This window comes from Columba livia, chromosome 4 (genome assembly GCF_036013475.1).
Source record: "Columba livia isolate bColLiv1 breed racing homer chromosome 4, bColLiv1.pat.W.v2, whole genome shotgun sequence".
NCBI lineage: Eukaryota > Metazoa > Chordata > Aves > Columbiformes > Columbidae > Columba > Columba livia.
The window spans coordinates 15,414,893-15,525,116 of record NC_088605.1 but is presented as its reverse complement, the minus strand read 5'-3'; the positions used below and the strand labels follow the sequence as shown (position 1 = coordinate 15,525,116).

Genomic DNA, 110,224 nt, shown 5'->3' with positions numbered 1-110,224 from the left:
ATTTGGTTGGGTTTTTTGTGGTGGTGGTTTTTTGAGCCAGTTAAAGAGTCATTGATACAAGTTCATTTGCAGTTTTCATTTTTTATGGGGCCCAGCAAGCTTGTAACTCCTGCAGTTGGTGACATTTCACTCTAGAACCTGATCCAAAGTTCGTAGGTGCACTCAGCAGCTGGGGCAAAGTTTTTGCTGATGCTGGCAGATCTCTGAATGCCTCAATTTTCTACTCAAGCCAGTTCTCTAGTTAACACATCTACTTTTCAAGGGTTTGTTTTGGTTTTGGTTCTTTAGTCTGTGATATCCATCCCAAATACACACATTCACTGTTTCTTCTCTCCCAACCTATGTTCTGAGAGCATCGTGTGTACAGAACAACCTCTGGCCATGATCCCTCAGAGGCAGCATGCTGTCCTGAGCTGCCTTCAGAAACTCTATAAATAATTGTCCCATAAGACCTGGCAAGCAAGAGCAGCAAGTGCTCCTGGTCATGGTGAGTATCAACAGACATCCACTATGATGCAAGTCAGTTCAGACTTAGGTGTCAACACTTCAAAGTCTGATATCTGTGTCAAGTTCTGCGCTTGCAGAAGATCACTTGCCACCACAGACTCTTGTCACTCTTTGCTTTTGGAAGAGGTAGTAGGACCTCTGTGGTACTGAAAGTCACTGATCTGAAGAGAATTGCTGCCCTGAAGCTGGGATACACCAAGTGGCTTCTACGTGTCCTTCCAAAGCAGTATTTTATTTGCTTGGAGCTGTATCTGTTTACATTGCAAAGACTGAATTTACCCAGTAGATTTTTGTTCTCTTCCCATTAAAGTTATTCCATGTGAAATGTTTTCAGTTTGAAGATCTAATATGAACATCTGAACAAAGGTAACTGCACATTCATATAGCTCACACTTACTCCAAGCTGTTGATAACTTGGTAATTCTTGACATTGCCTGCTCGGTTGTTTCATACACCAGGTCAGAAGACTCTTGCCTTCACAACTTCAACAGCCTTCCATCAATTTCATTTGCTTGTAGCTTCAGTTCAGAGGAAATTGTCCATGTCAACCTTCAGGTTTTGGTAACTTCTTAAAGATATTGTGCTTACTTCTTCCAGTAGGTTCCTCATCCCAGCTATGTGCGTCACACTCCATTACTTCCATCAGCTTCTCTAAAATCCTGGGTCTGTTTCAAGCAGGGTGTTATTTTTCTACTAAAACATGAAAGTTTAAACACCAAGGAAATTCTATCTACATTTGGTGTCTTGTTTCCAGATTCTGTGTTTCACAAAAATTCCTTGAAAGGCTATTTCTTATTTAAATCCCTTCCTCTGTTATATCTCAGCTTTTATGCTCTTATCTTTGCTGGCTTTGTGAATAAAGCCCAAAAGAAAAACATAATAAAAATAAATGTCTCTCTGGAAGTCCCTAGATAGCTGTATTTAAAGCTGGGAACATAACACTCTTGCCAAACAACGAGGGAAGAAAAATATGGTTTGAAATGGCTGTAACTTAGAAGGGCAGGAATAGATTTTTGGCACTGTCTGTGCAATTAATTAGCCTAGGGTGGAGTTTCATGGTCCAGCCACAACTGCAAGGCACCTTCACCTTCCCTCTTCTTCTGCCCCTTGGCCAGTGCCTTCCTGCATGCCAGTGCTGAGCTGTACCATCACAGGCTGCTGGACGGAAGCCTGAAATTTCCTCTGCAAAACAAAACTGCAGATTAGCTATTCATGTGGTCAGTTCACTAAACCAGCTGTTGATGGGGCTGTGCAAATACTGCTGCCCGCACAAAGAAGATGGTGATGTGGCGGAGAGATGTGGAATCACTCTTCAATTGTACCATGGATTTGAGTACACTTAGGCTGGTCATCCAGGTGAACCATTAGTTCTCATGTGTATTTATGCTACCTCTGTATCAAGTAATTGGTGTATCCATGGACAGTGAGCTGATTTGTGGGTTTTACCTTTTCCTAGTGACAAAGCAAGGAGACTTCTTGCAAGAAGCATGGATTACCTAACTAGTCAGGGATCTTTGCTGTCTACCATGTACAAACAAGAAATCATGCAGTCTTTGAAAGCAGAAACCGAATTTAGACTAGCTATAATGTGCTGTGTCACTTCTCAGCAGTGCAGGTAGTTTAATGATGAAATTACTTGCAGGTGTGCGATGATTTCTCCCCTAGACGGCTGCTCTGAATTCTGACATGGAACAAGATTTTTCAGGGTCCTTCAGGACTGAAGCCCCATTTCTAAAACTGATGTGAAGGTTGCAGTTGTGCTCAAAGATTAAACTGGATCTAGTGTGGGATCAGTGGCAGGACATGTTACTGGATTTTTGGTATACTACTTTATCCAACATCTCACAACCACGGCTTGTGACACTTGCACTGTCGGTGTGGATGTGATGTAGTAATGACATAAGAGGCAACCAGTGACCTAGACTATGCAGGAGGATCACTTTACTGGATCACTTTACTGATCCCTGCTAGCACTGAGGTCTAGATCTTTGTTAGTACAATGCAAAAAACTTATATTCTGCAGGATATGATGGGTGAAGCGGACACAGACTGGAAAGAGGTCTAGTAAAGGTGAAAAGCAAGTACTGAAAAGTTATTAGAACTACTTTGCTGGTGCTGGTAGCTATAATGTCACTGCCATGCTTACTGTTAGCTTAGCTTAGCTTTTGTTTATTGAGCATTCTCAGGCACTAACCTAACTGCTGGGAGTTAACAGTGAATGTAAGACACAGGTGTGCTGTGGCTCTGCATCTCCATCCTCACCATCAGCATCTCTTATCAGCAAGCTAAGATGCACTGTGATGTAGAAAAGCTGTCTGAGAGCCCTGATCTCTAATGGCACCAAATATATTGAGAATAAATATGATTTCCACTGGGGAAATAGAAACCTTTCTGTCAGTCATCAGTTCAGTTTGGAGATCGCGTATGTGCTGCAGTTGTGATGAGCTCCTTCTGGGGCTTTTCCTCATGGAAGGACAATGTCTACACACATTGCCAGCTGAGCCACACACAAAGTGCAGCTCTTACCTGGCTTAGTTAGCCAGTGAGAATAGAGCTAAAGTATAAAAAGCTTTACCATGTATTTCAGCATAATTTGAGCACTCCCTCACCAGAAAACCACATGAATGGACCAAAATTGAGCCATATTTTTAAACACGATTCCTTTGCTGATCACACAGCCAGACAGCACAGGCACTGGCTGTGCCTTGGGCCATGTACTGAGAATGTGATTGACAATAACTGATTATCAAAGCTGTCGGTCTTATTGTCAGCTGGACAACTCAACTCTCTAATGATGTCCCTTTTCTAGATTTTATTCATGCCACACATGATACACAGTAATTTATATAAGTCAATATAAATTAAGATGAATGAATAAAGAGCAATACATGGGAGAAAAATGCTCACTGATCACATTCAGGATACGCCAGCACCAGTTCCAGTAGATACATTTTAAAATGTTAAAATTAAATAGCCATTCCTGCTTCAGTGCCCAAAGCAAGCAGAGATCTGAAATGTGGCTTTCATTTCAGACAACGAAGGTTCACTCTGCTCTTTTTATATAAACAAGCACTAAGAATTGCTCAGTATTATAGTGCTTATTTAACTCTATTCAGCTAGGATTTTTCAGGCTAAGTAAATAGGCAATATAAGGCCACTTTAAAAAAAAATAAAAAATTTTAAAAAATTAAACTGATGATAAAACTTCTTTCAATGAATTCTGAACTTTGAACTCCATTAGGCCCTCAAGCATAGGAAATATCCTTTTGGGAAAGCTTTAATCAAAGTAAATTGGGAGTCCCACACTCCTGGGCACACTCCCAGTGAGATGCCAACTCCTCTTCTGGATCAGAGGAGGGCTGGGTGACAGAGACCTAGCGTGGAAGTGGGGAGATAAGCCACCAGAGACATGCATGAAGGGCCCGTGGGAGGTTGTACCCTTCCCCGTCCCACTGCCTGCAGTGGTCAGTGTGACAGGACTGCCAAAGAGGGGGCTGGAGCTCATAAGTAGTTCATGTCTCTATGAAGGTCCAGCACCAGCACCTCTGTAAGTCAGCTGCCTGGATCCACTGTCTTGGAAGGAGGCAAAGACTGGCTGATCCAACAGGCAGGTTGTTCCAGGTTATTCCCAACACGTGATGTCTAACCAGACCCTACAGCTTTCCAGCAACAACAATTACACATGTCACCTAACCCTTGTTGCTGATTAGATTTAAAGTTTTATTTTTTATATATAACCTGAAATTCTCTGCATTTTGCTTAATCTAGTTTTGCTAGTTTTCTGTTTTCAAAAATCAAAAATGATTTTGTTCTCAGCTTTCAGGGTCTCATATATTTTCTTCCTGTCTTTCTCCACTGGAAAAAGAAAAAAAAAAAAAAAGGAGGAATGTTATGAAAGCCTCAATTCGGAAAGAAGATAAAGCAAAGTTTTCTTCTGTTTTGAAATAAACAGATAAAACAAGGAAAGTGTTCTGCATTTTAAAAAGAAAAAAGAAAAAAGAAAAAAGGAAAGGGGAAAGGGGAAAGGGGAAAGGGGAAAGGGGAAAGGGGAGGAGAAGGAGAAGGAGAAGGAGAAGGAGAAGGAGAAGGAGAAGGAGAAGGAGAAGGAGAAGGAGAAGGAGAAGGAGAAGGAGAAGGAGAAGGAGAAGGAGAAGGAGAAGGAGAAGGAGAAGGAGAAGGAGAAGGAGAAGGAGAAGGAGAAGGAGAAGGAGAAGGAGAAGGAGAAGGAGAAGGAGAAGGAGAAGGAAAGGAAAGGAAAGGAAAGGAAAGGAAAGGAAAGGAAAGGAAAGGAAAGGAAAGGAAAGGAAAGGAAAGGAAAGGAAAGGAAAGGAAAGGAAAGGAAAGGAAAGGAAAGGAAAGGAAAGGAAAGGAAAGGAAAGGAAAGGAAAGGAAAGGAAAGGAAAGGAAAGGAAATAAGAAAGAAGAAAAAAAACAAGCTTGTTTTTTTCCACTGTTAAGTCATCTATGTTTTTTTCATACAAAGGTTTCAGCGTTTTGCCCTGCAGTCAAGCTTTGCAGGTATACATTAGTTTGCCTTAGCCTCAAGCTAAGAGACAAGGGAGCCTCTTCAAGTGTAGCCAAGAAAAGAGAAAGGCAGCTGTGACTTATAACACGTTCACAAAGCTTTACTGTTACAGACATATTGCTAGCTTCATTTTTCTTGCATGAACAAAACACTGTCCAGTTACCGTTATAACGCCATAATAGATGCTTATACAATTTTATTGGATTTTCAGTGTTGGGGAAGTTTTGCTTCTGAAAATAGAGTGTAAGTACCAAGTACTTAAAATACAATTGGATAATACTTGCTGCTATGATTATATACCACAATGGCAATAATCCAAAATGGAATAATCTGTCATAAGTGAACATAAAGACAAGTAAATGCTACCACAGTACTGGATGTGAGGATGTGTTGTACTGAGGCACTCTATGAGATATAGAAGGAAAATTCTTCCACTCCTTCATAGGTGTCTCCCCTTAGAAAAAAATAATAAAAGGTAATATTTTTCAATTTCACTTTTTTAAGTAAGTTCACCTAAGTCTTCTCTTAGGATTTGTCCATTTGATTTCTTGAGGCAATGGGGTTGTTCAAAGACAATGCCAGTGAATCCTTCCCAGATCTCATTCCTTCACTTCCCTCCCTCTTTTCACACTTTTCTCAGATTATTCCTCAGCTTTCATCACCTCTTTTCTGCTGTAAGAAAAGAAAGAATAGGAAAGTGCCTGACAGCTTTTTTTTAAAAAGGGAAAGAAGTCCAATTACTTTTGGTTTTGCTTAAAGGCATCACGCTTGAAACAGTCCATCTGCACCAGCTCTTCAGTTTTCATTGATCAGGGAGAGAGATTATGGTGTGGAGCCAACATGCAACATATCCATTGGGCCAATATTTGCTTTATACTTGCCCAACAGCTAGAATATCATGTCTTAGTCTGATTGGGATCTGGAAAGGGTGAATATACTAAAATACAAGAAAAATTTTTAGCATATTCCAACAATCTGTTTGGGGTCAGAATCATTACAAGTTAGCAGTGAAGATCCTGGTCCTGCCGAATTCCTTGGAAGCATTTCCATTTTGCCAGCCTATTCCCAGCAAGGCTGAGGTCTCAATCAGCTGCTTTTGAGACTTTCCTGGCCTTCTCCTCCTGCAAAATCCACACTTAGAAAGCAAGCAGGTAATTTTCCTGATTGCAAAGCAAAGACAAGCTCTGTGCATGCTACAGAAAGGGAAGCCCGTTCTCTGTTACATGCATCAGACCCTCTGTTTCTGTGCAAGTGGTTCAGCAGGCTTTGAGGGATCTATCATGCAAATCTTCTCCAGAAAATAAATCGCAGGGTTGCAGGTTGGTTGAGGAAAAAAGTGTTTTCCACGCACAGATAGTCCTAAAATCGCCACTAGATGGCAAGTGGTGCCTGGCAGGTATCGCAGCCTGCGCCGTGCAGGGGCTGGACCTGTAAGGGCACGACAGAGGAGCCAGGACGGGCTGCCATGAGATGATCCTGGCCATCCTGATCTGCCCATCCATCAGCTGCTCCTGAGCTGCTGCATGGCACAGACCTGCACAGGCAGGATGTCACCGGTTTCGGCAGCAATACCTATTTCCTGCTCTACTGTACTGTGCGGCATGTCACATAGAGGTCTAAACCCGTCTAGTGTTATGTTTATAGATACAACATAAATTCTGTATAACAGGCTCTGTGTTTACAGGCACATCAAACTTCTTGAGGAGCAATGCATTTAACATTTTTTTTTTCCAAGTATAACAAGTTAGATTTGGAGGTTTAATAGAAGCTATCCATTCCAGGCACAGATACCTTGCCCAGACCTTTCGATTTCTCTCATTTTGGAGCCCCCAGTTCCTAGCACTAATTCCCTCCATCCTCAATTCTCATCTCATTTGTCTTTCACTCAACATCCATGCACTCCAGTTGCCTCTGAGATTCTCTCTCAGCTCTGAGTTCTCCCTTCCTTTCCACTCCCCCTTCTCTTTTTCTTTTCCTCATCACTTTGTTGCATGCTCTTGGATCAGGCAGCTTTGACTTCTCCCTCTGCCATTGTCCTCCTTTCATTTCTTTGAAAGTCCTCCTGTCAGCTCAATTTCTCCCTCCTCTCAGTCTTCTTGCCATGACCAGTAACTTTTGTGGATGGCAAAAGTACCTGGATGAACTGACATCCAGACAAGTTAGACACAGGCCAAGGGGTCTTTACATTTACTAGCTGCTAAAAGATGATAAGAGAAGTTGTGAAAATATTGACTAAAGCAATTATAACCCCTTTTTCATTAGCCATCCCTATTCCTCATTTTTTGCAGTTAACTCCGATGTGACTGGAATCATCTTTCAGGCTCCCAGGACCCAGCAAGCAAGAGCTGGGTCAGAGTCAACAACCTAAAACAGGTGAGCCAGCAGGTGGGAAAATAAAGCCCGCTCTTGAAGGAAATGATCAAACTTTCTCTGTATCTTGGAGAAAAATGCACAGGGGACTTCTATATGTCATCTGGAGCCCAGAAGCTAGGACACATGATAAGGGATGCGTATCAAAGCTAGGTACAGCAAATAACATCCAAATATTTTCATAAACTGGTCTTATCACATAGCTCAGAACTAACACTTTCTGAAAATTAGTTTATCAAATGCAAGAATATGGCATTGAGCTGTTCATGAGAAATACCACTACCACATACCATGTCCAAAGGGCTATGGCTACTGAAATGAAGCAATGCACAGATTCCTGTCATGACATTGATTTGTGGATGACAGGCTCCTTTTCAGCTCCACAGCTGGTAGTCTTGTCTTCTCCTCACTGAAAGCATCTCACTATCTCATTATACAGGTGTTCTGACACTTACTATGATCTCTGTAAAAGCAGCTGCTACCTTATACCAAAGCAGCTATATGACCTGCCCAGGCCTGCTTCCACAGTCACCATGTGTTAGAAAACAGCTCTAGGAGCTCTAATAGTGCCCCTGGCCAAACGCAGGCCTAGAAGCAAGGCATTTGGGGCTGGAAAGTGGAAGTTCTTCCATGCCAGGTATTGCCATAACCCCCATAGACTGCAGGGATGTCAGCTCTTCTCTCCAAGGGTGCTGCCACTCTTCCAGAGTCTGCCAGCAGTTCTCAGGGCTTCAAAGTCAACACACCTTACAGCTGCAGAGATTTCCTAGTTATCTCTTGAGAAACCACTAAAATAGTTGAATTAAATCCCGAGAATGAAATATTTTTTTATGTGAAGATCCTTTGACTTTGGACAAATTTCATCCCCCCCATGATAACTATGGGCAAAGCCAGAGATATTAATAATTAACAGGAGAATAACTGATCAATATGCACATATATCATTCCTTTTTGGGATGGTCAGTCAACCAGGCAATCATCGTGACTGTACAAGGAGGTTAGACTACAAGGACTTTGTTGCATATTTTGTAGAAGACTGTATTGCTGATATACTTTCGGAGCTATGAAGCATAACTCTTTGCTTTGTTAAGAGCTGTGTTTCCTGATGGGGGAGCGTATATAACGCAAAACAGCACATTACCCTGCACACCCCTTCTCAAAGGGAGTCTCTTTGATACAAAGATGTTGCATGAAGCGTGCACTGTGTGAAACATAGCCACATCAGAAGTCCTCCAGAAATACAGAAGGACAGTTGACAGCAGCATTTTTGGCTGAATATCAGGTTTTAACGCTTCCTACACGCAGCACTCTACAGTGGTCCAAATGGGCTTGGAATTATGAAAGTATATAGAGAAAAGCACTAGGGTTTTAATCAGCTCTCATAAAATACAGACAATACTATAAAGCACCAGAAGGGTACACCACACACTACCCACTTTCTCAGGAAGGGAGAGCAAAAAACTCTCGTTGCTCCTGACAACAATAACCTCATCCACAGTGCAGGAAATCACAACTTGCCATCTTGAAAGTATTACCCAAACGTCTTTCCAGCCAGCACTCCTCTGCCTTCTCCATTTCACTTGCAGGCAGATTTCTGCATCCTTTTGTTGAGAAAAACCTCCTGAAGAAATACAAGGACTTTCTTGGTTTTCAAAGGGATTCATAACTGACATTTTGCCTACCCGCGTGTCTGTTGCCTCTCACATCGTGAGAGTTTTCCACCAAGCCACAGGAGTCCTTTAGTACTGGGGATTTCTTCAACCATATAATTTACTCACATTCATGTAACAGGTAGGGTACAAACTGCTTTTGTCGTATTACACATTTTCATTCTTTGTCATCTGTCACCTGTCTTAATATTATTTTCTTGTGCTAGGTAAATCCCAAAGTGTGTCTTGCTAATGAATTATAAAGATAGCTACTTCTATGACAGGAATACCCTGAGAAACCACACAGACTGTGCTCCCCTCAACACCATAAAATGCTCAGAAGGAGGCAACCTATAACGCAGAATCTCTAAATTTAGACCAAGACAACACTAATGAAGACGGAAATTCTGAGAGGAGAGAACTGAGTGTCATAAGGATGAGACAGGGTGCATATTTGAAGTCATCCATAACTGACATGCTCAATGTCTCTATTCACTAAGAGTCACACAGAAAATATGAACAATATCTGTATTGCCTGCAGACAACTTGTGTCATGTTTGCTAATTTTCAGGCAGCCAATTAAGCTTGCATGTGAACTGAACACAACCAAGTCACTAATTTATTTGTGAAGTTTATGTAAGTATTTGTATTCTCATATAGCAAGCCAAAAAAATTAGTGATTTAATGTAAAAGCTGTGTTCAGATTAAATGTACAGTCACTGTACATACAAAATGATTGCCAGTGGAAACAACTCACACAGTGAACCTGCTAATTGCCCTAACTTCATAAACCCAACGTTGGATCCAAGGTCTTCATGCTCAAACAGCCTGACTGCTCCACCACAGGTTACTGGGCAAGGATCACGGCAAGGTCAACATTATGGCCATGCAATGCAGCCGCAGGCGTGGACTCCCCATCACACAGCATGTAGAGTTGTGGGACCTTGTTTTCCACCAGAGGTTTCAAAAAGCTCTCAGAGAGGCTGAGGTCCCTTTAGAGAGCAGAGCTACCATGGAGCTCCCTTCTTTGCTCAATGAAGGGACCGGACCAACCACCCTGTGCAATTACCTGGTGAACTCACATGTACGAAGTCAAACACATAGGCCTGGATCCAGAACAGAACAGATATATCACCATTCTCATCTCTGCAACACATCGTGTTTGAGGCAACTGAGTCCAGCTGGAGCTCCTGAGTTGGGTTTGTTTCTCTGTGGAAGCACAATGACAGCCAGCACGATACGCAAGGGACCACCCAAGATGTGCACAGAAATGTCATGTCCCAGCTCCATGGTTCTGCCTTCCCATTCAGTGTCAGGAGGATGTGAAAAAATTGAGTCCATGATCTCAAATTCTGAAGTTTTTGAGCAACTGGTGATCTGCATAAATGTATAACGGATAAGTCCCAAATACTCCCAGATACTACCATTGTTGGGTGTCTACTCCTGATATGAAAAATAGACAGAAAAATTAATATAAAATGACTTGACCTGCTATCAATAAAGATGTGACTCTTAGACAAAGATATGAAATCACTTTATAAATTTAAACAGTTCCAGTAACCTGAGAGGCCAGCAGGCCTACTCGATTTACCTAAGCATCAGAAGCAATAATAATATTTAAATGTTACCCCAATGTATCCATCGATTTAATTACCAAGTAAGTCCATCATACATCAAAAATGAGCTCAACTATTTCAAACAAAAAGTAGGAATGATTATTACCTATTTATAGATTGAGGAGCAATGGTAAGGGAAATCTGGACTTCAGATGATGCTGTATCAAATAAACACCAAATGATTAATCCTTGGATGCATGTTCTTAGAAGCCTACAGACTTGCATACAGCAAATGCACTACTGTAATATGGTGAAAATTTATTAAAGTATTCTAGGAAATAATAACGAAAAAAATCAGAACAAGTAGCTAGACCAGATACTGTATGGATGACTCACACATATATGATTTTGGCATAAATCGTTCAATTTGTTTCTACTTCAATTTTCTGTCAAAGTGTGAAAATAAATAGACTACCCCTTCCTTTTAAAATTGCTTGAAACAGAAAGTTAAATGCAGGAGCTAAATATTGCTATATTTATTTCACAGAAAAACTCAAAAACTTTCATTAATGACTATGAGATGTATCTAGCCATTTGGATATGCTGGTTTGCTTTATTAGTAAATCAATTAGTAAATCTTGTCCTGGTTGTATTTCTATCTTGCAGATAAACACATCAGAAGATGAGAAATATATAGCCATTTATGTGGGTAGTAGAAAGCCTAGAATAAAAGTAAGGAAATAGTCAAAGAGAAGATTTATTTCAAAAGATGGACTTGCCTGAACACAGCTGCAGGTCAGGGCTCTCAGTGCGTCCGTAGCTAGTGGCCTCCTGGTACTAAGCAGACGAAATGGCTGTACAGCTTCATTCTTTCTCGGGAGCTTGATGATTATATAGTCCATATGTCTTGTCCTTTGCAGGGTCTTGCAAGGAGGAATAATTCAGGAAAAAAACTGCCATGTGGTGAAATGAAATGTTGGTAGTTTTGTTTCCGTGCTTGCCACTCTGCATGCCAAGCCTTTGCTTTTTATTGTTAAGATGAAGCAACAAGAAGGAGATTTGGGTTGGTTTTCCCAGAAACAGCAGCTCTGAGCAATAAAACTGGGCCAAATCATGTCACCATATATATGCAACCAGCAAGATTCAAGCGTTTCTTTCAGTTTGGTTGTAAACTCCTATAGGAATGTTTGTGTTTGAGTCTCCCAGCCTTAAAGCACACAGGCTTTTCCCCATATAAGGAATATGTACAGCAAAGGGAATTGCAAGCCAGCTATTAAATCCTACTGAGCTAATTTGCTAAGACATTGTCAAGTTCGTAAGATTAAACTTCTCGTTGTCAGGAAAACATTTGCACATTCTCCAGGTTTAGTATTCAGTTGAATTCTAAAAATCATTCAGATTTTTCTCTTAATTGTAGGCAGTGTATCCTTCTGTCACTGAAGTCCATAAGCATGTTACAGTTACAGCTCAGCAACAACACAGGATTCTGACATAGACTGAAAAAAGCAATTTGAAGGCTGAGTGTTGCAGCAGTTACTTACGTGAGGTCTCTCCCAAAAGGCACAGAGCAATCCTGCTCATAACTTGTTTTAGAGATGCACAGCTGTCACCTACTGTGTAGCTACAGTTGTATTTACTTGGCAATAGTCTGTTATTTAAGAAAGAGTCAAAACCTGTTCAAAGGCAGATGAACTGAGACTTTCCCGCAAAACCAGCAAGTTGTCCAGGACACATTTATGTGTCTTTGCTGCACAGCCAGAGAGGGGCACGGCCAAGGTAAAATCAGGTTTCTCCATCACCAATAGAATTACAGAGGATTAAAATTCCTTGTAGGAAGAAACACTGTTTGTACCACTGCTGTCTTCCACCTAAGGCCCTGGGAGACCCAGCAGGAGACTCTGCAAGGATTTGCATCATTCTCTGTATATCAGGAGGCAACCTAGGGACAAAGTTGTGGAGACAGCTTCTGTCCAGGAAAAAAAGCATCACCTCTGGGAAGCACTGCCAAGAGGGGTATAGGGTAGCCAGGTAGCTCTGCGCCACAAAACTCTTTGGCCTGCTTCAGGGCTGAGAAGGGCTCGGGGTGGCAGAGAGCCAGGACAGAAGTGGCACACCAGTCCTGAACTAGCCTAGCTCTAAGTGTGGCCAAGAGTCAGCACACAGGGGCCACATCACTAATTAATCTCCCAGAAAGAAATATTCTACCGTGAAGAAAATGTTACAACATTTTATGTTTTCCCAGTACAAGCTACTCCCACACCGGGACCATCTAGATTTTTTTATACAACGTTATGTGGTGTGTGCTCTTTGCAAAGGCTCCTGTAAGGTTTTGCAGTCACCTTCGTGGATGCGTGCGCTGTCTTTCACATGTTTATCTGCTGTGTCGGTAAGATGCCCGTGAAGCAGGACACATCCTTCTCTGTTTCTTCACCCCACGCACCATATGCAGTGCTTGCTGTGAGCGAGTTTCCTCACACCTGGCCAGTAAAACGTCTCAGGGACTGCAAAAAGCCAGGCAGGCTCCGCTCCCACGTTCTCAGCCCGCACCAGGGTTTGTCATGGATACCGGGACCGGGCACTGGGGCTGTGCCTTTCCACCGGTGTCCCCACATGGGGTGACCTTGCCCCGGTGTCACCACAGACCCGCTGGCCGCCCAGGGCTGGGCAGTGCGGCGGGGACGCCTCTAGGTGGGGCAGCCCGTCCGCCGGCAGCGCCGGGCCGGCTCCGCCGCGGGGCCTCCGGGCCGCCGCCGGGCGGGAGCAGAGCGAGAGGAGCGGCTGGCAGGGCTGCTGAGCGGGTGTCGGATAAAGAGCCGGGGGGGTCTCCGGTGTGCCTAGGGAAATACAGTTAAGGAGCACGACGGGGTTTGGGTTTTCCCCGCTGCAACGTAATACAAGTCTGTAGAACGGCGGATCCGACACAACATATGGATTTTGGCTGCTTCCAAACCTCGGGGAAGAGGGGTGTGGGGGGGGTGCGGAGCCCTTATTAGGGGTGGAGGCAAGGTGGAAACCGTGCCCCCACCGACATCCCCGTTTCAGGCGCTGCCTTGCCCTCTCTGCTGCCCACCCCGCTGCTTCCTCTCGTCCTCCTCGAGCCTTTTCCTGCGAGGAGAGTTTGCGCCCAGTTTCCCCCAGCGCTCAGCGGGGGCCCTGTTCCCGACGCACGCCGCGGCTGGGGAGCCCTGGCCCTCCCGTGCTGCCCCAGCTGAGGGAGGCCGGGAGTAGGCTGCAAGCCCCCCGCCCGGCGGTCAGTGTGAAGCAATGCCGGGCCGCCGCTCTCCCCCCATCTCTCCCTCCTTCCCTCCCTCCCGCTGCCCGTCTCCGCCGGCGGGGCTGGAGGGCGGGCGCGGCGGGACCACCCAGCTGGCCCACGGCCGCTGCAGTCCCGGGACCGCCGGCCCTGCCCGACCTCCTGCCGCTCCCCTGCGCCTTACCCTGCTGCTGCTCGCTCTCGGCCTCCTCCCCAGGCATTTCCTCCCCCAAACAGTAGTTTTCTGGTCGAGAAGAGGGCGCAGAGATCTCCCCGGGAGGCGGGAGAGGGAGACAGAAAAAAAAAAAAAAAAAAGAAGAGGAAGAAAGGGGGAAAAAAAAAAAAGAAATAAAAGGAGATGGGAGGGAGAGCTGAGCAAATTAGCAAAGAATTACACCCATTGTCAACTAACCGCAGGTATTTCCAAGAGCTTGGACGCGAAACTTTGTAAATCAGGGACTTCGCGGGCTGGAAACTGCCTGTGCCGGAGCTTGGAGGGAGGCGCCCCAGGGAGAGCGCCTCTGCCTCCTTCCCGCCGCTCCCCCAGCGCTAAAGCAGCCGCCTGCTCTACCTCCCGCTCGGCGGCCTGCCGCACCTGAGCCGAGCCCGGAAAGCTGCCCCGGCCACTCCTGCGCGGAGCGCCCCGACTCCGCCGTGCCCAGAGCCCCTCTCCGGCCGTCAGCTCCTGCCACCCGCACCTCCAGCTTTTCCCCTTAGAAGAGCAGAACCCTTTTCTATACCCACGTATCTGGCCACACATCTCCTCTAACACCTCAAATTTCATCTCTCGGCTGTTTAGCACCCCTTAAAATGCCGGCACAAGGCACTCTTCCTACACCTCCTGCACATCTCCTCGTAAGTGGATCTCTCGCAGCTTCCCCAGATGCCCCTTATTTCCCTCCGGCTTTAAAAATAAAAAAAAATCCCTTTTGGATATTTCCTGAGTGTATTGTGGCACCGAAATCTGGGTGGCAGAAGCGACGGGTTTCCCGAGAAATATCTGGGTGGTAAAAAAACCCTAATGGGTGATTCCAAGCAAGATTATTAAAATGGGCTGGATTTGTTCAAAAAGATAAAGCCTGTTCTCCTTCAGTCACGCGAAGTTGCTCTCCGGCTTCGTGCTGCAAATGAAAGCGGAATTATTTATTACATGAATTTATTTTCAGGGTAGGAATGGTGAATTAAAACACTTAATTCGTGCCAGAGTCGTTGATAATCGATTATCGTGGCTTTCTGGTATACTGCGAACAGGCGCTCATCTCTGCGAGATCAAGTAAGAAAGTGTTGAAGGTGGAAGCACGCCCGTGAAGAAGCTGGTTAACACCCTGCGGAATCGGCTCACGAAGCGAAGCCAAGTTTGGGGTTATGATTGTGATATTCTCTATCTCGTTACATTGCCTCGACTCCCCAGCACCAAAAAAAACACGGTCGTAAAGCACTAAAATTTCATTTTTCGTGTACCTGCTGATACCCTCGCCGGGACTTTTCTGTTAGCTCTGAGAATGCAAATAATGCCAGAAATAAGGACAAGTATGATACTTGGGGCACATTGTTGCTTTGGCAATGAGTCGCATTGATACAATTCACGTGCATGTAATAGTTTCCAAAAGCTTCTTGTTTAGGGCCTTTTTTTTTTTTTTTTGGGGGGGGGGGTGGAAAGAGTGGTTTCAAGGAAAGCAATCTTCAATTTGCGAGAACTTGCCCTCCAAAACCGGTCTTCAAAAGCCCCATGGGCCGAAGACAGTCCCTAACATAAAACTGACTACACTTTTAAACAAATATCGGGCGAAAAGCCTGTTGTCGAAAAACAGTCGAGGCTATTTTGCATTTACACTCACAAGGCGAGCGGCCGGAGGTTTCGGGAGGTTTCCCCGCACCTCACACAGCCCTGGCCCGGGCGCGGCGTAGCGATCCCTGACAGACCCTGCAACAAACTAATTCTCGACGCTCTTCCCCGAGCAACACGCATCAAATGCTTGCCAGCCTGTGGCGTTGTTCCCCTTCCCCCGAGATGTTTTGCCGCCGTGACCGGACCCTTCCCCGCCGCCGAGCTGCAGCGCTCGTTGCCCGGCTCGGCCGAGAGTGGAAACACGATGAAACTACTATCCCTCGCTCCAGGGGCGGAAGCCGCCGCTCTCCGCCAAGCAGAGGGACCCTCCCTCCGAGGGTCGCCTCCGCCACGGGTGGCACCGGCCGGCAGCACGGCGGCCGGGACGGCCGGCGGGCGGCAGTGGAGCCCCGCGGGCCGCAAAGGGTTAAGTCGCGGCGCGCCCCGCCGCGCGCCCCGCGGAGCCGCATCGCCCCGCGGCGGGGAGCCAATCGCTGGGCGGGCTGCGCGGGGGCTGCCCAATGGGAAGGCGCGGGGCCGGCGCTGTCAGGCGGCCGTGAGGGATGACAGCGCCGCCGGGAGAAAAAGGAGAGGGCGGGCGCGGGGCGGGACAGAGCGGGGCGGAGGCAGCGCCCGCGCCGCCAGGGACCCGCGGCGGCGCCCGGCGGAGCGCGGCGCGGTGGCCCCGGCCCTATGGGCGGGCGGGCCGGCAGCGGCGCAGAGAGGCTGCCCCCGCTGGCGCCCTCCCTCCCGGCGGCAGAGAAGGGCCCGGCACCGGCGCGGCCGCGGCCGGCGATGCGGTCGCCCAGCTGAAGGCGCGGCGCGGTCCGCTGCTCGCCCGCGGGGCCGCCCGCCGCCGGGCCATGGCCGTCCGCGGCGGCAACGCCCTGACGCCTTTCTCCATCCAGGCCATCCTCAACAAGAAGGAGGAGCGCGCCCGCCACGCGGCGGGGCGGCCACCGCCCCCGGGGGCGGCCGGCGGCTGGCGGCTGTGCGGGGCCGCCGAGGGCCCGCCGCTCCCCACGCCCGCGACAGCCGCCCGCGCCCCGGCTCCGCGGACGCCGGCGGGCTGGGACTCGGACTCGGCGCTCAGCGAAGACCCCGAGGGCGAGCGGCGCTCCGAGGAGGAGGGCGCCGGTGGCAGCGCCCGCCCCGCCGAAACCACGGGCGGGGGGCGGCCGGCGGCGGCGGAGGAGGTGCAGCCACCGGAGGCGGCGGAGCGGGACGCCGCCGGCCTCAGTGACAGCGAGATGTCGGCCGCCGTCTCAGGTAGGGGCGGCCTCGGTGGCGGCCCCTCCGCACCCTCGCGGGTAGGGCGGGAGGGTCCCGCGCTGGAGCCGGGAGCGGGAGATGATCGGGGCTTTCCGCCGGTCCCGAGTGGTTGTGCAACGGGCCCAGGCTCTGCCGGGGCAAAAGGCGCACGAAACGCGTCCCGCGGGACGAGAGAGGGCGGATCGGTCAGCGCGCTTTGCCAGGCTGAGACCGCAGCCCGGGAGGGCGCCCGGCGCTTAAAGGAGAGCGAGAAACGGCTCTGCCGGCGGCGGCTGTCCCGGCGGCGGGATGGGCAGCGGCTCGGCGGGGCGTCCGCCCGCCTGTTCGCTGCAGGCTGGCCTCAAGGAACGCGCGCGGACGCCTGCGCGGGTGCGGACTGTCCGCGGAGCGGTGCGGGGCGCGGGGATGTAGGTATCCCGGTGCTTGCCTGCCCTGACCACCGTGCTCTTTCCTTGTCCGCAGATCGCAGTCCTCCGGAGGAGGAGGATGGAGCGGGCAAGTGCGGGAAGCTGCTGCCGGGGGAGGAGGAGGTGGCGGCTCCGAAGCCGCGGAAGAAGCGCTCCCGCGCAGCCTTTTCCCACGCACAGGTCTTCGAGCTGGAGCGGCGCTTCAACCACCAGCGGTACCTGTCGGGGCCCGAGCGGGCCGACCTGGCCGCCTCCCTGAAGCTCACCGAGACGCAGGTGAAGATCTGGTTCCAGAACCGGCGCTACAAGACCAAGCGGCGGCAGATGGCTGCCGACCTGCTGGCTGCCGCCCCCGCCGCTAAGAAAGTGGCCGTCAAAGTGCTGGTACGCGACGACCAGAGACAGTACCACCCCGGCGAGGTGCTGCGGCCTCCCTCGCTGCTCTCCCTCCAGCCCTCCTACTACTACCCCTACTACTGCCTGCCCGGGTGGGCTCTGTCCACTTGCGCCGCAGCCGCCGGCACTCAGTGAGGGGCACACATACATCCCACCCTCCGCAGCCCCCCCACCACACACACTGGCAGCCAGAACACCCACCTCCCCTCTGTCATCCCCCCATCCATCCATCCATCCAGCTTCTAAAATCCAGAGCCCCAACTGCAGCTCTCAGTGCCTTGGACAGTATTTATTATTATTTTATTGTTATTTTTATTATTAATATTATTTGGATGGTTCCTCACCCTCTCCTCTTCCAACGTAGGGCTTCTCAGCCACCCCCGCCCCAGCCCTGTCCCCTCTGCCAGCCGAGGACTCTTGCGATTCGGCACGACTAGTTCATGGTATCCATGTTGTCAGTGTATTTGGTGTAGACTTTTTGTTTGTTTGCTTTATTTCGCTTCGGATTGGTAGAGACTCGATCTTGTGTGGGAGAGAAAAAGAGAGAAAAAAAGGAGAGGAAAAAAAACCCCAACAACCCACAAACCAAATGCAGCTCAAAAGACAAGATCAAGGACTCCCTCGGTGGATTGTAAGGAGGATTATTTTTGACGTCTGTTTGAGTCCTTGGTCTTCCAACTCGTTGCAAACTGAGTGTGCCTTGTATGGTGCTGAATGTAAGGAAGCCTCTTTCAGATCCCCCCTGCTCTTGTTGCCCATGTTATTCCTGTGTTCCATGATCCCTGGCAAAGGATAAATATGTCACAAAAGGGTGAGACTTCTATCAAAACTCCAGGCTTCTTCTTTTCCTTTTTTTCCTGAGATCTTTCCATGTTTGGGGAGGGAGGAGTTATGGATTTTTTCGCACTTTCCAGTTGTATTAAAGTTGTTGTTATTATTATTTTTATATTCAATGTGAATATTTCTAGTCAGGCATTTTAAGGAATCGATGTAACGGGAAATGTTAATACCATCAGTGCCTTTTACAGTTCTTCTGCAGACCTCTCCTTCAGGGGCGGGGATTTCAGATCTCCTCAGCAATGTAATTACAGTCTCTTTCTTTCAAGGTAACTAATTGCTCCTTTTTTTTCTTTTTTTTTCTTTTTTTTTTTTTTTTTGTTTTTTCCCTTTCCCTTTCTCTTTTAATGGCACTGTGCACTCAACTAGATTATTTACTTCGAATGAATTGTGAATGTTTGTAAGCTACCCGCTGTACTTTTTTTTTCTTTCCTTTTTAATTTATAAACTTTAGTTTAACACTTAGTTCTGCCGCTTGTGTCGTTTCTGAGAGTTGACACGGGTTTCCCCAGCGACTTTTTCCCTGCAGCAGACTTCAGGCTGTAGTTCAGACCACGTCCCTTCTTTTCCCACTCGCACGGAGTCTGACGCTGGCTCTGTTGGGAACAGGCAGCTCCGGCGGTGGGGATCGTGGGGCCTGGCGGGCATCTCTGCTCCGGTCCCCGCGCCGCTCTGCCCGTGTGCACCGTGCGGCGCCGGTTTCCTCCCTGCGAAGCGGAGAAGAAGAAAGGGCTCGGGCCGGGCGCCTTAAGGAGTTATTCGATAACGCGTGTCCAGGATGGAGCGATTCCCCTTTACGCTGGAGAGCCGGGATCGCTGGTTTGATTCACGCTGCCTGGGTGACGGTGAGGATGCGTTGCGGTCGGAGGAGCCGCGGGCACGTTAAATTGGTTTTCCAGGGCGAGGGAGGTCTCGCTGTGCGGGCCATATCGGTCTGAAACCTTAGCAGCTCCCGGGGAAAGTGCGTGGGCCGGCGGATTGTTTTCTCTCTTCTGGAGCCTGGCGGAGAGGCCGGGGCCGGGGACCGCGGTCGGTCGGAGGCTCCGGCTGGGGCCGCAAGACGTGGCTTTGCACTCCTCGGCGAAATGGCCGAGCCTGTTTGTATCCCGACACAACCGCGATAGCCACTTGGGGCAGCCTCCCACCTTGGACTAAATCCCCTTCGAGCCTCCGCGGTGAGCCCGGGCCCTCGTCACGGTGCTGGCAGCGCATCCCCGCCACCGGCTCCCACCCTCCGCCGCACTGCTGGAAGGGACGGACAGCCTACGCTGGGGTGAGCAGCTCCACCCGAGGGGCTAGGGCCGTGAAATGATGTTCAGATGTACCGGACCCGGTGCTGGCTACGGTATTTTCTCCAGGCCGATGGAGACCTCCTTTGAGCCCCGCTCACAGGAGTCCGGTTTTCCTGGGCGCCGCCGATTCTCCGGCGCCGCCGGCTTCTTTCCTTTAACGCTGGATCGCACGGCCTTCCCTCCGACTCCCGAGCACACAGTGGCTCAGGGGGAGCTCCTGCTGCCCCATCGCCCCCCGGCCGCAGCTCTCGCAAGCCGCTCCAAGAGACAGCTGGGCTGTTCATCCGTCACACCCTCGTCCCGGCCCTCGCCCGGTTTGTTATTTCATTTTCTCCAGGCTCCGATAATCAGCGTTGCGGGCTGGGGGCGTTTGCCCTGCAGGAGAGGTGCACCCGGGCTGGCAGCCACGGCTGCTTTCGGTGTGGGGGGGAACAGGGGCGACGGCGGCCCCAGCGGGTGCTCGGGGCGACCTCACTGCTCCTGAAGCCGTCAGAGCACCCGGGGAATGCTTTGGTTTTGGTTCTGTTCCCACGGGCGAGTCGGCAATCCTGCCGACGGAAGCAGCGCTCCAGATGTAGCGGTCCTGGCGAAAAAGGTGCTTTATAGAGCAGACGCTGGCGGATGCGCGAGGACTGACATATATTGATCCCGACATCTTAAATAAAAAAAAAAAAAAAAATCTTCCACCTTTCCCGATGCTTTTACTCCTGGAAAAATGAAAGTTTTGGATTCCAGGAGCAGGGCCCCCGTGCACTTGGGAAGGTGAAGAGGAGCCCCTGCTGACCCGCGGACAACTCAGTTTGCTCCTTTTCTGGCCCCTGGGGATGTTTCTCTGCCTGCAGCCCCATATGAGTCTTGCAACCCCATACAAGACATACAGCCTCTGACTCCCATCCCAGATTCGATGGGACAATTTACAACAGAGGAGCTTTTGGTCCCGGTGGGTATGGGGAGGCAAAGCGGTGGGGGTGTGTGGGAGTGCTTTCGGTGAAGCTGGGTATGGTTCCCATCGGGGTCTCCTTTGGAAAGAGGATTATTTCGAAGCCTGCTTTTTCCCTTAAGACACCGTGTTTTATCATTTTGCTTCGTGCTTGCTGACGGATGTAGCGCTGTAGGGAACCGCCTGATGTGAAAGGAAAGTGTCGGTCATTAGGGCTTCCCCGGGGTTCCCCGGGTTGTAACACGGATAACATATATGGGATAAAACATCAAACTATTTCTCCGAATCTGGTAAAACAAAGATGCATTTTACTGCAGACAGAAATTACTGAAATAGATTATTCAAGTGAAGTTACTTGTAATTTTAGGGTAGTGTTTAATATCGAACATTTAGGCTTTGAGAGTGTCCTCGGTGGAGATTGGCAAAATCCGATATTTGCGAAAAGTCAGTATTTTGCATCGAGAAAATTTAATCGCTATTTTAATGGAATTTTTCGGGAATTTGGAGACGTTTCTATTCCTGTTTTTTACTTATAACTTTACGATTTAAAATATAAAGCAAACGTTCTGAGTCTTTTTGTCTTTTCTTCATGCCAAAGTCCCTACTAACCCGCATGTAACTGTACTAGGGCCAAGGGAATTAGTCTGGATTTTCGACGTTGCAGTTATCAGCAGAAGCCGAGCTCTACCATGCTCTCTTCATCCCCCCTCGAACACAAACTCAGTTGATCAGCACATCCACGGCTGCAACAGGAAAACAATCTCCCTAACGATATATTACAACTTCGGACCCTCTCCCAAAACGCGAATTCGTACAGGAGCCGTGGGAATCGTTTTCCATCCGGTCGTGGACAAGCTCCAGTCTTAAAAGAAAATAGTCGCAATAGAAGGAGGGAGGGAGAGAGAGAGAGAGAAAGTAACTACCGCAGCTACAAGACATTCGACTGTTGAAATGTAATGTAAATTGTGTATATCTTTGCATATGTCTCCATAGGCGCTTGTGTTTGTGTATTAAACACTAGCACAGGCGCAGAGACCAACTGTGTAACCGGGAGGCTGCCTATATTTAGATACCTTCTGCTTGCTCGCAGGGTAATAAAACAGGAAACCATGTAGATTTCTCTCCCCCTTCACTTGTCAAGCAGAAACCACCGACGCTTCCCCGGGAGAAGGAGAAGCAGAAGATATCGCAGCACAGGCAGCCCCCCGGCGGCGCAGCACCTGCCTGGCCTCCCAGTGGCTCCCGGGAGCAGGGGGCAAAGGTGGCCCGGGGGTTAAGGGCCTCTCCCCGGCAAGCCTGGGGCTTTGGCAGGTAGTTTTCTGCTCCGTTTCTCCTGTCAGTGAGAAGGTGAAGCGCCCGAAGCACGGCCCACGGGCCGGGGGAACGGAGAAGCTCACCTGCCCTCCTGGTGGCTCCCCGGGACTAGAGCACCAAACCGCCCGGAGCAAGCAGCGCGGCTTGGAGAGCCCCGGAGCCCAAGACAGGGATGCTCCTGCCGCAGCAGGCCGGGAGCGCTCCTGGGGCAGGGCTGACCCCCGCGGCCGAAAAGCCGGAGCCCCGCGGCCAGGGGAGCCGTAAGGCAGTGGCAGTGGTGGCTCCAGCGCGGAGCCTGTTTTTTCCTCAAGTGATGGGGAAAATATAGAGCACCTTCCTGGCCCGGAACACACCTCAGGGATGCTACCGCTCCTCGCCTGTCCGAAAGCCTCCCCAAAGGGGGGTGTGCTTTCTCCTTGTCTGATGCTGCGGGGGAAACCGAGAACCATTTCACAGCCAAGTCGCACGGCAGCCGGGCCGGGTAGCGCTTCCTGCTCCAGGGGAGAGCAGAGACGCCGATGGGCAAGGACGCTGTGACCGGAGACCCCGGCCGCGCCGGTTCCTCCTGCTGCGGTGACCCTCGCACCGCTCTGCCCCCAGGGAGTCGCTCTTCCCCCGCACCGCGGCAGCACGTCTCGGCGGCTCTCCGGTGCCTTGCCGAGAGACCACGGGACCGGGCGGACGCTCACCCGCATGTTGGACTTCTCTTTTTTTTTTTTTTTTTTCCCCCCAACATGGTTTGTATTTGTATGTTTTTATATATATATATTTGAAAGGGAATGAAAGAATTTCAGTGATCCACATGCAAACCCTCATTCTTTCCAGATGGATGGTGCGGAGCAGGAGGGCGAGTTCACGCCCGGGCCTGCTCGGGAAAGGGATACCGAGGTGCACGGTGAGGGACGGCACCAGCCCCGGGCAGGCCAGGGGTGAGGGCTGCCCTCCTTCCCCCGCAACCGCAGACACCTCCCTGCCCAGCTCCCAGCCGGGTCCCACGGGCCCGAGCGGAAAGCACTGGCCAGAGGGTGGGTGTTTTGATTCCGCTTCCCCGGAGCCGTCGGGGCCACTAAAGAACCCTCTCCGCCTCTGCCCGCCTCTGTACCGGAGTTGGGAGAGGTGTTAGCCGAAAGGCAGTTCCCAAGTGATGCTGGTGATGAGTGCAATTGTCGGGGCGTTCACTGAAAACGTAATAGCGGGTAGTGGTGGCTGCAGAACTCAAATCTGAGTCGGTAGTAAAGAGGCCAGCACTTGTGCTCCCGAATGACACCGTTGGTAGCCAGCAACGGATCTTCCTCTGAGCCAGGAAGCCTCTCCCGCGGCAGTAGCTCGGCGCTGGGAGCAGCAGAGCAGAGCAGGGGGGAGAGAGGGTCAGCCCCGCTGAGGGCCAGGGGCGGGTGGCGACCTGAAGAAACTACCTGCTTTCTCCAAAGGGGTACAAGTTGCCATCAGGACTGGTGACTGATGTCCTTTCCACCAGAATAGGGACACAGCTATTAATAACGATAAATATATAGGTAACAGTGCTCGTATATATTTCAAATATTTAAAAAACTATATTATTTCTAAAAAACAAAAAAAAACACCAAAAACCAAAAAAACGAGCAGAAGAGACTGCAAGGCTGCACTCACCCTTTTCATGCACGGCCGATTGGCAACCAAAACAGTGCTTCCACACCGAGCAAGAATGGCCATAAAACTATAAAGCGTGTGGAAAGGCAAAGAAGGTTCTGATTTTCAGCTTCCTGGGGCTGCGTGGCATCAGAGTGCGGGGGCAAGGGAGCGGGGTGGCGGGGAGGGGGTTGGCCGCCGAACCGATATCAGGGCGAGCGCCCACGGGGCAGGAGCCGCCTGCCAGGGGTGGGCACGGGTTACCGCTTTCTTTCCTAAATTTCTCCGTGTGAAAAGCAAATCCTGCAAGCGGTGATGGCTCAGAAAGATTCTACCTCCCCTGACCGTTGCTTCAGATCCCGATCCCCCCTTTCTCCACTCGAGGTTTGAGGACTTTGCTCGGCATCGCTGATCGCTCCCCCGACGGCAAGACCCCCGCTACTTTTCTCCCCGGTGGGGGTAAAATACTTCGTCCATGCTGATGCGTTGCTTTGCGCTAAAACCGGCCGGGGAAATCCTTCGTGTCGCAAAGGACTTGAATGATAATTAGGGATGAAATACGCGTGGAGAAAACTAATATTATTTTTGGCTTGTACGGGAATAATACCGATTTGCAAACTATACGAATAAAGTTGGGTACGGTGGGAGGAGAGGGAAGGGAGCAGTTCTGCTGGCTGCCAGTAGCTCTGGGGCTTGGTGGCGAGGTTTGTGCCGGGCTTTTCTGCTCGGGACAGCGAAAACGAAGGACAGGTCGTGTCTGGGCTTTGCCGTTTAGCACTCGCATGTGGTACCGGATGGCGGCCGCGGGGTGTCCGGGGGTGGTGCGGGAGGTGTCAGGGCGGGGGCGCAACCCGAGTGGGACAGACGAGGAGACCTGGGGCCGTTTTCCTCCGGGAGGGTTGTCGTGAGTGGATTTACCGAAGTGCCGACGTCGCTGTCTGCTTTGCACGATGGCACAGTACTTCTAAATGAACACAGAAAACAAATAATTTGTACTTGGCTAATTAAAAACAGATAAAGGACGATATGCGGAATTCTTTATTTAGTTAACAAAAAAGTATCTGAAACGGGGAACTTCTACGGACATATTACATTCTCCGAGTATCGCAAGAACAGAATGTATGCGCCAATTCACTGGTTATGAACACCCCTCTGCAGGGGTGCAGGCTCTCATTTTGTCAAGTGGTTCTGCAGGTTCTTCTAATTTGTCTAAAATTTGACAAATTTGTAGAATAAAAAAGAATATTAAATTCCTGGAAGAAACGGACGGTTTTCCTCGCTTTGACGCAAAAGCTTTGACGTGTTGCTTTTAAAAGTGTGGTCTGCAGCATGTATTCGTGGACCCTGGGAAGTTGTACTTAAATGTCCATGTCAGTCTCTGACCCGAGGCATAACAATGGCATAGTTTTGCCAAAAATATTTCCAAACGATACTGAAATAACCGCTTCGTTTTTGCGAACAAATGATTTCGCTGAAGAAGAACGATTAGAAACGAAGGGAGAGGATGCAGAAAAAAAAAAATGTATCGCAAGCCCTCGCCGTAAAGGGTGAAATTTTAAAGGAAAAAACGACATTTTATCTTAGAAAAAAATATATGCAAACTTTGCAACGTGGAAAATGCTTGTAAACCAATCTCGCCTCAGGAAGAGTCTCGTTTTCAGAGCTGTGGCAAAGCCCTTTCGCCGGGCAGGCGCGGCGGGGATGAGCGGGGCTGGCGGCGCCGGCTGCGGGCTGGAGACCGCGGCGGGGCCAGGGCGCGCTGCCCTCCCTCAAGAGCCCCTCCTGCCAAGGACTGGTGTCACTACGGGAGATGTAGACGTGTCCCTTGCAGAGGACATCTTTCAGAAACCGTTCTAGCAGCGTCCGAATCCCATCATTTCTCTCCTCCGGGAGATGCCTGCTTGCTGCTCGGGACAACCGCTCATCGCGGCCGCATTCCTGCCTGTCTCCCTGCCCCTCGCATCACTCTACCTGCAAAACCTTTTCTGAACGACGGAGCGCCTCTCCCCGCACACTGAGCAGAGCCACGCAGCCTCGGGGCAGAACCCTCTCCCGTATTGCGGGGAGCGGGGCGGGAGCGTCCGGCGGCCCCGGCAGCGCGGTGGCCCCGGCCCCTCTCTCGGTCCCTGCCAGCGCCCCGCCGAGCTGCTCTCGGCCTCCCGCGGCCCAGCAGGGAGGGTGTCCTCAATGCCAGGCCTGTGTATTTGCAGTTTGATTTCGCACGTCAAGGATAATTTCTTCATACAACTTAATGGACGTGGCTTGACATCCATAATGATCGCTAATCATTCAAATTATTTTTGCTAGCGCCCAGACATGTTCCAGTTGTTGTGATAGATCGCGTTTCACCCATAATGACGGACAATTACCATTTCTAATTCGCCGGCTTTTGACACCTAAATCCACCCACCATATGTGGCTGAAACGCGCCGGGCTCGGCTGCGAGGCCCTGATGACATTTGCAGCAAGCCCCTCTCATCTGAGAGAGGCACCTGGGATGTCCTCAACCCCCACCCCCCACCCCCAGCACCCCCAACCCTTCCCCAGGCCGCTGGAGCTCGGCCGTTTGCTCTCGCAAGCCCCCGAACGGCAACTCAGTGGCCGTGGGTGTGCGTGGGGCAACCCGGCAAGGAGAGAATTGAGTCCCGCGCCGAACAAGCCGGCCCGGTCGCTCATCGCCCCGTCGCCCTCCTGGGGTAACCCAGCTGGGCTCGGCCTCGCAGCAGCTGTACAATTCGGAGAAAGTCCAGGCTGGGAGGAAAAGCGGGAGCCGGGAGTCAGGGGCGTCTCTGCGGGCTGTTCCCTTTCCGCTGCCCCATCGTGGCCAGGAGAGCCCGTGCGCTTATTTGTGCAGCGCCAAGGGAGATCGGCTCTCAGTGCAGGAGAAAAGCCCTGATGCTGCTCGACGTGGGGACATATGGCCTTGAATGATCCCATATGGGAGAGACAGAAAAGGGTGGCGGGGAGGCTCAGCAGCAGAAAGGGCGAGAAGTGCTTTCCATCACATCCATCAGCTTTCCTGGGGCATCCACCTCCACGGTCCCCTTGGAAATCCGATGCACCCGATGGAAGGTCTCTCTGTGGGATGCGATGAACCCGGTGGAAGCAGAACGGGCAGCTCCGCGCCTCCACTGCCTGCGCGCCGGCTCCACTAGCCCGGGCCCGCCCCGGCCGGGGGACACCTCTCGCTGCGCTGGCAGACGCTGCCCGGTACCCCCGGCCCCTCCGCGCCGAGACACATTTTGCCAAAAGCAACCGGGCGATGATTAACCCTGGGTGATTTTTTTTTTTTTTTTAATAAAATAATGCAGCCGTGGCGTTTGGTTTTAACCCCCGCCGACGGAAACGCGCCGCAAGTGACAGGACACAAGCAGCACAGCACAACGTCCCTGCCGAGTGCTGCAAAGAGAGAAACACCACGTTTCTATAGATCGGCAGCGCTATCATTTGAAGTGTCACACGAAGAATCTCCTTCGGCAGGAATAACTGACTGTGGATATCCCAGTCACAGCTGCAAGGAAGGGCAGAGAGGGAGCAAACGAGGTCAGACCCTGGCGTTGTGATGCTCTCCCCCGCACTGCAATGCTCACCGACGGAGGTAAAGGCCTAGTTAGAGCGACTGACAAGCACAGACAGGGTCGCGCAAAGACACGCGTGTTTCCACTGGGATGGGCAGATCTGTTCGAAGGGTGGCGACCACCGGTGTGAGCGCCATGCGCCCGAGCATGCCGCGGCATCACCCGGGGCTTCCCTGTGCCCTCATCCCCTGGTTGTTTTCCCTGAGCCCCTCTACCAGCTCTCCCGTGAACTCAAGCTGCACACAGCCCTTCCCCGCTGCCTTGGACATCGCTTCCCTTCAGCTTCAAAGCCTAAAGCCCATCCGAACTCGACAGCTCCTTTTCAATACCCTTTCAAAAAATTGTTTTTCCGCTGTTTCTTTCTGGGCACCCGCAAAGGGCAGCGTGGCTGCCGGAGCGGCTGCAGGGCGAGGGGACCGCCGTGCCCTCCAGGGTGAAGCTCCGGGGGGAGCTGCCGGGCCAGCATCCTCCGCTGGACCTCGGCTCGGGGCGGTGAGCGGGAACTGTCATCGGTAGGAAAGTGCTGAATTTGGCTTGACCGCCGCGTCGTCCCGGCCCCGCTCCTCTGCGAGAGGGATAAAGTCCCTTTGACAGCTTGCGGGGAGGAAATGTGGTTCTCACAGTCTTCCTAACGGAGAAACTGGGAAGATTTATCCATCAATATGCTTTAAAATAAGGACTAGAGGATTTGACTGACTGAGGTTTCTCAGTTCCAGGCGAGGTATTTTGACGAGATTTATTTCTAGTTAAAGTTCCACGGCATGTCTGAGGTGTGATTGCAGTTTCCTCTAACAAAATACTTCCGCAGCCCTCGATGTCGAGGTAAAGACGACGGAAAAAACCACCAGCCCACTACATGTTAAAAATTAGGGCACTACGAGTGATTTAATATCGACTGACTGCCAGAAGTGAGGGCTTCTCGCTTGGGAAAGGAAGGCTGGTCCGAAACGCCTCGGTTCTCAGGCAGACCCAAACACACCGCAGGGAAAGGCGGCACAGGGCGAACGGGCAGTTTGGGAGCCGGGTCCCTCCCCTGTAGCCCCTCTCCCCCTCGCATGCGGGACTCCAGCCCCGTGTCTTTGCTGTCGCCCCTCGCTGGGTGCTTTATCCCAGCGGCCCTTATTTCTGCAGGGCCCCGGGTACCACTGAGCTCTCCCATCCGCACCACCTGCGTCTTCAAAATATCTTCTCATCCTTCCTCTCTTCGCCCTCAAGGGATCTGCCCATTTTCAGGTCAACAGGAGAAATCATAGAATGGTGGAATCTCTCAGGTTGAAAGAGACACATAAGGATCAAGTGCTCGACTTGAGTGTCCGTGCTCAAGTAATGACACTCAGTGAATATTTCGCTTGGTTGCACCTGGGAAGTTGGTGGGTCCAGAACTGCAGCATGCAAAGGAATAGACTCATGTCCCTCAGTGGGAGCAGGACTAAGGTTCAGGAGAGCTCTGTAGTGCTAGGAAAGTCATCAAGGACACCTCAGTAAGAAGCCCCCAAAGTCAGCAGAACAATTGTTCATGATCTCACGGGGTTTAGACATACTGGTGCGATTAACGGGTCTTTAAACTCTAATTTTACCACCGAGACTCTGCCAGGTGTCTGGACTCCAGATTTCTACCAAGTTTGATATGTGGCTTTTGCCATGCTTTAGATCACAGTCGCGCACCTTCTCCACTCTAACCTTCACATGCTCACCCTAATCGATTGTAGTGAGCTTCCTAAAACAAGGAACAAGACAAACCCATGACATTTCAGAACTGATCAATAATTTTCCCTGTATGTCTTTGACAGAGAGTAGGCTCTTACTATACATGTCGTTCTAGCCAGCTACAGAGACATGTTATATTTGAATTTGGAGAAAAAAAAAGTTTAAAAAAAATCGCTTTTGTTCTCTGTTCTCTGTTGGGATAACCACAGGGAAAAAACAAACAAAATCACAACACAAAACAAAAACCCCAAGCATACAATCATACCAACCAACAAAATAACAGCGAACAACCCCCAAAACCACCCCAACCACACGCGCCTCCACCCCCCGCCTAAAAAAAAAAAAAGAAAAAAGAAAAAGAAAAAAGAAAAAACAACCCACCAAACCAAAGCAAACCCCACAAAACCCAAACCAATGTTCCGGCGACAGAAGGTCTGTTTTCATTGAGAACTTTGCAAGATGCATACTATTTTATGTCTTAACATACCATCTTAAACCTGGAGATCTCAGAGATCTGCAAGAAAGCAAGACCTGTTCCACAGAAAGTACTGTCTTTTTGTGCTTCTGCAGTGTATTTTCTAGGTATCCTGGGAACACAAAGGTCTCTTAGCTTCCTAGCAAGATTTCCACAGGGATAGCAAGGAAAGTACGAAGTCCTCAGTGCTTAGGTCCTCCGTCCCAGGCGATGCAGCTGAACCAGCCTGTAGTCCCCCGCTGGCTCGGGACGTGGTGTCTGACACTGCCATCTTGTGTCCCAGAGCTTCAGCTATTATTTACAAAAACAGAGTCTTTGTCACCAAGTTTCAATGAAAAGGTGTAATTTGCAAAGAAAAAAGCGTAGCTGGGTCTGCAGACAGTTTAACACATGGTCTCAAAGGGAGATGCCAAGTGCCCGTTTTATTTAAGACACTACATTTTAACATTTTAGCTTCTAGCGAAATAGCATAGCTTAAGCATAACTGAGCCTGTCAGATCTTCTCAAAGGACCAGATATTTCTGTGTCTCTCACGGTTAAGCTCAGGCTTTGCTGATCTCTCAGGTCTCTCCAGTGGCACTTTTCTTCTAGTCATGTTTACTATGCTCCAGGAAGAAACTAGCAGAGTCTGTTTATTCTTTTCAGACACAAACATGAAAATCATGTCAATAGTTTTCTGCATATCTTCTGCCTTTGCTACTACTACTGTAACCACAAATGGATATCTACAGACTCACCATGCAGTTTTGGTGAGTGGTTTCAATAGGTAAAGCTGCAGGAAAGAGAAAAACTATGGGAAAAAAAAAATCAAATGAGGCAAGACAAGAAAGTTTCATCCTAGCTTAATAATTTCAACTGACTGGCACAGTGAGGACAGATGGAGGGGAACTGAGGGTGATATAACCATTTTATACCTGCTACTACAGATATAAACATTTTGGGGACCTGGAAAGGGACGGATAAAATGGGGACAACAGAGACACCTCTGAATATGCAGAAGGGCTGTCAAATCATGTATTATTTTAAAATTATCTATTTCTTTTCATCACAGAGAAGGCCTCGTGCCACGTTAAAGGGAATGACCCAAAGTTTATTTAATGTTTCCTGATTTTTTCTTTTGGTATGTTATGACCTAGATTACTTAAACACAGTTTTCTTTTTTAATTAAAATAAGTATAGATTGAAAATCACTGTACCCTTTTAAAAGTATTAAAGTCATATAAGAATGGTGTAATTAGAGTAAGTGATGAAAACTTTCTGGTCAGGACTTCAAAACATGTCAAATGAATAATGAACAACTTAGTAAGGTGTTGCAAGTAATGTTAATTAAAAATGTCCATGTGCAGTCCCTTTGAGGACATGTGAATAAATATCTAACAGTTTCTATTGGGGTCTCGGTTTATACTGAAAATGAGGAAGTCTTTATAATTCATAACTATTACAGAGTCTTTATGAATGGTCTTTCTCATATTTCCCACTGGAAACCATTAGATAATCTGTTTTTATTATACAGAGCCAAACATTTGGCTTAATATTTTTGTTTTAGAACAGACCACAGAATCATGGGGATATTAGCCATCTCATAATTTTTAGGGGTGCCTTAAAACCACGTACATTTATTCCTGTCTTGAGAGTTTCTTAAAGTTACAATCTTTGATCCTTTTTCTCCTAAAAATATCACCCAAGATATGTATAAAACAGGCATTAAAAGAGTTTCCTACTCTATGTTTCTTCATTAACCACCCACTAATGCTGTGGATTTAAGAGTCTACACAACTAACTGAGTCCGTAAATTAACAAAATAATCTAGACAGCTGGAGCAACCAAGCAGTATATGGTACATCGGCCTTCATGATCTCGTATTAACATGATAAACAAGCAGAAAGGGAGCTTTCAATTATGTCTTTACTTATTTTTGTTTTAAGACAAGAAGATACATGGTCTTCTCCTGCAAAGTAAATAGATTTTTTGATCCAAGGCTGAATTAAGAGATAACAGAAGTGTGTGGACTGATGTATTCCGAGTATCTGAAAAAGATTTTTAAGTTGGAAGTAATGGACTTCAAGCACATTTCAACTGGTGTTTGGTGTTCTAAACTATGAGTTATTCAGTATTTCAAACTGCCAGCTTGTAAATGTGAATTTTATTAAATGCAGAGCAATAAAATTTTGTAAGTTTCTGTCATTTTGAATTTTAGTGGCTCAGACTGAAGCCTTGAGCCTTTTAAATCACAACTTGTGTGAGCACAGCTCTAAAACATTTAACAATCTGAAGTATGTGCCTTTCAAATTCTCATTATTGCCTTTGCTCACAAAATATCCTTGTCAGGATCCAGGTATGCATGTCTCCTGTCACTGATAGGCTCAACTGTCATGTTTACAGTCTATATTGTATAAAGCTTTTTCTCTTCCTTCTCACTAGGCAGAAAATAAAATAGGGTTAACAGTGATATTACCCTTCAGACCAGCCAGATTTTCTCCTTAGACTTCCAAAAATTTTCTTTGCATGTGCATGGCAAGAGTCTGGCACAAAGACCCTTGGTTTGCACTTGAGAGGACAAATAAAAACATACCAACACCTATCAGTTAAATCTAAAATCTAGCAGGGAATTTTTTTTTTTAAATTTCTTGCATGACAAAATGAGATCAGTGTAGATCCCTGTTAACATTTTAATGGACTAACAGAGCTTGAGGAGAAAGCAATTTTGTGTAGACAAAGGATTGCAGGAACTTGGCCAAACAGCTCAGACATTTATGACAGCTTTTTTTTTTTTTAGAAGATTGAGCTACCACTGAAGAATCAAAGTGAAGTGACAGAATTGCACAGCATCCAACAGATTCGTGTTTGCCAGTGGGGATCTGAAATCCAGTCACTTCACATGATGTGCTCCAGCAGTCACAGATACATATGTCAGTGTGTGTGGCTGTGTATGAGCATGCGTTTGTCCATTTAATGGAATACTATCAACTCGATATATCAAATGTTAATAAAAAAAAAAGTACTTTACAAGTAACCATAGCAAAACACTCCAAACATTTCAAATTGTGTTGCATGGTAAGAAAGATTAAAGAGTCAGCGCATCAAACTGTAAGTCTGAGTCTCAGTTCTTATAGCACTCTCAATGTGTATTTTTTCATGGTATTTCATCAGATCTATATAATAAGCTGTGAAAACTCTTCATTCATTTAATATATTACCAAACTGAACATGAATTTTAGGCTGTTATTAACCAGCAATAATTTTGCCTGAGTAAAGTAAAACAAAGTAAGCCCATCAGAATCTTATTCACTGTTAGGTGATAAAAGGATATTTCAAGACATTGAAAATGTAATAATCTCTCATTAGAGAGATTACACCTAATCTCTCATTAGTAACTCTTGCACATTCTCAAAACCTTAATGTAAATGCTGTCACAATTTAATTTTTCCTCGTGTGCTTTTCCTATCTCTTCCTTGCTATTTTCTATGCTCATCTGGCTGTTAATATATCTCTATAGTTTGGCTAAACACAGATCTGACATAATCATGCCATAAAGCTACTCGAGCTCTGTCAAGAACTCCTATAGTTTTGGCAGTGGTAGATGAACTGCCCTCAAAATGTAAAATATCCTAGGAGGAAACACATAGCCCAGTGTTGAACAAAAGCATTTTGGGTGAGTCATGACTTTTGATACCACACCAGAAGAAAATCAGTACAAAAAAGGCTTTTGAAAATCAGTTACCAATATATGTAATGTTGCTGGTCTTACTCATGGATTACTGGCAGGTAGTTCTGATTTTAGTTATTGTGTTCAATAAAAAGATGGGCAGTATCTGAAATTCTAGCCCTTTGTCATTCCAGTGGAGACACATTACCACTGATCTGTGAGCTTTACTGTGTTAATATCCCAGAGGGGATGTTTATTAGAGGTACGACAAACCAGCTGCTGGACTGGACTGTGATGCCCAGTGGCTCAGTCAGGACATCAGCTTTCCTCGATGTCACAGCAGCTGAAGTGGCAGCAGTGGTTTGTGTCCAGCCTCACTGCTGATGTCACGGCTTAAGTCACTGATGAAGATGAGTTCACACAAAGGCACGAGGCTGTGGTGTGGGTGCATGGTCATTTCTGCCAAGTCTTGTGCTGTGAGGGCAACCATAGGCATAGGTGTGGTAGCAAATGAGGAGAGGGTGGGGATCATAACATCCCAAACCGCGGCAGCTGTTTGCTCTCTGAACGTGAATCAGAGCCCTCCGCCACACTGGGTAGTGACATGAATGCCTGTCAGGCAGAATAGACATTTCAAAGTTGATTAGGACATGTTACATTTAGTTATTCAAATAGGGATAATTTTCTGGCAAAGTACACTGGGATAGTTAGCGCTTCAATCATCTTTGCCTTCATTCGCTGACATGTTGCAGTGAAACGGCACAGTTGGATGGTTTGTGGACGTAACGCAAGGCTTCATCCTCTTTCTCTTGCCCTATATCTTATGTAATCACTATGGCACTACATACCTGTGTAGGAGGCTACTATATGACACTTTACAGACATTTCAAATTAATTTTGGACTCGAATTGTGGCCTACTCAAGAAAATCAGGTTTGGGTATCTGCAGTCAGTGCAAACCTACCTCTCTCATGAAGGTTTGAGAGGAAATCCAGGCATCCAGCTCAGTAATTCCAGACTGAGATGTACAACTGACTGTATTGCTTGGATATTCACAGCAGCTAAAATCTCTAGTTAGGCATAAAGATCTCAGTTCACAAGATGATGTATACAGGTATAGCAAATAGGTCACATTTGTTCCTTAAAAATTAAGAATTGCAACCTAGGCATAAAGAAAGAAACAGGAACTTGCCACGGTTGCAGGGGAGAAGCAAGAAACAATGAGACAATTTAATTCAATTTGACAGATAACTGTCGTGGATCATCAGTGCCTTCCAGCTGCAAAGGTACTTATAGACAAGGAGGTTGAGCAGTGAAGGAGTGGAGTAAGCTCTTGTCTCTTCACATTGGAGTTCTTCTGTGTTTGGACTGGTAATGGTTTTCCCCATACAGTACAGCTTCTTGAAGAGCTATGCAGATACACAGCCAAAATAATCTGAAGCATAGGGACATCTCTTTCTGGAACAAAACTCCTGGAACAGGGATTCAAATTTTTCCAAGTGGATCACAAACCAGAATATTTTTCTATGTTATATAGAGACTAGTAAAATAAAGCCTAGCAGTCTAGGGAACTAATTAAGTTTGAACACACTGAAAGCATGGTTGGTATGCACTGCAGTGAACACAGAACTGCATGTTTAGGTATAACAGTCATTACTAACATCTGCAGTTTAGTGCTGGACATAAGCGTATATTTGGAGAGGTCAAGGTAGGAAACACTGAGTTCTAATCTTGCCTTTGAGGCTGACACCATATATGACTATAAACAGGTCAGTTAGAGTTGGTGGAAAGAGGATTGCAGTGGGTTTCCTATACCAAGATTTGTTCAACTGATGTACATGCAGTTCCTTGGATGGAGATCAATAGCCAGCGATTATTGTTGGAGAGGCTGATCATAAAAATGATGAAGGGGTATTTTCATTATCATGCGTATGTTAAAAATCATCTGAAATTAGTAATTTATTCAGAAAACTGAGTTTGTCTTCTTGTGTATTGTTCACAAGTAGATAATATCTTCTCAGACTGGTAGATTATATAAAGACATTTACTGATGTACATCCAAGGGATTTCTCCTGGCATAAAGTTCAGTGTGAAAAAGAATAATTAATAAGGACCTCCAGGCAAGTGGAAAATAGCATACATTGCAGCATAGGTTTATTTCAAGTGTCAGATTAATGTGACAGTTTTCTTTGCTGAAAGACAATGAAGATGTGGTAGATGTCACCTATGTGGACACGGATAAAGAGAGAGTAGCTACTCATTAAGTTAAAAAGATGGAAATCAGTGCATAAAGTGAAGATGAGAGAACTAGCTAAGGAGAAGATGATGATGGCTATTACCGAAAGAAGTATCAGGTTGCAAGGGATGGGCTACGTAAATATAAGCTTCAGGTGAAATCTTGTGTAATTGATTTCTTAGTAAGTTGCCCACAAAATGCAGGATTGAGCAGATTAACTGGTAAGATTATGCTGGGAAGCTATAGAGGAGGCTCAGGATAGAGGGCCAAAAGAACAGGATACATCTGTATCTGTGGGATAAGATTCAACCATATAAAGTGCAAGGTCATACACTTGGAAACCAGTAACTAAATCTTCGGGAGAAGACATTGTAGTTAACAGTTTAAGAGTAGAATGAGATAGATCTATTCTAAATGTGTTTTATTTATGAAAAAAGCAAATGCAATTGCAGTGCTCAGTAATAAAAGCTGGAGGAAAGAAGGAAAAGGGGGACATTTGAGGTTATGGCATTTGTCTTCCCAAGTAACCATTACATATGCTGAGGGTCTGCCTTCCAGGAAGGATCTAAACATTTACCTGCTGATGGGAAGTAGTGAGTGAATTCCCTTTTTTGCTTTGCTTGTATGCATAGTTTTGTTTCACTTATTAAACTGTTATCTCAACCTTCATTTCTTATTTTTGCCCTTCTGATTCTCTCCTTCATCCTGCTGAGGGAAAGTGAGCAAATGACTGGGTGGGTGCTTATCTGACAGGTGGGGTCAACCTACCCCATGGAGTAAGACCATGGCTCTAGAACAAGCTTCCAGCAAGAGCAGTGAGGGCTTTTAGACTGGTAACAAGTCAACATTGTGAGAAAGAGAGCTTTCTACATTATTCTAACAAGCATTGCAGTTTTGAGACAAGGAACAGGAGTTCCCAGTGATCCTCTGTGTTCAGGTGGGAAATTTCAAATTTGCACGACCCTCTCAGTAGAAGTCAGATGTACTTTGTGCGAATTCCAGTTGCTTCTTCTACAAATTAATTATTGTTCTGAAGATCTTTTTGACCTCTTTCTCTAACTGTTGTTACTTAGCCCGTCTGTTGCTGGATCTTCTACTCTGAGTTGGCTAGTGTGCTTTCCTTCAACAGTGAGGAAAAGTGTCCACCACACTGCAAATGTGGCGTGGCTTTACTAGTAAATTCAGCTAGTGGAAAGACCAGAGAATTTGTTTGTGCATTCACACAACTGGAGAGCAAGTTTCCAATGTGGGTTTTTCATGTTAGCTGTGGCCAGAATTACTGTTCATGTCTTAAATATTACTCAGGTGTCAGTTAGCGATTTCCCTTTCCACAATGCAAGGAAAATATAGCACCTTGCAGAAATTAAAAAGCTACTACTTACTTCACACTTCTCTGCCTGTCACAGAGAGTGTAGAAGCAGAGATGTTGTTTGGGACCACATGCCTTGGTCACTTTTGCAGGAGGGAGGATGCGGTTAGCCGTCTCTTAAACATTTAGCTTGGCCTCCATAATCTCGTGCTTGGTGAACCTCACTGGTCCTGTTTTACTGGGTAGTTTGTGGGGAAAAGCTGGCTAGCGGTTCTTCCCTATTTTATTAGGCAATGTAGTTCATAAAAGCTGTGGCCTTCAGTTTAACCATATTCCTGTGTGGAAAGTCTTGTTCACTGCAGTGCCCGGGCCAAAGACGTTTACATCACTGTAATCAACAGCACTTAAAGTGGTTATTCCTTAAATGACCTTAGGTTAGCAGGAAGCAAGATGGAAGAATGCCCCTCCAAAAGCAAGGATTTCCAACTTGAGTAATAACTGTTTTTAATGTGTATAAAAACAAGTGATTATTTAACATTTCCACTCAGTTGTCAGTCTAGTCAGCTGCATTAATCACTGAGTCTGACTCAAGGCACAGTAATCAAGCAGTGCAGAAAAAAAGACTATCTGGTAAAGACATTAGAGATTATATTGATGAAGAAGAAACCGTTTGGTTTTTATTTGCAAATCTCTAGTCCAATTAAAAGTAACAGCTGTTTTCTCAGCTTCTTAGCTGAGTGGCACAATCAACACAATAACACAAATATTTTTTTATTAAATGCACATTCCACTTTTTTTTTTTTTTTGCAACAATTTCACTTTTCAAGAAGGAAACTTTCTTCATTCAAACAGATGTAATGGCAATTTCCACCTTGGAGAAGAGGAGTGTCTATGGATCCCAGCTACAGAGACCAGAAACAGAAAAATTGATAAGAATAAAACACAAAAGGAAATGGCTGTGTTTGCATAAGCACAGGAAGAAACAGAAAAACAAAAGTGAAAACAATGGCTTGTACTGGTAACAGAGGACACAGCTTCTGTCGATCACTTTGAGAAATGTGTTGTTTCCATCAAGCACTGAAGAGGACAGCACAGATGACTTGCTAGCTAACGACCCTGCATTCCTGACCAAGATGGCAAAAAGGTCGCAGGCTTTCACACATGCTATTCGTTTTTCCCTCAGCCCAGAATTCCACCCATTCAGTTTGGTTCACACCTCTTCTCAGAGCTTGGGAGAAACACAGAGCTATTTCCTATGTAGATAGTGATTTCTGGCTCTTTTGAAGATATTTGCATGTAGGAAATGCAACCTCAGACTATATTCTAAAAACTTCACACATTCACAAAGATCTAGGTTGCATTTGTACAATTTACATTTGCAAATATATTAGACTGTGTATGCCACAGTCAGGTTAACTTCAGAACAAAGGGACAAAGGAACCAAAACTGGAACTCTGCTATTTATTCTTCAAACTGAAACTGATTAGCAACAATTGTTTTCCAATTAAATTGGAACAAAATGGTGTGGAAAAAAAGGGAGTATTTCTGATTGCCAGCTCAAAACAGGAGCAGAACGGAAAGCAATAGCTTGCACTGAAAAATGTGACTAGGAAGGTGTAGGGGAAGATGGGAGGGAGGGAACTGGTGGCATCCACGAGAGGTATAGAAATAAGCAGGTGACAGGAAGGAAAGCTCCTTTTGACCCTGATGAGGAGTGAGCTGCTCTGTCTCCCATGGAGGAGGAAGATGTTCCACAGGAGGGGCTGACTGCGGAGAATGAATAATAAGAGATTCCCACATTTGTCTCTCACCCTGGAGAAATTCCCATAGATCTTTCCCACAATGCTCACTCAAACCCTTCCAGTCCCCCTTCCCTACCTACATGAAACCTCTGACTCCTCCACCACTGCCTGTCTCCTCTCCTAAACCTCTCTGGACCTTCCTATCACTCTCCGTTACCTTTGTCCCCCCCACAACTCATTCAGCAGTTGTAGCAATCCCATTGGGGAGAGCTGCCAAGCCTTTGAATACTCCAGCTTTTCAGCTAAAACTGAATTGGAACAACTTCAGTGATAATCTGAAGATGAAGAACCAACCAAATGAAAACATTTATTAAGCTCACTGCCCAGTTAGTAAAGGTGTAAGATTTAGTAGTGGCATATCGCAGCAGCAACAATCAGCCTTACAGACTCTAAGAAGTCCTCAACCTGAAGTGAAAATCTGTGTAGGCTAAATCTAAGCCTTCTGGGTTTGCCCTTCTCAGCAACCTTCCATGGACTCCTGCAAAGTGTTTTCAAACACCCAAGTCTCCAATGACCAAGAACTATCAGTTTAGGGAATCAAAATGAAGATATATAGCTCTTCTCTCCCTTTTTCTGAAGTATCGAGATAGGAAGCTGTCTATACCATTTGGTTTTTCACATATTAAGAAGTTGAACTAATTCAGTAGAAAATGCTGAGGCCAAGTAATAGGTCAAACCTGTCAGAGAATGGAGATACAATTACTTTCTTATTTGGAGCGTAAATGAAATATGGAAATTTTGAAACCATTGTCATCTTACTTATCATTGACAATATTCTCAATTACCAGCGGATTACTAGATAATTTCTTTATTTATTCATAAAGAAATAATATAAAGTATATAGAAAGTATAATGAAAAACAAAAGAGCAAATATAAAAATACTGACTGATTGTCCAACAAACAATTATTATTTCCTGTGTCATTGGGTGACCCAGGCATTTTGCAGTGAAAGCTCTATTCAAAGGCACTACTCAAGAATTCTCTTCCTCATATTCTAAAAATGCAGGAGTTTCATATTATTTGCATGCTGCCATCAATGAAAAAAAAATTGACTGGAGTATATTCTGTTTGTTAATTTGAGTGCTTTTCAATATGCCTGACATATTTTCTTCACCCGTAAAGTATCAAGCAGTTCATCTATAAATCCTTGTTCATATTTAGCAAATAACAAATTAGTTAAGATTGCATAACAAAAATACTTCAATTTGAAAACCTCTCTAGAGGGGATGTGCTGGTACCAACAATCCACACCACTCCACATAAAATAACTGCATCACACCGCTAATTTACTTGCTGAACGTCAACAAATACGATGTATCAAGATTTGTCGACTGACTGTTTGTTTCATTATGGTAGTATAAAGTGAAATATAGTAAATAACAGTCTTTTGTAGTTTTATTGTGAACTAAAACATCAACTCCACCAGACAGCTTTAATCTTGTACACTGACTATTTATAGCGCAAAAAAGGATTTTAGTACCTCCCTGTCATCCATACACTTGAACTGCAAGGAGGCTCTTTGGGGCTGAGTTGTCCAATTACATTCCTATGCTGTCTCCTGGAGTACTTTCCATTCATCTTTCTTGGTGGTCAACAGCAAACGTGTGTTTATCCATACCAAGTATTCTTTGTATTTCCAAAATTATGCCTTAATATATAAATGCTTATTTAAATAGATCATACACAGCCTCAAGACAACTTTAAGCCCATGAATGCTGTATTAAAGATGAGACAGTTCTTTCCGTATTGTTCACTCATTTAGATGATGACACTAACTTTTAAAAAGATCAGGTGATTTTTGGAGGAAAAATAAATATAATCTACGAAGAAAATTAAGTTTGCGCATGTGTACTATAACACACACATTTCTTTGTCATATTTCAAATGAGACTACATATGGCCTAGACACCTGGAGCACCTTCCTCTCTGATCATTCTGCTTTTGCACATGCAGCCTGAAGCCTCCCTAATTCTCATCTTTGGGGTTGAATAGAACTCTGCTTCATCCCAAAAGCAATGGGAAGCTTTGAATTAATCTTTTATGTTCTTTCTTAAGGTGACTGAGGCAGAATTGGCAGGAATATGAATAGTTCCATCAACAGTGGTTTATCAATCACCTATCTGCCCTGATATAAGGAGCTTTTAAATGTCAAATACCAATTGTACAACCATTCGCTACGCTGGAAATCAAAGTAAAATTCAATGCTTGTCCCTGTTGCTATTCCCTTCAAGAAATGCCGTTCAGCTGAGCCCTGATGCTGATCTTGCTGAAGTTCCTAGTTAAGAGAACTTGCAGTATAATTGGGCTAAAAGAAGATTTGAAATGGAAAGTAGTTGATGAGTAACAAGTTTAATTTGTTTTGAAGTATGAAGAAAGTGACTAAGATGTGTGTCTGGTTTTCTATCAGAAATTAAGGTATTTTCTGCTTTCTTTTGTAGTTTTTTTTTTTTTTTTTTTTCCCCAAATGTCATTGGGAAAGCATTTCGCCTCAATTCTGCAAACACTTGAGTACATGAGTAATAAGGAATCTTCTTGATCCTGCTGAGGATTGAGTAAAACAGTGTACTTGTAATATCAGAAATTTCTGACATATTAATTTTAAAAATAAAATCTTGAAGAGACTGAAACAGGAATGATTTCTATTCAGCCATTACACAAAGTTCTTATAAAAATTCATAGCCTGATACTGAATCCATTAAAGTACATCTATATCTTAAACAGTTTTAGCTGTCTCTCTTCTTCAAATTGTTGAGTAAACTATACCCAAAGAATCACTTGTTATCACTTGTTATCACTTGTTATCACTTGTCATACTGGAAGGATATGGCAAATAGGGGCTTGCAGAGGTCTGGCACTATTTGATATCTCTATTAATGACTTTGGAATAAATAATATGATTCTTAAAGTTGCAGATAAAACTGAGTTGGAAGGGATAGCACACATTTTGGAGGACCAGATTAATTTATTTTGACAAACTGTGCAAGTAGCCTGAAAAATAGGATGAAATTCAATGAGGACAAGCAGAAAGCACTACAGTTAAATAGGAATAAAACCTCAAAGCGTATGGAATTCTGATAACAGGAGATTCAGACGTTTTTTAGCAAATCAGACACAGTGTGAGTCAGCAGTGTCATACCGTGAAGAAAGCAAACATCATACTGGGATATATAAACAGGAGTCTCATATGTAAGACACATGAAGCAAAACTTCCACTGTACGCAGTACTCACAAGGTCTCAGCCACGGTGCTGTATCCAGTTTTTGGCACAACACTGCAAGAAAGTGGAGAGGGGCCAAAGGAAAGCATCAAGAATAATCAGAAGTCTAGAAAAGACAAACCAGTGAAAGACTGAGCGAAGAGGAGTTGTTTAGTCTACAGAAAATAAGACAGACTGGAAACGGGTTGGCAGTTTTCGAATATGTGAAAGGCTGCTGCAGAAGAGGGAGGTTATAAACTGTTCTCTGTGGTCATCGCACACAATAAAATAATGGTTTAAAACGCAGCTAGAGCTATGATGACAAGTTTTCTTACTGCCTGCCTATACGGACAGCAAAGTTCTGAGTAGATTATGTAAGAAAGTGCAGTGACCCTGCCCAGAGGGTTTAGGAGAAGGGTGCGCAAAGAGCTGCCAACAGCAGCCGAGCTGCAATGTGGGGAAACCAGGCTGGGCTCGGTGCGCTGCTGCCAGGTTTGCTTTCTGTGCTAGCTCATTTCTTTAAAAACATTAACACGCCTTGTTGCTGTGGAGAAGCCCAGCCACGAAAGGGGCTCGGCCACGGAGGCGGATGTGGGCAGAATGAAAACGCAGCCCCTCGGCTGGGGCGGATCGCGTCTGCAGGGAGGCACCGCAGGCGGCCGGTTTCTGCTCTCGGAGATGTCTCCGGGAACGAACCGGGTTTTATTCTCCTGCTGTAAGCCTCTAACTGTCCCGCCGGAACTGCCCTTCCCGGGAGGCCCCCGCGGGGCTCAGAGGGGCGGCCACCGCCGTGCAGGCAGCAGAGCCCCGCACCGCGCAGCCGGGCACTCAGGATGGCGGAGCGCCCCTGGTATCCCCGCCCGCCCCGCCACCTCTGACCTCCCCGTTCCTTAGTTACCGCACGGGGCGTCACTCCGGGGCTAAACCACCGCTGCGCGTAGCGGAGAGATGGGCTGAACCATTCGCGGCGCCGCCGCCGGGGGAGGGAGGGGGAGACAAAAGTGAGGGCGTCGCAGGTGCTCCCGTTTGCGCCCGCAGGGGCTGTTGGTCTTGTTGCTGTAGCTGCCGCCCACGAGCTATCCTCTCCCCCTTCCCTCCGTTCTCTCGTTGGTTTCGTCCCGTGCGGGCCATAGCGACGGCAGGCGCGCTGAGGGAAGATGGCGGCTCCGGCCTCTACACCGCTGCCGGCTTAGTGAGCGTGGCGCTCGCCTTTTTCTCCCTTCCCCTCCTTGCTCCTGCATCCCGTCCCTCCCGGCTGCCCTCCGCCTCTTCTCCTTCCCCGCCGGGGGCGTAGAGATCATGTCGGACTCGGAGGAGGAGGAGGGTCCGGACCGCCAGCTCAAGCTAGTGGTGCTGGGGGACGGCACCACTGGCAAGGTCAGTGCCGGCCCCGCCGGCAGCGCTCCGCTCCGCTCCTCTCCGCTGCCGCGGTGCCCCGAGTCCCCTTCCCGGCCTTCCCTCTCAGTGCGCCCTCCGGCCCTCCTGCTGAGGGGGGAGCAGCCCGTGACGGCTGCCGGTTTGCTGTGCTGCCGTTGTCGCGATACTCGGCGGCGTGCCGCTGGCTGACCGCTCCCTCATCACCCCGGCCGTGCACATCTCTCTGCGTGCTCTGCCCCGCGTGTGTGCGGCGGGGCCGTGGCGGAGAGCCGGGCGGGCCCCCGCCGCTCCCAGGCAGGCAGAGCCGGGCGCTTCGCTCCGGGGCCGCCCGTATCCGCTCCGTGCTCGGCACCGAAACCCTCCACCGGGGCTTCCGTCCCCTCGTAGCACCCGAAGAGCGTTGGTCAGCAGACCGACCTACACGGATTTAATCCAATTTTCTTGAGCCATAACAAAAGGAGCGGCTAATAACCTAATTACTATGGAGCTGCCCGGTGCGGCGTTTCCCAGCGATCCCCGGGCGCTGCGGACCGCGGGCTGGTGACCGGCGATCGCTCGGCTGGAGCTGCTGGCGGTGCCCGGGGCGGGCTGGGGTCGGGGTCGGGCACGGGCACGGGAAAACGCGGTTCCCGCCGAAACCGCGAGCAGGGAAGGGTGCTCAGCTGAGTCTCCAGGCTCTCTTCATTTCGGCTGCAGGGCTAATAGCCTCCTGAGGAGGATAGAACAGTTTGCATCTGTTTGAGTTACTGTTTCAGAGGTTGGAAGGAAGACCCTCTTCTGGGTCAGTTTAGTTTTTGTTTGTGATTTCTAAGTTTATTTTTTTTTTCTATCTATAATGAACATAATTAAGTACTATATATAAGCAGTTTGTTTATAAACAAGTTATATTTGTCATTTTGAAAGAATAATTTTGACAAGCAGAGACCAAGTTAGGCAAAAGAAAGGGTGCTTTCTTACCCATGGAAATAACCACTGATCTTTGCTTACATGTGTGAACACATCTATTGCAATATGTAGCCTGTGAGATACACATTAAAGTTTTATTGTATATATGAAGAACACAGTTTTTCCTCTGTCATTAACTTGAAAACACAAGGAGGCAGGAGTCTGCTTGTCTCACAGTTCTGATGAACCCTAGAAGTATTCTTAGAAGTGGTTTAAATGAACCACCTGCCATTAGTAGAAATAAGCTCTTAGTTAAAGTGCATGCGTAGTTTTGCTAACTTAATTATGCAGAGCTCTATGAAGAAACAAAATATTGTTTGTCTCCAGCGATTCTAAACCCAGCCTGAAGTAGTATTGTTTTCATCTGAGTCAGTAGATGGGCAATTCCAAGCCACTATGTGTTGAGAAGCATAATGAATGCACAGGATTGACAGCTGAAGTGCTGTTTCACTGATAGTGTTCCCCAGGAGTTTTCCATTCAAACTGAGGAATTCTTTCTCTACTGCTGTTCAGCACCTTGTGGCAAGACCTCTCGCCAATCATGGATTTTCAAGCGTTCTTGAGTTTTGATGCATATTCCGGCTGGTTCCTACCTCTCACACAGGACCTGCCACTTGCTGAATCTCCTGCTGGCTCTAGGAATCCTGTGCTTCAAGTGCACTTTATTTTTCATCAGCAGCAGCTATGCTATGGTGGGCTGCTTTTCCTCCTGTCCCCCCTAGATGATGCTGTAATAGAGGCTTCTTCCAGCTATCCTATGGCCTAACAGCAAACACTTGCAATAATAGATTTATTGTAAGATCTTGTAAAAATAAAGTAGCGACTGGGTCATGGAATGGAAGGATAAAATGTACCTAGCGCTGTTTCAAGCGACTCAGAAGACTAAATTGTTGAGGTTCCTCTCCTCTGTTGGCTACTCTTTCTGCTTACTTGTTGAAACATGCATGTCGATATGTTTTCAACTCTAAATAGCCTGACTCTCACATCTGGTCCACAGCTGGTCTTTACACATATGTATACTTACCCTCTCATTTACTGTACAAGACGTTGGTTTTTCTCTTCCTCCGTTGCTGGGATTATTGGCCAGGAGGAGTATAGAAAATAATGGAATATATCTTTGAAATATTGCGTCTCATGTTTAATGTGAGATGTTCATATTTGACTTCATTGCTTCCCTCCGGCCAAAAAAAAATAAAAATCCCTCCCCCTTGGCCATCTGGGGCTGTCTGGTCTTTGGTTCTCCAGAGGAAAAAAATTCGTGTCTTTGTGAGTCAGCTGGCTGAAGGTGAAAACTTAATTTCTTTTTCCTCGCCCCTTGTTTAGAAGCAATGTGATTCAGGTTCTGTGCATGGGTTGGTAGCAGTTTAAAAACAAATCAGTGTCAGTTCATGCTCAGGGTAATGTTTGTGTTTCCACTAGCTAGGAATTGCTCTATCCATGAGGCAAGGGGGGGATGTTGTGCTTCTATTAATTTGTTTTGTGGTGGCTGAATGAATATTTGGATACTTAGAATTTTATGGGCAGGAATAAGCAGTGGTGGAACAAGCTCTAAGGATAGTAGAGTGGAGAGGGACGAAGGACTGAGAAGAGTGAGATAGACAGAGTAGAATCTGAAAAAGTATTAGGATAAAGTAGAGATGGTAAAGAAATAGTAAATTGTCAAAAAGAAAAGTTGAGGAAGGCAAGATTGGTTAGTAAGAAGATAATAATAGAGGATGATTTTAATTAACTAGACAAACTAGGAAAATAATCTGAAGAGAAATTGGAAGCGGAGACAGCATCAGGTAAAAATAAAGAACAATTATTAGTAGCAGTTGGCTCTTTGATTTGGATTACAGGATGGAACATATATACACACAACAGCCTTATGCATCTCTTTTTTTAAAATCAACCTACTCTTCCTCAGCCAAAATGATTTTCCATTAAAATAAGCAGTGCTAGTATGGATTGAAATAAATGGCATTACGATCCAAATATTTCTACTCTTGTTGTAAACAGGTTGGTTTAATATTGAAGTTTATAATGATGCTGATTTAAGCTAGAACCACTCTGGTTTGCTACCATTGAAAACCATTTTGGGCCTTTGGAAGCAAATCTCGGAGCTATTCACGGGATGGTCCTGAAAAATATGTGTGCGGGAGGAACAAAGCAGCTGAGGGTCTTTGTTTCTGCCATCCATTGCAACTGGGACTAAAGTACAATAGCAGAAACATCCTACCATTTCCTTATGCTCTTAACAACAGATTATGAAAATGAAAGAGCGAATGCTCAACCTGGTGTGAGAATTTACATAAGCTGGAAGACAGAGTGGTGTCCTACTTCAGGATTTTTTAGGATACCAGATTTTTAAGCATTGTGCCAATTCTGGATCTTGTTGCACATGGGCTCAAAAACTTAGTCGTTGACAGCAAAAACTTTGTCGTCACTGTTTAGTCTTGCAAATGGAAAACTGCATTGAGTGTCCTGTGCACACTGTCCTAGCTTTGTAGATGCATGTCTAATGTCAAAAAGTCTTGGTGATTTTATCTTTTTCAGTGAACAAAGTTTTATCAGTAGATAGAAGTGGGGTAGAAAGACATCAGCTTCAGATGACAGAACTTTGTTTGTTCACAAAATACTCCCCCCCATAAAGCTAGGCTGTTCTCAGTGAGAAGTTCTCTGTGTTGGACAGTTAAGTGTTTTTATGCTAGTTAAAACATTTAGTTATTTAGCCTGGTATTTATTTTCATTTTGTCTGTCTTAAAATTCTTGCCAGTAGGGATAGGATGTGACTGAGGGATGAACGTTGCTGTGCTTGGAGAATGGCATTGGTGTTCTAGAAGGGAGTGTGGGAAGGCACAGGCATGTGTTGCTTTTTGCAAAGTGCATTCCTAATTGCCTGGGAAAGTTGATATGTGAATGGAAATTCATGGCTTCAGAAATATATGCTTGCCTTTCATTGAATTTTTGTTTTACTTTTTCTTCTTACAACTATGCTACTAGACTTTGGCATTACTTTCTGAAAGCTTTCTTCTATAGGATTGTACTCAAAGAATTGTCTTTGGGAGGGTTTTTTTATACAACTTTCCATGTTATCCTGGTGAGTAGTCAGAGTGGCTTGTTCTGTTTGACCTGTCTGCTACTATTTAATAAATATTGTTTGCTTTTTTTCTGTTTACTCAATATGCAGGTGTTTAGGAACAGCATGTCAGCAGTTTGTACTGTGAGTTGTTGACATTGAAAAACAGAAGCAAGAAGTTGTCTTGCTTCACCTGTGAGGTTTAATTGCATCTTTCTTTCCAAAAATGCCTTCCCAAATATCCCATTGGGTTTTTTACTTAGAATACTGTAATTTTTATGTATTATTTTTAGTGCTGTCTTGATTGCTGTATGTTAGAACCTGAAGATATTTTTTTTTGTCTGAAAGGAGGGACTTTGTAATGCCAGCCTTCAATAGTGTATTGGTATTCAGAACAGCATATAAACTTTTGCTTTTAAGTATTTAAGACAAATGTGTGAACCTGCCAAACTGGGTCTAATAGAAAGTCTGCTATAAAAGTTGGTGGCCTGGTTGTCTTTGTAGAGATGTGAAGAACCAGAGCCTTCTTGATATCATCTGTCTCTAGTTTAAAGGCTGCAATTTTATGAATGGCACATAATCTTTTTTAAAAAAAAAGGTCACTGATCACTTATTTATTTTTATAACTACTATTCTGGTGAACTGTTATTTAACTTTTATTATTTTTTGTGTGGATTGTACTCCACATATCCTTACAGGCAAAACTGCCATGCAGAATCTTTTATGGCAAGCATGGCAGAGAACAATTTTTGGATTGAAGGGAGTGTTTGCATTGTAGAGGTACTTGAATATGCATTTACACAAATTCTCTGTTTACCGTTGTTGAGAAGTTTGGACTGTTGCTCTTAGTATTTTGTGAAAAAAATGCTTGTTCTGTGAATAAATAGAGGACTCTAGTCTGGTAATCCAACACCTTCCTTAAGCTCTAACATTTATTAGAAAAAAAAATAAAAAGGAGTTAGTCAATGATTTTCTACTGTAAATTCCTTTGCATTCAAGAGCATAGGAGAGGAAAACTGTTTAAGAGAATTTTACTATGCTGTTGATTACTTGCTGCTCTTATTGGTTGGCTGTAAATTGAATGTATGTTGTTTATTTTTACTAACACCCCTAGAACCCCTCAGGGAATATTGAGTGTCACAGAGTGATAAAGCTAATATTTACTGAGCCCTTAAAACTAGAAGGGAGTGGTTGCTTATTTAATGGGGATCTAAATGAGTGCGTTGAAGAACACAGAATACTATGATATAGTCAGATAATATTTTATTCTGTACTCTGGGTACTAGTGACTTTTCTGAAAAGGAAAATTTCAAGGATAAGACTGTATGGTGCATTCCTGCAATGTTCTTATTATTATCTACATCTTTAAGGTCATAACAGATTAAAAATAATGTCTTTGTAATCTTAACATGCTATTGTGACTGAAAGAATCAGTTCTACTGCTTTTTTTTTTTTTTTTTAGTATTGCAGTCTAAATCCGCACTGACTTTTCTTTAGTGCGTGGTGTTAGTATTACTGTCACACAGCTGTAGGCAGAAGAATCTTCTTACGATTCATCCTCTGTGGTTGTCACACTTTCCACAGTGATATAATTATATAAGCATAATCATGCTATTTCTAGTTTACTTGCTTTTTTCCTATTTATTTATTTATTTGTAATCCTCTGAGAGCTTGAGTTTGAAGTAAATGAAAATGTTTCCATAGTCTTCTTGATTTTTTTTATTACTTCCTAGACATACCTTCTGATATCAAAATTTCATTTACTGTCTATATGACAGTGATGGGAATATAAATGTGATATAAAAACAAGAAAACAGTAAATCTTGTGTTATTTGCTCACAGATAATTTGACAGATAGATTAACAGCCTATTTATGCTAGAGCTTTAATGCTGGAGCTCTGGTTTTCATGCAAACAAAAAGAGTAAGTTACCTTTTCTTCCTGTGTACTTTTGTCATTATTAGCGTAATTTAGATCTTTGTTATAACTGTTCTATTAATATAACTTGCCTGTTTTAATTTTTCAGAACTATTTGCATTATTTTGCTATTGTATTTTTAACTAAATGTGCTCTAACAGCAATTTCTGATAACAATTGGTATGACTAATTGCTTGGGGTCTTGATGAATGGAAGGCTGGCAAAAAAAATTCCCTCTTGTCCATTTTGAGATTTCTCAGAGAGTGATGGGTTTTGTGAGGTTGTCAGGCTTTTTTCCCCCTATATATGTAAATGCATATTTATTTTTTTTCTTTCTGCAGTTACTTTGTTTTCATTTTTTCAGATGTCATGTCAACAAGAGATTTGTGAGCATACATCACTGGTTTGATGTAGGATGTATATTATCTATGTGATATACATTTTTAATACAATATTTATTTTTTTCAACAATACAACGATACAAACTTCTGTATTCTTTGTAGTTGCACTTCTTTTTTCTTCTTTCCTTTATTTTCAACCTTAGATTGTGGAGCATCTTTCTCTTTCTTTTTTGTTTCTTTGTTGCCTTGTTTCCTCTTTTTTTTTTTTTCCTTGCATGGAAAACTTAAATTTCTAGTGAAAGAATATAAATGCCTTGCTTTATTACTCTGTGTAGGTTGGTTGTGTATACTTTTAGTAGTATGTAGTAAAAGCTGATCCTTTATTAGGTCAACAGTGTATTGGTCTACTTTCATAAATACACAAAGTATAAATTAAAGAAATAAGTTTCCAAGATTCTGCTTAAAGGAATGATTCTGCAAATGTGATTCTTAATGTGAGTTTAGTTTTTTGTGTGTACAAGAAAGTTCTCTTCCTATCTTAGACTTCGTGTAATCCCTGATCCCGAAACTCTGATGTACAGGGGCAGGAATCTGCCACACTTGAAGCTCCTGTGGGACTCTGCACTGTGCAGATCTCTGTTCCCTCCCAGAAAGTTGGTCTGGGATCATGGTGTTCTGTACAAGGGAAGGACCCTTGTTTTGGAAATGAATGCTTTTTAAAAAATAATAAGGTCTTCGGGTATGGATAAGTTTCATTTAGATTTGTGTCAGTTTGAGTGTGTAATGATACCTCATTCAAATCTGTGTGATATTTTGTGATATGACTATCACAGTGTCTTTGAAATAAAAAGGAAATATGCACCTTGCTTCTTTTTGCGTACATTAGTAGCCTTTGCCACCTCCTCTTAGTATGTTGAAACTGGATGTAATGCTTGTCACTCCAAACCCATGAACAGTGTCAGCATGCATTGATTTAAAAAGTGCTTAACTTTATATCGTGATTTATCATCGAGTTTTTGGCTGTTTAAAATTGCAGCTTAATTGGATATTGTTCTGTTTTAGACATCCTTAGCTATGCGTTTTGCCCAAGAAACGTTTGGAAAGCAGTATAAACAAACCATGGGACTGGACTTCTTCTTGAAAAGGATAATCTTGCCAGGTAAGAGAAGAAAAACTAACACTGAAGGGTTGGGCGGCAGCAGAAGACTTGCAGAAGGAGATTTTTCAAAGTAATGTGTACTAAATAAGCTTAGTACAGTGATTTTTATGGCAAAGTAAATCAGGTTAATCAGAGAAAATGTTAGTATGTTCTTGCCAGGTGACAAAGGGTTATGCATTTGCAACTTATATCTTTAAGAAAAACATGGAATTTAAATAAAAAGAATGCTATCTATATTAGTGATTTTTATTATCTCTACTTGAGTATACTCACTTTCCATGTGGGTAGTGTAACATGCAACAATGAAAGGCAACTTTAAATACATTCATTGAAACAGTATGTGTCCTGAAAGAATTTTTTTTTTTTAAATGAAATACACAACTTGTATTTGAGTTGTGTGAGAGAAGCATAATGCAGCTATGGAATCGCAGTGCTCTAATATGTGAATGCTGTTTTATGCAAGGCAGCATGAAATTGCTGGCATTTAATAGACCACTAAAATTTAGGGTCCCTTGGCACTCATAAAAATACAGGTTGAGCATTCAAGATGTTTCCCTTCATGATGGCAAAGAAACTATTTAGATGGCAGTTGCAGCACACTGCATGGAAAATGCAAAGAAATAATTAAAATAGAATAGTTGTGGGTAGAAGTTTGTCTCTGAACAATTGAGGGTTTGAAATAAGTCTTTTCATTGGATTGTGGTTGCTCAATTTCTAAGTATGAAAGTATTTCATTAAATGTGTTTTCTTCTGGCTTCAGAAATTAGGAGAAGTTAAGGAAAGTATATGTAATTATTAAAGCTTGTAGTGAGATTTGATAAAAGTTGATGCAAGTCGTGTAGTTCTGTCTTTTTCCCTTGTGGAGGGCAGGGAGGGAAGCAAACCCAGAAATGAAGCATTTTAGCTATAACCTCAATGTGTAAGAAAATACATACAGCTCTTGAACTTATTTTGGTAAAATTACATTGCTAATAATTTCTTGATTATGAATAATCTTTTCAGACTATTCCTGCATTCACTATTTTGGTTTGGCCCTTTTGCTGTGCTTTTTTAGTATCTGGTGAGTGATAAAGTACCAAATTTCAGTGCTTATTTCTCCATAAAATCAACAGCATAATTTTTTTTATTGTCCTGCTCAAGCCTCTAAAAATACCAGTGTGCATAATACTTAATAGCAGTACTTGCAAGTGGAATGTGTACACAAATCATGTAGTGTGCATGCTGAGAACTTGTATTTTGCAAGTTTTTTTCCAGCTGTTAAGCATACAGAAGCTATTAGTACATTACTGGGATTCTAAATACTCTTGTTGAGTAGAAGGTTTGGAAAATTATCAACTATTGATGCATTCATGTTTTAATTTCTTCTGGTTTATTTTGTAATAAAATCAGAATGTAGATGAAAATAACACCAAAGCAACAGTCTGTACATCTGTTTTCCTCATTTATCATTAACAAAAGGGAATGTATTCGTAGTCAGGAAGAAGCATTTTTCTGTAGGTTGTCAATCAGTTTTTGCCTGTGCCAATATATGTGTTTAGGTATATCTGGATTTCTGTGCTTTGTAGGTAAGATGAACTTGTTGGGGCGAGTGAGAGGGGAGGGAGATAAAATTTCTAAATACTGGCATGGGAAGCATTACTTATGCAAGCGGATTTTTTAAATTTCTTGATTAGTTCTGCTTTTGCAGAGCTGCTAAGTTTACTTGAAAGGTCAATTCATACTGCTCCACAGAAATTATAATTTGTGTATCAGCAGAAAAAAGCCTCAATTTCTCTTGCTTATTAGGAGAATAAATGAATAACTGGTTCAGTAGTTGATTTTTTTAAATATTTTTCCTTAAGTGTAAGCAAAGATTTCAGAAATTAAAATTACTGATTTCTAGAATTGCAAAGATGTTTATATTAGGCCACATTATAAATGCTTTTTAGCTTGTAAAATAAAGTACTGTTTTTCTGTTTTGTTTTGTTTTTTTCTTTTTAAAAATGAAAGTGGTATTTGTCACCAGTTGTTTTAGTAGCTGATGCAGTTTTGCAGTAAAAAAAGAAATGATTTTACGTGATAAAACAATATGATTTAATACAAACAGTAAATCCCTTCATGAATTTTGAACAATGTGACTTCTAGTGTTCAGCTCTTGACAATTTATTTTCATGCAGATTGTTCAAAATATTTTTTTTAAATGCAAATCCATTTCATTGTATTTATTGACAGTATCTTGTATAGTCTGGATGCAACCATGGTGTAGATTTTAGTGCTTAAATAGTGTATCTGTTAGTCAGAGGGTCTGCTGATAGAGATTTTTAAGAGCTATAGTCAGATACTTTTAGGAAGGTTGTAGGTGCCATCCAGTAAACAGTATTCTTCTGTTAAAAGGATGTTTTTTTAAAGTCATCACTGCAAAAAGTGGGCAGACTCATGTTTTTAGTTCTATCTTGACTGTGCAGCATTTTAAGTAAGGTTAAGCAATGCAGCAAGTTTACTTCGCAGGATCACTGCTGAATCAGCCCAGTGGCTTCATTTCATGCCAGAAGCAATCTAGATACCTGCACTCTGTTGCCTCAGATGTTTTAACTTAGTACTTGTGTGCATTTTGTACAGAGTAAAGAAGTGCTAGTGTTTTCTTGTTCCTTATCAGTGTATTACATACTATTTATATGGGATTCTTAATTTATTTTTATTGATACATTACCCTTGTTTCTAAGCACTGTCTTCTTATGCTTGGTTTGTTTTTCTTCTATTGTCATTCCCTGGTTTGTATGTTCCTCTTAAATCTATGAAAAAATAGAAGATTTCAAACTCTTTGTAGAAAATTTCATATGCTACTGTCATAGTCGTTAATTAAATATTTGCTAGGCAAATTGTCTGGATTTTTTCCTTCTATTAGAATAATTCTAACATCTTTCTTTCTCCCCCAAAATTGATCTGAGTACAAAGCAAATATTACATGACCTAATTGGAAAAAAAAAAAAGGGAAGATGAAACATTTTACACTGGAGATGATAAACATCAATTTCAGTAGTTAGCAGGGTCTTAATTAAGAACCTCTTCACCTTAAATGAACATTCCAACTTTTTTTTTCCCCCCAGTTTCTTTTTCTGTTGTTAGTGAAATGAAGTAAATAATTCATTATTGTAGATTTTTAAGTTAAAGAGTCACTGTTAGATAATTTAATTTCACTTCCTGCATTAAAGTTTCTCAGATAATTTCATACTGTTATCCAGATGCTAAGCCCAGTATGGTGTGCATGATTGCTACTCTTAGGAAGAAAAATGAAGTTAGAAACTTTTTGAAGCATTTGAACTCAAAATTTGACATCTGAAAATTGTTGAGTTTGAAAGTGATAATATTTATAAAGCTTTTTTTCCAAACAGCTGGCATGAATGGCATGGTAAATTTCCAGTAGAATACACACAGCTAGGTTAGGGGTAGAATACTGCGGCATGGTGGGCTTTTGGTTTAGTTTGTTTACGCACTGAGGATGCGTAGTCATCTCAGACTGGGGATTCTCCCGTTTATCCCTGCCAGATGCTTTGTGGAAGACTTTCCTGCATTGTTAGCAGTCACATATGTTCTAAGCTTTAAAAATAATTAATGAATTAATATATAATATATGCACTGTCAAAACAAACAAACTTTTTAGTCGGTGAGAGGTTACCTTTATTGAACTTGAGTGTTTATATGTTTACTAAGCTCCATGTAGAAGTTCTTTATCTTAGATGAATTTCAGTGTAGCTTAAAAGTACTTTGAATAGATTGTCTCGCATTCATCTCTATCTGTTGGAGACCAAAGCAGCAGTTTAGGAAATCTGTGTGTTTAACCAGATTAAAGCAAGATGCATCATAAAAATATAATATGACATGTTTAATACCACAAGTAGCTCTAATTTGCTATGTGGCTCTAATTTGCTGGTTATATTCACCAAGTGCTGGGATATATTTCCATGGAGCATACTTGTTTGCATAACTAATGAGTGTGTTAGTTGCAAACTAAATAAATGACATTGTGTAAAGTTCAGTTGTTAATAACATAAACTAGTTTAATTAAGAGTATGTCTTTTTTAGCAGCCCAAAATAACGTGTTCTTTTTCACTCAAGTCTCAATTGTTGTCAGGAAATTAATAGGCAGTTATTATTATTTGTAAGTATGTAGAATTGTTATTAATATCTAAGTCATTTGAGTTTTATGTAGATTAGAAAAATCTTTATCAGGCCTTACTATACTAGAGCTTGGTGCTTCCAGGTAATCTGTGCAGTTTTATAAACATTGCCTACTGTGCAAAATGAGCCAAATTATACTTTAATATGTTTGTATGCATGTGGTGACATAGATTGCTGTGTGTACGTTTAGTCTGTGAGTTTGAGTTGTTAGCTTGCAGAATATGTATGACTTGTAGGATATTAAATATTCTGTATTTACACTGATTTTTTGGTTACTTTGAAAACCTGTTCAGAGCTTCAACATAGCTTAAAGATTATTTAGAGTAGAAAGAAAGATCTGTTCTTGATGTAGATTCTTCAAAGATGAAATTATGTAAATCATGTCCAATTTAGTTGCCTGCTTTGGGGTGTAGGGTAGAGGAAATAATCATAGTTTGCATCCTTAACTTAGATGTGTGTAAGTATTTCCATTTTAAAATCTGTCAACTATATAATTCTTTAGCTGTGTAATACTAAGAGCATCACTACCAAAATGCAATTACTATGCAGATTTTCTCCTATATTTGTAAAGAAAATTTGAAGGGAAGGGATTGGGAAGGGACACAGAGTGTGAAATAATCTGATTAAGTTGGCATTAATTGTATTACCTTTCAATTTCAAGTACTGTACTATAGAACTTTCTCTGTAAAGTTTTACATGTTTCTTCAGTGAAATATGTTATATAATTCCTAGGTCAGGAATGTTATACTTTATGCAGTTCCAGTTCTTTTCTGTTAATATTAAATATGTTAGTGTCTAGCTATAGTTTTAATGCATCTAAATGACTTAGCTGGACACAAGTTGCTTTTTTTCCATACTCATCTTTGTGTTGAAATTTAGTTACTATTTATTGTACACTTGTAAAATGCTACTGCTGTTGATATTATCACCTGCTGTGATAATACATCTTTTGTTTTTATTTTTTATTTAAATTGTTCAGGTTATACAATTTCTGTATGATTTTCTTTTCAGGAAATTTGAATGTTACTCTTCAAGTGTGGGATGTAGGGGGACAAACAATAGGAGGCAAAATGCTGGATAAATATATTTATGGAGCTCAGGTACAGTATAAATTATTACAATTGTATCATAGTAATGATATAAAATTAATTGAAATTTTGTTCTTAAAAGTATAAATAATTTCCAGGTTGTTGTTTTGAAATCTCAAGTGTTGAATCTCTGCTTAACCTAAACTTCACTGATATTAATACACAAATCTAATTTTGGTATGTAGTTAATTTTTTAGAGCTAACTTGAAAAGCAAAGCAAGAATGTGCATTTGTGGATCTGAATAACGCTCAAGAACAGATGTATGTTTCCATGCTTTGTCTTGAGTTAAAAAAAGCAATCATAGTAAATAGTAAAGGCCATTTGGATATCCACATGGTAGATATAGTGGCTGCTTTTAGAACAGATGCCTCCTGGGGGGACAAAGTAGAAGGAGGAAATTAAGAGCAATCCTACACCATTAAACTCATACGTACAACTGGGGTTATAAAAGGGCAAACAAAAGGAGGGAACAAGGTAGCTAGATATTTTTGCAGAACTCCTATCCAATTAATTTTATCTTGTGGTTAACTAAGCAACTTCAAGTGAATTGTAGGATTATGTAAGAGCTAAATATTATAACAGTATCTTGAGTTATTAGATGATTTAGGAGGATGTACTTACTATATGCCAAACTTACTAACGTGGGTGATCCTAAAATGTAGTCTGTTCTTCAATTTGAAGTTTGTAATGAGAACAATAAGCATAACATATTTTATGATATAATGTCGTATTTATCTGAAAACAAACACAACTGTTTTTTTCCCCCAGTACTTTAAGCAATAGGAGTATGGAATCCTAAAACTTCGATTGGACAGAAACTTTGTACTAATAAATACAGCGCAGGAATGGCTAATTAAGGAGATTAGGATTTATTTGTTAATGGGATAAAGACAAACTTGACAATTTAACATTTTGTCACTTTCAAAAAATGGCTGTTTTTAGCTGTTGCCTCCGTTTCATAGCATTTTCTTATTTTTTAATAAAAAACATTTTGCTGCCCTGTTAAGGATCTACCAAGCAACAGGAGAAAGTGGCTTCTATGACAGAGGGAATTTGATAAATCACACATTGTTGCCATATGCCCAAGTAAACTCGATAAAGGAAATAAAAGGCTATTAACTTTTTCTTTATTGAATTTGGTGGTAAATTTAGGAGCTTCTTATCATCGATAGCAGATCAAAAAGTTAATACCAGTGCCTCAAAGTAGTGAAAAAGTTGGCATCCGTAAGCTTAAAGTTACAAAAATTTGATTTTTAGTAATTTTGAGCACAGTAACAAAAACCCCTACATTTAATCTCTTCCACTTTAATCCTTCCACAACCCTCATTGTAACTGTAATTTTTTTAATGAACTAATAACTGTTCTCTCTCTCATTGTTGGTATGTATTGCCAGTGTCTGTAATAGGCTTCTTATCATCAAAGCTGACTTGCAACACACTGTTCTATTACCTTTGTAACAGCACCTTTTAAAGACATAAAACTATTTTCATCTATTAATGAAACACCATTATTTGCAGATGTCCACAACCTTGAATAGTCTTCATCTGATTGATCACTGTGAGATTCAGAAATCTCAAGTGACTGAATTCTTGGTTTTCTGTGCAGAAATCCAAATGTATTGTAGACCTACTTATAAAATACTAAGAGCAGCTGGAGATGTTTTGAGAGTCTACGGCAAGGTTATCTTAATAGCAAGTCTACAGTTCTCTTGGTGTCAGTTGAACTTTGGTCAAGATACCAGGGGAAGTAAGTGGAGCATCCGTCTATACATTGCTGCAAACCTTGCCACTGGAGGGTTCCTTTTCTTCCACTGAGAGCTGAATCAATTCCCTAGGATAGATCTTTTAATTAAGTTACTGTTAAGGTGCCATTTTTTTGACTGAGGTCCCTGATTTTTTTATGCTGTGTTTTAAAATAAGAGTGCCAGATTTGAGGATGGGAACCTATTTATAATAATTTGCTTGTGTGGTTGCAGTTTGGTAAATTACAATTCACTTATTGTTTTGAAGCAGTTGCTTTTTCTCCCCCTGCCTCCCCCCCCCTTTTTTTTTTAATTTGGTATTGCTCATCCAGAACAGTATAGTTACCATATCCCTTCTTAGTAGCTGAATTTCACTGATGGATCAGAACTCTGCAAGCTGGGAGGAAAAAGAGCTCTTTGGTCTTTGGAAATGAAAGGTGCTAATAAACAGCTCTTTGTCAGTGTTGCTTGAAACTGACACAGTTATCTCAGAATTGAGAGACGCTAAGAGTAATCGTATAGTCAGTTACTACAGCTGAGCTGATAGAAAGTAGCTCATTCAATTATGGCAACTCAATTGCATACACTTGAATGACCATATCCTCAGCGTCAGCAAAGACAGCAGTGATTAAGCGTATGTAGACTGTAAACTGTTTTCACCTGTAAAAATAGCAGTTCTGCAGATGTGCAAGGTACCATAATGAAGTTACTCTTTGCTAAAATGGATATTCTATGGCTAGAAAAAATATCTTAGAATTTGGTTCTAACGTATTTAATGTATATCAATGAAAATTTGAAAGTTAATTTAGTTCTTCATACTAAAGTCAGTTATAGGATGAGGGCAGCTGAGGACAAACCTGAAGAAGAAAAGGTATGGTTTTAATTAGTGTTTTCTGTAGCTTTCTTTTGTTATGACAAATCTTGACGTAAACTTGACACCTTTTAAATGTTGTCTAGTGTGAATATATTGCCTGATTACAGCACTTCCATAATAGAAGTTCTGCATGGTAAATATTTCAGAAACTCTCCCATCTCTTACCTATAATTGCTGCCCCTACCCACATATCTAGTTTAAAATATCTTTAAGAGCTGGCATATGCTACCTCATAATTGGCTTGTTAATAGAATAAAGTTACTGCAGACTCTGCCTTCTCCAGAGACCAGCAAATCATTTCTGCAATATTCTCAGTTTCCAGTGACCTATTTTTGAAAATACTCTATAATTCCAAAACAAAAAGCACTCACATATACACTAATGTAGGCAAAATGTCTCTCTTACTAGAGTGCAATTATGCAAGCAGGGAGTATTTTCCGTGTTCCTGGAGACTAGAGAATTAACGTGCTGTTCTCGGCATGTTGTCTTCCATACCTTTAAAACCTTTTTCATAGCAAGGAAATGCACTACTTTTGTGTGAAAAGGCCAGTGTTAATTTTCTACCTTAATTCCTCACGCATAATGGGGAAATAACAACTCTTACACTGTCTACTCCTTCTGCACTCCATATACGGTAAGTTTGTGGAAAGTATGATGTATTTTTTGGAAAGCAATGATGGGATTTTTATATTAAATTAAAAAAGGTGAAATAAATTTTAGCTATAGAGTTATGACTAATCCTTCATTAATTATCTGTATCATACTAAGTTACTTATAGAGTGCTGTCGTAGCAAAAATTTACCAAGAAGTATTCCTTATGACCTGCATGCCATGCTGCTTGTTTTGCACCTCTTAAGTTGTCATACCTGCCATTTTTGTTTCCTGTATAGCAAATATTGACAAGATTAAAAAAAAGAATGGTTAAGAGAAGAATATGCTTTAGAGGCAATGTTTAGTTCATGGAGAAGGGGGGCAAAAGGAAATTAGGTGAGCTCTAGTTGTGAACTTTGTTCAGTTATTTCTTTCACAGTAAATCCATTGTGAATACTGTTTCTTCCACAGGTGTAGGTAGGCCGCAGTTGGCTAGAGGACATGTAGCAGAGTTGCATGTTGATAAAGAATTGGTTAGAAGCAGAGTTGGCCCACCTTAAATGCCCAGGTTCTATTAACTTCATCTTCTTCTAAAATTATTTAAACTCTTTGATGCTGAAGATGGTTTAGGTGGTCTGCTCTGCTTTTCTGCAAGCTGGTGAGAGAACTTTACTGCTGGTGAAAGAAGTGTGTCATGTGCTTTTTCTTATTTACAACTTTCAGCCTTATGTCTGTTGGTTTTTTTTGTGATGTTTACAATACCTGTCCATGTTTCTTTTTTTGACTGAGAATTTAATAACATGTCCTTCCTAGAGCAAGCCTTATTTTGGGGCGTAAAACTCATTTTCAACAAGGGCCACAGCAGCCTTGTGGTTGCCTTCAAAGGGCTGAGTGTAATTTTAGGATTGTATAAATGTAGGAGTAGTTATATTATGAAAAACAAATAAATGCATGCACAGGCATTTGAGCAGTTATAAAAATAGTTAGGAGAAGTTAACTGATATGCAAGATATTAAGACTATATTGTAGAAAAGTTGGAAGAGGGAAGTGGATGTTTAATATCAGATCTGATCAGTAAAGTAAAGGAGGAAAGTTAGAAAGGGAAAAGATGGGTGTTGTAATTCTTAATTTGCCTAAAGGAACTGGTGAAAGCTGTTCCTCAGAAATTAATAGCAATCATATAAATATGAGAAACAAGAACTCATTTTGCCAAGGAGTTAATGGCCTTGAAGGAGAAGACTGTCATAGAGAAATAGGAAGTGAAAGGACCTCGGTAGAATCTGTTGCCCTTCTCCGAAGCTGTACCTGTATAATGTCTATTTCTTTTTTATCAGCCTTCAAAAATCCTCCAGTGTTGGTGACTCTGGTATTGCTAAAGTGATGTATTTTAGACTCTCACTATTCTTATTGTCTACATTTTATTTTTTCTAGTACATACCCTTGCTATAATCTTCTTGTTGTAAGTTAAACTTGTTGCTACATATATTGATCACAGAATTGTAAGAAAGTTCAGGTGGAAGAGATCTCAGGAGGTCTCTAATCAAACTTCCTGCTCAAAGTAGGGTCAGCTCTGAGGTGGTATTAGGTTGCTCAAGGCTTTACCCAGTTCCTTCTTGTAAATCTCTGAGGATTGAGACTGAGCAACCTCTTTGGGCAACCTATTCCACTACTTCATGCTCCTCCTAGTGAAAAAGCTTTTCCCTATGTCTGGTTTGAATTTCTCCCATTTCAAATTACATTGTGCTTCATCCTCTGGTTATGTGCTGCTGTGAAGAACCTGGCTCTATCTCCTTCATAGCTTCCTCATGGGTATGAGAAGGCTACTTTTAGGTCCTCACAGGGCCACCTCCTTTCCATGCTGAAGAATTCTGATTCCTTCAGCTTTTCCTCATAAGAGAAGTGCTCCAGGCTCTGATCATCTTGGTGGCCCTCTGCTGAACTTACTTCAGTTTATTGATGTCTTGAGAGGCCTAAGACTGGATGTATTACTTTAGGTATGATCTAATAAGTGCTGAGTAGAAGGGAAAAGATCCCTTGATCTACTGGGTGTGCTTCTGCTAATACAACCCAGGATCACGTTGGCCATCCTTGCTGCCAGGGAGCGTTGCTGGCTCATATTTGGCTTGCTACCAAGACCTGCAGGTCATTTTCAGGTGCTCCCCTGCCAGTCAGTGTCCCCCTCCCACCCCACGGCCTGTATTGTTTATTCCTTGCCAGCTGCAGGGTGTTGCATTTGTCCTTGTTGAGTGTTGAAAGGTTCCTGTTTGCTCATTCCTTGAGCATATATATGTACCTCTGAATGGTAGCCGTGCCCTCAGGCATGTTGGCTGGTCCTTCTGATTTACTGTCATCTGCTAACTATGATTTAATGTCACCTGGCCACTAGATATAAGAGCATATAAAAGGAGAACTCTGTTATCTTCTCTTGAAACTTTTACCAGCATCATCATACCTGCAGTCAGTTTTGTGTGTGTTTGAAACTGTCTAGTTCTTCCAATTTTCTGATGTCAGTTGTGTTTTCTAAACCCCTGATATTGTTATTTGTCTCTTCCAGTCTACCATTTTTGTGACATTCAGTATCCAAAGCTGGATGCATTATTTCACCTGGAATGTTTCATCGCAGTGTGATATTTGCCTTTTTACTACAAAATAAGCTTGTCATATTAAACTGTGATGTACTATAACTCCTTGATCCTATTGTATAGAACTTGCTACAAAGCCAGATGTTTTCTGTTGTGCAGTTGATTATTGCATCCTTTGAACTTGTCATGCTACTTATTGAATTGCATCCTATTTTTTTTAGGTTGTTTCTCATCATGTAATCTTAACTCTCCTCAAATAATCTTGCAGTCTCTACCAGTTTGTTGTCATCTGCTAAATTAAGTTAATAAGTGTGTACTCTGTTTTATGATCCAAGACACTCCCCATGAAGCTATCAAGTAAAGCTGGGCCCAGGCAAATGCCTGAAAAACCTGACTTGAAAAAAATCTTTCCTATTGACAGTGGGTCATTGAGTCAGTTAGTTTTGTATGTGTTGTATTTTTTTTTTTTAGAACATTAGTAAAAATTTCATGTGAGGAACACTGTGCAGTTTCAAGGATTTTTTTTTTTTCCAGATACGAACACCATGAGAACAAGTGCAACAGAAGCCAATACTGACTTTATTCCTCATTTACAAGATACTTTATTAGGGTGTAGTGGAAAGCAGGGACAGAAGACAGTAATTGAGAGGAGAGTGATTTGTGAGAGCTAATCTTAGAATTATGGAGGGGAGAAGGTGGACATTTGGGCTGTTAATGGACTGTGCTTTATAATATTGGATACTAGCCCTGAGGAATCCTCAGGAGTGTCTGAGTATTTGTTACTTGTAGCCTGGCTTAAAACTGCTGAAATACATGGGACTCCCTTGTTTTAGACTTCTGACCACGTTTCTAGTTTTTGCTTTGAAAGTTTAAAGCTTGCCAGTACTTCTTGCTTATCCTCTACAACAGTGAAGGAAGGAATCTGGTCTGTCTTCCCAAAGGAGAGCAGAGAGACAACAGTCACGCCATGTGCTGAAATCTATCATTGAACTGCTTTTATTTTTGACTTTTTTAAAAAGGGAACAGTGAAGCTACAGATAGTATTAGCTAAAATAAAAGTCCTTCTCCAGTGTGATTTTTATCTTACTATTAGTGTGAAGTATTTTTGTGGTTTTTCATAAAGCATGTGCAGTTTGGAATATTTCTAATATAACTAATTGTGCTCTTTACAGAATTGCCATTATTTTTGGCCCTTGTAGTTCAGTTAACATCTGAATTTGGAACACACGGAATGCAGGAGAAATACTGTAATAAACAGTGTTTATTACAGAAGCTTATATTCTTTCGATTATTCCTCAAAAGAGACAACACCATTATTTGTTAATGCTCTATTTTACATCAGTCTAAACTATTACAATAAATTTTACCATGTTCAAATATTTTTATAACCTGTAACATTTTAAATATATCTTTTTATTTAGGGTATTCTCCTGGTTTATGATATTACCAATGGGCAGAGCTTTGAAAATTTAGAAGACTGGTATAATGTGGTGAAAAAGGTGAATGAAGATTCAGAAACACAGCCACTTGTGGCTTTGGTTGGAAATAAAGGTAAGTTCTTCATACTTAAATCTTAGTTGAAATACTATGGATGTTTCTTTCAATTAAAGAAATGTCACAGGGCATCTTTCTTTAGTAAAATGAAACTAAATACTGTCTAGTGTGTTATTGCTGTGTACAGATGACTTATTTGGGTCTACCTCAGGACTCTGGTTCTGGGCTATTAGATTGAGGGACTTGCTGCATTATGTTTTGCGTAGCCTGCAGCCTCTGTGCCTGCGCTTACTTTACTTGGGGAGCAGCGCACAGAAGTAAAGAGATGTCTCTCACCCATGTTTGAATTTGATAGGGCTTCAGGATGTAGCCATGGCATGCATCTAGAACAGAGAACTGGGAAGCATTCCTGGATCTAATAACAGGTATATCTCATGGTTTTGTACGTCAAGAGACTGCTAAACTAAGTACTAGTATATATTATTTAAAATAACTACACTATGTGGTAGGCATAATATTTATGAGTTGCTTATTAAGCTTTCTTGCATGGTATCTGAAGTTTTGCATGAGGTTGCTTATTTCCTGTTGTTCTGGGATTTTTTTAACCTGTTTTTTTTTTTTTTTTTGATCATTTAAGTATGATATAATGGTTTTCTTCTGACCACCAAAATATGCCACTTTAAATAGCCATCACCTAGTAAGTTTCCTGATTAGGTGAATTCCAAATTCCTCTATTTCCAGCTAAGAAATCTTACAGAAACATCCTTGTTACTACATTCCTGTGTAACTGCATCTAGGTGTTCCCGCTCTGGCAGGGGGATTGGACTAGATGATCTTTTGAGGTCCCTTCCAATCCCTAACATTCTGTGATTCTGTGATCTGAGGTCTCTTTACCCTTTTTCTATTGAAGATGATAAAAGCAACATAGAGCAATTCTAGAAACAAAGTAGTGGAAGCAGATACAGATTTTTTTTAACAATGTAAATATATTTAATACAGAATCACAAAATGGTTGGGGTTGAAAGGAACCTCTGGAAATCATCTAGTCCAACCCACCTGCTAAAGCAGGTTCATCTGGAGCAGGTTGCACAGAAATGTGTCCAGGTGGGTTTTGAATGTCTCAAGAAAGGAGATTCCACAGCCTCTCTGGGCAGCCTGTCCCAGTGTTCTAGCATCCTCAAAGAACTTGAACAACAAAAAACAGATCTGATTTTTATTTTATTTTATTTTTTTTTTTTACTTTGCAAGTAGTTTGTGTCCATGTCACAATGTCCATATAATGAACAAACCTGAAAAAAACCCCTCATCCAGCAATTTAGTATTGTTTAAATGTATTTGAAAACAATGTAGAGACAGTACAATGGTTCATTCAAAACCATAAACTGTAGTGTTGCTACTGTGTTGCTGTAACATTTTATGATATTAATTATGAAAGACTACTTATTTTCTGCGAAGAAAACAGAAAAGCCCTTAGAGTTACAATACATAAATAGCAGTTCTGAAACTATAACATAGACAGTTTTGTACTCTAGCTGACCAGAGTCAATAATACAGATTCTGTTGAAATTCAAATGAAAAATATTTTTCACTGATTTATATTTTGCCCCAAAATTGGACTTCCTATCTTGAGTTCTGCAAATCTTATGAAGTATTTACAGTAAGATACACTGTAACATAAGATAAAAAATGTTCTTTTGCCAGAATGACACCATAGATGGAGAAAATCAGGCACTGGTTTCCGTTTGAAGGAATTTTGTCTCTGTTACATACCTTAAGTATATATTTTTCTCATATACATGCCTACAATTCTTAAAAATCCAAGTATTTCCTTGGGAGAATCTACAAATAGATTATGGTTTCATAGATGAGTTTCCGGATTAAGGCTGACTCCGACTAGTGAAAGAGCTTTCATTTTATGAAAATAGCAGCTGAAAGAACAGTGTGCTTGCTACCTTGTTTTCCTTCAGAAGCTGCCTATAAAGAAAAAACACAAAATATTGCTTTCACGTGATCCTAAGGCTGATCGTTGTTGTTTTACGTGTCAAGCGTGTAGGGGATGCTGTTTAAAGAGGTCATTCTTTTGCTTTGTTTTTATTTCAGCATGATAAAAATTAAGCTTTTAGAAGTGTATTGCTTTTCTGAATTCTGTAGTAGAAGAATATCTAGGATGGCTTCCACTCCAATGTTTTAATAGCCTGCGAGATGCAACTGTAGTCAGGCTCCGGTTGTTGCATAAATAGAAAACAAGGTGTTTTTATAGAAGCATGCTGTTAACTCTGGTAAATTATGAAAGGATAAAGCTACCAGTACTAACAAGTTCATCAGGTGGAATCACTGTGTTCGGAATGGCTCAACCTCTTTACTCTGTAAGTGATAAGACACAATGCAAGAGCAAGAATAGGTTTAAAGCCAAGAAAAGCCATTTGATGAATTGATGAAGTTATTTGACCTCATGCGTCATATAGGAGAGATACTTTCAATCTCTAGTATCTGTCTCAGGTTTGCGTTTGTTTCTGAGCTATGCACATCTTTTAAGAAAATATCTGGGTATGCTTGCTTGAAAACTGGAAACATCTATATCCCCAGATGAGTTATTCTAACACTTTCTTTCTAATAAAAGATTTTAAAAATTGCCAAAAATGCAATTATTTTCATTCCTAGCAACGGGAAAGCATTAGATTAGTATTGAGATACCTAGATAAGAATTTGGAAGAATATGGAAGCCCAGCTGAAACCATCTATTTTGAAACCTTGACCTAAATTAAGTGCTGCTCTTTTAAGTATACTTAGCTTGGGCTTAGTCTCTCATTTAACCGTTTTCACTTGCTAATACTGTCTGGAAGAAATGTGTGTTTTTCCATTTTGGGGTAAATACACCTGAGATGTCTGCTGTAGTGCTTCAGAAATAAGAATAAAGCTATAGTTTTTTTTAAAAAAAAAAAAACTTAGATGACAACAATGCAAAATATTTTTCTTTTCAATGAAATATAGAAAACTGTACATATGCATCCTAATAGCTGAAAATAATTTCCTTAGGTAATTTTGTCATTGAAAGCAAATTAATTTAGGTATAGCAGTATGTGGAGTAGAATTGTGTACTAGCTGTTAAATTGTTCATAAAACTGCATGACTTATCTGTGGATTTTTTTATCAATTTGTAGTCATTCTGTTAAATGTGTTAAGTTTGCAGAAATTTCTTCATTATTCCACCAAACTTGAAGAAATTTTTCAGTGCTGATCTAAATAAATTTGTGCTAGTTTTGACTGTCCTTTTTTGTTGTACATTGCAATAGATAAGAAGGATGAACACAGTAAACTACTGTGTGTCTGTTGAAAGCATGATAATTAACTTCAGAGTTGTGACAATTTATTAAAATATCCTGTTGTGATTACAAGAGATTAAGATTTACTCACGAAACATTGGAAAGGTAATTTCTACATACAAAACTCCAGTCTCTCATCCATCAGAAATTTATTTGAAAATACTGTTGTATGAATTGAGATCTCCTAAATTCTACATCTCTTCCCTCTACTTCCCCCCTCGCTCCTTTTTTTTTTTCCCTCTGGACTAGCTAAAATGAAAGTCTGTGATTACCCACTAATTCCTTATAAGTAATTGGGGGAACAAGAGCTTCAGAGATGCAGTCGTTCTTTGTGAAGGTGGTACTTTAAATAAAGTGACTGTCTTCTTCTTGGGTGCTTAGGTTTATTTTTCATTCTTTCTTCCTTCACATACATTCTTTTTCTATTGCTGACTTACACATTTTGTCAGAGAGAGTAGAAGACTGATTAGAGTCAAGATCTTGCCCAGACTTGCGTCCTTCACTTACATCTGATTATCAGTTAATTCTGTCTTTCCATAGATTTTTTTTTTTTTTTGTCTGTGTGTTTGGTAAACAACAAAAGGAATTTTAAAATTTAATGTAAAGTTTTTCTTTTTCATATTAATTGTAAGTCATAAGATTGTAATAATCCTAAAATTTACCGTTGGCATTGAATCTTAAATTTAACGTTCCTTGTAACTCACTGTGCTGTATTTTAATCTTATTTAATATAAAGTATATTTGAAGTGTGCTTATTTCTGTCTTGCTAATACCACTTCATTTGCACCAGAACTAAGGGAGTAAACCTTATAGTTAAATTAACAAATACTTTTAAATTTCAATGCAGTAACTTAAAACTTTTATACGTATGTTGCTGTCAAATACTTTGAGTTGTTATATTCTGCAGGATAAGTTGAACTATAGTTATCAAATGAATTAATTATGTTTTGTGGACTTAGGATCTTGACTTAAATTTGCTGTTGACAAAGTTCAGTAATCACAATGGATCTTCTAGTCGTTAGTGTGAATTTGTGAGGTTTTACTGTGTTTTGCATGACTGATGTGTTTCTTTCCTTTCTACCTTGACTACTTTATATATTTTCCTCTGCACTAATCTCTGAGCAGACTCCTCAAGTGTCGTAGCAACATTCTCAGTGGATATATTGTAAACAAAAATTAACCCAGGTTGCATGGGAGCTACACTCATTTTGATTTATAGCTCCCAAGATGGTCTTAGGGCGGTGGTTATCTGGAGCTTATTTAGGGGTAGGAATTATCAGGTACCAGTGTATACTGGATGGATGAATGATTTCTATTCTTAGAGATATTAACCAGACCCACTCCTCAATAGAGAGTAATAACTCAGATTTTTAAACAGTCTTCATGACAGATGAGGGCACAGAGGAGAATGAATCAACACTAATTAAGAATGTTGACCGTTTGTTCGTCTTAGCCATGATTAATTGATCTTGGAGTGCTCTCTCTGAACAGGAAGTGGTATGCTGTTACATTGTGAAGTTTAAAGGTTACATTTTAGTGTACCCTTTAACTTGCATTTACATACAACCTAAAATGTTTTTACCTATCTTATCTGAGTGCAGTAAGAAACATTTTTCAGCCTGGATACAAGTGAATGTTTACTGTACTGTGTACTAATGTGAATCTGGCAAGTAAGAGGACATACCCAGTCTGTCTTTGGACTCTGTTGCTGCCTTATACACTTACACTCCCCAGTTGCACTCAGAAAATGTCTTCATTAATACTCATTTTGTGATTCTGGCTTATTAAAATTCACAACTATGCATTTATTCTCTTTTCCCTCCCAACCTTCCTCAGCTGTTTTCTGTTCTTGTTTCCTGTGGGCTTGCACTTGTTTGGTCTTTCACCTGTAATTAAGACAAGTGTTGAGTAGCAAATGTGAAGACCCCTGTTCTTTTGAGTCTTATGCTTGATTAAATTAAAGTTCCTGTGAGCCTGACAGCAGGTCCAGTGGCCTGAGCCTCATACGTGCTCCTGGGATTGGAGGGTAAACTTCTTACATGTAGAGACTCCCTTAAAAAGAAAACCTTGTCCTGTGCATGGTCAATTTACCAACTCATTTGAATAAATGTAGAATGCTACCCTGTTTCAAAATATGTATAGAATGTTTGTTTCAACAAACTCCTACGATTAATAGAAGATTGCAGTCTTATGGATTTGTTTGTTTCAATAGTTGGGTAACTTTTTTTTTTTTTTCCTAAATTGTTTTTAACAAAAAACTTAATGAAAAGGAAAAATCACAGGTCAAAATGATCTTTTATTCACCATAATAATATATTTCTAACCTAGTGTCCAAATGTGCTCTGTATTACTTTAGAGATGGGAGCAATTTAGAAACATACATATTTTTGAGTCATAAAATTATCTTGCGTGCCTGAGAAAGTGTCTCTCTTGTGAGATTTTGATCCTAAATCATGCTTGGTGTAATATTAATGGTGCTGGCTACCATCACTGCCAAAGTGATCTATTTAATTATGTCTGTTAAGCTGCCATGTGGGCAAGTCTACTAAATTGTGATATATGACACACTAAAACACGTAAACAGAGCCTGAGCCTCAAGTGTGGTTCTTTACAAAGCGGCTGAGCTCACAGAAAATTACACAGAACAAAAGAAGGAAGGTTTATTGTTGTGTAGTATTTACTTAGATGTATTCCATTGGCTGAGAAGGGAAGACACCTGGCAGGATAGATCACAAGGATCTGGGCATATCTGCTCCATTCTAGCCCCAGTCTCCCTGTAATCTGCTGTGATAAATGTATCTGTTGCATCTGGTTGCAAATCAGCCCATGTTGTACTTGGACCCTTCTTTCAGAATCTTTTATAAAATGATCTCTTGGGTGAGAATTCACAGTGGACACAGCAGCTGCTAAATCACCTGGTTAAAGGCAGGTTTTTAGACTTCTGGACTTTCTTCCAGTGCTGCAGCCATTACTGAAGCATGTATAAAGAAGAGATTTTGATGGCGGCTCTCAGAAGCCACGTGGCCTGTGCCAGAGTACTAACAACAACAACAACAAAAAAAGAGTAGACAGGTGAAATCTTTGCTGTCAAGCAGCTCAAAAGATAATTATCGTAATTTTCTGCCCTGCCTGTCTTAAGACCAGTTTCTGATGGTCAGCACAGACAGGGTTAGCTAGTAGTGAGCTTTTTTTTTTCAGTTGTCTTCTGCTGCAGTATGGGATTCAGTACGGGGATGAAGGTGAATAATACATACATCTTGCCCACAGAAGGTCTGTTACTGTTATACCACTTGTCCGAATTTGAGATTTGGACAGCTAGACAGAGCCCTGATATAAACAGGTGTAATTCTATGAAAATCAATGAATTTGCATACATTTGAACCAGGACAGACTAGATATTGTACAAACTGCTGAAATTAATGTTTTCTCATTTGGATCATATGGTACTTTAACAAGAAAGCAAGGGTAGTCACAAACTAGTCCAACTGATACAATGTCCTTGTGCTTTTTTATTTTAGTTGAGCATTAATAACCTGGTTTCTTCTTCCTGCACGTAAAATCTTGAGGCTGTACTTCAATTTTTTTTATTTGTGCACATAAGTTTTGCCTGCTAAGACCAACCAAGAACTAAGAATATTGTTAATGTAGTTGGAACTAAATGCCAGTGTGATGGAAGTGCCAGTAAATAATATATTCTCCTTCACTAGCAATTTTGCTTAAATTCAGAAAAATCTTTAAGGATGTTGTTGAAAAATGGAAGTAGAAGTAAACCGTTTAAATACAAAGGTTAGAACAGTATATGTATCCTATTTTTATAATAATACACACATGAAATGCCGAGAGATCTCTTACTGTTTCCATGGATTTTGTCTGTAGTTTATTTAGCAGTGTAGATATACATCTAATAAAAAAGATGCTGCATAAACCATAGTCCAGGCTGAATGTGCTTCTGTTTTTGGTTTAGGTAGAAATGTTTTTTCTGGCTGCGTCCTTCATACTTAGGTCTTCTTACAACAAATGGAAAGCCCTTAATTGTACCTAAGGGAATAGTTAATCTACGGTGGACATATGGTGGACAAAAGCTGAGTCTAGTAAATGAAAAAAATTATAAACAGAAAATGTGTGAATGCCTGCACAGTCTGAGAGTCATGGGGGATATTGTACTATTGGATTGTAGCTTATTTAAAATTAATTTGCTATTCTTTTCTATTAGTATATTAATGAAAGCCAGTGCAGCATAAAACCGTGGTTTTAAAAACCAATCAATTTCATGTCTGTTGTGTTGGATTGAAAAAAAATTTGTTCTTAAAACAGAATTTCTTTGCTTTACAAGTTGTCCTGCTCCTGCCTTTGCCATATGACATAAATGCAATTTGATTTCATTAGTGGAGTGAAGCTCTCTGAAATTTTTAAAAGTTTGATTGGGGGCAGTTAATCAGTGTTAACCCTGAGCAGCTCTTGGGCTTTATGGATTCAAGCACTATATGTGGTTGCACTGCTCCAGCAAAAGGTTAAGTATTAATGGAAAATGTTCACAGCTCTTTTACTCAAAGAAAACATGTTGCGTGTAAGTTTTCTTTTGATTTTACTTTTACAGTTACATTGAATGTCTTCATTCATTTAGCCATCCATAAAGCAAATATTGTTGCACATGCAGTGGATAATAAGTCTTTTTAGGACTACTTGTGTGGTATGTCACAGATCATTAACTGCAAGTAACCACCTGACTTGAGGGAAATCTGGAAGCATCATTACAGTGAAATAAGCTTTTATTTCTGTATCACTGCAGCACATTGATTTGTAGGAATGTCTCCATTAGCTACTGTGGAAATATATTCTCATATATTATTATTGAAGGAAGTTGATGAGAGAGGATAACCAAATTTCACGTGTGAATAGCACATTAGTATTAGGATTTTGGACAAAGTAGGAAAAAGACAAGTGCTATTGTAGCATTATTTTCTACTTAAAAGTTAGGTAGTAGACAGATCTTTTTATAATGCTTCACATTTTCAGAGTCAGACTAACAAAATGTAGTAACAGTTGTACAGTGTGTGTACTGCAACTTCAACTGAAATGCATATAGTAATTGAATATGTTTACCACTCTGTACAGGCAGAAAGTGTGGAAGAGAAGTTTCTTACTAATCAGCAGGGAAAAAATAAGCTTTTTCTATTTATTTCAATTAACCATAAAATGTTAAGATTTTTCTGGGAAGTATCCAGTAGTTGTTTCAGTACAATATAGAGGGTGAAGCACAGCCTATGCTAATATGAGGAACAATCATAATGGACAACCTCTATTAATATGATTAATAGGAGTTTGTACTGAGAATAATGCAATTCTGAAATATTGTCCTGAAAATATTTTAGAAAATTTGAAGCTTTTGCAGAGTTAAAGTAATACTGTAGGATTATCTTCCTGTGTTGCTGTTTGTCAAAATAATTTGCTGTCAGGTCCTTTAGGAGCAAAATATATAGAGGACAGATAAATGAGTAGAGTGTTCAAATCAGCTGCTTTTAGTGGTATAGTATGAACTATGTACTTGCAGATTTTTCAATGAAGAAGAAAAATTACGGGAAATGCATCATATGTGTATTCTAAATTGTATAATTGTCAGCACATTATCATGTTTCTTGGGCATTTGCAAGAGAAGAAGCAGGGATTCATGGTACTGTTTCAAGTTTAGTCCACAGTTACAGCTCCGTGCGCTTGATGTAATGAGACATTCTGAGTTTATGATGCCCATTTCAGTATAGAAGTATGTATAGTCTGCTAAATGCAGGGCTTTTTTGATAGATCTTCAAGCATATTAATGCCTTCATGACATCAGCACCTCTGGTTATGAATTCTTTATTGTCCCGGTATTTGAGATAGTATGCCTTAATGTGGTTCTGAATGAGGTGCATTTTTTTTCGGCTATCTACTTGGGTTTATTTTATAAGTCAGTTTTGAAAACAGGTATTTGAAAAAAGGTATTTCATTATTTGCCTGTGTAATGTGAAACTGTGAAGGTTTTACTGGGGGAGTAACTACTAAGCCAGCATCAAACTTTGCTTGATCTTAATAGTTCACTGAGGTAAGCCAGGCAGTTTAAATGCCAACAGCATTTTCGTTATTATTGTTGTTATTTACGATCTGTGCTTCCAGCCTTCATGATATGGAGGATAAACTCAAAATATGTTTGTTTCCAAAGGAGACATCTAAGATTCTGTAGTGCAAAAAAAGTCAGTGTTAAAAAGGAATTAAGATCTGCCGAAATGTATTGGTTAAGGAGGTGGAGTACAGTGATGATGAATAGTAAATTAGAAAGCTAGTTTGTTTATTTAAAAAATGGTCTTAAAAGAGGACAGCTTTATGTACCTTGTATGTAGTTTCTATTTAAAAAATACTGAGTTCTCTATGAAATTTTCATTATAAATTTTAGCTTTCTAAACTGATATTTTTTGCAGAAGTAGTCCTTTCCAAGTTTTGTCTCCCTTGTTTAACAATGCAACAGTATATTTTGTTACTACGACAATGGAATTGTAAATATGTAACTTCTGCTGAACCTTTTGAGAAGTTTTAGTTTAATTCCATCCATTCATCCTTTGATGCTCTGAACACAAGGAGTAATCATCCCATTCCATCCCGATTAGTATTTTTAACACTTAAAAATTTTTACAAATGTAAAATAAGCTATATCACATTTGATGCGTTGCCTTGTTTGGTGTGGGAAGTCATTGACCTTAAGATAAAAGTTGTAATTGTTTACATAGGTGTAAAATTTAGAGCATGTTTAGTAACTTCAGATGATCTGCTCCTAGTTTACTCTGGTGTTTTCATGAATAGCCCCAATGGTATAATATTCTTTTTGATTGCTTTTTATTATATACTTACCATGTGGTCTTTATTTTGTGGTAAGTATTGTCCAATTTGTTTACTTATTTATGTTGTGATAATAGGAATATATCATAGTAGTATAATACTAGTATGTGGCAGTAGAATTCATTAAAGTTTTGAGACATATACAGAAAGAGGAATAATGTTACCTTTTTCTGATTTTGACTAGAGAACACATTCCTAAGCATTCTTACATAATTGCTTTTGAAAACCACCATTAGGATCATTGCCCTCTTGTTTCAGATGCTGAGCAAACACAAATGAAAAAAAAAAAGACACAGACTAAATAGTTGAGGGAACACACAGTATAGTAAAATGTCTTAAGAAAAGCTCGCTTTTGAAAAATACTGGGATATAATGATGTATGTTGACGGCAACTTTAAAATGTTGGATTTTGCAATCTTAAGTGTTTTTCGTGATAGTTTAAAATGAAGGCTGGAAAAATTAAGATTTGTACAGATAGCGCACCTTTGATACTTTGGAAAGAGAGAGACCCTTGGTTGCTAAAACCTACTTTATACATTTACAGATGTTTGAAAAGTCATTTGCTGTAGGCATGCAGAAGGGAGAAAGCACTGTATAGAAGTTGTTTGTCAGGATGTTAAGTTGAACTGTTTCAAAAATATTTTTATGTTCTGCTCCCCACATTGAAAATGGTGGCATTTTGTGGTCTACTTCTCAGACTCCCTTCAAAACCATTATGGAAAAGCTTGAAGTATTTTGATTCGGTGATGCCACTGATACATCTCATGGGAAGTGTAGGGCTGATGCTTCTCCTCCCATTCTCCTACGGGCTAAGCTTCTGATGCTATGTTTATTAAGGCTGGTTTTGTTTTATTTTTCCTTTTATGTCTTTCATGATGTATCACATCCTCTTAGGTATGATAGGAGTTTGTGAGAATAATGCATCATGGATACTGTCCAACTGGCCAATCCAGACTTGGGAGAAAATAACAGTGTCTAAAACTATTCTGTTAGATTTTTTTGGGGAGGGAGTTAGTTTTATATTATATTCAGTGAACAATGCTGTAAAGAAGTTTTCTAGAAAGCACTGTATAAAGCAATTGTAAAATATGGAGTGCAAGTTCAGGCTGTAGAAGGGTTCTGGGTTTTCCTAGAAGTTACTTTTTGCATTCTTTACTGTTCGTTCTTGTCATCCTACATTAACTTAATGCTACAGTAACTGTAACTGTTTACAACACTACTGATGTCTATCAGGAACAATTGCTGAAGATGTCTGGAATTAACAATGTTTGAACTTTTTTTTTTTTAAGTCAAGGGTTTTTATTTCTTAATTTGTCTCAAACTACACAATACAAGTAAAGGAAACAATGTAATGAAACAATAAAGAACAGTCATGGTAGAGATCTCTATTGCTGACAAATTGCCTAATAATTAACAATTTTCTTGGCCTGGCTTTTTAAATTTCATGTGTTAAGATGACCTCCTTTTACGCCATAAGTTTTGCAGTTTTATTTTGGGAGTGGTGTATCCAAAAGGTTTTTAGAGAATAGTTACTGGTGTAGTCGCATGTTTAAGTGGTTGATCACTAGGGCAATAATGCTGGTTTCTGAGCACAGCCAGTGCTTTTTCCAGCTGCTTTATAGTGATATCTTGAAGCTTAAAATGTAATCTATATGGGTAAGCCACAAAAGCCACTATATATTAAAGCAGACTCTGACAGTAAATCAAAATTGGACAGCTGGCAACACTACTAAAGTCATAAACTTATTTATTAAAAAAACTAAACAGAAGAATTATATTGAAAAGAGAGGAATATGTTCTACAGACCAGTGGATATAGCTTAAAACCTGGAAAGTGCTGCAGATTAAGGGCCCAATTTATGAACATCTGTTCTGGCAGTTTCTGTGAGATTCTCATGTTCTTTACAATAAAAGTGTGAAACGTGTTTCCACCTGCCCCCCCGCCCCCCACCTAATCATGCTTTTCTGCAGTTCATAAAACTTGCATTGATTCTTTTGCAACCGGGCCTGTCTGCTTTACACACTTGCTAGAGTAATTACTATTCATGAAAGAGCAAGTACTGCCGCAACATCACCATCCCATGGTATACGCTTGTCCCAACTTGTTCCAAGTGGTCTCATTGCTTCAAAAGCAGTGAAAGAACACAGACATTTCCTTCATATATTTAAACTTAGAGTGTGGCATTGAACTAATGATGGAAGCAGATCACTAGAGAGCAACATGTGCAGAAAAATGTCTTGTATCTGGTTTCTCTGAAAGTGAAGCGTACTTCAAATCTGGTGTTTTGCTCTTTAACTGCCACCAAAACAACTTTTAACTCTGCTTATCTCTTAATTTTGAAATAAATGATTATGGAATTATTATTTTAATTACTATGTTTATACTAAGTAGTACCCTACATTTTTGTGGTATTGACAGGTATGTGGGATTAAGGTTTAGGGTGTTCTTGATCATCTTTGAGAGGAAACTGAAACATCATACATTCAAAACTGAGCGTCTAGTTCCAGTGTCAGCAGTACTTTTTTGCCTTTGATGTCAGCATGACCAAGATTTGTTTCAGAGATTTTAGCCACAAGCCCTGCTTTATAATCAGGTTTGATCTGCATGGCAGAGGTCATCATATTTTGCTTTCTAACTCTTGCTTCACGTCTAGTAATTCAGACTGAATTAGGATTGATCATTGTGAAAAGGCCGTTGTTTTTTTTCTCAAGCAGTGCAGTACACACATTATATGCTAACATCCCAAGCCCTGCTCCCATTAGGAGACAAAGGCAGTCTCTCAACAAAATCAGAGATTAAGAAACCAAGGTGCAAAGGAAACACTAAGCAACCATTCAATAAAACCACTTTCCTTTCCTTTCCTGAGCAGGTTATATTGCTTTATTGATGGAAATGGTTACGCTTTCTTTCCATTTGATTAGTTTCACCATGTTATGCCTTTATTTTTTAGGTTGCAGAACCATATGCTTTTATAGTTGTTTAACCTGTGGAGAACACTTGCAGCTAAGAGTCCTCAAGGCAGGAAAATCTCTGTGTTCCTTCGGGGAGCTAGCTTCTGATATGTTCAGTATCATACTGACTGACGGGAGGGAAAAGCAGAAGGATTTCTGGTATCCTTTGGACGAAGGAATATCATATGGAACAAGGCATTTTCTGTTTACACGCCATCCATTTTTGAGCATTTTATAGTATGGGTGCATCTCTGTGGTCTTATTTGTAGTATGTATCAATTTCTGAGATCACTTGTCTAAGTCTTTTTTTCAGTTAACTTGTGGAATATTAAGGAGCTGTATTTCTGCCAAATGTATATTGGTCATTGATAGTTTTTTGTCTTATCATTGAACAATACTTTTATTATTGATAATATGTATATTTGTAGTGCTGAGCGCAGTACTATTAGGCAAACTGGACAAGAAGTGACTTATAACCACTTCATAGTTGTGGAAGTTGAATTTTCTTTCTGTCTAATATGAAACATGCTTTTCTGATTGGTACACTATGAATCATTTTACCTGACAGTGGTGTACAGTATATTAATCTCAGTTCTTAAAACATGGTTTTATTTGTAAAAGATTCAGAAACATTAGTGCTAAATTTGCTTTATCAGTGTGTTTACCTGTGGTGAACTTTAATTGGTTGTGTTTGATGTGTTAAAGTATGCAAATATGCATCTGCATAAAATATTTTACTTGTGACCTGGGTTCCATTTGTCAAACTGTGCGTTTGATTCAGCAAGGAACTAACCCAATGGAAATCAAGGCTCCATATCATCAAATGCAATATTAAATTATGTCCCAGAGGAACCCTAGGCAGGAATCCAGGTTGTAGTGGTTTTTTTGCTGGACCTGACTAGAATATTCGGGATTCCTGTTTTTGATTAGGTCAGATTTTCATACTTGTTATGAGAGCTTTATTTCTCATCCTTGAGTCTTTTACTTGTGGGTGGACAAGGGGGGCAAACAGATGGCTGTGTAACTAAAATTTTCCACCTGCCTCCCTCCATTAGGCTCTGCTGTCCAGGCTGGCTTACAAATCTCTCTTCTTGCACTTCTTTATCCTTTCCGTTCTCTTTATGCCTTGTCCCTTGTGCTTGGTGCAAAGGGAGTGCTCTTAATGTTGTTGGTTTTCTTTTTCAATCATAGATCTTCTGTGAGTGCTTTCATAAACCTGATATTAAGCCACCAGGTTTTTGTTCTTTAATTTTTTAAAAATAGTAATGTTTTTAGAAGTGGGGGTTACTTTGCATACTTTTTTAATATATTAGACATCTAATAAAAATCTAGCAGCTTCTCTGGCCGAATAAACTTGATGGATGAACTGCTGAGGTCTTTTGGTTTAAATAGTAGCTGCACTAGTGCACTGGAAAAGCTTTCTTTTGGAGCTCTTACAGTCTACAGGGCATATAATCCAAATGGATTAATATGGCATTTCCTTCATAATCCCAGGAATATTCTGCCTTAAAAATACTTTTATGTTTTTCCTAAGAGTTTTAGTAGAAAAGACCCTTTAAATATGTGGTGATATCTGGAATTATTATATTTTCATTGTGTGCTTTTATATTTAATGTGTACAAGTAGAAATAAAACATGGCATTTTTATTCTTTCTTTCTGTGGGTTTTTTGTTTGTTTTTGTGAATTTGCTATCTAGTGCTATGTATTAAGTAATTAGGACAAGAGAACAGAATTTTTGTGAATATGCCTGTGCTTAAAAATGTAGACTGCTGTCTGGTGGGATTTTCAAATGTGGTTAAACCATTGCCTAGTTGCCCACTAGCTGCTTTGATACTTTAAAATATCCCCCTAGGAGTTCCTGCTTGCATTTTTAGGTTTCTCAATACCCTTGCAAATCTGATTCTAAACGTTTAATTATTCCAATAAGACATCTAAAACCAGAGGAGGTTAAATTCTTTTGAGAACCAAAACAGTAAATATATGGCAGTAGTAGTGAGCTTGTTCTGAGTTGTGTGTCTGAGTTTTCTGAGTTCCCAAATGTATTTGGGAGTAAAACTGGGACCCGTGAAGCCGCTTCATTCTGGAATTAATTTTAGGATTACTCTGAGGGAAAAGATAGTCGACAGCCAAATCCTATTATATTTGTAAAATGCAATTTAATTTAATTTTGGAAAACATTTCTGAAGAAACATAGAGTTAACTTCCCATTAGCTAATAAAATCACTTAAGTGTGGTACACACTTAGTTTTGTGAAACTTATTTTGTGTGTTTACTCTACCTCACTTACTCTGGAGTTCTTTTCCCTAGCATCAGCACAGCTGCATCATCCATTTCCATGGTCCTTTTAACCTCTACTTTTAATTAAAAAAAAATTAAAACAGATGCTGTTTAAAGCTTCCCATTTAGTTTTCGGAAAATAAAAGTTCACATCTAGCTTAGGTGTGTGTGAACAGCTGTTAAAAGCCACAAGCAAAACAATACTTATAAAAGTGGTAGGGGGAATTTTAAGAGCAAGCTGCCAGTTTGACTGTATTTTTCAATAGCTCTTCACTTTCAGCCAAATGGCTTTAACAATAATTTTCTTTGAAAAAAACTGTGTTTTATAGAAGCAGCAGCCCAAGCAGTTACACCAGTGGTAATAGGAGGCAACTTGTCATTTCTCTTTAACTTTTAATGAAATTTTTCTTTGAATCTGGGGAAATTGCTCATTAGAGAGGTTGGAGGGGCTGATGTCCACCCATGCCCACCCACCGTGTAAGTACATCTGTCCCCATCCGATACTAATGAGGGGTCTCATTCTTTGAGATTCCTGAGTTCCAAGACTAAGCATAGAAAGATAGTACTTCCCCTGTGCCATATTTTGCAGCCGTTATGGTCCTGCTCATGACTTCAGCATTTTGAGGTAATCACAGGATTTCTTTTTTGAGTCTGAGTTACCAAATTTGACTAATCGGTTGAACAGAACCATACGGGGGATTTATCAGATGTTGAATATTTAAAAGAAAGAGGAAAGATTTAGATCATTCCTTGTTCAGTCCACCTTCTGTACTATAAGGAGCTTTCAGAGAAAAAAAAAGTAGTTCTTTCACAAACTTTTTGTCTTTACTGATGGGGAGGGGGTACTAGAGTATAAATGCTCTGCGACCTAATAACCATGTATATGTATGTTTGGAACTGATTTGGGCACTTTTCTTTGGGCCTGTCCTAGCTGGTCCTTTTCACAAGCAAGATGTCATTGCTGTAGTGCTGTCTCAGAGGTGTGGTGGCAGTTTGTCTGAGCAGGCGTGACCGGTCCCACCAGGGTACACTGTGGTGGGGACACAGCAGGTTTGCTTAGATCGAGCTTACACTGTCAGTGTACACTAACGCTCAGAACACACATCTGGATGTGGAATTGTCTCTATACAGTTTGGAAGCCTGGCAGATGTATGGCTGTACCACAGGTGAGGGCTACATGTGATATATAGACATGACTTTGTGCAATTCAACAAGCTTTTCATGGTAACTTGTGCTGATCCACAGGGGTAAGGTGTCCCCTGAAACACACTTTCTAAATAAGTCTTTTGACTTTTTTTTTGGGGAGGGCAGCCTGTTGTTGAGGTGCCTGTTATCTCTTAATCTTAGCAGAATACAGCCTGTGTTAACTGGTGCTGTCACTGAAATGGTCTCTCTTGGCACTGGTCCCTTTGTTACACTTCTAACTGCTGTGTTGGGATTTCCACACTTGTGTTACACCTTCAGGATCAGTTTTTCGCTCAACAGCGTAGCCCAAACTATGCAGCCTAATGTTTTGGGTTTGAAGGTTCGATATGGCTTTCATTTGACACATCTGCTTTTGCAATATGCCCATGTTTTCTTCGCATGGGCAGCTGGTGAAGAGGAGTTGTGTAGCAATGTAAATTCTTTTAAAGTTATTTTGTCATTGTTTTCTGCTTATATATGTGTAAATATGTTATGACTTCATATTATTAGCAAGCAAGAACCAAAAAGCTTGTTTATCATTTCCAGTTTCTTGGATGTCTCATTTTTGCGTTTTTTTAGTCAGAATTGCCTAAAAATTTCCTACTATTATTTCTGAAAGGAAATGAAGAAACAAGTGGGACAAACAAAATTCAGACTGACTAACTTCTGTCACAGTGAGTATCCCTGGTACCAAACTATAAAGCTCTCACAGGACTCTGACTATGCTGGGATTAGAATTTTGGGTATAAATCACAGAATTATCCTAAAGAACTGGGAAAAGTTCAGGTAGTCCTTGTCTACAGCGTGTGTATAGGAGGGCAGCAATGACAAAAGGAATGAAAAAGCTTTTATATACAGCGGGACGAAATAGACTGAATTCTTTAGCAGTAGGAAAATGGCAAACAGGTGTACAAAACCGTGAGAAGAGACTAGAGAACAATTATATACCATCTTTTCAATACAAGCCCAAGGAAGCTTAAAATAAACAGATGAAACACCTTTTTCATGTTGTGAATAATTAAATTGTGGGAGTCCTATTCATTTTCTGTTGTAGAAGGCAAAAGCGCATGTGGGTTCAGGAAGGAACCGCAGAGATTTGTTCACCAGTGGCTGTAAAACACTTCAGGTGTATTCCTAGCAACATGGAGGTGTAGCGTCAGGCTGGGGAATGCAGGCTGCCTCAAAGTGAGGTGTGTATTAAGGAATGATCATTGTAGTTGTATTGTTTCTTATTTTCCTGCCTCAATACCTGCTGTTGACTGCTCCTTGAGGTGTATTACTGGCATGGGTTTTACCAGACCTTCAAATACTAGATTTAAAACCCCCAAATTCCTGACTTTGAGCTGCTACAGTGACTGCTCCAATGCCTCCAAAAAATAACCCCAGAACAGTGGGTGAAACACCCCCCCTTGCCATTTTGCCCTCAGTGCCTTAGGTTGTGTAGCTGTATTTACATATATTACTTTGTAGCTGGGTGGTTGAAACAGTGCAGATGGGAGAATGTGACCTGGAATCTGGTTGTTGCTTCACAGACTCTCATTTATTTTTCAACACAACAGTCTTTGGCTAGAGTAATTAAGAAGTTTGTGGGATAGAGAGAGCCACTGGGTATTGGAGTAATCCCTAGTCATTAATTTTAGGCCCTCAGGGTCTTTACAGTATCTGCTCTTAACCAATTCAGCTATGCTAGTCATACAGACTCTTCTGAAAACACCACTTCTTGCCTACACCATGTTAAAGAAGTTTGTTTTGCTGAAAAGTTCTAAAAATCTAACATGTTGTTTAATGTTTTTATAAATATGTTTTAAATGGAAGTATGGTGGTAACGTTATTTTTCCAAGAGTACTCAATAGCGGCCTAAATGAATGTTTAAACTTTAACTAAACTCTCTTTACTGTCATAATTTTGAAAAATTCACCCATGGAAATTATGCCTGCAGAAGCTCTATGCCCTCTTAATGCATATTAGAAGAGGTGGAGCATACAAAGTCACAAAGAAACTAAGTCATCATCAGGGCTGTGCTAAAGTTTTAGTAGATAATATCTTGGGGTTATTTACAAGGGACTTGTTAACTTCTTGACTCATATTCTCCCTTTCCTTTTCAAACCCAGCAAAGGAAGTGCTGCTTATCCTTGAGGACTCTTAACTATAAAAAGTAGAGTGGTTGTGTTTAACTGTTTGAGGTTGTGACTGACCAAATGATGTGGGAAAATATGCTTTCAGCATGTAAATTCTGCTGTAAGTCAGATGTAGTCGATTTCACTAACTTCAATAAAAATTGAACGAAGCAGAAACTCTTGATATTGTCTTTGGTTTTAGGAAGATTTAGAAAAAAGGTGTTAAAGTTTACAAAAAGAAATCTCAGCTGAACCTTAACTTGCTTGCTTAATATTTTCGAATTAAAGTGAATACTGACAAGAATTTTTAAGAGTGTGCGTGTGTCCAACTCAGCTGTTCCCAGTGCTGTTCCCCACAACCCTCAGCCCAGTCTGAGAAGGTGGTTTCACAACTGACTTAACCCAGTTGACTGTAGTCGTGATAGCGCTGCACCGAGAGATGGTTCAGTTCATTGATCCAACCTAAACTGAAGAGAAGAATGGGATGAATTCTTGTTTGAATGAACTTGTGGATTCCTGTTATTTTTCAGTCATACTATCACATAAGAAGGTTTGGGAGTGCTTGGGACCAGAACAGGGAAAGCCAGGACCATCCATTTGGTTTGCAATTATGGTAGTTTAAGCTGCTAAAGAAACTACCACTTTTCTAATTCTAATTTTCTAATTCAGGCCAATCCCTTCCATTGCACCACCCACTTTCTTGATAAAAGTTTTTTTTTGTTTTACTGTTTTTTTTGTGTGTGTATGTGAGACAAGAAGAGTTAATTGGATTGCTCTGCACAGTCAGATGGCCAGGTTAACTCTGAGAAGAGTGTGGACCCTGCTCTGTTAGATCTGTAACAATCAAATGATGTATAAAGTACTGTTCTTATTCCTTTGGGTCCTTTATGCAGTATATAGCTTCTATAAAGTTGCAATATTAGATTACTTTTTTAAGCTTTTAGTTTGTTTGGAAAAATAGTAGGTATAAATATTGTAGAAGAGCTTTTGTATCTGAATTAATTATAGCCTTCTATCAAGTTATCAAAGTTTGTGATCGAAGTGTTCACACTGCGGTAGAAATTTGTCAGGAAGAAACGAGCTATTAATTGAAATTCAGGGGTTTGGTTTGTTTGTTTGTTTTTTGCCTGGATGACCAGTGAAATTATGAGAGTTCGTAAATGGTAAAAGAGGTTTGTACAGTCCCATTTCTACTGTCTTGTTTGAAATCATCATATTGTTGAAATATAAATGAATTTAATTCAGTTCTTTGTATTCTATAGAATGCTGTGACTCAATTTAAGAAAGAGCTGATAAATTTACTATCCGTGACCTGGATATTTTTGCTTTTAATTTCTCCTTTTATAGTTAATAGATGTATGTTATATTTCTTTACTAAGCAGTCTTACTTTTTTCTTATAAAAAGTAATTTAATATGAAGTTGAGTCGTACTATTAATTTTTTAACTACCAGTTCAAAACAGTTTGGCTTGGTAATAATTAGTTATAAAAGCTTCCAATGGAAGAAAAACTGGGCTGCTGTCAAACAGGATTTGATACACATGGAACAGTTAAGCAGTAATAAATTGCCTAGTAACTGAGTAATTTCACTCAGATATGTGCCAATCTTGCTTCTACATTGAAAAAAGTTTGGAAGAAGAACTGATGTTTGAAATTGCTTAATGCTAGAGGTTTATTGTAATAACAGTAATACTGACTTGGCCTGATCTTTGAACATTTAAGGCTTGTTTTTATATCCCAGTGAATGATTTCATGTTCATTTATAATTTTTGTTGTGGGAGAGCTCCCAGAGGCATATGTAGGAGAAGCACTAAGTGTCTCCAACTCTTTATTACATCTGTTGGAAGCAACGATGGAATCAGGCATGGAAGGGCCCTGGAGCTGACCTGGGTTGGCTGTGGTAGGACCGAGTAATTCAGAATATTGAATAAAAGCATCACGCTGGAGAGAATAGCAAGTTTTTTAACATGGCTGTTTGGCGTGAAATCAACAGAAGAAAACCTGTGGAAACAGTTTGTAGAGATGAATGCAGCAGCAGCCATCAAGAATGCTAGAATGGGTCCTGTGAGGGAGTGTTATTCATTAGATAAATGCTTTTTATAGGAAGACATTTTCTATTAATAGTTATTTTTCATGGCTTCATGAAATATACTGTTCTGAGATAGTGTCCTCAAAATAATGCATAGGAACATGTTTTAGGAACTGCTGTGTTAGAATAAAGCTTGTCGGTTGATGCTATAGTATGTCCAGATTTACTATTTTTGGAATAAATCACTTGTACAACTGTACCTAGCTTACAAGGCACTCTAGAATGTTTGAATTATAGGCACAACTGCAATTGTGTCTGACATATTGTGAGGGTTTAGTGAGGGGAAGGTGGTATGTGGTGGTGTGTTGTTTTTGTTGTGTTGTTGTTGTTTTGCTTTGGTTTAATATTCTGTCTGTAATTGCAGACTGCATCTTATCTCTTAATAAGGAAATATCTGCTTCTGCTAACATGAAAAATTTAGTCTTTCGTAGGCAATAGAAAGACATTGTTACCTAGGCTGTCCGTTTGAATGCTGACAGGGATTCTGGTCCTTCTGAGGTCACGGAGGCTGCACTTCCGTGATGGGTCGGTTTTGTGGTGAAGCCGGTTTACAGCTTGAAGTTACACTGCTACCCCAGGGGAAATCAGATCTGTGACTTGATCTGTGTTAAACAGAACATTACAAAAAGAAATGGCTGTTTTTAACATTGAGCTTCATAAGCTCATATGAATTGCATGGCCTCCTTGGTAGGTGAGGGGAGAATAGAACCAGGAGTGGGGACAGGTTGGTGAGATTTTCCAAGCTTTGGTGCTGGCATTGTTAGGTCTGTGGCTGGAAGGTCTTGCTGTTGACTGCAAAAGGAGGCAAATGTGAGTGACTGAAGGGAGTGTCTAAGAATCACACACACACAGAATCACAGAATCGACTGGGTTGGAAGAGACCTCAGAGATCATCGAGTCCAACCCTTGGTCCAACTCTAGTCCGTTTACTAGATCATGGCACTAAGTGCCATGTCCAATCTCAGTTTAAAAACCTCCAAAGGTATGAGTTTTCATTAAGATCGCAAGACTTCGAGTTGATAAAATTATAATGAGCTTTATATTTTATGGCTGTTAATCCACTAAATTTTTTTGAATTTTAGAACGATAAAGTATGTAGTAGTGTTCTTAGTATTTAATTGAAGCCGACTGTACTTTTTACTGGGATTGATAAATTCAGTGATGATGTAGTGGATACTTCAAAATTAGAGAAGATATTTGAGAGAGATGAAGAAAAGCTGATCCATCCATGGCTTGCAGATATATTGGACTAGCACCATCTTCTGAAAGTTTAGTACATTACAACTTGATGTCTTCACTAAGGTATTAAAGAACTTAAAATTAACTTTTAATTTCAGTAATCACAGTGTCTTTTTTACACTCTGAGTCTATGAAGTTATTAAACTAAACCAAAACAAAGAATATCTGTAATTGGATTAGTGAGAAATTAAGATTTTTTTTTTTTTTTTTACTATTTTTTAACCTCTGTCCTAAAAAGTACGAGAAGAGAAATGATTTTTTGAAAAAAACTGTTTGTCGCTAGTAGCTCAGCTAAATAAATACATTTAAATTTAAACGTTTTCTTAATGTTGTTTCACTAGTCCTGATAAAAATAATTTAATGTTGAATCCAGGAAGGGTCTGTTGCTATTTTTCTGTCAGCAAGTTTTGTTTCAGGGTGCTTGGACAGTCATTAAAGTTCAGTGGAGAGAAATTTGGAAACTACTATCAGAACTGCTAATGTGTAATCTAAAGAGAAATGTGTTGTTTGAAGTTAGGCTCATGGCAATTCATTTGTCCAGAAGAGCTCACATGAACATTTAAAATATATATATATATATATATATATAGCAGTCATCATATGTTAAAAATAGTCTTACAAGGTTATTAATAAAGTAATTCTGTGTTTCTCGTATGTTGCTCTGTGAAGGGAAGCATTGTATTGGTGAGAAAATGTGGATTCTAAATGGTATAACTTTTTTCTTGTTAGTGTTGCTAAGACATTGTCAGTTAGAAAATGACATATGACTTGAAACTTGTTTTTTTTCAATGAGTATGTTTAGTTACTGTGTTTGTGAAGGATGCTGGATCCCAAAAGTGAAATATTGTATTTATTGTTTGTAGAAACTTTTAATGAGGGAAGAAATGCTGCAGCTAGAGTTGCAGAGGTACAAAATAATTATTACATATTTTTATGCTATATTGTATTTGAGTTATGGTTCTTAATTAACAGAATTGCCATTTCTCCAAGATGGTCACCTAATGCTGTTACTGTATCATTTATTTATATATATTTATTTATAATTGGATTAATATAGCAAGAAAACCCAAGTGGGGTGTTGTCCTGTTCCAACCTTTTCCTCATTTCTCCTTGTCTCCAGGAAGTAGGTATTTATAAAGATGCTTGAACGCAAATTAACAGCTTTAATAAGGAAGTAAAACTAATCACTATCAAATTTCATATTTGCACAAAGATTAGGAAGCCTGAACACAAGTGTTAAAAAAGGATGAAAGATGATTTAGTGCACAAAGCAATAAATTCATGGTTCGGTGAAGCTTTATGTGATCTTAGGCAAGGCTTTAAATTTATCTTTTCATATATGTTTCATTTTTCTATTTGTAAAAATAAGAATAGTATTTGTCTAATATATTGGGAAGAGAATTAGTCAGGAAGTGATTTGTTAGCAATTGCAAAGTGCTTATAAACTGGTGATAAGGGCCGTGTAAGAATCTGCTGATAAAAAGAAAGAGTGAACAAACTGTCTTTTTTTCCAGGAGGAGCTTGTAATCTTAGGACAGGTTTCTTTGTGAAAAGTTAAAAACTAGTTAATCAAAGGTGTGAAATTAAAGAACATAAAGTCCCATGAGATGATGCTTTTGAGAGAGAGGGCATCAATGCCCTTGCTGAAGCAGGGCTGTTCCCTCTCCATACTAATACACTACACAAAAGAGTTTCATGTTCTTTTATTCATGCCCCCCCCCCCCCCCCGCCCCCCCCGATTTGTTAAGCCTAAGGGTGTGTTTATTTAGTTCTGTGCACTGCCGACAGTAAACAGAGATACCTGGTAAAATCGTCTGCACAGAGGTCTGTACTGCCACATCTAAACTCTTTATACCCAGATTAATGCGTTTCAAGGTAACTTGGTCACCTCTTTGCTGTGCCCCTGTCACATCTTCTGTGTACTTGGTCACTTGCGATGCAGGGTGGGGAAATGACCATCAACACATGCCTTCTCCTCTCTTTCTGTGTCCTTATGAAAGTCTTTTAAAAAGGCAAAAAAAAGGCAGAATTGTTCCAATTATGTTTTAATCCTAAAATAATACTACAGTGTGACTGAATTATCTATTTGTTTAATAAAATAATCGGGTTTGAATGCTAATTTCTGAAAATGTCTGCATGTGGGATAGGGTAAGGACTCTAGGTACATAACAGAAGGGGTTAGATTGTAACACTCAGTGTAAGCGTAGGCTGTTCAGTCAAATGCTAAATGGTTGCAAGAATTTCAGCCAAGAATGTATTGAAAAATGGAAATGGGAAGTGTCTAGCTGAGAAAAAAATATTCTTATTTTCATGTTAACTGTCTCATCAAACTGTGTAAAGCCAGTCATCTGTCATCTTAGGTTTGAAAAACTTGAGTGAATTCTTTTTTTTCTTCATAAGGAATTTTACTTTTGTATGAAAAAATGCCTGCTGTTTGTATTTGCAAAGGTTAACATGTCTTTTTAAACACAATTTGTCATTTACCAAACATTGTACATGCCTTGTTATTAGGCAAGAGTCTTGTAACATTGTGTCCTCCACAGTTAGATGCCCTTGGTGTGCTGAATGGTTACTTTTGCTTCTGGCTGCTCTGCTTTTCTTGAAACCTATTCTAAATCCTGGAAATGTTAACCTTGTTAGCCTTTTGTCTTCTAAGATGTACAAGGACCACTATGTTTTATAACTTTAGTAAAAATGCTGTAATCCTTTATTATTTAGCAGTATTTGAGTCTCATTTAATATGGGATGTTTTTGTGTAGAAAACTTAATATAAATGTTACAGCTACTTCCATAAATACAAATAAAAGAGAACTTGTCATGCTAAACACATTCTTTCTCATTATTTCCTGTATTAGAACAAACTATTAGCATCACCAATCTGATTTTATTGTGTGAAGTACACTTATTCTAAGAAGCTCATAATGGATTTTGTGTCATCTTATGTCATTCTTTGAGAGAAAAGAGAATTCCACATAGGCTTTGTACAAAAGTCGAGGTTCATAAGGGAGATATGCATAAAACCAGGCAAACCTCATTTCACAGGCAAGATGCCTTTCTGTTTTTAACTGGAGACCTAGGAATTGCCCCCCTTTCGTTTCCCATATTCAGCATACATTTTCGTGTCTTGTATCGGTAGGAATCTATCTTTTGGTTTAGAAGGAGCTTAGATCATAGTTTTGGCATTTAGAAAGTTGTATTTTTCTTTAGTAATTGACAATTTGATGATAGTGAATTGACTATTTGATGATAATTTTGACTTTTTAGAGGAGGAAGTATTACAATGTTCTGTGTAAATTATGAGTGTTTTTAAGCTATCTTTTTTTAATTTTTTTCTTTCTGAAACCAGTAATTTCCTGTTGTAGCTGGAAAAGTTAAGTATATTTTTTTAAGTATTAAAGTGCAGCACCAGCTATTATTATTCTTCTGCCTTAGCAAGTCTTCTAATACAACATTTGATTTGTTACTATGTCCTCATAGGGAAGCATCAGCAGTAGAGTGTACATGACAGTGAGAAAGTAAACACATGCTTGCAATCAAATTAATGTATTTCATCTGTCTTCAACTAATAACAATCTGTCATGCTATCTATCTGAGAAGGGGCATAAACAGTTTATTTTGTGTTTGGAATAACTTCCTGGGGGTAGTTAATGTGACGTGTAGTTTGTCTGACATGAGTATAACCAGATCAACACTCTAGATGTTTTCTTGATAACCTAAAAAAAATACTAAGAAAATCTGTACTGGAACTGTATTTATATTTTGTTTTGAGCTTCCTTAAATCAGAGTATTGGCATAGTTTTCAGGACTTCCATGAAAGAGTTTTCTTTTCTTGGCAGTTATACAATTTCAGTGTGAGAAAAAGATTGAAAGTATTAATAAAATTGTAACTACAAAAAGCTGCAGTTTGCACTCCAACACTCAGGTTTGAATATTCGAGAAGTGTGTGCTGTAGTAATTCAAAACTACCAAAGCAAACCTGATTTTTAAAAAGCTGGGTAATACACAAAGTCTGATAGTACTACAGATGTGGTAAATTTTTTTGTCGAATTAACTTATTATTATTTCTGCATAATTCTGCATTACTCTATGTTATTATATTGGTAATTATTGTTAATAACATCAGATATACGTTCCATTAGATGATTTTTATTTACCCAGAAAGAACCCTTGTGTCTAATTAGAAAATGAAAGTGCGATTGCTTATGTTCTAAGTAACTCATTCAAATATCCTTTAAAAAGCAAGGCATAACGAAATAGCTCTGTCTTTTAGTGGGAAAGCAGTAGGTTACTGGTAAGCTGGGCAATAAAAAGCTAGGGAGGCTTTTTGTTGCCTTTTTTTTTTTTTCTATTTTCTTTGGAGTGATGGCAGGATTAGAATTAAAACTGGGTAATATTGCTGAAGAGGCCAGAGACGGGTTCCTTGTGGCCAGAGCTGTGGGACCTGCCAGGCTGGGCTCTGCCGAGGTTCTGTGGGGCAGAGCTCTGAGAAACTGGGCAGTAAACCCTGTTACCCAGGACGCTGCTCCCAGTATTCATCATGATTTCTGTTTTATTCTTTAGAATAGTGGCTATTTGGGCACATCTTAGAGAAATCTCATTTTTATTCCCTTTTTCATGCACTTTTGTTTATGCCCGGGAGAAGCAGAGCCTTTGCACTCTGAAATGAAACTGACTGTGCTTGTTGAGCAGTGAATTACTGCACGGAGACATTACTGTGTGACAGGGCTGTCTTCATCGCTCTGTTGGGTTTTCAGGTGCTCAAGCTAGGTTTGTTCTTCAGAAATCAGGCTGAAATACTACCAAAAAACAGGATGAAAAAGAGATGGTCGTATACAGCCCCCTTTCTTACGACCCTGGAGTATTTTCAGAAGAGAAAATATGTACATAATTTTAAGCACATGTAAATCAAATTAATAAATTATTAAAGCATTTTACTTGTCATGTCTGTGTGGGCTAATCGTGATAGCTCATTATTTAAACATTATGTAATTGTATACCTTGTGTGAACAGCTGCAAATACTTTGCAGAAAGATTTATATTTCGTTTTTCACAGCATACTATAAAAGAATATATTTTTGTGCAGTACCGTAGATTAATATAGATGTTTACTTATAACTTTAAAACTATACTTGGTTATATTAAAATATGAAATAGTTATAGTATGCATGATAACTACAAAACTAGATAGTTGTAAATTAATTTATGTGTTGATACCGATTTTAATGGCAAATGCTGTAATTATCAATAAAAGAAAAAGTTTAGCCTAGGCAGGAGAACTGCTCCTTTGTAACAGATTCCCTTGCAGTTATTACAATTGCAAGCTTTGAAAGTGAAAGATGGTCAGATTTGGGTGGAGAGCGATCCCTTTACTGACATTTTCTGAACTGTCTCATGTTTCTTTTCAACTATACGGTTTAGAAAATAGGTTAGTTATCACTGTTACAGTCATCTACAATGACTGTATAGTGCCTTATACTTTGCAAGTGTAATCTCACGGTCCAAGAGAAATGCCAACAAACTATTAAACATTCAGACTTGCTTAACATGCATTATGCATGCCACTCAGCTGTTTATGCCATTCTGAACAAGTACTGACACTATTTTTTCAGCTGCTTGGAAGTACCTGTACAAGTTACATATTTGTGTTTCTTCCAGAATTACCTGAAAGGAAGATTCATGCAAAATGGATGTTTTCCGACTTTAAAGAACTGTAGTTTCACATGGAGTTCTTCTCCAGTTATGTTATGAAAGAAGAGGCTGGCAGCCCTGTGGGAAAGGGAGATAAATAGCATGAGTAGCAGCTTTTACGTTCTGCATAAATGATGTTCTGATGTCTTTTTAGCGTATGTGCAGTTATTTGCTTGAGTGATAATATTTAAATAAAAATACATTATTATTACATTTTTGGCATTTTTAAAGATTATAGAATGAGAACATTCATTATTCTTCTAACTGATTATTCGTACTTTAAAATAGTTTCTGGTTTCATATTTGTACCAGTTGTATAACTCTGATAAATTGTATTTTAAGACAATACAGCTGTGGGATTTGATATCACACCTTATTCCTTGGAGCAAACTCTGGCAAGCTGCTTATATTTGTTCTAGTTGATTTCAGTGAAGCAGGTGAGCTAAAGTAGTATTTAAGGTCTTTAAGCTGCTTGACTGTTGGTTTTCCACCTGCATATGGTTTAATGGAATTTAAATGATCATTTGTCCCTGCACAGTGGTGCTGTGTGGCTTTTTGCAAGCCTTTTTTGTCTTAAAAGAATGGCACATACATCTAAGTAGTGTAAGAGAAACAAATTTGGCATTAATGTATTTACCATTAGTGGTTTCAGAGTCTCAAGTCAAAAACAGCAGAATTATTCCATCAAGACTGAATTGCTGTGTGTGGGTAGATTGTAAAGCACCCATCTGTGTTTTATCTAGCACTTTATCTAGTGTCTGTCTATTCCCTTGCTACTACCCAATAAACTAAAATTTCAGTGACTTAATTTCTCAAGTAGAATTCTATAGAGATTTGACTTTGAATAACCATTTACACTGTCTCAAGTGTTTGCTGAGAATTTTTCTGTCGTATGGTATCTAGCCCTGCAGACAGACATTTAAAGTACAATTTCCTTTTCCATTCTGAGTTAGCACAGTCTATCAGCTTTTCACTGCAAATAGGTGATTCAAAGGGTGACTCAAAGGATGATGAAAATGTTGTTTATATAAATCACCTGAAGTGTGGTCTAATCAAATCTGTCTGGTCCTAACTTAAACCGACTATTTTGTCCTTGGCTGCTTTGAAAATTCACTTGCCCTCCACATAGGCAACCATCATGGTGTTTGCATCTGTTTCCTTCCATAGATTCTGCAGTTCTCTTCTTACCTGTTTTTTTTTCCCTTTCTTTTTTTTCTCCTCTTTTCCTCATATCTTCAGGAATGCCTTAAATGGGAGTATCTTGGGGATTTCTGTGGGAGTTTTTCATACTTGTCTGCTAGATTCTGTTTTCTTTTTTCACCTCGCTCGATCTCTGTTTAGTCTCACCTTCAAATCAAAACTGAACTCTCCAGAGTTCACGAGCAATAGGTTTTTTAGCAAGGTTTACCTGGTTTTGGTACAGCAGATGCTGACCGGTGCTGGTTTAATCTACGAGGTGAGTTTTTTTTCTCTTGGATCTGTCTGACTTCATGCAATTTATGTTGGAATTACTGAAGTTCCTAATCTATTTTTGTTGTGTCAGTATCTTTATGGGATACCTGTACATCCAAATGCAGATAGATCTGTTAGCTATGAAGCAACAGTTTATCTTACTAGCTTTGATTGAAATGACTCTTCCCACCCAGACAAGCTTAATGGTGAATGTTTGGTTTGATTCCAGAGAATCAAAAGGTTGAACTCTTGACTGGTTGGGTAGAAAGAGAGTTGCAGAACAGGACAACTAAGACAACGGAGATAATTTTTGGAGAATATCTGGCAACCTTGGGGGTTTTTGGTATTTGTCACACAAGTTTTTTAGCGTGTACTTCAGACATAAAAATGAGCAAATGGCAGCAGCCCATCTTTTGGATGCTTTTTCTAGAAAGGGACTTAAAAATTACTTTGGGGGCTGATGAGCCCCTTTTTGTGTCCTCATCATGCCGGTCAGTGAAACAATACTGTGACTTAATCTCTCTCTGCCATTGCTCGTGATGTCCTTCTGCTTCTCCTGTTTTCAGTTTTCATGTAGTTACTTAAGTATGCAGTTTAACACAAATAGACTAAGTGGTTCCTGTATTGTCAAAGAATTAGCGAAGTTCTTGTACTCATTTGACGTTTTAACTGTTGCTTTGCTAACGTTAACTGCCATTCCTGTTGGTCCCGTTTTTAAGACCTTTAGAATTTTAGATATGGTAGAACAAATAAATGCTCTCACTGCAGTCTGTAAAATTTACACATCTTGGGGTTACTTTTAGCTTTTCATGATCAGAAAACAGAATAGATTCATGTAGATAGCAGAGTTTGTATCCAAGCACTTTTAAGTACTGATGTGTAACATTCATGTGCTTTAGACTTTCACCATTTGCAAATAGTTATACCTCTTCTTTCACTTTTCAAACTAAAAATCCGCACGTCTCTTTGACATCCCATTGTGAATTTCTAGCCATCAATTTAGATTCTACTTGTTAAAAATGGAGCTTTTAATCTTCCCCTGCCATTGTCTTCTTTCTCATTCCCTTCAGATGAGGAGGATGACTGTAGTGTCTGGCACGTAAACTTCACATTGGGCCTTTCTCTAAATGTTTGTGTTCAATGTGTGTCCAAATCTTGCAGACTCTTTCTTTGAGACCTTTGTTAGATATGGCCTATCATAACCATTACCACTGTTAAAAATGTTCTTATTTTGCATCTTAATTTCAGTAATTCCTTTTTCTTGGCCAATGCAATGTTATCTAGTCATTTAGTCATTCTAAATGATCATTTTCCTGGTTTGTAAAATCAAACCGTATTTATGTATCTGATTCTCTTTCTATCCAAAACTTATTTGTCTTTGCCTTTAAACTTTTCATGGCTTAAATGCATTCTAGTATCATCCTTCATCCTGAAATATCTATTCCTGCTGTTAATTGGCTCATCATATGAGCCCACGTTGGCCAGCTGTTAGTTTTCTTTCTATAAAGTCCCTGCATTCCTTATAAACATCTTAGAAAATCACTTTTCTCCTCCAAATCCCTCCTTAAAGTCTTTTTGCTGTGATGTCTAAACAAAAGCTGGACAAGACTTATCTCCTGGTGTGCTAAGAATTCTGCCTGTCAGGCTGACCAATGTCAAAAAAAAAAAAAAGGACTGGAGGGTAATTATTCACTGTATTTTAGCTGATTTTCAGTAACTGTCTGTAATTGTGCCTTTAGCCTGTGGCAATGCAAAGTAATTTGAGTTAGCATAGTCGTCTTTCATTGACTGGAAACTGCACCTTTTTATAGTGAAATATTTATTAACGCTTGAAACCCTTTTCTTGTACTAAAACTGTGCCCTCTTTCATTGAGAGCTAATGTGACATGAATTGCCTTGCATTTACAGTGGGCTGCGAGTGTGCACATGGACAGTTATGGTGCAGTTATCTGGTGTACAAGTGACCACACAGTTCACAGCAGACTGCCCCTAATTCAGAAGGCACAAGGTGAAATACTTGTAACTGGGGAGAGGGACTGAGAATTACACAAAATTCAGAAACATGATTTCACTTTGATTTTCAGTTTCAGTCTGCTAGATTCTAGGATCTTGTGTGCTTTTAATTTCTCAACTGTAGTGAATTATGCGCTCCACTGACCATATATTATTCTTGATGTTTCTTCAAATAGAAGATAGAAGGCACTTGAGGATATGATTTCCAATATGGCAGTGGCATTTTCTTCCTGAAAATTCATCAAGCTTTCAGCATGCTGTTGTTTTTTTCCACTCCCTATTCTTTCCTTCCTAGGAGAGTATGAGAGAGATTGTAACTTGGAGGCTTGTATTTATGGACTTTTATAAGCATGTCATGGTATTTTAGAGGGATGCAGTGTAAATGCTGTCTATCTATCTATCTATTTTTGTTGCAATCGTGTGTACATTTTGGGTACAGTGAGTAAAATTTGGAGCTGGGGTTAAGGTTGCTTTAAGAGCTTGTCAGATAAAAATTAAAAAAAAACCTATTTATTTTTCCCAAAAGAGTAATCTCAGTGTTGTGTTTTCCAAGCTGCACTTAAAGCTAATATGTGAAGAATAAAAATAATAGCTAATAATGACATGGTTTAGGCAGTATGCTGTATTTTATTCTTAAAAGCATTTCAGCAGAGGCTCTCTTCTGGTAGTTATTTTGCAGAGAAAAAGGTTAAGTAACTTTTACACAGACTGCGTGAGTTTTTAACGAAATTGTTATCGACTTTGAGTTCTGTCTTTGTAAATGCATTTGTTCTTCCTGTTTTTTATAAAACTATTTATTCTGCATTTAGTATTATGAAAAACTGTGCTTCAAACGTTAGTGTTAATAGCTTAGTATTTTAGTCCTTCACAAATTAATGCCTGTGGTAACTGGATGATTTTAGGCCTGCTCTTATAAACAAGGCCTTACTGATGTGCAAGGAACAGTAATATGTGGCAAAAACTCCACATTAACCAAGGTAAGCAGTATAAATGGGGTGTAGGAATCCCCTGTTAGACTAAAAATCTCCAAGAGAAAATCTCCAGAGCCTACAAATTAAAGACCTCCAATATCATTTTAAAATAAAGCCTTTTATGTAGTAGGAGAGCATTTTTTCAACTGATAATCAAATGACACTATTATGCAGGCTTACTAGATTTGCAAATTTACAAGTTTTTACAAGTCAGTTGGGTCCCTTCCTCAGGAAATCAGTTTAAGTTTTTTTTCCTGTATTGAGTCAAAGAGGCTGGTTGTCCTTAAATCCTTCTGAATATATTTGCCTTATAATTTGACAGCATTGAGTCAACACCCTTATAGGAACTGTAATGCAATAAAAAGAGAAACTGTTCAATATAGTTTCCAGTTACCTTAGGATCAGATTTGGAGAAACTGGAATGTACACAATAAAACCTGTGCAAGGCTCGAGTTCCATGTTGTTTTGGAAGCAACCAGTGCTTTGCAACATAAAATACCATTTGAAAACTTTGTTCTGCTTCCAAGGGTTGTAAAATGACAAAAATGAAAATGTGTGTGACTCCTGAAATATGTATTTTACTTTTTAAAATTTTCTGAACCATACCTTTGTGGAATTGAAAACTTTGTGTACAAGTAACTGTGCCTCAATGGTTTCACTCAGCTCATTTTTATTACAGTGAATGCTTTTGCTCTACCGTGTTCTGCAATAAAATTCTTTTTAACTTGTTTACTATTTTACTTAGAAAAAATATGTAGATTCAGATGTGCTTGGTGGACTCCATTTTGTGAAAGTCTTTAGATTACACTGTAATCTCCAATATGCATCATGCTTGCAAAGAGAATGCGCAAAATTTAGTTTTGTCTCAGGTTTTTGTAGGTAGTTAGTAGAAAAGTTGTTACAAATTTCTTGTGTGTATCTGGAAATAAATTTGTCCTTTGTTTCAGTTGTGAATTTTTTGAATTTGACCATATAATTTTAATTGTGGTTTTATTTTAGTTTTGCAAATAAAATGAATCTGGGGCAATTAGTTATTTCATTTTGGCAAATGATTATAAAAAGAAAGAAACTTGTATTTGCATACATCTGTAAAGGCAAAGATTACATCTAATGTGTTTCCAATGAATAGTTTCTAAGACGGGTAACTAAATGGGCTCCATTGTAATAATTTTTCCTTTTTTCAACTTATTTTTAGTTGACTTGGAGCATATGCGCACAGTGAAAGTTGACAAGCACCAGCGGTTGTGTCAGGAAAACAATTTCAGTAGCCACTTTGTGTCGGCCAAGACAGGAGATTCTGTAAGTAAGAAAATCCAAATCCTTGTAGATGTCTTTTTGTTAAGAAAGCCATTGTTCTGGGATATGATGTAACTGTTCTATTATACTTTACTTATCAAACCACTGAGAACTTTGGCTGCTGTATGTCCTTCTTACCTACCTACTTGCCTGAAAAACAGATCTTTGTATTAGTGTACATGTTCTTTATTAACTGCAGTGGCTTCTCATCTGATTTGCAGTTCAGGTATAGATTTTAATATAGAAGTGGTCTAGCTTATACATCACCATGAGAACTGAGACCAGCTAGATCTGTATTTGCTGTCAGCCTGTAGTTAAGGTATTCCTTCAGTCCAGGTGGAGTCTCATCCATAGGCCTTCAATACAGAAACTTTCAACAGTTGATAATGTCACAAAACTGTGTTGTGATCAAAGTTTTTAATGTGGGTACTGAGCCATGAGACACACACCGTCTGCAGGTCCATGGAAATTTGAACATTCTGGTATTTGTAGTGCTTTGCAAAGCATATTTTTGAACAATCTTTTGACTCCAAGCTGGGTTATTTGTTTTAGTTGGAAGCCTATGGAAGAAAAGGTTCTTTTTCAGTTGACTGTATCAGTCAAATTAAATCACACTGTATTGTTTTGCTTGATTTCTCTTACATGCCTAATGACTTTGTCATTCCCATAAAACAGCCCTGTGTCTGCCTCCTGTTTATTGGAACAAATTTTACTTTATGTTCTTGAACAGTAAGACCACGTTCAATTAAATGGAAATATAATTCTGTAACACAAATGGAATCACTTGTTTTAAAATCCTTGATGAAACTTCTTCACCGGACTGCCCAATTTGATAAGATAATAGTTATTCTGTAAAGTCTAACAATACTGCTGTTACAAATGCAGTGAATCCTGAATCTCCTTGTAGTTTGTGTTAAATCCTTGCCATAAGTTTTTGTTTAAAGTGTGAAAATTCCAGCTTTTTATGCTAGTAACAGGATAAAACTTTTATAATACTTCAGTCAGTGAGGTGTACATCTGATAAAACGTATTCCTTTCTCAAGGAGACAACCTTTTTGTGGGATTTGGTGATATGTAGAAAAAGCAGTTCTTTTTATAAGGCTGATATATTTAACATTACAAATTATGAAGGAATCTCTGTTTAAATATTTACTAACAAAAGAAGGTATGAGCTATAGTTTACAGTAGTCCATTTGTAGTTTCAGTATAGATTTGAATTAACTCTTTCACTCTTGCTGCCATCTGTCCTTTCAGAACCTTCATGTATTTGGGTTTGTGCAGGAAAGACAGGGTGTTTACCCTGGGCAGTGATTTAAGAAGAGGTTTTCCATTGCTACTGTGGATACAGACTAGAGGAGTTTTAAATACTCAAGATAAATGAAGTGATTTGATTTGTTTAGCTCACATCTTTCCAGCAGACTTGTTTGCGAAATCTAATTTTTAGAAATGGGAAAGCCCAAAAGTCTCCTCAGGGGAGAAAAACTTTGATGAAGGATTTAGTATAGCTCATTGTCTTACTGTCTGTCAAACTCCATACCGAAAGCACTGAATGTTTGTGCACAAAGCATCCTCGTGGCAGGTGACGTAGCTCTCAGTACACCTGAGAGCCTGCTGCGGGTTCAGGGGAGCCTGTCCAGGGTTTCCTTTCTTGCTGTAACAGTACAAGTAGTTAGAGAAAGAGAAATTATTTTGGAAGCTATCATGACTTGTTGGTTGTGCCACTAATTTGTTTATAGTTACCATGTCAGGTATAAGAAGAGATTGTGTAAATGTTATTTGTTTGAATTTTCATTGAAAATGAATAAAAGCACTTACACAGGCCTTACCTTTTTTTGGGGGTGGCAGCTGCATGATGAAAAGCAAAATTCGCTAGTAGTTCAGCTTGTGAGCTCAGTTGAAAAAACATGTAGATAAAATATAGTGTGTAGCTTGACAACAGCGTTCAGCAGCAGTGGAAGCTTAAGCTGCTCCTCTTTAACATCTGTTGTGTTCTTTAATCTCATTTAACATGCAGCTGCCTAAAAAGTAAGATTGGAGGACTTGATTGAGATGAAGTGAAGGAGTTACTGAAGATAGCAATGCCACTCCATGTTATCCGTCAAACCATGTCCCAGGCCTAGCGCTGCTAGCTGGAGTGTGCTGTGCACCATCTTGCTTGTTTCCTAGATAACTTCTGTTCAGTGTAATACTCAAAAGGTTTTGCAAGACTCTTCAGAACAGATGTATCTTTGCTTGACTTTTGTGTTGCTAATGGCTTTTTCAAACACTTTCAGTAAATATTTTGGTGATGTTGATGCACAGTTCTGTTGTTTTCAGTTTCAAAAACCTACATCTCTGTTACACAATACACTGGTAATGTATTCTTGTGCGAAACGTTAGTGAATACCCTTATTCATATATTATAGCACTGAGAGTAGCATTTGAGAGGTTGGTTGTGTAGAAGCTTGTTTAAACTTAGGTCTCTGGAGGCAGAGGAGAAGTGTTGCTTAACAATCCAGTGTACTGTTCATTCCTTGTGCCATTGTTGAGTTATTTTCTCCAATTTTTAAACAAAATTGAATGTACCAGATGAGGTTATTTTCAGATCTGTTTTGCACAGGTCATAATTTTGTATATCTCATTGTTTACAGTTCAAGAATGGTTTGATATGTTTGAAAGAACCTCTGGATGTCTGGTTTTAATCATTTAAATGCAATTTAATTTTTTTCCATAGGTCTTTCTGTGTTTTCAGAGAATTGCTGCTGACATACTTGGCATCAAATTAAACAAAGCAGAGTTGGAACAGTCACAGGTGATTTGCCACAAATACATGTCTTTTCATAGTATTTTGTTTAGCATTAAAAAAGTAATCTTATTGCAAATTAATAGCTGTCCTTTAAAGCAAGCTGCATCTCTTGTTCTGAAGACAATTATTTTCTTTCACAACAACTTTTTGTAATATAATAATTCCTTATTTATCCATCATGATTAAATTGCTGAAACAAGAAAATATATGTTCAAAAAATTAGGAAAAAACTTTAGTTCGAGAGCTGTTTGTTTAAAAATAGTACTTAAAATAGTTTTGGAAATTAAAACCTCTCTATATGTATGCATATACAGGTTTGGAAGGCAGTTATACACATTTATCACTGTACATTGATGTCAGTTTTTATGATAATGGTTCTTTTTTAATTCATTACATTTAAAAACAAATTTCATTTTAGAACACTACATATTTAGGTGATAGAAGGCATAAGCTTCTGTGAGTGGAAATGTTGTAAATCAATCTTCATTGTAGTCATACAGAAAAATAATTGTTAGTCACAGAGTCAGGAATTAACTATGTCAAATCCTGTGTTTGGTTAATCTCAGATTTTAATTTTCATTGTGTGCCTGTATAATACAGCACAGGAGTACTTTCCTTGGTAGTGACTGTCTACCTCGGGGAAGGGATATTGACTTTCTAGTCACCATTTCCCATTTTATTCTGATGTGCAGATGAGAAATCAATCCTATTCTGGTTCAGCATACACATTCTCAGCAGCAGACAGACCTGTAGCTGTTATGGCTCCCTGGCATCTGAATTTTTTTTCTCTCACTGTACCGGTCCCAAATAATCTCCCTCTAAAGGAACCTCAGAGTTTCTGCCCTTGTGTTTTGTTCTTTGCATTATGAGTGTTGGGGAGGTTTGGCCATTCCCTCTGCAGCAAGAAAGGGCTGAGAGCAGAATGTTTCCCAGCGGTAGGTGGGAAGGTCATCAAGCAGGTTGTCCCCCATTGTCTTACATTGCTTAGGGTGCGTTATGGATGTGAATATAGTGATGTCACTGGGAATGCATGGCAAAACCCTGCGGCGTGTCCTCTGAACTGCAGCAGAGCTTTGTTGCAGTTCCTACTGTTCAGTAATTGATGTATGCAAAATAGCTCTAATGAGAACATTGTTTTATGACCTTACGAATTAGTGCAGAAAAGGTTTTTTCACTGTTTTTAAAAATTTGAACTAGAAATAAATTAACTGAAGTGTGAATACTTGCTTAAATTCATCTCCCAGAGTTGCAAGTCACTTTGTTTTCATCAGTGAAAGCTAGGAGATCAAAAATGTATTAATAGTTCAAATAAGCTATCAAGCAAGAGGTTTTTTAATGTAAGCCCTTTTTTCTCTTACCACCTATTTCTTCCTAGTTCCTGCTTCTAAAAATAATTTTCCTGCCAGGAAAACTGTGTGTGTAGGTTTAAACCAAAAAGATTTTATACAAATCCAGGTTCAGAAACCTTGAAAACTAAGCTTATACTGCTAAGGCAACCCTTCCTATATAATGACATTTCAGATTACAAACTGCTTATTTTAAATATACTTATTGAACCAAAAGGTAGCTGTTCTAGTGGTGTAATATGCTAGCAGTGCTAGTAACTACACACATTAAGCAAGTACCACAAAATAAGTCAACAAGTTTATTTAAAAGAAAGGCAAAACATTTCTTATGTATGTCTTGGTCTCCTGCTTTTTGAAATATACAATAAATATTTAATTTCTGAAAGTGTTTTGCCACAGCAGTGTTTACAATCTGCGTTGAAGTGGTTGACTGAAAAACTGTATTGCAAACAGTAAAATGGTAAGATATAGTGCATACCTAACAAGCAAAACCAGGGAGCTTTGAAAAGCTGTAATTAATAGGTAGAGAAATATTGTGTCATTTCAGTGATCTCTTACTACTAAGGCATCACCTATTGTTCTGAGCTCTGTGATTATTTGCATATAAATAATTCAGCACATAGAGGGTTCTTTAATTTTTCTTTGGTTGTTTAGCTAGCAGTGGAGCATCAGTCTCAGACCTCCTTGTGCTGTGTGGTGGTGTATTCCTGTAACTCGGGTGTAAGCTTGTACATAAGTATGCAAATAAATTAAATTAAAAAGAGAATATGAGAAATGGAGTTGAAGAGAAAATTGTAGCTTTCTAAAGAAAGTGTCTATTTTTAGGTTGCTTTTAAAGTAAGAACCTCTCTCTATATAGCACTGACTCAGGAGTATGCAACTTTCTATGTCAATTTGGTATTGACTTTAAGTAGATTTATTTCTACCTTGGTATTGTAATTACAATTTTTAATTTTTGTTGAGCGTGTAGCTAAAGAGTGAGAGCTGGAAAGCAGCTGCCTGACTTTGCAAGGTTCTGCTAATAAGAGTAGTTTCAATTTATTGTAAGCTAGCAGTAGTTCTTTGTTACCAGTAAGACGTTTGCTTCCTTCCAGGGCACTGTTTTGAGTGGGCTGTAGGAATGGCCCAAATTTAAGTCAATGACAAGCCCATGGGAATTGTATTGGAGTGTCTGTCAGCTGTAACTTAAGGTTCACTGTTGTGGGGAACCAAATACCTTGGTCACTTCTTAAGACAGGAGAGGTAAAGTCTCTACATAAAATTGGAGAAGGAAAACTTTAACCTTCACAGGGAGATGAATAAAAGGACATTTCTTGAGAGAAATTTCTTAGTCTGCAGTGGAAAAGACTAATTGAAGTAAAATGTTGATGCTGTTTCTCAAAATCATGGAGCTGGTCTCTTGGCTAGAAGGAGGTGGTGTTAGATGATGTTGCCATTACTAGGTTTCTGGTTTATCATATACTTTTGGTGTGACAGGTACAGGTTCCTTAGTGTGGTGGGGTTTTATTTGTTTGTTTTTTTTTTTTCTCTATCTCCAAAATGAGCACAGGGCTTCCTTAACTTGTGGAACAGTGAATGTGTATGTTAAAATTTTTGGGCGGTTAATACTCTAGCCAAGGGCCTATAAAAGTAGATTATTAGATGGGTGGATGCTAGGTAAATGCTATAAAGAAACGAAAACCACAATAGTAATGTGACTCATTCATACATGAGTAAGTATGCAAATGTTGACTTAGGTTTAATTTTAAAACAAATAATAAAATACATTTTAGTTTTTACAAAAGTGCAGTATTTATACGCTGGATTATACCCTTGTATTTCCATGTGAGGTTTCCTTATTTTGAAAAATGAGAAGCTTGTTGCTTGAATATGTTTGTCAGAGAACATCTGATGTCTTTCTTCAGTCTAGGTGGTAAGAAAATATAAGATGAAATACTGGGTTTGTGTGAGATGCCAACAGTGAAATCATATATATGAATTAGGTGTTATTATGCATTTCTTCCTTGTTACCGATTGCCTAATTTTGAGAATAATCTTAAAAACCATATCTCCCATTTTTTATTTTATGCCTGAAAAATCTTGTTTCTTGTGCTTAAAATAAATTATAATCGTCACAGTCACGAGGAAGATCTTAGAAGTGACTCACAGGTGATTAGAAATAAGTAATAGGAATCCCAAACACATTATTTTAACTTGTATGAATTTGTGGGGCTTGACTCATGACTGCTGAGCTTTGATGACTGGCAGAACTGCAGAAGTTCTTGTGAAAAGTGGATGGGGTTCTCGGTCCCCTTCAAATTAACGGCAGAATTTCTGTTAATTAACTGCAAGAACAAGCCTTAGAAATTTAACTACTTACTATGCATTGTTTTAGAAAACAGCTGCAGCAGTTTAAGATATTAATGCAACCCAAGCTATATGTTTCTGCCCTTTTGCTGGAATTTATCACTCCCACAGCAGAATCAGAAAATGGAAGGTGATCATGTGCCTTGGCCACATCAGGGTGAAGTTGAGCAGCTTAGCTTAAACTGCTGCCGAAAGTTGTTTTTAAGCGAAGCTGCCAGACTTTGTGCTGAAGCGGATGAGGTACAAGCACACGTTACATTCCACCAGCTCTCCTTTGGCAGCAGTGATCTCCAGCGGAGGAATAGCACAGACATTTGGGGGTGGTAAGTTTTTAAACTATCTCAGCTAGAGCTACTAAACCTTGTCTGTTAACATGCTGAGATGACTGTTAATCAAACCTTTGTTTGGTCAAAACCGTGGTGAAACAAAGAACTAGATTACTCTTTATGCGTGACTGGAAAGTAGAGCATGTTTTGGAAGTGGAACAGTTCCAAAGTAAAAAAAATGCAGATTCTGACTTTTTTCAGTCCTCAAAATACTCTCCCTTTTAAATCGCAAGGGTCTGATGAAATTTGAGGAAATAGCTCCTTTACTAATCGAATGTTTTTCTTTCTATATTTTTTGCTTTCAACCGTAGTGTAGAAGCTGCATGGGGTACAGCTTTGTTCCTGGGCATTGGCAAGAGCTAGCAGTTTTGTACGTGATGTGTAGTTTTCAGCAAACTAGGCTGGATGTGCCAGCTTTGTACAACAAAACGTTTGGTAGATAAGTCAGATCTGGAATTCAGGGCACCTGCACCAAGAAAGGTTATTTCTTGTTATTGACAGCGACTTGAACTATGGCAGTGATATGCATGACATAAAAACTAATACAAAGAAGCCCAAACTTTTAATTACCATGAAGTTAATAAAAGAAGTGTTGCAGTGGTATTTTTTTTATCCTTATTAGATGAAATTCCTGTAGAAAATACAAGTCATTTATGATAGTCAGTTTCTTGCTACAAGGTGTCTACGGATGGGTCACTAACCCGCCTGTGTTTATATGATGGGATTTAGACCAACGTTTTGAGGAACAATTAATTGCGCACTGATTGCAAGGCTCCCTATTTTTTTTTCTTTCCCCCTCAGCTCTAGTCAAAAGATTAGTATTAAGAAACTAGGTCCTGTGAGGTCAGATAACACTGTTTAACACTAAAACTCTACTGCTGCCTTACATGGGATTTGGCAACCTTTCCCTCGATAACATCAGGCCAGGAGTCCAGTAAATCATGAGTGTTGTCCACTAGATAAGATAATATGAATGTGATCAATTAAACTCAAGAAGAATACATCAGCAGCTAATAAATCCAGATCCCTTACCAGCCAATTCAGTTATTGTTGCTTGTTTGACATACAGGTTTTATTTATAGAGGTAATCTTTAACATATACGGTTTTTATATATATAATCTATATATATATATATATATATGAAACTATATATATATATAGTTTCTATGTTGCTTCCTTTAAAACAGTAGTTTTCATTCCTTTATCCATTAATTTTAACCTTGAAAATATGTTGTGTTAAAGTTGAAATATTTAAGAAAAATTATTAAACTGGTTTAGGGTATCTTTCATAGCAGACCTACCTCCTCTGTTACTTCTTTGTTGTAATAGTTCTATGAATTTTTCACCCCTTTGCACAAACCCTGTATTAATAGTGAGAAAACTTTTGACAGTTTCGTTTGTCTTTAAGATCAAAAAGAAAAGCCTTTTATTTTTAAATGAAGTAAAGAAAAATCAAAGCTTTGCAGCACTTAGATGTGAGGTTGTTAATTTATGTCACTGTTTTTGATTATATATTTAGTTACAGTGTGATAGTTATGGAAATGTAATGTAAATATGGAAATGGATAGTAATGGCAAAGATGCATGTGTAGACCTAATGCACTTGTTACAATTGTCGATAGGAAGATGACTAATGTAATATTTAAGTACCCTGGATTTCAAGGAATTGGCTGTTGTAATCTTTTCTTCCACTGAATTGTTTCCTTTTTGTCTGTCCCTTCTCTTGCTTTAATACCCTGTTGTTGGTTGCACGCATGAACATTTCACTTTGGTGCTTTGCAAGGGCATGTCCTTGAAGAAGCTTGAGAAGCAGCCTTGGTGCCGATAGTGCCGCTTTCAGCTGGACGTATTGCTCTTATATTAGCATAAGGCCTGAAAAATATGCATTTTCATTTTGCTTCTGCATAGTCTTTTTATGTCATTCATTCATTCTTTTCAACTACTGATCAATCTCTCAATTTTTTTCCTTCTCTTTTCTTTCCACATTCTTCTCCTTGCCCTCTATCCATTATGTTGATACATGATTAACAGCATGTTGTCAGGGCAGAACTAGTGAAATATCCTGAAGAAGATAACCAACATCACAACACTTCCAACTGCCAGAGCAAAGTCTGCTCAATGCAGTAGTTCAGGTATTGATGGAAAACTTGGGGTTTTTTTCTGAGCTGCATTGCTTTTACATGAGGTAACAACTGTTACAGTAAGTTCTGTTGGAAAAATGTATTTTGTATCTGTAAGTACTTGTAAGGCTTAATGTATTAACTTGGAACTCTGTACAATTACATGGTGTTTCTAACAAGACAGTTAATAGAATTTTTGAAATAATTCCTGTTACTGTATTAGGAACTTCCTTCAGTGCTGTGTTTTCAAAATGTTACATAGCTGCCTCAGATGGGAATGGACACAAGACTGGAATATTTACGTCTCATATAGGAGAGACCCAACAGTCTTATAAAATGCTTTGTTAATAGGATGGATAATATCTGTTGATTCTGTATTAGAAAACAAATATTATAGTGTGTGGAGGTCACTTTAATATTAATTTAGTCTTTAGTCTGTATCTATCAAAGCTGTTTTGAAATATGGTTATATTTGAAATCTGCTTTGAATTCTGTCCCATATTTTCCTGTGAAGTGCTTAGAAAGACAAACTTATGTACAGTTGCCAATTACAATTTAGGCAGTTATTCTTCAAGAGCTGTGTGCCATAGTCATTGTAAACAAATATTGTTTTATTATACCTATACAAAACAGTTTTCATGGAAGTAAAACTATATTCGTTGCTTTTGCAAGAAACACATGTTCCATTTGTAGTGTGAAAACCTGCCAAGGCACTTCCTTCTGCTTGGTAAGGATAAAATGCCATTTTGAAAGAGAATTAGCACCTGATAAGACTTTCTGTAAGGTAATGAAAAAAAGCCCTAAACAGTATTTGCTTTGCCTAATTTTCCCTTCATATTTCACAGGAAAATATCTGTTGAATGCTTTGTCAGCATGAAGATTATATTTTCTGATTGTTCCTTTGTTTTCTTTTATGACAGAGGGTGGTGAAGGCAGATATTGTCAACTACAGTCAGGAGCCTGTGACAAGAACCGTTAATCCTCCTAGAAGCTCAATGTGTGCAGTTCAATGACCAGACTCGTCTCTGTTTTGATACCTTTGGTGGTCCTCTTACCTTGACACAGGCTCCGGGATTACCAGGAACTTTGTTTTAACAGTGACCATCTCAACAATGCAACTAGAGGTTTCAAAAAGGTGTTGTATGTTGAGAGCAGCAGGCAGTTTTTTGACTGACCAAAATTCAAACGTGTGACCACACACTTTGAAAATTAAGCTCTCTACTCTTTTAAATCATATTTGAATAAAGCAGTATAACTGTGTTTATATGTTTTGTTCTCTCTATTTGTCTGACACCAGAATAAAAATGGATTAAGAAGTCCTGCATTCAAAGACATCATCATGGAAGGGTATTTTGCCAAAAATTTTAAATTTTAAAAATTTTTCTTCTGTGATCTGAACTACCACTCAGCAAAATGTAACTCAGAAAAGCTATTGCTGGAATAATGTTAAGCACGTAGTATATTTTATCTAGGGATAATTTGGGAAGTATTCCATTAGTATATATATATATATATACACACATAGTCACACATAGTGCAAAATGTATAAATTGTATCCAGTAAGAAACAGTGCTTGAAATAAAGCTGTAATATAAAACTAGTTACTTTTCTAAAGTCTTGGGTTGTCTCCATGGATGCTCTGAAAAATGCTAGTGGTTTTGTGTATTTTTGTTACCCCATCAGCATTACTTCTTGCAGTGGTAGATATGCTCATATGTCTTCATGAATATGGATGAACCTCAGTCAACAGTCTGGGCTGTAAATGTTGAGTGATATATTCAACATGCATTAGAAACTGTTGGTAGATCAATTAGAGTCAATCATTTTTAATAACTAGCTGAATGACTTTTGGCTTGATACTCTTTTCTTTCTAGTTCAGAGTAAATGACAAAAAAGCTGTCTGCTCTGTGATCATCACATTTTTCCTGTGCTCCTTTTCTAGCAGTTGCTTTTAGACATGCAGTTCTCTGCTGGCACATCTGAAAAGAAAGCTAAGGAGAGAAAAAAAAAATAAGGTGACTTGGTTCCAAATTAGCAATTGTTTCCTGTTTTAACGCTAGAATGTGTTTTCTTATAAAGTACAACAAAACTTTTGGAGATTCGGAAAATGAATGAGGCTGAGCGAAGGAAGCTTGTATATCACAAGTGAAAATTACAAGGTCCTTCAACTGAGTGTTCCTGTTAAGCTGTTAAGCAAGTGCTTAATAGGTGGAACTATTAAACTATTAATAGTTTTAATAAAATAGCTTAACTATTTTAACTATGTTAAAATATTTTCAGATGGCAAAAATGTGCTATTTGTTATTATATTGGTATATTCCAAGTTCACTGAAAAGCTAAGTTCATTTTTAAACAATTCAACATGCAGCTTGACACATGGTTTTATAACTACACAATAATGACTTAGTGTTGTAATATTGTATCATTCAAATGTGGGAAATTCTAAGCAGCAAGCTGAGATATGGAGAAATGGTTCTACACTAAGGTAGGTGTGAATTTGAAATATTTGATCCTATGGTTACAGTCTGTGTTCTTGCTCCTGTACCATGGAGTTTGTGTCCCACCATATAGCTTTGCCTTATAGTTGAATGCAACTGAGAAGTGAACTATATTCTGCTACCACCAGATGAGAACATCTGTTCAAACGGTTTTACTGAAGTAGCTGATAAGTTTATGCCTTCTGAAGCATGTGGTAAGTTTTTTGCACCCTCAGATTTCTTAGTGCATCCTGAACTCTGCCCATATGTTCAACTATTCATGAGAAGTGTCCCCTCTCTGCGGAGCTGAGCACAGCTGCATGGCTGGAGCATTCTTCCCTAGTTCATGTGAGTTGACTTCATAGTCCTGCTTCCCAAGCAATATGTAGCATGGTCTTAAAAAACAAACCATGCTTTTCTCTTAAACTTCTGTAATCTTACTTTTCAGAAGAAAATGCTTTTTCATAACATAATATGCAAAACCCATTATTACGCTGAATAATAAAAAACTTTTGCTTTTACATTTGGTGTAATCCAGCAGTATGAAGGCTGTAATACAAGTCCCAGTCCAAGCTGTTTTACAGATGGGCTTTGTGTCTCCTCTCATCACAATCTGTTATTCCCAGTGCCTGTTTTCCTAGCTGTCTTTGACTTGCACATCCTTTTGTGTTTTATTCCCATTGATCTTTTCACTGTTTTCTATGTTAAAGCCCTACCTCCTCTGAAGATATTTATGTTTACATTTCTAAGCTGCTCTCATTCTTCCTTCCTAACATACATGTGTATTATTTACGCTAACCAGGAATCTCTTGTCTTCTGTGGCCCCAGCCCCTCCTTTTGCTGCCCCTCTTAACCTCCTCAGATTTTCTGTATTGTATACTGACTTCCACTCTCCCTGCCTCTCCCTACCCTTCCCACCCCATTTAGATCCATTACCTGTCCACGTTTTAATCCTTACAAATGAGCTTTACTCTTTTTCCTCAGCCCCGGGGACCCCACCCTGAGCCTCCGGATTCCAGCTGCAGCCCAAACCCTGGGCTGCGGTGGCCGCCTTTGAAATGCTGCAGCAGCTGGTGAAGGTTCAGGGGGCCTTTGCGGCTGCTATGGCCTGAGTTCCACCAGCCTGAGCAGAAAGGACAGAGAAAGTTCTGGAGGACTAAGAAACATGCAGCGAGGGAGTAGATGCTGTTCTGGAGGGAAGGCAAGGGCTCTGTTGAGCGGGGAGGGATAGAAACAAATGTAGGCAGAGAGGTTGTGTAGGCGGGGTGTGAGCCACTGCCTTGTGCCCGTGTCCTTCTGAGAGGAACGTCCCACTGCTGATCCACACACGGTTCACATATGGTGGAGTTTAAGCATCTGCTGTATTAATGCACTTAAAAGTTTTTTGCAAGGTGAGAACCCTTTGAAAGCAATTCAACAAACAGTAATGAAGTTAAATAATGCAACACTTTCCAAAAGCGAAGCGACATATGCTTAATGTCCATTGACATGGGGAGCAGGCTGGGGCCGGGGGAAGCATGTTTTTTCCTGAAGCTGAGGCCAGATGAAGGGAAGAAATGTGTTCAGGCCCTGATCTTACACAGATCCCCACTGGTGAAGTGATCTGCCTGCTCGGAGCTGTTGTAACTTATCATTTCAGTAACAGCTCTGCAGCTAAAAGTTGTTGGATTCCAAGTTCAGCTTCTCACTTGGGTCAGTCTTCTGTGTTGTGGTGGATGCCAATAGGTACATTGCATCTGGCTGTGTGTTAGATTACCAGTGCTTTTAACACGTTTGAAATGTTTTTTAGACTCATGCAACTTCTTACCTTTTGTGGTTCTAAAATTTGGTGGGGTCAAACTGAGCGTCTCTCACAAACAGCTGTGTGAAGGTATTTTCCCTTGTGACCAGCTGCTGAGAGTGCCAGAACCTGCGATGAGTTCATGATCTCCTCTCTGAATACATCTCTCTTTTGACAGTTCATAGAAGTTATGAAAACACACGAAGCTGCTTTTTAACCAGAATAGCTTAAAAAAATGCTTTAAAGGACACATAAAAGTTTACTAGAAAAATCACATGAAGTGTTCTCTTTTGAGGAATTTGGAAATTGTTGGTGCTGTCTATCTGCATCAGTAGGCATCTGTTTACCAAAAAAACCCTGCTCCATAATGCACCGTTTGGATTTCACTGGAAGTAAAGGGCTTTTGGATCAGGCGGCTTATTTTAAATGCAGAGCTCATTTGCTTGTCAGAGTAAACACTGGCAAATGCACCTGATAATTAACATGGTAGCCAAAATCTTCTAATAATTTTATAATGGAAAAACATTGTAGTAAAATTTGAAGTTGCT

At 40.4% G+C, this 110,224-nt stretch overlaps 2 protein-coding genes and 1 long non-coding RNA gene across 16 annotated transcripts; 2 read left to right on the top strand and 1 right to left on the bottom strand.

Moving 5' to 3' along the window:
• Positions 1-16,287: 16,287 nt before the first annotated feature.
• On the top strand, positions 16,288-19,065 carry NKX3-2 (NK3 homeobox 2). Its single transcript, XM_065060561.1, has 2 exons — positions 16,288-16,957; positions 17,423-19,065. Exons 1-2 carry the CDS (start codon positions 16,552-16,554, stop codon positions 17,896-17,898), a joined length of 882 nt encoding a protein of 293 aa, XP_064916633.1. The 5' UTR covers positions 16,288-16,551; the 3' UTR covers positions 17,899-19,065.
• An 18,424-nt stretch (positions 19,066-37,489) lies between these two features.
• Positions 37,490-42,729, bottom strand: LOC110357976 (uncharacterized). Its single transcript, XR_002411997.2, has 3 exons — positions 42,602-42,729; positions 41,737-41,830; positions 37,490-37,606 (listed from the first exon to the last, which is right to left on the bottom strand). It is a non-coding gene; the product is annotated as an uncharacterized LOC110357976 (long non-coding RNA).
• On the top strand, positions 42,615-107,019 carry RAB28 (RAB28, member RAS oncogene family). 14 transcript variants are annotated; one of them, XM_021286148.2, is made up of 9 exons: positions 42,787-43,080; positions 50,403-50,499; positions 55,669-55,757; positions 62,956-63,085; positions 96,396-96,499; positions 99,210-99,287; positions 103,085-103,296; positions 105,331-105,431; positions 106,340-106,574. In XM_021286148.2, the coding sequence occupies exons 1-8, from the start codon at positions 43,003-43,005 to the stop codon at positions 105,350-105,352; spliced, it is 810 nt and encodes a 269-aa protein (XP_021141823.1). In that variant the 5' UTR covers positions 42,787-43,002; the 3' UTR covers positions 105,353-105,431; positions 106,340-106,574. The 14 variants fall into 14 exon arrangements, with proteins under 14 accessions (XP_005501383.1, XP_021141823.1, XP_064916628.1 ...); XM_065060552.1 differs by lacking the exon at positions 42,787-43,080 and adding an exon at positions 46,878-47,104 and having other exon boundaries at positions 103,088-103,296; XM_065060551.1 differs by lacking the exon at positions 42,787-43,080 and adding an exon at positions 46,878-47,104.
• Positions 107,020-110,224: the final 3,205 nt, after the last annotated feature.

Bases quoted from the DNA above. Each gene is read 5' to 3' on its own strand.
- NKX3-2 (XM_065060561.1), top strand. From the start codon at position 16,552: ATGGCCGTCCGCGGCGGCAACGCCCTGACGCCTTTCTCCATCCAGGCC. The intron at 16,958-17,422 runs GTAGGGGCGGCC...CCTTGTCCGCAG, and splicing joins GATGTCGGCCGCCGTCTCAG to ATCGCAGTCCTCCGGAGGAG.
- RAB28 (XM_065060551.1), top strand. From the start codon at position 46,934: ATGGCTTCAGAAATATATGCTTGCCTTTCATTGAATTTTTGTTTTACT. The intron at 63,086-96,395 runs GTAAGTTCTTCA...ACTTATTTTTAG, and splicing joins GGCTTTGGTTGGAAATAAAG to TTGACTTGGAGCATATGCGC. The intron at 103,297-105,330 runs GTAAGTTTTTAA...CATGATTAACAG, and splicing joins AGCACAGACATTTGGGGGTG to CATGTTGTCAGGGCAGAACT.